The sequence below is a fragment of the Anguilla anguilla genome, chromosome 1 (assembly GCF_013347855.1).
Source record: "Anguilla anguilla isolate fAngAng1 chromosome 1, fAngAng1.pri, whole genome shotgun sequence".
NCBI lineage: Eukaryota > Metazoa > Chordata > Actinopteri > Anguilliformes > Anguillidae > Anguilla > Anguilla anguilla.
In genome coordinates, this window is record NC_049201.1 from 52537384 (window position 1) to 52646393 (window position 109010).

Consider the following 109010-nt stretch of genomic DNA (forward strand, 5'->3'; position numbering starts at 1 on the left):
GCTGTATTTGCTTTACTCCAGACCTAATGGACCCCAAAAAGTTCCGATTTTGATTCATCTGTCCATAGAACACTATCCCAAAAGGCTTGGAGAGCAAATGTGAGACGAGCATTGAAGTTTCTCATGGTTAGCAGTGGTTTCTGCCTTGCTACTATCCCATGAATCCTATATTTGCCTCATCTCTTTCTTATTGTGAAGCTGTGAATTCTGACCTTAGCTGAGGCTAGAGAGGCCTACAGTTTTTTGGATGTTTTTCTAAAATCTTTTGTGACATCCTAGATGAGTTGTCACAACGCCATTAGAGAGATTTTGGCAGTCCAGCCACTCCTGCGAATATTCACCACTGTTCCAAGTGTTCTCCATTTGGAGGTAATGACTCTCACCGTGGTTTGGTGGAGTTCCAGAACATTAGAAATGGCTTTGTAACCCATTGCAGACTGATATATTTCAACAACTTTTTCCCCCCATCTCTTCAGGAATTCCCTTTGCTTGCAGAAATCGTGTGGTGACCAGAGCATGCAAGTGGAGTAGAGTGCGAGCGGAGCCAGGAGTGGAGCAGACATAATGTGACTGGAGCTCGGAGCGGGTTTTCTAAAGGATGGAGAACCAGTCTTTTCTCTCACTCCAAGCTGGCTCAAATATCGCTGCTGTTTCCTCATTTTCACAGCTCCGACCCTCGCAAGGGGAATGATAAATAGGTGTAGACCCTAATAAAAATGTACATTCAAAAGAGCGGAATAAAGAGGGAGAATGTGGCAATTTGATCCTATTTCAATATCTAGTTCAGGTTCCAATTTAGGTGTCTAGTTCATTATTCCTCCTGTATTGAATGTATTAAATAACCTATAAGCAGCTTTAAATTTGTATTCCTCAAAATCAATTCAAAAACTCTCCAGTAAATCTTGTTTCATTGTATTAGTAGCCTATTAGTGTTATTGATCAACTGACACACACATATGTTGTTAGATAGTGTGTACACTGGAAAAAGGAAAGTAATAAATGTACCATCACAGATGTTTCCTTATAATGGACCATTTTCAGTAAATTATTTAATTTGCGACAAACTGGCTCTTTTCGGTAAAAACACACAATGTCTACAGTATATATACAGCATATAGTCCAGGCTACTTGTGTTTCTTTTTTGTTTGATTCACATAAATTTAACAAACAAATATTGTACTGACAAGAAGTTATTTGTGTTTACTAGCCTATAAGGAAATTGTGTTACAAAAAAGAACAACTGTATGGGTCTTTTTGCTACCTTATTAGACCAATTCAATTTTAAAATAATGTGTCCCCTAATGGCAAGCTTTGACCTGTGTTTATTAAAGAAATGCCACTATTGTATAAATTGTTTTTTATTACACTACTTCAGAATCAATATAGAAAATATTTTTGCGATCAGACATGCCTGGATTAAATGATGCTTTAAAACAAAAAAGAAAAGAAAAATGAACAGAGCGGATTTTACATGTCATTCTGTGAGCGGTAGGCTATTTTGGAATGGAGCTGAGAAAAGGACATGGAGCAGAGGAGCGAAGGAGAACAAACGCACACTCATGAACGAGGAGCGGCATTTCCTCCTCGAGGAGCAACATTTTCATTAAATAAATGAAATCCTACTTTAGAAATGTGTTTTGGGTTTATTCAGTTTCCCTTTGTCTAATATTACATTTAACAAACCATTATTTCATAGCAGTAAAATATATGCTTTGTTTTGTCTGATGATCATTCGGGACCTGCATAACCAACACTGTTCAACACTGCATGTCTTTGTCATCAAATATACTGAAACTTTTTTTTTGAAGGAATAAACAACACCAGCATCAGGAAAAAAAATCAGCACCCCATAGCCTGTAATGTTGATGGTGGTAGCCCCTGGACCAACAAGGTATAATGTAAAATCTGCCATGCCCACCTGCTTGGATCTCCTCTGGTGGAATATGGCTTAGCTGAAAGTGCAGGGTTTTTAAGTGCAGGATTTTTAAACCTGACACGGGGAGGGTTCTCCAGCTGGTGTCTAAGCAGTGTTGGAAGATGCATTGGGCATCAGTGATGCAGAACGCTAAAGGGGGAGAGGGAGCAGGGATATAGGGCAAGACTTGTTTGACTTGTTTTTTGAAGATCCATGTCTATGTGTGTGTTCAATGTCCCTCTTCACCAGAAAAAACAGAAAAGCTCAGACTGGACAGGTGGGGAGAGTGTTAGAGGTCTGAGGGGTCAAAGGTCAAGAGCACAGGGAGTGGAATGTAGAAGGGGGAATTTGACACAGAGGAGTGAGATGAAAATGACTGAGATTTCATCTTCATCCTCAGCCAAGACGAGCCAAAGTTTTTGAATGAGCAGGAAATGGTTCCAAAGATACCTTTGTTTGGTAATAATAAAGACCATGGTGCTTTCTTATTCATGCAAAAATCTATAATAAGCCAACCTATCCAGAGCTGTTTCTTTTGGGGGGGCTTGAAATGATGATGTTTGGGAAAGCCTGACCCACAGTACCTTCATCCTGCTGCATGTATTAGCTGTCGTGTACAGCAACCGATAACTGTTGGCTATAAATATTATCTCATGGACTGTTTAAAATACACATGGTTTTAATGGTCTTCTTTTCTTCTCCCCTGAGTGATCTGCTTCTAGGTTTCTGACCTGTGTGCTTGATTCAGGAGACTGCACTCAACTGGTCAGCAGGTGGTTCTGTTCTGATACATCTGGGCACAGCTCTGAACATATTAGCTTCTATAGGGGTGGGCTCTGCTGGAATTTGTAAGTAATTATCTAAAGTAAAAAGATGACTAATTGCTGTGTTCCTTACAAAGGTACTACTTCCTTACAGAAACAACAAGATTTTGTTTGGTTTTGTGATATCAAACTGTATGAATATCCATGAAGAGGCTTATCTTTATTAGTCATGTACAATAATGAACAAGAACAAGTGTTATCGCATGATGCACAATTGCAAGTTTCTTGTTTTCATAAAATGTCTTTATGGAGTAAGAAATTATTCAAGAGATTGTGTAAAAAAATATACTGCTAACACTGTGAGTATCATTATTCCACGATAGCCATGTGGTTTCTGTACGTGATAGCAAGTTTAATGCAACTAGTTGGTTCATACTTGAAAAATTGTCAGAATGAAATATTGTCAGAAAATCATCTTGAGAAAACAAAAAACCACCTTAAGCCTGTCAAGCTCTTTCAATTAGCTAACTTGCTTACATCCTGGTAGCGTTAACTAGCAGTAGTTGATAGGCTACAGTGATTTCAGATCCTCTTGTTCATCTTTATCTGGTATCATTGGTAAGTTGTTTGAGCAAATGAAGGCCAAACCTTCTGCCCTGTTTACCAGGCTCCTGTTTGCTATCCAAGTTATCTTCCTGCAAACCAATGCATCAGTGGGACTGTGCTTAGTGTGGCTGCTTTATAATTATTTAAACATTTTAGCAAATTTATGAACTCCCAGGACAGTCAGCAGTGGACAGCATTTGTAAGTCTGATTGTTGAGTCAGAAATGCATGTGTGTATGTAACCTTGGAGACAAATCAGCAAGCATGATGGGAACTATTTTTTCATGATGAATATGCACAAGAATTTGGAGTGCTTCAACAGCAGGGAGACGGAACTGGGAAATATTAAGAAAACAGACATGACAAATCAGTGGTCATTGATATTTCCTGTTCATGCGGTTGAGGCAACTGGCCACCAACTTGTGGCTTTAGATACTGAACAGACCTGGACTGGGCTGGATGGCAGCTGTGGGTCTTCCATGGAGCATAGCAAAGCAAACCTTCTGGAACATCTTTAATGGACCTGCACACTTCCCTCCCTGGGGAGACTATTTTAGCCTTTCTGTTTTCCTGTTCAAATATGGCCGCATGTGATATTAGAGAGATCAAACAGCCATGCCTTCCTGTCCTCAATCTCCTGTTGTTTATCTGTTTGTGCCTCCTCTCTAAGTATTGAAGCCACATTCTTAAGTATTTTCTCCTATTTGATTCTAAGTAAATGAGCATTCCACCATGCAAGAATTAAATTTTTTTCTATTCAATAGTTGAGATGCAATGGAATTAGTTTCTTTCAGTGTATTTTAAACGTGCAACTACTATAAAATCAGGAATGAGAGACTTCAATGCTGGAGAGTCATAGTTTTGTAGGTTTTTCTAAGATTAAAAGAATTAAGCAATTCTTTTTAATCCACTGATTGGATGAAGAGTCCAGACAACTTGCTTCCAGGGCTTAACTGGCTGCTGATTGGAAAAATAACAGCAATTTGTGGACCCTGTGGCTCTCCAGGATTTGAGACTGAAACCTCTGTTAGCCAGTTTATTAGCCAATTAATACATTTTTTTCTGGTGAAAAAAAAAATTCATTTTCTCTTCAATCATTCAGAATTTCAGATTTTAGTTTTTTTAATTGCATGTTTTTTTTTTTTGAACGCTTATGACATTATTTGGTCAAACTGATAAGTTATTGGGCCAGGGTTTATACCATATAGTTAACACATTTTCATCACAACACTTGGTGTGTTCGTGTTCAGCATGAACACAAAAAGAGCGCCGTGGCTCAGTCCAACTAATGAGTGTTTTGACATCCTTGCAAATGAATGTATTCACTAGCCGCCACACCGTGAGGGCTGTTCTATTCTGTTTCGGACACAGTGTCGGAATCTCTTTCAAAATAAAGCTAAATCTCCCATCCTCAGCTTTGGCAGGAGCTTATCTGCCTGTGCATTTATGGCCCCTAAGAAGTTAGGGTACGGTTCCTGAGTAACTAGTTCATGTAGGGGCAGGTCTGAGCGAGTGGGTCTGCGTGCAGGCTGCCCCGATTCTCAGGTGCAGATTAGGCTATCAGTGAGGGGCGCTGCAGACTGGAGTGAAATGGGATACCCCTTAGGAGACCGCTCAGCTCCATAATGACAGGGATTTTACCAGGTGACACTTCTCTGTTGGTGGGCTTTTGCCAGGAAGTCTGCAAAAACCTCCCAACAAAAACAAATTTATTTTTTTAAATCACAGAAATCCATTTTAAATCTATATGATTTGTGATTTGTTTTTTAAAATGTTGTTTAGAAAGAACTGAGGCAAAGGGAAATCCCATCCATGAGTGCCAGAGAAATGGCACAGTTCTTCACAACGTAAGCGCACTGGGCGGGGTTGTACGGAGTTCTAGTAAAGCACGTTTGATGTGGAGATGGGATATTTCCAAAAGCAGTTGAAGTTCCAGTAACGGAAGAGTAAAACAGAAACTGTTACTGTTTCAAATCCCCTTGATTTGCAATCTGACTTTCGAGCTGACTGCAGTAGTCTTCAAATAGAAAACATTACATGTGGAATGTGGAAGTTGTAACTGTTTGAACAGACGGTCAATTTTAGCATTGGCTCAGGTTCCCTGATTTATGTTCTGTGCATAATATGCACAAAACAAAAGTTCTAGAAATTTGTGCAGTTTCAGTTTGTCTTTTACTTTTGAATCATGTTGTGGGTGCCAGCAGTGGTCTGGAATTCTCTTAAGCCGCGTTTCCACCAAAAGTACCAGGAACTACTTTTCAAGGAACTAAAAGGTTCCTTCAGCCCATGGTTGTCTGCGTTTCCAACGCGGTCTAAAGTCCCGCGAAGATTAGGCAAATTAGCCCACTGACGTATGAAAAAGCGACGTTGTCGTCGGTCCATCTGTCCTATGATTTCTTCTGTAACCCCATACTACCACCGAAGTAGCCTACATTATTTTCTAATAACCGGGACAGTCCAGAGGGGTTTATTCCACTTATATACAACGGGCTACCAACAATGACTGTATATGGTTACTTTTGTATTTATTGATTTTTATCGATTTAATCACCTGGAATTGAAATATTCTTCTGCAGCCGTTTGGGCATATTTTACCGTTGTCAAGCAAAACTGTCGTTGGTAGTTGAACTTGGACCGTTGTTATGCAACAAATAGGATATAACAGGCCAATGGTCAGATTGTAACTGTTTTATATATCCTCTCAAACACATTCATTATGTTTTTATGCGAACGTTCACTTTCATGTCTTGACATCCGAGGCGACAGAATGCATTCACATTTCCAATATAACTGGCAACAACAGCAGAAAACATGCACACGTTGTAAACAATTTGCTGTTTGATTACTTTCTCATCGTCAATTCCATATAGGCTAATCGTAAAATGACAAGAATAGAACGAAAACTCGGACTTGCGTGAAAATTTAAATTAGCAGTGGTACAGCCACCGTTTGCTTTCCTTCGAAGTTACTGCTAGCCGAGCAGCGAAGTGTGCCCTCCAGATGCGAACCATGCACCATAAATTAGTCCATAGTCTTCCTGGTCTTTTTGTGAAATTGAAGAATGGCAGAGTAAAATTACGGCAGTCTGAAAAAGCAAAAGGGACGATTACTAGAATTAACCTGTTATTTTACCCTAACAAAAAGTGCGGAAGGGGATTTCCAATTTGCTTTTACTGTAGGCTATCACCAATGTGAATTACGCAGAACTACCGCATACCTCACATAACTGTATCAAACGTTTTGAGTCAATTACAATGGGCTAACAAAGAAAATCCGGAAGAAAATATTCAGCAACCGAATTAATCCGTTTGAATGTTTTGGTACGTAATATGCTGTCGCAGCACGAATGCTTAGCATTTTATAAAACGAATACTAAAGCAAGAAAAGAACAGAAGAGCACACGTTATAATTCCAAGATGTTGGCAGGCTATAACCAAAACTAGGCTACTGCGCCGCATAACATACAAGTTTGATTTTAAGTTATTATGAAAATAAATTGGTTTGCGGCTGAAAGTAAAAAAAATAACACTGCAAGTAGTCGACCAATCAGAAATTTTCAGTGCTTGCGCCCCACCCCAAAGGTTCCTGTACTTTTGGAAAGTACTACCCCCCGAGCAGGAACCTTTTTGGGGGTAAAATAAAGCCCCCGAAACTAAATTTAGACCCTAGTTCCTGCGGTGGAAACGCACTGAGTTCCTCAAAAGGTTCCTAGTTCCGGGGTAAAATTCCTGCGGTGGAAACGCGGCTTTAGTTGGGGATGTCTGATCTCATGATGCATCCCTAGCAATAAGATATACGTAAGAGTTATTACGTGGTCTGGTCCTGACGCCTCATTCTGTGGTTGAGGAGTTGGCGGAGAGGTCATCCTTGGGTGACCACTTGCTTGCAACACTTCTCCAGAGAGGAAGGAGAGAGTCTAAGTTGCGGTTTGTGCTGCCTTTCTCTGGGCTCAGTGTACATTCACATACTAATGTATTGACTAAGTACTGATGACCACATTAAAATATCACTGTTGCACTAGTGAGACATTCCAGATGTTTGTGATTTGCTCTGGGTGTGGCCATTGATCAGTGCAATTTCATCGCTGAGGGGGTTGCCCATTTTGGGAATTCAGCAAGAAAAGTTGAAAGGCAGGAATTACGGGGGGCATCTGGTAAAACCATCAGCCACAATGACTGCAACGGGATTTCTGATGGTTTATCACCACAGCACAAATTAATTGTCTGAAACCAACATCTATTCAGCTCAGCTGAGACAACAAGCTACCTCCTACCGGTGTACTGACCAGAGTATGGCTCACTTTCATGCAAGCACTGACTCATAGACATACAGGCAGGAGGGAGGAAAAAGTGAAGATGAAGAACACAGGATGAAGAGCAGACAGATATGAGGATGAGAATTAAGAGGTGGGCTAGGATGAGGAAGTGTGCAGGAAAGTGAAAGGACATGGTCAGGAGGAGGGAGAAGATGAAGAGTAGGCTGAGGATAAGGAGAAGAGACTGGAGGAGGGTGAGAGACAGACAGGTGTTTGGCGAAAGATGGTTTACGCACTCCAAGTATGTCAGTGATCACGCAACATAATGTTGTGTAACTCCCTCAGTGCTGGGAGGGCAGCACAGCAGGTCTTCATTAAGGCCTGTGACGTCAGAGCAGTGTAGGAAATACTGTGAGTCAGAGCTGGAGGGGGCCTCTCACTATGTCATGGTCAAGGAGAAGACCTACCGATGAGCAGTACAGGAAGTACTGTAAGCCATGGTATTAGGATTTCATGTTAGCTGGGGCCAGTTCTGCATTCAAAAGAGGTCTCTCATTGGTGATGCGACAGCAGCTGCTTTGTCGCCATGGAAACTCACTAGAGTATTCAGGACAGAAATGCTGTACAAAAAACTTCATGCACTCTCAAGAAAACACTTAAACATACATACACAATCTCACAGTGTGTAGTACACACAAAATGTGTAGTGTACAGTTTATTACACTGAACGCGGCAGTTTGCTTTCATTGAAAGTGGATGGCAGTTTGAGCCTCTGAGTTTGTGCCGGATATACATAATGTTTAATGTTCCAATGTCCACATTGCCCTGACTTCAAGACTGGGACCTAGGTGAGTTGAGAATCATTTAAGGAAGGCTAGCTCACAACACAAACATTCGAAAAACAGCCCAACTAATTTAGGCTAGCCGTCATTGCTACTTTGATGGCGTTTTCACTAGATTTCTGCAAGACTTGCCTAGAATAACAGTGAATGACATTCACAGGATAATCCATTCAATAACTAGTAAAAAGAACCCCCTGGCAGGCTCTGCTGACATGGCAGTCTAGCCAGAGAGACTAGCACTACATACATCTTAAAAACATTTGTTTATTTTGTTGAGTTAGCATAAGTAATAGATATATATCCTAAGAGCATCCTTTTTAAAAATCTAATTTTCTTACAGGCAGCTCATACAGCAAGCTGTCCTTTCAATTTAACTTTCTGTCTGCCATTACTGCCAGGAATATGTATGACTCAACTGATTTCCACCCCATTAATAAAAAAGGGGTTGAGCTCATGTCTCAGTCGTATGAATTCTGTAATGAGTTTTCTGGTTTCAAAGACATTAAGAACAGGGTGGTACTGAACACACCATAAAACAAAAGTTTAAATAATTAACTCTCCTCCCGTCAGCTTACAATAGCGAAGTCAGCTGAGAATTTCTGAAGATGGCTTATCCCCTGGTTCAATATGAAATTGGTTGATAAGCCCCTGTATTTGTATGGACAATACCAGATGTGGGGTTCTTTCCTGTTTCAGCATAACAATGCCTCCAAGTAAAAAGCAAGGTCCATATGGTTTCGTTAAGAACAGTGTGGAAGAACTTGACTGGCCTGCACAGAGCCCTGACCTCAACCCCATCCAAGACCTTAGGGATCAATTGGAAAGCTAACAGGCAAACTAGGCCTAATCACCAAATAAGTGCCCAACCTCATTAAAGCTTTTCTGGCTGAATGGAAACAAATCCCTGCAACAATGCTCCAACATCTAGCATAAAGCCTTCCAAGAAGAGTGGAGGTTTTTATAGAAGCAAAGGGTGGACCAACTTCGTATGAATGCCCATAAATTTGGATGATATGTTGGGTGCCAGGTGTCCATATATGTTTGGTCATATAATGCAGCATATAGCATGAAATCTTTAATTATCTACAATTATTGCCTCAGATAATTTGTGAGCAATTTAATGATCAGTGAACTGATCTGCACACAAATTAATGACCATTATCCTGTGAAAGCTACCACCCCACTATTATACAACCCCACAGCTAACTTTCTCCCATTCACCCAGTATTCTATAGTCTTGCAGCAAATGTTGATATGTTTATCAACACACAAATATCAGTGCCACACAAATTCCCTCATTCACCAGTACCCTAAAACCCCACTGTAAACTCTATTCGTCAGTACTTAAAATACCCAGAGAGAACTTTTACCTTATTAACCAGTGCCCTACAGCCCCACTGTACAAATTCATTTATTCACTGTGTGTCATGCATTCCCACAACAAACATGTTGCCCATTCACCCAGTTCTATCAAATGCCACAGTCCAGCTGAGAGGGACATTGAACTTCTAGCCCTATTCTCTTTGGAAATTACAGGACACTTAAAGCATGAAAACAAATTGTCAACAACACAATACAGTACAAATATGCAGAACTGAATACTTTTCAGCACTAAAGTTCAAATATTGGGCTTAGTATGTGTGTGTGTCGCAACCAGCAAGTTCTCTGTAGGCCAGTAACACCCTTCTTGGAGTTACGGCATGGATAGGCAGGCCTCAGTTTTCTCCCTATCTCTTCTCCTTCCCATGCAGATGTTTAACATGTGTCAAATCACGGAAAGGAAGTCCCAGCCTATGCCCTGCTCCCCACACCATCCCAAACACATATGCTCAAGGGCGAGAGTGGCTATTCTGCCAGGAATGGATGTTGCAGAGCGTGGATGTTCAGGTGAGGGAGATGGAAGGCAAATAACACCATGTGAGTAACTGGATAGTGAAATTAAATTAATTACTGAACAGTTTACAAACATGCCCACAATTAAACCTAACACAGAAGAAATATTGGAAAACATTGAAACAAGGGAGACTGAAATACTGGGACAAAGTGATCAAGGTTAAGCTGATTAAATAAATCCAAGAGAACTTAAAGAACTTCCTAAGGACTTTTGTAAACTATTAACAGATATTGTATCATTGGGCAGTCCATTAGAACTGAAGGGTAAAGCCAGACAGAATTCACTATAGCACCACCAATCTACAAGAATTGGTATTACAATAAGAAACTTTAGGCCAGTTAGTCTAACTTGCATTCTTTATAAAATTATGGATTCTCTCATCAATGATACCCAACTATAAATTTATAGTGCATACAAATGTAATGGATGCATGTATGTATTATATACGTATTATGCGAGCATTTTACATAAATGTATGCAGTAATGGTCAAATGGATAATGTGTTTTTAATGCATAGAAACTTTGAAGGAAATCAATTTGTTTAAATGAAGTGGGTTAAATGGTTTTATTGCCCTGTATCTGTTGATGTGACAATTGATACATAAATGCTCCAGTAAATACTTGTGCCCCTTTTAAAACAAGAACATGTGTCCTCTACCTTTGCAAGTGCCAGGGGCACTTTCAAGCGTGTCTCCGACTATGCTGGCAGAGCCAGTGGAGTGTCTTTAATTTCATTTTCAAAACCACAGTCAGCCGATGAAAGCACTCCAAGTACAACATGCTGGTCATCAGTAAACCTATGTAGCTACGTCTGCTTGAATATAAGCAAAAACTATTTTTCAATATTTGATCTATTGATATAAGCCTCACATATAAACTATGTGTCTGTGGAGCAGAAAACTGGAGTGTTTATTCATACTGACATATGATAAGTTGGCTACGTATAGCCATATAAGAGGCAAAACGTTGGCTTGTTTTCAGAACTATTTCAACATTTTTTCTCATGGTGAAATTAGATTTTTGTATCTTGGCTCATTCTCCCATTCAGACCCATCTTCCCAATATTGCTCCCTTGCAAAAATGTAGCAACATGCAACATTAACCTTTTGGATGGTGTGTGGCCGTTGTCATAAATCTGAATCCTGATGAAGGTCACATGCCAGCTGAAGCATCAATGGTTTGAACTGATACTGCACAAATAAATACATTTTTAAATTGTACGGGTGTTACATTCCGAGTTTCTTGCTCACCAGCTATGTACAAAATCTTTAGGATTGTGCCTAGCTGATTGGTTGAAGACTTTTACACAAAATTGGTGAAAGGGTTGGAAAATTTATTGATTCCCTTTTCTTGTAGGGGATACCACACTTACAACATGCAATCTTAGATTTAGATTATGAAATGAAAAAGGATTTGATGTAAATCAACATGAGGGTATTCAGACAAAAAAAAAGTTCTCAAATGATGTACCATAGCATACTTTTCACATTCTTCCAAGTTCTTAACATAAAACAATTCTAGCTCGAAAAGAAACAATTCAGCTCCTACATTCAATTTTAGGACCACTGTTATAAGGAATACCATTAAGTTGCCCGGTGTGTTCTGCTGGCATGAAGTTTCCAACAGGAAGTCCATGTGCTTCCAGGCTTTATTCTGGAGGACTGAAGGACTGAAGTGCCACTGGCTCCCAGCTGTCTGCTGTGCTGCCCTACTGACTACATTAATGTACAAGTGACAGAGAAAGTTGAATTGTATAGAGGGTGTGGGTCAATTCATAATAAACATTTCAAACCATCTATGAAGCAGATTACTGTACTGTCATTATTAATCACCTGTTTGTCTGTTGGTTTGCAGGTGACTGAAGAATATACCAGCCCCCAGTGAACAAACCGTAATCGTTTCCTGTGAGAGAAAGGAAACATGCTGGCTCAAATGTTTTATAACTGAAATATATCCTGTATCCTGAAATACATCTTATCGCTTTCAAATTCTTGTTAACCTCACATCAGGAGGGGTTTTGTTTGCATGAGAGTGGGTGTTCTGGACATGTGTCTGTACATGCGTGTGCATGTGTGTTTGTTTATTTATTTGTTTGTTTGTTTGGAGGAAGGTATGAATGAGAGGGACTGAAAAGTGTTTTTCCGATTTGTGTGTGTGTGTGCGCAGGAGACAGTGGTGCTGTACGGAGGGGATAGACTATATTTCCTCATGATGTTGATTTCTTCAGAGTAATAAAACATATTTATTAGTGATGACCATGTGACATAGGGAGGTACCCGCACTGCTCTTTCTCATTTGCTCAGCTCACATATTTTGGACAGGGATCACTCTCTTCATAAGGCCTAATTCACTCTGTGGGGGAGCAGTACTCGGTGTGTCAGTGTGCAAATTCCAACGGAGGCCTTGTTTTCCTCTCACACTCTCCAGGACCGTCCAATACCACCACAGAGTATAGGTCACACATAAGCTTTACTTGCGGTCAGCATGCAACCAAAACAACTGCATTTAAAAATGATCTCATTTGGACCACTTCTTTGAAAACACTGCTCAGATCTGGTTGGTAGATCCACTATTATATTATTTGTTCCCCATTATGTCTTAAAGGTCCCCTATTATACTGTTTTTGGCAATGATATTATTCCATGAGGACTATCAAACATGTTGATAAGGTTTTAAAAAAATATTGCAATTCATTTAAAAAATATATAAATCCAGTGAGTTTCTTACGCTTCAAGTTGAACAGATTGTTTTGGGCGGTGATTTTGTTCTTGTACAACAACAAAAATGTGAAGTAACCAAGTTCATATTGTACCAGCATATAAGTTGGCTATCATGCTACACTGCACAATGATAAAACTAGGTAAACTCTGATTTATAAAATATGGGACCTTTAAAGTATTTTTCCTCTTCGTTCTCACTGGTTTGGTCACAGGGGTCATGTATGTTTTCAAAAGGGTTTTTCCACAAGTAGACAGCTGGTCTTCACTAAAATTCATGACTAGACTGATTTGACCCATTCAGCCTCAACATGTATGTATGCACCACCTTTTTGTCTCCAATAATCATTTTCTTTCTGTCATTTGTTGGTTGATTTTTTAGTTTGGTTACACTGTTCTGCAGTGTTTTCCTAAATAAGGTCATGGGTCAGGAGTCTGGCTTTAAAAGTGCATCTTGAGTTTTTTGTGTGCTTGTGGCTTTCTTAGTGATCTGCATGAGATTTTTATATTTACCACAACCTGTCAGCTAATTGAATCTGAGATAAAGAATTTCATGAATTACTGTTGAAGTTCAAGGTTGACAAAGTTTCTTTTTGGTATAATGTGTGAAAATGAGGTCATCTAGTTTATTACCTTGGGGAATGTAAATATTGACCTCGAGGCAGAGAAAAGAATGCTGTATCTGTAATAATTAATTCTTGTTGCACCAGAGTTACATGCACGCTCTCTCACATATTCAGGCCACCACAGAATTACATTCTTGCAGTCTGTCTATTATAGCCCATTATTTCCAGCAAAGCCTCATCTAGGCAAGTGTTAACAATCCTTTAGACTTGGTTGAGTTTGTTTCAGTCTTCTTAGGATGCTATTTCTCTGCACCTACAGTACTGTACACATTCATTATGGATAGACGCTCATTCATAGTTTTCAGTTGCAGGCTGCTGCTGGGGGTCAGTGCCCCCTCCCTCTGTGGTTTTGGATCAGTGGTGATTCTGTCCTCTGGTCTGAGACCCTGAGACTTATGCTACAAGAGATTGTGCATGAGGACACCCAACCCTAATCCCCTCATGATCAAAGAAAGAAGGAGAAAGAGAAAGCGACAGAGAGCCAGCTAGAGATAGACAGAAAGAGAGGGGGGGATATAGAGGAGTGAACAGAGACGAATGGAGGATGAATAAACCCCTGGAATGATTTCTTGCAACCTCTACCTTCATACATGCTACGATAAAGCTTTGGTCAAAAATAAAAAATAAAAATCATTATCTGCAAAATGCAAGAAGAGCGATTTTCACTGGTATCAAATTAAAACTTTGAAAGAAAAGATTCAAGATGTTTAATCTCTGCAGTCTCCAGGCTCACTAAAGTGGGCATTTGAATTAAGGCATTTAAAATGTTTAAAAAGAACTAATGAACTGAATTAATGAAGGTATTTTGAATTGTATCAGTATAACAGGGCACAGAGCCAATGGAATTTTAACTAACACTAAGAAGCCATATTAAACCATAAAATTTTATCCATTGATTGAAATGGGTAGTGTGCACAGCACAACTATGCATCAGAAAAATAAAGGTTTGAGAGATCTCTTTATACCAATATATGTCTGTGGTAGTAAATTGGAGTAGAACCATTTATTTCAGACATGAACACTAATGGCCTTGTTTCATGGACAAAACCAATAACTTATGCCACACCAAGTGAGGCACTGTCACGAACAGGCACTTTTTTAATGTGTGCATTATTCAGTGTGACATTGATTCCTTTGTACAAACAGAAATCAATGCACTGAGAACGAGAGTAAATTTATGTAAACGACAATCAATGGAAATGTTCCCCGGGGTTATTCTGTGACACAGACAACTGTCCCAACATTATTGATGTTTTAAGGGCTACAAAAGAGTGCTACACAGGCACATGTACACAGGCTGCTTAGGATGACAAGTAGGATATCTGTTCTGAAAACGAATACATTCCAAAATAAAACTGGAACTGCTAGCAAAATTGATTGTCTTCTTTGTCCATGTAGGCCAATGTAGGCTGGCTGATTGATCTTGAAGGTTAATTATTTTGAACTTGTTTTCAAAAACTCAAGATTACGTTAACCGGGTAAAAAGCATCAACTCTTTTCTCTTTGGTCTCTTTACCGAAGATAAGGGACAGTATCAATGGCATCTAATGAGTTTCTGTGGACTGTCACTTTCACATATATATTAGTTCAGGGATTCAAATTTATGAATGATTGTACCATTTTGAAAGCAGCTGTGACCTTTAATAAAAACCATTGATTCATATTCCTTGGCACATGTATACTTTATCATGTATATTCACCAGAGCTTACTCACGCTGCAGCCCCCACGGCTAGACTGGATTACAGTGTGCTAAAATAATTCCTTATAATGCAGTTATTGCATCACTTACACCAACAATTCAGGGGATAAATCCCCAAAGAATGTGTGACTTGTCACATTCGGGAGGAAGTTATTCTCTGTTTGCAGAGAGTTTCTCTGGTGGGCCTGAAAGCTTTCATAAGTGATAATATCAGGAGGTGTTGCAACTCGTCTGAAAGGGATTGCAGTGACTCTGGCCTCACCAGACATTCAGTGTGTCATCAACACGCCCACCACCACCAAAATCACATCAATTATCCGTTTATACCTTTGTGTAAATGAACAGGGTTACTAAAACAGTGTCAGGACAGACTGCGACGTTCCCACAGTGTTAGGACAGACTGTGACCACCATTAGTTCCAAACCTGGCCATTTTAAGAAACATATTTGCTTGGTTTCATTTTAGCCCCAATGCTCGCATATCTCACAGCCTGCCAAAAGCATGTTTTATTTTGCCATGTAATATAGATTACACAAACTGACAGTCTTCTGCATTTTCCATTACACATCATTACACTGGAGATTTACACTTGAGAAGTCATGCACAAACTATAGCAGCACTCACATGCCAGCAGATGCTTGTCTGAAAGTCACATGAAAACGTATTGTAAGTTTTTGTACACAGTTGGTGTGCATATAGCTCAGTCTTTCATTTCATCGGTGGCTTTTGCCTTTTCTCCCCAGTCCTGAAAATAATATCACTGACCATGTTTTCCGGATCAGTAGTAACCACTGGCAGCTCACATCCTCACAGTAACATCACAACTGAAGTGTAGCTATCGTCATTTTATATGCAAATGTATGAAATGAAAATGTCATTGCTCTTCTTTACCACATCACAGAAAAGAAAGGGCTGCCATCTACCTTGCGCAAGCACTGAGACCATGATGCATTTCTTCCTGCCTCTCAAGTTATTTAAATTTTAAGAGGCAGCTAGCCCTCTTACCGCAGACCATCGTACCATGGTACAGGGCAGAACCTGCTGCGTCTTGTCACTAACGAGCAATCTGAATGTGTGCATAATCCTCTTTCACTCCTTCGAGCAGCAGAGTTGGCAGATGCAAATAAAAAGTTCTACTCAATCCTCCCACAATAGGACTGGGCGTTCAACAAGCCCCGAACCCCAGAACAGTGCTCTACATGGAAGCGACGTTCTGACACACAGAGGTTTCGTACCAGATTCTAAACTAAACATGTTAGCTTCTGTGAGCTCACAAGCCATATGTTCACTGCTTGTGTTTGGGAAATGGCGCCAAGTTAGCATTGATCTGCAGTCTTATGGGTAGAGGGGTGGAGCTGGGGAGAGGGGGTCATGCTAAAGCCCTGCTTTTCAGTCCCATCCCTGCAGCTTAACGTTCAGCAGAGCCCATAAATACTCCAGGTGTGTAAACACGCCACAGCGCCCCCCAGAGCAGAAGCTCGGCGCTGCTTCCTGCAGTGCCAGCCCTCCTGGGACAGATTGCCCTGGTCCCCGGTCACAGATGGGAGCCAGAACCTCTATGGTGCTGACGTGGGGTACAGCGGTAACAGAACGGGAGGTTATAAGAACCCTCACATGGGGCACAGCCCCAACCTGCCGTCAAAGTCTTCACTTGAACCAGTCAAAAGCTTTGCTCTCCACAGGAAAACACAATGGTTCAAACCAGTGAGTCATGGATACCATGTGATAGGTTCAACCATTTGGAGATTTATTATTTCTCCTGTTAGCGGGGATAAGCAAGGGATGAGAAGGACGGGCAAATGGCGAGAGGAAGGAGCAAGGGGTTCTGGGTAGGTGCACGTAGATATGGGGATGTGGGGAACAGGAGAGGGGGCAGGGGAGCCTCACTGCCTGATGAATGTTAAAGTTCTGCTTTCCCCCCAGCCTGAATTTATATCCCATGGAGATCAGGGGTCAGAGGTCATCCCCTGCACCCAACCAGACAGTAAACACAGAGGGGCACAGCAAAGACCACACTCCATACAACAATGCAAAGACCATGTGCAGTGCGTCGGATTCATAAAAAGGAATGTTGCATTTTTGGGTGTACAGCAGCCTCTAACTCCATCCCACCGTCCAACAGATCATCTGCAAATCTGGCAGGAGAGGAGGTTCCGTGACTGTAGATCACAAACTGAATTAGCCTACTTGTGTTCTTTCACACCAAATCACTCCATTACAAAACTGCTGGAATCGGCTTACAAGCTGAGGAGGTATAACACAAGCTTAAGCACGAGAAAGGAAGGTTTTTTTGTGGGCTAAAACATTTAACACAGCCGCAAAGCAAGTCAGCAATTTCCCTCATGGTGTGAAAAGACAGAGAGAAGCAATAAAAAGTAATGGTCGTGCAGTAAAGTTTTAGTGCTCCACTTTCAGTATGAGTGCACAGGGAGCACTGTGGACCCCAACGGGGCTACACTGGGCCTGTCGTGGACCTGTGAGGTCACTTCCTGCACCCCTTGGTGTGAAGGAACCTCCTGTGGTTGAATGGATCTCTGCAGACTCTCTGTCTCACTTTGCTGTGCTTTGGTTGGGCAACAGGGAGAAAGTGTTTCCTTGCTCTGCTGTGAATGGGCATTCTGGAGTCACTGTCGCTTTTCTCTGCTGTGATTGGGCAGTATGGAGTCATTGTCATGATGTTTTGGGAAGTATGCTGTCAGTGAGTTACTGGTTGAAGGTTGGCCTGCTTCAGTGACTTCTCCACAGAAGCCACAGACAACTCATGCTTCAAGGAAGTGAAATCCCACCATGGAAATTTAGCGTAAGACTACATGTTTGAAGTGAAATGAATGCTTACATTTCCGTTAGTCACCCTCCCCACAGGCTGAGGCCAAGTGCTAGTAGCGAAGGACTGATATTTCACTCGGTGTGCAACCTTTCCTCGGACCACCTGCTTTGTGGTTCTGTTATTCATCCCAGGTTGTATAAGCAGTGACTTCCTGTCTGTTTCACGGGAAAGTCTCAAACGTGTCTACAGCTCTGAGTGATCTGACCTACTAGGGCAGAAGAGGAGGCTGAGAAGATGATAACCCCCTGCCCAAACTCTCTCAGAAAGTATTATTCATTTCAATTCATGGGTTAGTGCACAGGACATGTCCTACAACAAGTTAAGTGGTGAGATTTGGTTTGCAAATGAGATTGCATTTGTTGATATATTTCAATCATCTGCAATTTATCCTTCAGCAAAAATGATTACCTTGGTGAATTTATAGAACAGATCCCATCCCTGCACCCCAGAGCAGATCCCGTCCATCCACTCTAGAACAAATCCCATCTATCCATACCAAGAATGTTCCAGTCCCTCGATCCCTAGAACAGATCTCATCCATCCATGCCAAGCAAGGTTCCTATCCCTAGATCCCTTGACAGATCCCATCTATCCATGCCAACTATTGTGCCTATCCCTTGATTCCTAGAACAGATCTCATCCATCAATGTCAAGAAAAGTCCCTATCCCTCTTACAGAACAGATTACATTTTTCCATCCTAAAACAGAAGAGATCCTATCACTCAATTCACAGAATGTATAGCATTCTTCTATCCCGAGAACAGATTCCATTCCTCCTCCTTTTGAACAGATTAAATTCCTTCATCCCCAGAGCAGATACTATCCCTCCATTCACAGAACAAATCCCATTCTCTGCCCACATATATCCTTCATCCACAGAATTAGTCATATCACTGCACATTCTTTTTGTTGTTGTTTTCAGAATCACTTTAATAGAAGAACGGAACAAATTAGTCGATTCTGTTAGAAGCCATTGCCAGCATGGTTTAATTTACCAACTTGCGGTTTCCTGAATGTGTTGTGCGAGGTTCAAAATCATTTTTTAAAAACAATTCAGACAAATTACCAAAGAATGATTTCACATACGTGAAAATATGCTACTTCTAAAAGGCTAGCTGAGAATATTTTTTACCAATAGTAAATGATCTATGCTGTGTGGTCAGCAGCTGTCCCTCTTTCTGGGTTTGTGTGACATTTCAGATGGAGGCAGACACCAGCACCACACTGTGCCAGTTTAAACTTGCTCATGCAAAAATAAAATAAAAAAATATAACATTCCTTGTGTGGGTTTTTGGGATGTGCTGCGTAAAATATAATGGAAAACAAACAATCCAAATGAAGTATCCTGTAAAATTAAAATCTACGATCGGCCATTAAATGCGGGGTCAGAAGTTTCTCACCTCAGTGAAACTGGATCCAGATTAACACGTCCATTTAGCGTGCATTGGAGCAGAACAGGGCAGAGAACCTCTCAGCTTCCCCTCCCTGCTGCGACTAGAACACGCTGCCCCCCATGCACATAGAAACACACACACCCTCACATGCACTCTCACACACACACAAACACATACCCTCTCTCACACACACACACACACACCCTCACATGCACTCTCACACACACACACAGACACACACACGGACACAAACCCGCACACGCACACATATGCACACACACACCCTCATACGTACATGCACACACACACATACATACCCTCACATGCACACACACACACATTCTCACACACACACATACACACTCACACACGTGCACACACGCAAACTCACACACTTTCACACACACACACACCCTCACACGCACACACACACACACACATACATACCCTCACATGCACACACACACACATTCTCACACACACATACACACTCACACACGTGCACACACACATAATCAAACTCACACTCTCACGCACACACATGCACACACACACACCCTCACATGCACACACGTCCTCACACATACACACACACACACACACACAAACTCATACAGACACACTCATACATAATCAAACAAACACTCTCACGCACACCCGCTCACACATGCACACATGCCCAAAACACCCAAAACTCCTGCCAGTAGAACCTTTTCCTAATGTGAGGTTTACTGAGAGACAGGATACACTTTTTACATTTTCTTGAGTTATAAAACACTTGAGCCAGCATGTTTTGAGCTTGGGGTGTTGGCAGTCACAAGAGGGGTGTGTATTGAATATGTGAGACAATGCATCTGCCTACTTCTATTGTGTTTTTGTGATTTACATGCGGAGGCAGTGGAGCCAAACACACCCCTCTTCTAGTGGTGAGTCTGAGCAGGACACCCCACTCCAGCAGTGTAACTGCTTAGAGACCTGTCCCTGCTGCCTTTACCCTTAGAGACCCCCGTACACATGCATACTCAAGCACACACACACATACACACACACACATTCATACACATGCACATACACACTCGAGCACACACACACATACACGCACACACATTCATACACATGCAAATACACGCACTCTGGCACACACACACTTACTCAAACATAAAACACATGCCTACTGACACGCGCACACACAATCGAACTCACTCTCACACGCACACCCTCACACACACACGCACACACACACACACAGAAGTATCCTGAAGACTCGAAACCGGACCCCCTAAGTTCTCGGTCTACTGGAGAGGTCAGGTGACGGGCGTGGCCTGTGTCGGTCCCGGCACTGACCAGTGTTACGGATCAGCAACTGTCACTGCTCTGACCGGCCTGGCGCGATGACTGATTTACTCCGCCGCTCTTTCGGCCATAAACAGTAACCGGCCATCCGCCTCACACCCATTCTTCAATCTAAACATTTACATTCCACTGGGCCTCGGAGCATGGCCCTTTTGTGTCCGTCCCATTCTTCTCCTCCAGCCATCAATGGGTGCCGAGGACTCCCTCCTCTATCTGTTGAGTTATTTAATGCACCTTTGATGACGATTTGGTTTTTTGGAACACAATGGCGCAATTGTTGCACAGTTTGTCGGGTGCGACAGGGAAGGGGTGACCTCATGCATTACGGAGAGACTTTGTGTTGCCAAACAATGCAGTAATATGTATGTGGCAGACAGCTGGGCACATGCACACACATGCAGACGCAGACACACACAAACAGACACACACATTCACACACACACATGCACACTCATACACACACATGCACACACACACACATGCACACGCACACACGAACATGCACATACACACCCATGCAAACGCACACACACACACATGCACACACATACACGCACATGCACACACACACACACACACACACACACACACACACACACACACACACACACACACACACACGCACGCACATGCACAAACACACCAGACACCAGGCATACAGCTATAGGCAAGAGCTTGGTAATGCGCGTGCACGTACACTTGCAAACACACACACACAAGACCAAAATCTAAACCCTCACCCTTCAGGACTCTCACAACAAACTATAAATGATGCTGCAGAATGTACAAACGGCACTTATGGCATATCTGCCAGCAGCAGAGAAAGCGCCATGTTAGCCAGAGCTCAAACTCATTTTTGAAGATTCCGGAATGAGCCACCGCATAAAGCAAGTGGCAGTCAGAAAAACATTGCATCTATAAAAATGTAATTCTGAGGTACAGCAAAAAAAAAAAAAAACCTTAGTCACATTATATTGTGAAATTCGAGAACTTTCAAAAAAATCCAAAATGACAACGTACGTTCTTTCCCAACATTAAGTGACATCATGATTGGTATACCACATTTAGCCTGCAGGATGTAGACTTTCGGTAACATTCACTCGGGCTAAAGAATTTAAGTAAAGGCTTCAGTGCCAAGACCAGAAGCAAAAGCAAGCATTAATGTCTGAAATATTCAAACGCTCATTTGCCCTGCTAAGAACCTATAATTACATCAGCCTGGTAGACACCCAGATTGAACACTGCCTGGAAGTGAATCTAGAAATTGTGCACACAGCTGGCGGGCTTCCAAAACCTAGGATGATTAACAAGAGATCAGAACAGTTTTAATCTCTTGAGCGGCAGCGATGACTCACAGGTAATGCAGCTCTGTATAAATAGAGCTGCTCCCCATTGACCACATAAACACTGCACGCACGACACATACACTCACAGTCGCGCACACGCGTGGTCGCGCACGCACACAGCCAAAGAACCAGAGACGGTCTGTCTGCTTCAGCTGAGTCACCCTCCCTTTCTCTTTCTTTCTCCGCGCTCTGTGTAATTCCTCTCTACTATGTGGGAGGGGTTTTTTTAACTGGCTTTGATTCATGGAATTACACTTTCACTACAGGGAAGTCACTGTGGCTTTGAATCAGCAGGATCTCGTTCAGACGTAAACTCCGTGGTCCTTTCCCAGATCGGTCTGACCACTAATTTCCAAACACCCCCCCCCCCCCCAACACACACACACACACACCTGGGTGACAGACACCAAACCTCACTGAGGCTCATTGATGTCTAATTCTTTGACCTGTGAGTGTGTCTGGATCTGTGTCTGAAAAGCTACAGATAAGAGGTGACTGCACTTAATGGAAACTCTGTATAATAAATCTGGACAGGACTGTTGGTCCAGTGGTTTTAGTGCAGACAAGAGTTCACTGCTTTATTACAGGATAGTTCAGGATTTGGTGAATCAGGATGCATGTTTTGTCATAGGATTTTTTTTCAAGAGCCATGGATAATGAGTTTTGACTGCTTTTAGATGAAATCTTGTTGAAATCTCATTTATGACTGGCATCGAATAAGGTGAAGACTGAAAGCAATTACGCATTTAAGCTCGATAATGGTCCATAGTAACAATTCTTATTGTGTGTGTGATGCTCACGTGCCGCTGTGAAGAAGTTCCCTCTGGGGCCCCTTGCATCTCCAGGCCCCTGGGGCCCAGCATGCTCTGTATGTCTAACCCTTCCTGCTGCTCACATGTTCCCCGGTGAGGGGAGTAAATCAAAACTCAATTTGATACTAATCCCCATAATTGAGTAGCCAGATCCCAAGACCACGGCAGCTTTGATCTCCAGGAGAGATGAAGAGGAGAGCTTAAATGCTTAAGTCCCAGAAAAAGAGAGAAAGAGAGAGAGAGAGAGAGAGAGATGTATATCTGTGTGAGCGTGTGTCTATGCACATGTGTGTGCTTGTGTGTGCGTGCGTGTATGTGTGTGGGCATACGTGTTTGTCTGTGTGTCTGTGTATGCATGTATGTGTGTGTGTGTGCGCACGTGTGTTTCTCTGTGTGTGTGTGCATGTTTTCCTGTGTGTGTGTGTGTGTGTGCAGGTGGCCACCATGTGAAGAAGGGTGTCTACGTGCATTTCACTACATAGAAGGGGAAACAGCTGAGTGGATCATAGCTGCAGGCCTTTAAGATGTCATCCATTCAAGTCCTCTCATTGTACCTGGGAGTACAATAGCGCCCCCTGTCTCCTATCTGTCAGGACAGATCCCTAATGCTAATTCCATTATACAAGCACAACACCACAAAGCACAACACTCTTCCATAAAAGGGTGAATACATACTCAATGCACACACCTGTATACACGCTCTCACAAACACACCACCATACACATACACATGAACACACAAATCACCCTCACGCATATTCACAAACACACACAAAGAGCAGATACTTTCACACATAGGTGCACAAATGTATCCACTGGAATGCCTTGGAAAAGTCACACTACATCCAAACCCTTTCCTGCCATTACACCAAAATATTCCTTTAGAACATTAATGACGCAGGCGAGGGTTACCATTTGGATAATCCCGTAATTTTTTACTGAAAAAAGATACTGCCAGCTTTAAAATCTAATAAATACACACTGGCTCTTCCAAGCTTGGAGGGATTAGACTGCTGTTTCTCTACGGATTCCATCAAATCCTATCTTACTTTCACAAACTCGGCGAGATGATCACAGGTTATCCCACAAATTCACACAGTCTTCCTGTGTATCCAAATCTCAAATACACTCTTGGGATTAAGTGTGTAGGACCATTCTCAGGTATTCAGGCCAATCAGAAACCAGCTCTATCATATATATATATATATATATATATATATATATATACACTATATTTAGCCATAAATTAATTATCATTATTATTTGTATTATTTATATTACTGTATTACCATTATTGTTATCATTATTATCATGTACTGTATCATTGTTATTTGTATTATTGTATTATAATTATTATTATCATTATTGTCATGCATGATTATTATTTGTATTATTGTACTATCATTATTATCATTATTATCATTTATCATTATCATCTGTGTGAAGATACACACTGTGAATTCCATTGTTCTCCTCTATCTGTTTTAACAGATGAATGTAGCTGCCTGCCCTGCGGAGCTGCACATAACTGGCCATAGCACTCCCCAGTAAGGCAGGGTTCCGTCAGCAGGCGTGACCTCATCTGGTTTCACGAGACAGGCCCCTCTGGTCCAGTGGTGAGTCCGCTAGAGTCAGATGCACGTCAGGCGAGCTTCCCATTGACTACGCAACTCAGCTGGCAGACTCCAGTGAAAAGAAGCAGCAGCTAGCACCGCGCACTCCAGAGGAGGGTGCATGTTTGTCAGTGCTGTCCTCAGTTGAAAGAGGACATTTCAGTGGGGCTCAAAAAAATTGTTGAACAAACAAATCCCACGAAACCTCGATTCTGAAGACCAAGCTGGTAGTGTAAGGCCCACCTGCACCTGAATGTGGCAGAGAGTTTCTCTCCACCCTAATTCAAAGTCGGTTTACACAAAGATCGGTTGAAAATGTCAACAACGCTCAGCTGTATGACAGACAGATAAGCTGCCTCATCCCAGCAACCCTGCGGGTGACACAGGTTCCAGCCTCGGCCCACCAACTGATACTTCCTGCTCCAGGTCCCAGGAAATGCAGGTGATGCTTAAATAAAGTTTACTGTAAACCTCAGTCATCCTGCACCTCAAACATACGCTAAGTCTGACCTTTTACATTTCTGTCAACTAAACTTGAAGTATGGTACACTTGTACACACTGTGACTGTCCCACAGCAATCTGCTTATTCATCCCAGAGAAGAAACACAGGATTGCCTATTACCTGTGGTTGCAGTTTCACCCCCACATTAACAGGGGGCACTGTTTTCCAAATCTCCCATGAGGCATGGAGTCCCTGCAGTGTGAGAACTGCTCTTTAACCTCTGCCAGATTTGAGGGTCAAGAAAAGGTACAGAGGGAGCTAGAAGGAGAGAGTGAGGGATGAAAAGAGAAAAGAAACAATGGAAGGAATGATGGAGTCATATGCAAGTATAGAGAAAGAGAGAGAGAGAGCGGGGAGGGGAGAGAAGAGTTTTTGATAACACTTCAGAGACTGAGCGAGAGTCCCATGCTACACCCCACAGCCTGTTGTTTGTTTATTTGTCTGTTTGCTTGTGTGTGTGTGTGTGTGTGTGTGTACGTGTGTCAGAGACAAATGTAAACAGAACTTACAACAGGGGTCCTAACAGCACAGCATTCATATACCTTGCACTTGGCAGACAATTTTATTTATTATCCATTCCCACAACTGGATACCCACTGAAACAATTGGCCCTTGTTCAACAGTGTCCTACTTAGGAATTCAACCTTTATGTTACAGAACCAGCCCCCTAACCACCGCATGACAGCCTACTCTAACGAACACCAGGGGAACATTAAGCTAGAAAATACATTCTAAAAGGATATGAGGAGGCACAGTGTTTGTTTGACAAAAAGCAATGTTTGATACAAATCTAAACAAGATTTAAGGCTGTCCCTGGCTTTGATGCCACACAGAGTCGGGGAAACACAGACACCCACAGTTACATCCGTCCGCCCGGGGAACAGAGTTCAAACATCTGATACAATGGATACAAAGTTTTGCGGTTATTGGATTTCATGTGCTGTTTGGTTACATGTGGTTTGAAGGGCCCCTCAGCATCGTGCTGGCACTCCCCCTCCCCCCCACCCACCAACACGACCCACGCAGCAGATGGGTAGAACAATGAACTTCACACCGGAGAAGGAAGAGCACCATACGTCCTTCTCTTTGCCGTTTTCCGTACTTCCCGAAAGACTACATTTAAAAGCTGAATGGAGCAGAGAAGCCGGTTTCACTGTTTAGGGCATCTGAGTGAACCGGGATGGGGGGTGGGCGCGTTCAGAAACAGAAAGAGCTACTTCTGTATCCCGTCCGCTTTCATCTCTCATTACAGAAGAATAATGTCCGATGTCAGATGAGGCTTTCATCAGAGGAGGGACCCTTGTCTGAGGATGTCACATGTGAGCCGATGCCTCGTCAGAACAGCCAATAAAGACAGAGGACCACAGTGTGGAAATGACGGAAAAGCAAAACTAATTCAAAATTATTATCGTTAGTGCGTGTAACAGTAATATTATTCTTCCATTTTAGCACAGGAAGACCCAGGGCTCTCCAAGAAAGCGTGACTGAATTTGCAGTAGGGCTCCAACTTTTTAGCTGTTAATCCTACTGGAACTGATCCAGGTGTGCTTGCCAAGGAATAAAGATTACAGACTTTGACCAACTTTCTTCGGATGTCGGGCAGAGAGGTTTTTTGGGGGAGGGTCCTTTTAAGGCTCATCTGTGCTGGCAGGCTACCAGCTGCAGCTGCAACTGAAAGCATGAGCAGGGGTCCCCTCTTTCCCCACTTCAGCGGTTAGCGCCCTAAATCTCATTTGATATCAAACTGTGAGCCTTTCCGAAATATATACTTACCATATAACATCGGGCCAAATATGGCTGCCGAAAGTAGGGTCACCAGATGTTGCTTGGAGTGTAGCTTCACTGGAGTTTAATGGGGAGTGTGCAGTTGGTGAAGCACGATTTAGAGTGTGCACTTGGCAGAGTGCAATTTGGAGTGTGCACTTGGCAGAATGCAATTTAGAGTGTCTGATTAGTGGAATGTTGGGTTAGTGGAGCGAGTCTCATAGCTTTAAAGCAAGAGAGAGAGAAACTTCAGCCCTACATCTCCAGGATATCTCTGCTACACAGCCCCATATATTTCAAAGCTCTCTGGTAAATAACGAATCTTCACATTGTCTTAAAGTGATCTATGTTTGGACTGTATGCCTGCAGTTTCATACAGCTACTGTATGTGAGGCGCCATTTGTAAAATGTTGCATGTTCTGTAATCTTGTTCACTTTATGCCAAAAATGCTACAATTTTAATGTCCCTTTTAAAAAAAAAACATTTATTGAAAAATTAATTTGAAAAATTGCCATTGTTTTTTCAAGAGTAATGTTCAGCATTAAAGTGTGACTTCAAAATTACGTATTATATATAAATGTATAATATAAATGTAAATATTAAAGGTAAATGTAGATTCTAAAGATATATGAAAATGATTCATATAAATGTTAATGCTACCATTTAGCATATTTTCTATATATTTAGTTTTCAAATGCAATGTTTAAATTTAAAATTTACATTTATATTTACATTTAAATACATACTATGCAGGATTTTTAGCCTTGCTGTGGTCCTGTGTTTACAATCAAAGAAGTCTCCTTCTCAGTCCTCAACTCCATCCACTCACCTCCATTGAGGGAAATAAACAACCTTGAGTGCCGCAAGTGTAGCTCAATGTATACCTAAAGGTAATTATTACTTACAGGTCCAACGGAAAATACGTCAACTCCACTTCACTTTTCATCCCCTTGGCGAACTTCATTCGTCGCCGTTGAGGAAAAGCAATTCCGACGTTGACTCTGATTTTTGAATGAGTCCCTTCAGTTTATTGTTGGCTTCCGTGTCCTTGTGCTTCTTCACCTCCTCCATTGCAGTAGATAGCTATAAACACTGAAACTGAAACTGTTGAAATCTGATCCCACCCCACAGGCTCTGAAACCACACCCACCCCTACCCACACAGAAAAGAGTACCACGCCCAAAAACGTCCCAAACTCATCTTAGAAATACAGACAGAGGTTGTCAATGCATCAGAAATATGACTAAGCGTAGTTATTTTATGTTATTTTCATTAGCCTTTAACAACTGTAGTACATTGTGCAAAAATTCAGCAGGATTACAGAACATGCAACATTTTACAAAAGTCACCCCATAGCTGCATTGATATTTTGAGACTAAATATTTGGACATTTGCAAAGGAAACTAAGTTCTCACGAGGTACGGCCACAGAACAGATAGCAGTTAAAGCAGCAATGGGCTCTGACCTTCCCCCTCGGGGAACAGATTAGTCTCAGTGTTTCATGTTTTCTGTTTCAGTGCTCCATGTTACAGATGTTCTATACACAAACCAGATGGTCCTGGGGTCCTCTTTACTTTCTTACTGTAGGAGGATCTGATGGGTAACCGGATTTTACAGTGCTGACTCTGTTGCTGTGCTAGCTATGTATGTTCGTTTTCAGCTCCACTCAATCCTGATACTCAAAATTAGCAAGCAAGTAGAGAACATTTTGAGATTCAGTTATACCAGAAACTTCTAACATTAAGAATATTGAGCTGATGATCTGATTAGGATAAGTCTTTGTGGTTCAATGGCCTTCCTGTCTCAGTGTTCTATATGTATACTATGTCTGTTTCCTATGCGTTTGCCATCTCATTCCTCCATGTTTCCTGTCTCGGTGCTGTACATTTCCTGTCTGACTTTCACATTGACAAAGCCCCAGGAATCAGGAACAGCAACACAATAGTGCTCATTGTCAATTAATTTTTTCTCTTTTTTTTTTTAAAGTGACCAGAGGCAGCACTTATTGTTATTTATTAGTGGAGGCCAATGCCTTAATTTGAAATGACGCAACAGCAGATGGCTGGGTATATGTGTTGATTCACTGTTTGTTTTGCAAGACACCCCTGCCCCCCCTTTCCACACACACACAAGCACACACATGTATGCACACACTTGTGGACACACACGCACACCCACAAACACACATAAAAGCACACACACACCCATACACACAGGGCTGTGAGTTCACAGACACCATAGGGCAGAAAGCGGTGATCTCACAGAAAGGTGCAGACAGGGCCCTTTGATGTTCTTCATGCTGGTTTACCACAGCAGGCGCATGTGGCAGGCTTTTTCTCATAGAGGGGCTGTAAAGCTTCCCTTTGGCCATTAGGCCTACTTTCTTCCCACCCCTGCTGCATGATTCTGAAGTGTCTGCATGCAGCTGTCTCCTGTCACGGGTACATCTGGGGTCATTTCATTTCTCTAATGTCTGCCTCAAGTCCAACTGGGTGTGTGTGTGTGTGTGTGTGTGTGTGAAGCTCAAGGACTGAGGGGGTGTGTTCCTTCTGTAAGGAACATTCACAAGTTCACTTTTGATTGACAGCCCGCTCTTCTGGAAGTAGCGTTTAGTTAGCTAGCTAGCTAGCAGTGCAGGGAAGACTACATGGGAAATGACGACCTCTACTATTAGTTAAGTATTATCTACCGCTTGCTACAAATTTGAGTTGTTTATAAAATTAGCCAGTACACTAACTTGTAGCAACAGCTACAACAAATAGTCATCTTGATAGATTTATAGCAACTACAATGACTAGAAATGATAGAGACTGCTTGTGCTGACTAGCTAATTATAGTTACATTGTATTTCCTTATAGGTAAGCTGTGAATATTTGCTAGCTGTACAAATCTAGCTAATGATACTGGCATAATATGTCTACATATATGTATGTATGTATGTATGTATGTATGTATGTAATAATATCGTAGTCAGTAACCCAGTCGATTTAATATTTATTACACCTGTAAATGTACAAGACCACACGACCATTACTACCGGGTCCTCTCAATGCCATGGAAGAAAAATGGGAGAGAGAGAGAGAGAGAGAGAGTAGTCTCAGAGTGAAGCATGGTCTAACCAGAGAGAGAGAGATACGTGGATAAATAGTGACTAAGCAGAGCTACTGCACGTGGCTGCAGCACAGAAGATAAGATCAGCTGCTCTGAATCTTTGCACACAGCTGTGCTCATATTTCTCCTGCGCCTGTCCAGAGCATAGTATATCAGTCCCCACCAAACACCTGCACAAGTCCCAGACTCCTCACCAACCCAGCACCTTTAGCAGAAACCATCCAGTCTGACCTCCCATTCTCAGCCAATCAGAACAAGCGGAAACATCTGGTCACCATTAAGGCAGATCCCTACTAGAGCACATTTTCCCAAAGTTCAGTGGTGAAAAGTGGCCTTCTGTAGGGAACCATGTCTTTGATTAGAGAGACTGACAAGCTTTAAGGACCAAACTCTGTATACTATTACAGTTTAACATCTGTATCATAGCAAAACCTTTTATGTTTTTTTATTTCTCATTACAAAAAATATATTTAAGCTCAACATCCTCAACATCTGATTAACAATTATGTTGTATATGTGTTTTTTGTGAGCAGTTTTTTATTGTTCATATATATATATATATATATATATTTATATATATTAAGTAAAGGATTTTGAGCAATGCCATTGAAAGACAGGCATTACTCTTTTTAAGTACAACCAATCACCAATCTGGACAACAGACCAAACACAAAGTTATCAGACAGTCCACACTATCAGTTTAAATGTCCTTCTACCGAGCCTAGAATAAATAATATTAAGGTGTGGACCAAGCTTGCGCATTTTCATTTTGAGATTTATTTTAAGGTAAGGAGGGTTAATTTCCCTTTACTCTATGTCAGCCAGAATATACATGTCACACCTCTACTATTAGTCTAAAGTAATAATATATCAGGAGGAAACAACCTATAGTTGTGACAAAAATCGGGGCATTTATCAACGGTGCAGATTAACACATATCATGTAATAAATAGGAGATTCAAGTTAAAAATAACTTTTTACGGGGGAACATAACTCAGTGCTTTTCGTTATCCAATATCCTGTCCCCACTCCTCAGACCCCAGTGTTGGCCATTTTGCATGTTGGTGTGGAATCGCCGGCATCTTCCTCGTCCGACCCCGGCTACGTTCTCATAAAACAGCGCAGAAGATTGCCTCAAGCGCAACGAAGACGTCGACCAGCATCTACTGCAGCGTCCTTTCATATTGTAGTGCCGATCCCTCAGCAAAGCCCGTCGCTCTCGGGTTTTCCACCCGAAGCGCGACCCGGTTTGTTTGGGTTTCTGTTTTCTTTTTCTTTTTTCCCTCCTCGCGGCAGAAATGCAGACGTTTTTATCGTTTCGTCTAATCGCTACGCGTACGGAGTTTTAAAAGCGGATGTCCCGGATGGGATGGGGTGCAAATGGTGTGAAAGTACAAAGAAGTAACCTCTCCCCCTCCCCCCCCCCACCTCCAAAAAAGTTCCTTTAAAAAGCCTGTCCGTCTCTTGTTCGAACTAATTAGGCCAGCGAGTCAAACTGAAGGGCCTCTCAAGTGGCAGGGTTTCTCTGTGCTCCTCTCATCTCCTCCCTCACTTGAACCAAAGCACCTCTTATCAGTCTGTTTTCAGAGTTCTTCCAAAGTGCACTGAACACAGAGGTGAGCCAGTCTGAGCTCTGAGAGCGAACTTCCACCGATAAAAGAACAGTGAAAGGGACAAAGATCATTTGTTAAGTGGCCTCTACTCCTCTGGAATAAGGAAAATACAGCTACTGCATTCAATGAATACGACTTCTGGAGTGTTGGGTCTGGTTAGACCATGCTTCACTCTGTGTGTACTCTCTCTCGCTCTCGCTTTCTCTGTCTCTCTGGACAGTCAGTTTTAAAAAGGATCAAGTTAAGGACAAATGTTAAGGAGAAAAAACAGAGTCTTCCATCTCCCTGTTCATATGTGTGTGTTTTTTTTTTCTCTCACTCCCTTGTGTTTGCCTGGTGCCCCTTTCCAGCTGGGTATGAGCATGCATATCAGCTGACAGGAAGGACTTTCCATGCCCTCTGCTGGTCACATTACAGATAGCATTGGCTGGAACTCCCTGCCACCTGATTGAACATGTGGATGCAATTGGTAGGTGAACAGGTCTAGGTAACTGAGTTAATGCAGCCCATTAAAAAAAATATTGCCATAACCTGTCCTTCTGGTGCTCTTTTTGTGTTTGTACTCATATTTGTAATTGCACAGACCCTTAAAATAAATGTTCATGAAACAGCTAGGTTTCCCCAGGAATAATTTGTAGAGAAGAGTAGAACAGTAGAGATCTCGTTACATTTACATAGATCTGTGTGAACAACAGCTCTGGAGAAGAGAGATCTGCGTGTAATCCTCAAAGCTTTTGAGAATGTATAATATGTGATCTACTACTATACATGAGCGATCTGTATGTGATTCACAGTAATGCAGAAGAGAATATGGTATAACCCACAGCAGATCCTGTGCTAGCGAGAGAAAATCTGTGTGTGATGTAATTCAGTGCTTGGAAAGAAAGCTCTATATGCAATCTATTTTTCTGTGGAGGGCAGTTTTTTTGTCTGTGATCCACTTTGCTATGGAGGGCAGATTTCTGTGTGTAATCCACTTTGCTGTAAAGCAGCCATATTCACTCTTGCCTTTGGTCAGCCACAGGGCTCCTGGATTTGATTTCACATTAAAATCATCAACCAATTCAGACCTAAGAGACTGACAACAAACACCTATACACTGTGCAAATACCATATATACTGTTCATAGATCTTTGTGTGATCTATTTTGCTTTTAGAGATAGATATTTCATGATCCACTGTGTTAAAGAGGCAACGGCGCTGTATGAGGAAAAAATTAGGATGATTCCAGGGGCCATCAAAAAATATTACAACATAGGATTTTCTGGGGCCCAATGTGAGATCTTTTCATGGGGCCCAAGATGCCTGCTGGTGCCCCTGTGTGGACGAAAGATGTGTTTGCGATCCACAGCAGTGTAAAAGAGTGAGGATAGTTTGCAGGAGAATACGGCATTGATTCCATGGTAACATGGATTGCTGGGTGGGTGGCAGTGAGGTTCTGGGGCGGACCCACAGCATGAAAACACTGATGTCATATACAGCTCTCCAACTTAATTAAATCACTTGTTGCATTTATCAAAGGCATAACAGGCCTCGTTTCCTGGGTTAGGTGATTAACACATGTGAAATGAGCCCCAAATGAACTTTAATAACTGCTCCTAATAATTTCACTGTGTGAATTACACAGTAATTATGGGGACAGCCTTTGAAGAGTCATTTCAAGTTGAAACGCAATGTTTAACAAAGCTTGTATTGAATCAATGAGATCAAAGTTTCGGGTTTTCATTAGCCTGTACAGTACAACAGGTGTAGAACTAAAACAAGCCAAACCTTTCGGCCAGTCTTGGAAGCCAAAGTAGGATTTGGATGGCTTGACTGGGTAAAAAAACATGATGACAGTAATAACAGCAGTAGCAAGAAAAACTACAAATATTAGGAAAGGAGGAATGTCATCAAGCCCAGTTGAAGGTCAAATTACTGTACAGGTGACTTTGGCAGGTAAAAACCAATAACAGCAATAACAATGAAAAGCTAACAGTCTGAGGAGAAAGAGGGAATGTGGTCAAACAGATTTTGAATGCTAGCTCCCAGGGGCCGAGCTCCCATTATGCAGCGTGTGACGTGGGCAGCATGAGATTAGCATTAATGGGCCGGAGAGAAGGGCCTGTTTCACGGCGCAGTGTGCGAGGGAGACAAAGGCTCGCCGCGCTGAAAGTGGGCCGATGGCAGGCACACAAGGAGAGAGGGAGAGGAGGCGCTGCCGGTCCGCACGTACGCCCCGCTCCCTCTGCATGGGCGGGGGCTGGCAGATGGGGGGGCAGAGGCGGAGGACCCTCTCGGGCGCTCCCATGGGTGAGAATTCACGTCGCTGGCAAACCGAGGCTTTCTCCGGTCACATCGTAGGAGAGGCCCAGAAATGGTTCTTGTGAATGTAATCATTCATGTCTTCTTCCGTCTTGATTTGAGCTGACCGCCCCCCCCCCCCCTTTACTTTCCTGGTCGGTGGAGTCGTGCATTCGGACATGACTGTTTCTGCTCCTTTTTTACAAAAGCTTTTTCATGGAAGCCACGCAAACCCATCCTTATTAGTTAATGTAGGCAGTGTAGTATAATGGGTAAGGAGTTGGTCTTGTGACCTAAAGGTCATAGGTTGGATTCCAGACTAGGACACTGCTGTTGTACCCTTGAGTAATGTATTTGACCTGCATTGCTTCAGTATATATCCAGCTGTATAAATGGATGCAATGTAAATGCTATGTAGAATTCTGTGTAAGTCGCTCTGGATAACAGTGTCTGCTAAATGCCTATAATGTAATGTAACGTTAACTGTTTTTAAAAATACTTCACAGCTTTGTTTAGGGGAAGACATCAGACAGCACCCCCTAATATGGATAATATACTGCCATCTGCAGTCCTGTCTGCTAAGAGAGGATGTCTCAATATGGCTGATGATGTGGTTAAGAGAAAGAGCATAATTTCCAGAGCATAAGAAAAAATGAACGTGGTGTGCAGTGTGCCTGCTACAGTGCAACGGAGAACTAACATAGTGTGAGGTATACCTGCTGCAGTGTTTCTCATACCTGCTTTGGTTATATAGATAGTAGTGAGAGGTAGACCTGTGATAGTGTGAGGTGGAATTGCTATGGTGTGAGGCACACCTGTTATGTAACGAGATGTACCTCTTCTCAAGATGTGGACAACTCAAATGTGAGTTCTGAAGAACTGCAGTATATGTACAGTGTGTGATATAGAAATTGTAAAGGAGTCAATAAGCATGTGAGGATTGGGCCTTCCCCAGAACCTAAGCAGTCTGGTTCAGCGTAAACTGTAACCTGGTATCAATATGCATTTCATCACACAACTGCAATTTTTGTGACTGTAATTCTAAATAGTTATTTTCTCCCTCTCAGCATGCTATCTGCGCGCACACCATTTTACTTCCGCTCTGAGTAGTACATACATATGAAAAGGTTTGATAATGATAAGTTTGATAACAGATCATTTTGCCAACTGTCTTTCATAGCATTACTCACTTCATTATATGTTTAATGCACTTCATTAAGGTGAAAATAAACCTGAAGCTCTCCAAGAGCAAGGGTCACTAGTTTAAATATGACCATTTAGCACTGTGTCAAATCTGGTCTGACACAACCGACGAGTCTGCTTCTACAACATGACAAGAAAATACATAAAAAGAGAGGCAGCAGTGCTGCAGCTGATGCAGCAAATCATTTATTTGCCGTGAATAGTGTGTATATGTATACATAAAATGTAGCCACACAGAATAATAATGCCTGATTATTACTAAAGAGAAATTGTGGTAGTTACATTTGTCTTTGTTAATAAAAAAAATGAAAGGGTGGATATGAGTAGGAGAGTTTCCATTGGACACCCCGCCCCCACCATTACATATTCCACCAATCAATGCACAGCCTGCTGCCGGCAAAACAATGCAGATCTGATGCAATGACTGCAGCTGGTGACTACAGAGTGTTGACAAAAGTTGGCTCAACGTCCTTCAGAGGACTCACATGCTAGCTGGCACTCTCCTGATTTGAGAATGTTGGATTGTCAATAGAAGCCAAATGGTATGAAGAAACGAAGAGACCTGACACAGAGAACACTAACAGAGGAAGTACTGACACAGGGAACACTAACAGAGGAAGTACTGACACAGGGAACACTAACAGAGGAAGTACTGACACAGGGAACACTAACAGAGGAAGTACTGACACAGGGAACACTAACAGAGGAAGTACTGACACAGGGAAACTGACAGAGATCTGAATCCTAAGGCAAGGGGTCCCGATAGAGCACTCAAGCAAGGAATTATGCGCAGAATCTCTGCTCCACGTGCGTGTCTTGTCCACAGGAGACAGCATGCCGGCCTTCTGCGGTCCTTAACCTCCCACCACCAAATGAAAACTAAAGCATTGTTTTTTTTGTGCTTCATTGCCTGGCACCAAACTCCAGGGCGCTGTTTTCATCCAATAAGAATTCCAGTCATTTGAATATCAAAGCTGAGAAGAAAGTGGGCAGACACTTTAACACTTTGAACGGTCTTTCAGGGATTATGAGCCATTCTGTGTCTGCGATGAGGAGAAAGCAATAGAGGAACAATGTGCACATTGTCACGAGCAGACAGTAATCTAGTTGGTTTTTCCCCACTGGTGTAAAAAAGAGAGATTGCATAAAAGCAGAGAATTTGTATTTCGTAACAGTTATCTCTCTATCGCAAAGAAAAATTTCGATAAAACACACCTGCCACGCAGAGAGACACACCTTCATTTTAAATATTATTTTTTGTTCCTCCCTGACTGTTTTTCAAATGTGAGAAATATCAGCAAGAGCCCTGTAAGAACCTGGGGGAGAGGCTCACAATGTGTCCAGAGAGGGAACACGGTCCCATGGCAACCGCCCAGGTGCAAGGCTGATGAAGCCAGGGAACAAAACCCTTTTAAAAGCAACGGACGGGCGCGTGGGTTCGCCGGCCACATCAACGGTGGCATTTTCGGCACGTACAAGGCCGGTGCCGCAGCTGGGCCTTCCCAGCAGGTGTCCCTTATCAGACCCTGGACATTCATAAAGCAGAGGCTCGCCGTAGAACTCCTCCCAACGCCTGTCCTGAATGACTCAGCTCTCGTTGTCATACTTCAATGTTACAAAGTGTGTCTGGGGGTGGGAAGGAGAAACATTTTCCAGAAGGTCTGAAATAAAAGTAAGAAATCTTCCCTTTTTTCCCAAAATTTTTAACAACCATTTTTAACAGGCTCTTACGTGAATGCTTAAGATTATGCAGAAGATTATTTAAAAACAAAATTATTTGTTTCATTGAACGGCCACAAATGAAAGATGAAGATCAGAGATCCATAAACCTTCACCACACTGTAGGTACAACCGGTTTAACTGCCACTTATGCAAATCCCCTGAGATATTCACCTCCAGGGAGCAAAAGAGGTCAAATGCAGCGTTGACAAGGTGTGAATTTATGTAGCTGTATGCATCAATCTCTAAATCTGCTGGAGGTGACCACTTCTGCTAGGGTGGGGGCGGAGCTCTGCACTGATGATGCCTACCACAAGTAGCTTTTCTCATATCTTACATGCTGCCTGTCCTCCAGCTCTTTCTCCCTTTTATCGAACTCCCTGGGTCTTACAGAGTGCTGGGGCAGGAGAGGAGTAGGCAAACACACTGGGAGATAAAGGTGGCTCTAAGCATTCAGGCAAGGAATCAAAGCAGCCTGTATCTCTGCTGTCTGACATTTTTGCCTCATCACCATTGTCCCCTCATTCTCAGATAAGTGCAAAAACCTCAGCCGGGAAGCTGGCAGATTCACCAGGACTGTTGAAACATTTCACACAGCTCCATTCCTTTCAGTTACATCACAGCTGATATACAGTATGTTGCCACAGTGTCAATGACCGGGCACAGAAAGCTTTCTCTGCTGTGGATAATGCTGAATCTGCATGGCGTCCATGTTCCTGCACAATCCGAATTCCGTATCTGTCATTTCCTCCTATGTGTGCCCACACTGTATGTCAGGAAGTATGGCCTTTGCTGCTCTGACTGCACATAAATTCATAGGATTGTAAAAACAAATGCAGGAAATCTTTATTGCTAATCTCTGCACAACAACCTCAAAACTACCATAAATAAATTTCATACAAATCTGAAAAGTTACAGGGGGCAACCCAGCTAACGCAAAATGTTCTCATAACGTCACTACCATGTTGTGACAATGTAATAACACTGCCAAAACATTCTGGTAACATTGTGAGAACATTTTGTCTGTCAGCTGGGAATTTACAGGAGAGCCTCAAAATCCTCCCTGTGAGGCCAATCCAGAGCATGTACGGTACGTCTGAGTAAAGATGCAGACAGATTTTCTGCCAAAAGCCAGAAAAGAGGAAAGAGGAAAAGCGTTTTTGGGCTGCAGCTGCAACAGCGGCCTTTGTCTGGGTGCTCTCCGCAGCTCTGAGCCCCTGTCTGTGCTGCTGTTGGCATCTTTTGTCATGTCTGAACTTCTCCTCCTGAACTCGGTGCCTGAAACTCTCCCAGGAGTGTAGAATTCATCCTGACAAAAGGGTGGGAAAGATCTAGGAAAAGGAGGAGATAGGACAGGAAGGGAGAGAGTGAGGGGTGGAGGGAGCAGAAGGAAAAGAGGGATAGATAGGTGGTAGGAGAAAGAAAGGGATACGGGAGGGATAGTGAGAAAAAGAGAGGGCGTGAGAGAGCTGCTAACTTATAACTATTGCCATCAGGAAGGACTGGCAGACTAAATTGTATATTCATATATATTCAACGTCTTCAGGCTACAATCAAATAAGCTTTCCTTACAGCATGTGTCATGCAACAAGGAGAATCACTGGAACCTTATACAGCTGAGTCCAATCAAAATAAACACGGCCAGAATCGCATAGAAATACAACTTTCACGGACAACCCCACCCTCATCCCCACTGCCACAAAAAACACCACTCTCATCTGATAGGGAAAACCCCTCCCCCACTGGCACATCACCCCCTCTCACACATTAAACTCCTCCCCATAGCCTTGGAAAGCCCCTCCCCACTCATTCACTCAGCTCTTATTGACACGGCTAGCTCCTCCCACTCACAAAGAATGCCCCTCCCCTCTCAGGCAGACAGCCCGGTCCCCTTCCTCTGTGATCGCAGGGAGATCACAGGCCTGTCATAAAAGAGCCGCCGAGCCCCTTTTGTCCGCTTGCGAGGCTATCGTGTTCAGTCATCTCGAACACGCCACTGCAACGCAAGCCAGAGTCCCCCTCAGACAAAATACCCGCCCCCGTGTTTTAAAACATTGTGTTCAGCTTTCTGGAGAAAAAAGATAAATGTGTCCATTAGGCCTGTTTTTTTTCACAGCCCTGCATGAACAGCGCTGCTACACAGAGGCCTGATGCCTATCTCCAGCTGATGTGTGCTGATATAATCGTTCCCATCAAACACCCCGAAAGGTTTCGCTAAAGTTTTCAAAAGAAATACACACAAAGGCCAGTTCATTCCCCTCTTGCACAACCACCATCCACTTAAATCATGACTTGAGTCTTTTGTTGGAGGAGAGTTCACGATCTGCTCAACATCACGCACATCTGAGCACAGCGGATTTTACGCTGTTCTGAGACCCAGTTCAACTCCCTCTGACTTTGAGAGGTGTCCTTCAAATCCGGCAGAATCCAACCGTCACGTGTCTGAAAGAAGTTAGATTTTAACATGCAGCTGCTGGTAACTTCTGCTATTGCGTTTCACAACATAACAGGACTGACATGCTGCAGACACTGGACAGATTACCTACAGGATATGCCATTCAGTTGAACAGGTTTAAGTGCTCTTTCAAAGCCACCAAGGGTGGAAAGAGACAAAAGATCGAAATGCAAAACTTCAAACTGCAAAAAACGGAAAACCTTGTTTACAGAAACAAAATCTAAGCTAGACAAACACAGACCAGTTTTTTGTAACGTGATTCATAGTTTATTCAGATAAAGTAAAGAACATTGGCAAGATCTTAAGCATGCCACATGTTTTTCATTATTTCCCCAAGCAAGGTGCATTAACTTAAGCTACAAAATACTCCCATTTGTAAACTGCTTAGATCTTGAGCAATGCATTTTTGTTGTATTTCCTCCCAAAATTCAATAAAGTACAAGACCCTATGTGACACCCACATATTTTTTCTAAGACTGTTGAAAACGCTGAATAATCTAAAGCTGGAGAGCTGAACAGTGTGAGCAGTAGCCTGTTCAGAAACCACAATAGCGGATTTGATGCATCGGGGGTCCTGTTGAATTGTGGAGCTCCGGGATGGGGCGAGTCAGGAACCCATCTGCCTTTGAAGAGCTCTCTCACCTCTGTATCCTCTGTATCCCGGCTTCACTTGAAGAGGCCAGTGTGTACATTCTTGCCCCTTCACCAGGTCACCTTGACTCCCACCCTTCTGTCAGTCAGCTTTACCCCTTCACACCAGTCCAGCCCCCAAATGGGCAGGTGCCCTCACACGCCATTCAAGGAGGAGATGTATGCATGTACACCGCCAAATTAAGCAAAACTACAGGATCTCATTCTTACCATTTATCAAGCCAGCAAATGTAATTCAGTAAACTGTTGTAGCCATTTATAGAAGAGGCTGTCAAAAAGTCATCAAATACCCTCTCAGCAGAAGACCAGTTCATCAACAAGCATCAGAAATCTCTTTTTTTTTCAGACAACTGTGAGACAAAGTACATGGCCTACATGCAAACCAGCCATCTCTACAGATAAGATCTGCAACTGTGATTGTTTGGAGTGATACTGAAATAACTGACGGTTTGTTTCTATTTGTGGGCAAAAGAAAGCAGAGAGCCAAATGGAAGCAGAGTGTAAATTTTAGCAACAGAAAAGGGGGGAGAGGGGGAGTTTGGGATTGGTATATGGAAGCTACAAGATAACATAGAGTGGTCAGAGGTCACCCAACACTTGCATATGCAACATCATGAGACAAAAACAAAAATTGGTAATCAACATTCTGAAGTCACACTAATGGAAATATAGTAGTTGCTGCCAACTTACGAATGTAAATATTGAACAGTGCTAATATGTCCAATTCATTCATGTAAATATTGAACGATTCTGAACTTAAAGAACTCCTCTCACTCCACACGCCTGTGTGCTTATGTTGCTAATTTTACTCCACATTTATTTCCATTGTAAATTCCATAGTTTTTAATGTCATATATCACCCCCTACACGACTTTGGTTAGGTTTCAGTAATAATCTCTCATGCCAAATTGTGGCAAATATCTTACTCAACATACACAAGGCAATATTTTTTTGTTATTAGTTTGGATATATTCGGTGTTTGGAGGTTGCAAGTGGTCAAAAAGTGCAATTTTGCACTCAGGACCTTGTTCTCATTATGAAAGTATAATATTTGGGCATCAATAATACCACAAAATTCTGAAAATTGCTGTTTGTATAGCTTCCCCAGCAGTTACTGGGGTCAAATCTGCCCCATTTAACTACACAGCCAAATTATTTAAACAGGGGATTGAAAGTCTATGAGATATTTTTTAAATAAAGTTTTATGAGGTTTTTTAAGTCTTACAATAAAGGCATCTATAGAAAACTGTACTAGTGCATGTTGCTTCTGCCATTGGTTGTTGTTATTAATTGTTCATTTGACACCTGTTACACACAACTAGCTCAAGCATTCTGTCATGCCTTGTGGCATCATATAAAAATGTTTTTGTTTTTTTACCGCATACAGCAAACTGGGCAGGACATGAGGCGAGCACATGCTTGTCTATGCTCTCCCAAATTAACAACAGCGGTTGTGATGAGCCTTGCAGCATGAGCAAGATTGAGCATTCCAAATTGGGGAGAAAAACATTAGCATTAAATAAACTGTTTTTGTTGGCAAGAACCTCTTACTTTCAGGGTCAAATTGACAGATAGTGATCAAAGCAGATATTACTGGGATGCATATGGCACTGGTTTGAATGAATTGCATATGCCCTTAAACTGTTTGCTTGACTAGGGGATGAGTGTGGCCCAGCACTAGTATGTGGTTTCAATGGGTAGAATAGTCTCAATTAGCAAATCAGACCTGCAATTTTGTATGCTTTAGATGAGGAATGCACTGCAGAAAACCTTTTGAGAGGGAGATAGAGAGAGAGAGGGAGGGAGAGAGAGAGAGAGAGAGAGAGAGACACAGAGAGAGAAGAGGCAGAGAGAAAGAGAGAGAGAGAGAGACAGAGAGAGAGAGAGTACTCTCAGAGTGAAGCATGGTCTAACCAGACCCAACACTCCAGAAGTCGTATTCATTGGCCTCAGAGAGTCGTTTATAATGACTCGCCCAGAAACGTGGATATAATTCAACACAGCACAGTTGTGCGGCCGAAGGCCTCCCTCAGCGTTTGCTGCGGTTGGTACAGCAAATGTGGTCTCTGCGGCCGAATGTCTGCATGAAACTCAGTAAATCAGGAAAAATGAGCTCACCGCGCAGAAGAGCCCAGGAACAGGACGTCCACTTCTGATGGAGCGGTGCACTGTGACCTTACTCGCAAATTAGAAACCAGGAGCAGTCGCCATGATCTTAACCTCATATCCTAACCAAATTGTTGTCATTGTGACCTCGTACTAAAATCCCAATCACCAATGATGTTGTACCACAACAACACTGCCTCTGCCCCGCTCTCAGCTAGATTTACAGTACCTACTGTAAAATTTACTCTCACATTAGGCATCGTGAATGTCAGATTAGTGCTAGTGGAAACACATAGATTCTGTGTATTGATTCAGATATATATATATTTGATAGAATGATGCGTTTGTTTTTCTCCTGTTCCAGCTGGGTCCCTCCTGGCCTAATGTCCTCAGCTGTGTGTGCTTATCTCCCTTCCCGGCTCCAATCTAATTTCCCACGCGCTGATTTGATTAGGGTCCTCCCGGTTCTGCCAGCTGGAGGCTCAGGCCCGGTCGCCCCTGTGGCACTGACCGCGTAAACGCATTGTCCTGGAGTGATGAGGTTCCCCCCGGCTCCTGAATCAGTGATACTGCAGGCAGCAGACAGGCCACGCCATCATGGACCTACAGCAGTGACACACAACCTCCCAGCATTAAGGAATGGCCAGTTCCCATAATCTCACTTCCCCGTGCCAACCTGTGTGGAAATTGCCTGTTCTCTAATACTGGGGAAAAGGAAGATTGATCCCTCGCTCATTACTTGTCTGTGTGAAATTGTTCTCCCTCCCACATTGACAACATGACCCTCAGTATCTTTAAGCTCAGTTACATCCCAAGTAACACAGATATGCTGCTAACAGCCCAGCGATCATGTGTACAATGCATGAGCAGCTAGCTGGAGCAGAGCAGCCGCTCAGAAAGAGCTGTTTCTCTACTGGAGTATGCTGGCTGGTGCAATGTGTGCCACAGTCCATAGGGTGGCCCACTCTCAGAAGTCTCCCCGCATTTCATTACATTACTTTTATATGGCGGATGCTTTTATCCAAAGCGACATTCAATAAGTGCATAATGAAAGTCATTGGAACAAATCCCCTGCCATAGCACCCCCTGAGTTGTGGCCGCTTCACTATCTGGTCCCCTCTACGCTTTCCTACTGTCTGAAAAAAGTTTTAAAAAAATACTAAAGGAGGGTGAACTCGGTTCTCCTTTGATCTTGGATGAATGCTGGACATATCAAAGAGCAAATCTGACATTTTTAATAGGATGTCTCACCCTCTTGTATTCTATCATTACTGAGTCAGCACAATGCTAACCCACTTCTGTCATCATCGAATGACAGGAAGAATTGCACAAGGTGCTTACATTCTGCCCCATTTAACTACAAGGCCATTTGGCTGCGAGGACCCTGTCCAAACTGCCTGGAGAGGAATGCTGACAGAACCAGATGTGTGATTTAAATGGCCAAGCGTGAGAAAGCCACAGTCTGAACACATATCACTTCTAATGTTCTTCTTATGTTACTTGCACAGCGAATATTACCCATACACCCAATGGACTGTCTCTGCGACATTATTCAGCCAGGCCACTTAAATATTTAGCTGTTCCTCTCTATAATTCAATGTTCTTACAGCCTTTCTGAAAGCAGGATTCATTACTGTGCAACACACAATGTTCACACTCTACAACTCTAAATGACTTTGTTTAAGTGAGTCTCTGCAGATAAACGCCACTAATAGAGTCGCTGAAAGACCTTTCCGTTGTCATGGTGCTCAGGCTTTACAGGCTGTCTTTACATTCTAAAAACACTATTACAATAAGAGAACAAGTAGACCTGTTTGCTGCTTTTCCCTGTTACACAGCAGTACATCCTTCCAGGACCTTAAATTCCCATCTGGTAATGATAAACCATTATTGAGTGCTGTGGCCAAAGGAAGGAAGAGTACTAGGCGTGGTTTTTTTCTGGTCATTGCATCAGGATAAGATGGATGAGAGTACTGGTTACTCCCCACAGTTTCTCTACACAAAACCACAGAGTTACTCTGATAAAGCATAGCTGTAGATCTCAGTGCCCTACATAAAATAGAAAATGGGAGTCTGCTGGTAGAGCATATACCTGCCGCCCAGTCTCTGGGTACGTGGTATAGCAGCTCTTGGATTAATTCATTATGCCTGAGGTCAGCGCTCACAGTGTGATATCTCTTGGATTGGTGTGCTAAGCCTGTCAACAGGCATGGTAGCTCTTAGACTGATGTATTATGCCTGAGGTTCACAGTGTGCTATGTCTGTGATCAGTTCTCATGCCATAGTCACTCTTGGATCAGCATGTTATCCCTGTGGTAAATTCTCATAGGCTCTGTGCCATTGTGCATACTTATGCACACTGTTCTGTGTACTGTCATACTTGATACTGCATTCTTCTAAGTTGCTATAACTTACAGGACTGCACAGTATGGGAAAGTCTATTTCCTTACGTTTGGAACACACTTCACAACATCATCACCAGTGCCAGAATATATTTAATCTAACAGGAAAAACTTTACTTGTAATTGATCATTTGCTGGCATCAAGAAATACGAGTGCTTTTAAATCCTTCCGCCTCACAAGTAAAAAAGGTACAAATAGCTAGTTGTGATCGATAGCAAGTTGTAGCTAATATCTGGCTATACTATTACAGTTATTGCCACTGTCAATTATGGTAAAATTCAGCATTTAATATTTTTAATGATATATATCAGAACTGGATCATAAATATATCACAATTAAAATAATTAAATTGTTATCAATAAATTACTTTTATAACATGACGGTTTCTATATTTAGTGTAATTATCTCTAGGAACAAAGAGCACATAATGCATCAATGCATATTCTAAATTCTGGGTCCACTCAAGAGCAGAAGTAGACATCCAAGGATTATAGTGTGTATTTGCGGTTAGCGTGGTTCTATCTACAAACACTAGTGACAAACAACATGGCAAATGTACTCATAAGTATTCACAATGGAACGCAGCCGTAGTGTGTTACCTCTTTTGTGTTGCGTTAGTGGTCAGTTCTCATAGTGTTATAGCACTTCGATTGATGTGCTATATCTGTTGTCAGGCCTCACAGTGTGTGAACTCTTGGACTGCTGTGTTATGCCTGTGGTCAGCACTCATTATATGATTGCTCTTTGTTCGGCATGTCATACCTGTGGTCTGTTCACACTGTTTGGTAGCTCTTGGGTCAGATCCACATCTGTAGTCAGTTGTGTGGTTCTTGGATCGGACAGTCACCCCTAGATTCTAAATCAATGGAGATACACTGAGATGTCTCAGGTGGGGGACGTGTCTGGAATCCATTAAGGAGAGACCCCGAGAAACTGGCAGCATCTCATGTTCCTCAGTGCAGGAGAGGCGTCCAGGTTTACTGCATTGCTGTGAGTTACGCAGCAGATATACTCTCACACAGATCATATTTCACTTCTGAAGACATTTGCAATTCTACGTTTTCATACAATTAGAAATGTGATTTAAATGCCGTAATGTGCTGATTACCCAAAGATACATATCATGCCCTCCAAAATTATTGGCACCCTTCATAAAGATGAGCAAGAAAGGTTGTAGGAACTAAACAAAACAGGTGCCGAAAGAAAATGTTTTTTGTAACAAATAACAAGTAATAGTTTTATCATTGCCAAACATTTAAGTATGTGTTTTATTGCAATCAAATAGATAGCTTCCCGTTGTTGTTTTACTACACTCCCTGGAAACATTTCTCTTGAAAACATAATGAAATCCGATTCACATCTATGGAGTATTTCCAGTGTGAGTTCAATGGAAAGTGAGACTCGTTTAGAAAACTGATTCAAACTTTTTTCATCAGTGATGACAAGAAAAAGAATCTATCATAAGGACCTTGAAAAGTCGTAATTGCATAGCTATGCTATTTTCACAGTCGTACCAGGGATGGGGCCTCATAAAATATGTTATTATCCCTGACCCTGGGTCATAGCCTGTTCAGCTGACTGCTCAGTCTGAACCTCTGTGGTTGTACTGCATTTCTACTGACACTACTACAACTGTAAATTGCATTGCAATGCCAAAAAAGAAAAAGACATTTTTGGAACTCTAGTTTTATTGTAGCTGTCATTCTTGTCTTTCCATGTGAACTGAGTTTTGTGTATGATATGACATTTATTTAATAATTCATATAAATATGCACAAATAATGAATGGGGATTTTTAAAAGTAAAGGTGAAAGGTGAGGCATTCATCATTACCACAAAACGCTGCCTGTGCTGCTGGATACAGAGACTATGGATCTTTGTCACCCTGACTAGCATAAGCTGTGAGCTGACACTATTCACAGTGTAGGCTCTTGAAATAGGCTTAAACTGACTGGAGTAAACCCAGTGACAAACAGTTGCTAATGATATTGCAGTTGCGCAAATGACTCAAGTAGAAAGAGGAAGGCCAAGTAGAAAGTGAGATACATCTAAGTTCCAGGGTTCCATTCTTGTGTTATGTGCAATCTGAATAGAAGTGTGAATGCATGAAGCTTTTATCACTATTACTTGTAATACCTATTGTATTTGCTGGCATTATTATTATGGTCCACCATTTTTTGCTATTCCAGCAAAACTGTTTGATAAGCTTTGACAAAATTTTGCACAATTATAGATTCTTGCACACAATAGCTGTGCAGCAAATTTCACCCTGATTTGCCACATGGTGGCATAATTATGGCCAGTTAAATGCAAAGTTTTCTTTTTTTAATTACAACTTCTGCCCTGTTTGTCATAGAGACATGAAACTAATGTCAGTAAATGTGTCTTCTCTTGAATAAAAAATAATGACATAGAAGCCATGATGTCCACCATATTAGATTTTTCGCCATTTTTTTTTTTTTAAGAGCACCTACCTAAAGTACTGGCCCAATTGAAACACATGGTGGCACTAGCACAATATATATACATTTTAATTCAGAAATTCACAAAATAAATTATTGTTGTCGTTCAGAGATTTAATGCTATATTGATCAATTTCCTAATCGGGAACACATATCTCTACCCTATGGGTCATGGCCATCTTGAATTAGCTATCATTTTGGAATTGCAATTAGCTATGTTCCTCTTTCCTCAGGTTTGGCCCAAACACATCAGTGAGACCTATGAAACTTGGTACATTGGTAAAGAGTACCTCCACATGGCCACTGAGCGATTTTTGCATTGATTAGTCATTTGGTCAATTCCTTCACTGTCATTTGAATTTCCAGTATTTAAATCATAACTCCTGCCCCTTGTGGGCCTGAGGCTTGAAGCCAAGCTCACAAGAGATCTCTCCACTTGGAAAAAAATGATTAGAAGTCATAATATCCACCATGTCCACTGTCATTTAGAATTTTTTTTACAAGCCTTGGACCGTTGTACATATCAATATGGAATTTTCAATAATTTGTTCATTCTAAGGTCCAGAATGTTACTAAAAAGATAGCTGATTCAATGAGACTGCAGCAGTACCATGTATTATGAAAACTCCTAACACATTGACCTATTATTGTTACATTTTTCTGGAAAAAAACTATGTAATATCTGTTGGTCAACTATGACCCTAATTTGCGACATGGGTCACTATACTACTTCTATGGCTTCAAGGTGGGCATTTGTGCACGGCCCCATTAATTGCTGCTATAATTGTTATTGCAATGTTGCATAAATGCAGCAAATTTTGTTTCTCAGGTCCAAAAAATTATTTTCTTTAAGTTTGTGTTTGTAAAAGGCCTGGCTGTTATATAATGAAACTGTGCAGGGGTATTAAAATGTAATTACATGTTACTAAAACAAAAAAAGAAAAAAAAAAGTCCTAATAATTTAGTTATAAAAAAACAAACAGCAGTGTCTGCATAGACAAAATAAGCAACATCTGACAGATAATATTGAAACAAATATTCACAGCAACCTGTTTCCATAGCAAGAACGTCTAAACAACTTAAAGGAAATTAGCTGCCTGCTGCCGTGAGAAGACATTTAATTCGTAATTTCATTGTCCTGACAGTGATTTCAGGTTATTAGGTACTGAACATTCTAACTGACTGGGAGTGCTTAGAGGTTTTTGTCATAGAAATCTATTTTATATTGTTCAGTTTGATGTGTTGTCAAATGTTTTGCGTAAATGGCTGACATTGTAAAATGTTACTCTCACCGTGGTGTGAGGTAATCAGGGGGATTTGTGAAAGGGGAAATTTTGATGTGTGTGTGTGTGCATGCGTGTGTGTGGGTGTGCGCGTGTTTATATGTATGTGCGTGTGTGCACGTGATTAGTACAGAGTGGCTACGGGTTGGTTTACCTTGCAGTCTCTCCCTCAATTATATGTGTGCTTTGAACCTAATCTCTCTTCATATGTGATAGGGGCAGAGTCTGCCCCAGACAATACCCACAATGCCCCTCTCTGCTCACTCACAACAATACTGGATCTCATCAGACATTTTAGAGTGGCGCCCGCATATACCCTCACTCTGAGGGTCCTACTGAAAAAAATACTCAACTTACAGTATGCACCTTCGCTCTGCATTTTCAGACCATTCCAAAGATTCAAAGGCAATATCATTCCACAAATGCAAAGCAAAATGTATGTATGTTTTCTCTGGTTTAATCTCAGAAACCTCTGGTGAGAGTTGATTTCTGTATTCACCCAAGCACCCTCAGAGCACTGGTCTATGGAAAGTTCCAGAACTCTTTGCGCATTCTCTAATTAGGGAGGGGGGTCGAGGGGGTTCCAGCTATTACAGCAGCATGTCCCAACACTGGTGTCTACACATCAAGCCCATAGCTGATAAAACTGATACATACCCTGTGGTTTAAGATTATTTCACCCTGCTGTTGGAACGGTCTGCTGTATCACACCCTACAGAGTAGTCCGGCATTAGATACTATCACACCCTGTTTGTAAAGACTATTACACTCTGTAGCTAGTAATTATCACATATTGCTGGTAGGGATTATCATCTCCTGTTAAAAGGGACTAACACACTGCTTTCATATGGGAACAAGACACAGTCATCTAGGTCTGCCTTCTTGACCATGTGCATTTGTCCACAGGTGACTTGAGGGGTGAAACTCTGTCCCCCTGTTGGCACCGGCTGGTCCCCCCACCATGGTTCCCAGGCTGAGAAATTGAGAAGCCTGTGGAGGCAGCAGTCAGTCAGTGTAGCCAGGGACATACAATGGAATTAATCCCACACAACAAAGAGTGGAAACACAGGTTTCAAGGGAATGGGTGTGTGTGTGTGTGTGTGTGTGTGTGTGTTTTGAGGGGCCAGGGGGGAAGGGGGGGGGGGTGTAAGGGGTTGTGCCAAACGGAGGGATATGTTGTTTGGTTCAGAACACTTTGGAGGCAGCACTGCAAAATCTGTCAAACAAGGCTTTTTGTTTTGTAATGAGACTTAAAATCATATTTTTTAAATCTCAAGCAGAAAGCATTAGCTTGTTTTAAGTTCTTTTTTGCTTGTCAAGTGAATCTGTCTCACCACATTGGCAAACGTTTTGTCTAATTTAACGAAAAAAAGTAATACAAACAAGTTTAAATATAAAACTAAAATACTTGTTAAGATTAACTTATTTTAGTTTTTTTGCAGTGAGGGGGTGCGGGGGTGCAGAAAGGGAGGCTTCTTTCTTTGGGTCATTTTGGAAACGTGCATCAACAGTGCATTGTCAGTATGATTGTATCCTACCCTAAATAAATAATAATAATAACCTGACCATATACTACACTATACATAACCCTACCATAACCTAAATCACCTCTTACACACAAAACCTCCATCACATAAGCAACATATTCAGCACTGGAATTCTGACATGTATCACTTTCAGGGGGTCATGCGTACCAGTCTCCAAATTGCTGGCTATCAGCGCAGGTCTGAACCTATGTATTTTACTACACCTTATTCAAGTTCAAATGCATGAGCCCATAAAGCACAGTCCTCTAAGACTCACAGTGTAACAGTGCCCTCTAGTGGGGGGAAGTGTTAGGCATGGCAACAGCCACATTTGGGGGGCTTTCAACAAATTCAAAGTTCATATTTCAACACTGTCCATACTTAATATAAGAAATGGATCAGTTAAATTTTCCATCAACAAATTATGTGTTACTAATTTACTGCCCTAAGCAAGATGTGGCAAATTATTATTAACTGTAGTTCATATTTTGTTAATTTAAGAAATGGAACCAATGTTTTGTAACCCAACAGTATAGGGTAATTTTAATATCTGAAAGTGTCAATACCATTCGATACATCAGTTTTTCCCCTTTACTTCATATGCATTACATAAACAACGTAAACAACGTAAACAACAACAACAACAACAACAACAATAATCATCATCATCATTATCATTATAAAAGCTATTATTATTATTATTATTATTATTATTATTATTATTATTATTATTATTAATATTATCATTCAGGCTTAGTCTTCTACTCTATGTAGTAATACATTTCCTTTTACTGCCTCTCTTCACAAAGAAAAAACCAATAAAGTGACTATATTTGAAGGAGCCAGTTGTCAGACTACTGTATAGGAGGAAATGACGTCCTTCCATTAAGACTTGGAGAGCTGTTACCCATCTCTCCTCATACTTCACCCCCTCTAGTGGACAAAAGAGGTCTGATTACTAATAGAATTGTTACAGCTGATTTGTTTTTGTGTCTGTGTTTGTGTGTGTATGTGTGTGTGTGCGCACACATGATATGTTGGCCCTGCAATGGTCCTCTCAGTCACCAGACTTAAACCAGATAAAAAATGGGTGATTTGAATTGAAGAGGGTGGTTCACAAGCATGGACTGAGGGATGTGAAAAATCTTGAAAGATTCGGTATGGAGGAATGGTCAAAGATCCCCCAAATCTTATATAACAAAACAGAAGCCAACTTAGTAGTGTTATCCTTGAAAAGGGAGGACGTGATATGTTTCCTTGGATAAACTTGACATTGCAGACTTAAAATCAGGTTTCTAAACATTTGAAAGAAGTGGAATTGAGATAGCCTCCAGAAGAGTAAAATATGATGTGTAATAGTGTTCACAGTAATGCTGCAAAGCTCATTTATAAAATATTAATAAAACTTTCATGAAAATGCTTTTAGATTTAAACTTAAACTTAATCTTAGGCTGTGAGGGTGTGAATACTGTTGAAGGCCGCTGCATGTTCTTCTTCATTGTGATAAGATAAGAGTTTCTGCTAAGTGAGTGTCATGTAATGTAGCCAGTTGAAGTGCCAGCTTAAGGCAGGCACAAAAAATAACAGACAGACCCCGATATTGCACAGCCCCCTGAATGATATCACTGCTTGTGTCGATGACAATGAGTGATGACTAAGTCCAATCTGCAGACATACTTAGGGTTCTCTGCGTTGTTTCAGGTGGAAAATCTGCGGAAATCTGTGTGGTGAATTTTTTGCTTTGATTAGATTAGATTGGGAGAGTTGAACAGTCATTAATTACTTTAGTCAATGTATTTTCAGCAAATATGACCGTGCTAAATGTGTTAATTTAAGCTGAGAGTAACACAGTGTCATGAGAGTTCAAAAGAAAAATCCAATTAGTTGGAAACTTTTGAACTGGACATTTTTAATTAGATTACCAAGATTTCAAAACTCTCAGCAAACATGTTAGATATTGAGAAATATTAATACATAAAAGTTAAAACAATAGATATCCACTGAATTAGAAAACTGACTGAAAGAAAAATGCCTGTGGAGCAAACGTTCAGTTCAACGTCTCAACCCGAGAGGTCTTCGCCAGGCATACAATCACGTGAAGGAAGTGGGGAGCATAGGTGTAGATATGCACAGAGGTACACACATATGCATACATTAACACCACCAGCACAATGAACTCTATAGTATTTAGGCTTTAATAATGGTCTTGGTACAAAGAAAATTATAATAATAACAATAATAAATAAAAGAAAAATACATATAAACAAAAACGTACACATGGTGTATTGTGTAGGTGTGATGCAAGTGTGTGGAAACACATGATCACCAACGTGATTAAATCTAGCCCAGACATTAGAGGAAGGCACCAAGGAAATAAACAAGGAAATACACCAGAAACATTTATAGAAAGGGCTGGATGTTGAAATCTTCATTGAGACTCTTAGGAGACATGGTATCAACGGTGTAGCCCAGAGAGCACATTGATCAACCATGAACACATTATGGGCCTGATTTACTAAGACCTTTAGCATATGCAAAACCTTTTCAAACTTTTTTGTGCTAAATGATTTTGCACATGCTAATGGTCTTAATATATCGGGCTTAAAGAATAAATAATTAAATATGCAAATTCTTGTTCAAAAAGCTGATACAAAAGGCCAACAGTTCAAAATAACAATTCAACCACTACATGCCTGCGTTTTTCAGTCTATATGCAAGTCTGTGCGTTTGGGATATGGAACTTACTTTAAGACTTAGCCCAGAAGATGTGCTTCACATGAATACAATTGTGAATATAATGAACAAATTAAAACAAGTGAAAATAGTAAAAGAGGGAAAATGTAGTGAGGGAGACATACTCCGGACACTTCGATTTTGTTGGGAGAGGGACATTCTGCAGAAATTGTGGAAAAATCTGTGATAGTCTGCCGTAGCCTGAGGGACAGTGAGACTATAACTGTTGGGGGAAAAAAAGTTGAGAGGTAAAAATATGAGCAACACATATATGTGCTTCCTCCCGGATTGTCTGAAAGAGAGAGGGAGTGGGCGGTCTAAGAATGGTGGGGAGGAGGGGGCAGGACCCGCCTTCACCCTGAGGAGGGTGTGAGAGCACAAGGAAATGGTGCTGCTCTGCCTCTATTTTTGTTGAGGACCTTCAAGTTAATGTTGTCAGTCTGTCACGAACTGCATAAATAAGGAAGCAAGAGAGAAGAGACAAACAGAAAAGAAAAAGAAACAGAAAAGAAAAAAGCAGATAGTGAGAATAAGACAGTGTGAGGGAAAAAACCAAGGAAGAAAGGTAGAGTGACAGAAAGAAAGGATAAACAAGGAGTGAAAAAGAGGGAGAGATGTCACATTTAGCTTGTGTCCTGTTCTTGTGGTTCAGCCTTGCACTGGGCAGAACTGTCCCTGTCTCCCTTGGAATCTCAGTCCCTGGGGACATCACCATTGCTGGAATCTTTCCTGTCCACGGGGCCATCCTTAACACCAGCCTCACACACCCAACGCCCCCTAAGTGTACAGGGTGAGTATCCATGGAGAGGACCCTTAGGGAATCTCTGGGAATAATGTTTTTTTTTTATGGGTCAGAAATAATTTTGTTTGTCCCTCGCTTTCTCCATACCTCTACAAGCACTGATACTGAGGTGTGTATGTGTGTGTGTGTGTGTGTGTGTGTGTATGTGTGTGAGAAAGAGAGAGAGATGGTGAGATACAGATGGAAAGAGTGCATTGTGTATGATGTGTGTCCAAGTTAGAGAGAGTGTGTAGGTATGTGTGTGTGTGTGTGTGTGTGTGTGTAGAGGAGTGCATGTGTCTGCAAGATTTTGTGTTGATTGTGTGTGAACCACATACCTTGATAGTCACTTAGTCTTTACTGATGTACTGTCAGGCTGGACATGGTAGGGCTCAACAAGGCCCTGGCGATGATCCAGGCGGTGGATTCCATTAACAAGTCCCCCATGTTGGGCGGGATCAGACTGGGCTACTGCCTTTTCGACTCCTGCAGTGATGTCACCACTGCACTGTATGCCACTCAATCCATAACGGCCAAAGCTGCAGGCAGTGAGGAACAGATCTATTCCTCATCCTGCCCTCAACCCATCATGGCCGTCGTCGGAGCCGCCTTCTCCGAAGTGTCCATCGCAATTGCTAGGCAGCTGAACATGGAGCTCATCCCGCAGGTGCCAGCTTCTTGTACCCATGCTTGCTCTATCCTTGCCTCAATTTCTATCACTGTATTTGCCAGACATGAATTTGCCTGAATTGCCTAGTTGCCATATTGATTTTAAATTGCATCCTGTTGATTCTTCCCTGAAGATAAGCTACGAGTCGACGGCAGCGATCCTGAGTGACAAGAATCGCTTCCCAGGATTCATGAGGACTGTGCCCAGTGACAACCACCAGACGAATGCTATGGTGAAGCTCCTAAACGCAAATGGATGGAACTGGGTGGGAATGATCACCACGGACGGGGAATATGGGCTTGCTGCTCTCAACAGTTTTTTGTCCCAGGCGGCAGAAGCCGGGATCTGCATCGCCTTCAAAGAGATCCTGTGCGACATCCCGTCCGACAGCAACTACCACAACAGGATCTCACAGGCTGTGAAGACCATCCGTGCGAACCTCAAGGCCAAGGTCATTGTTTCATTTGCCAATCACAATCACATGCAGGCCATATTCAGTTCTTTGGGTGAAGGGGATCTGAACAGGGTCTGGATTGCCAGTGATGCATGGTCCACCTCCAAGAGTGCACTTGAAGGGCAGAATTTGAGCAGCGTTGGGACGGTGGTGGGCTTCACGTTCAAGAGAGGGGACATCTCTTCTTTCCTTCACTACCTGAGAGGACTGGACATCAGAGGAGACCCCCTGGCGAATAGCTCCATACTGAATGAGTTACTTCCTACCCTGCAGAACCAGAGCGAGGTCCAGGGAAGGCCTCCCACAGATAAGCTGATGAAAAACGTAAAGTCTGACTCCATATTTAGCATAAACTTGGCTGTCAGTGCAATCGCCCATGCTGTGGTAAAGCTCTGTTCTGTGAAAGACTGCAGGGCATCGAAGAACATACAACCCTGGGAGGTAATGCCCAAATCTAGCCTAAAACAGACATAACTCCAGTACAGGATATGAATTTATTATTTACTCCTTATGTTCCAACATCAGTCACTGAGGGTCTCTACCCAGAATGTGGTACAAGTAACTAATTTCATTCAAGAAGTGAGGTGCATTGTGGTTCATATATCCAAACATCAGGGTCAGGGGATACGCCACATGCTGGTTAGAAGGAGCAGTGCTCACACCTGCTGGAACAGCGACATAGCAAGGCCAATATTCCTGTTTCTTTCTGGCTGCCAGACAAGCCAAAATCTATACATTAATACCTTTATGAACTTGTGATATTATCAAGCCCTTAATACCTGGTTCTGGAGATACAAACTCCCACATAAACAATACATTGTATGTATTATTTTCTTTACCTCAAGATCCCCACTGAAATGTAAGCAATTTTTCTTTTTTCATTACAGTTACTTACAGAACTGAGGAAATCCACATTTCAAATGGAAGGGAAAAATTACACATTTGATTCCAATGGAGACTTGAACCTGGGCTACGATATCACCTTGTGGAGGTCAGACAAGGGAATCATCAATGTCAGTGATGTTGTGGCCCAGTATGACCCTTGGACCCACAACTTCTCATTTACAAGCCAGGCCACCATGGAGAAAATCTTGGACTTACAGGTAAATCCTTACTTCATTTTCTTGGCTGACAGATATGGACACCCTCCTGTATCAGCTGAACTTGTTTTCACAACTTTGACCAGTTTGAGGGGGCGTGAAATGGCTGCATTATAAGTTATGGAAACAACTTTCACAGATCCCTCAGACTCTCAAGTCAAATCTAGTCTCCATTGGTTACCTACAGTATCTATATCCAAGGAAGTGTCTATCAGTCTCTATATTGTAGTCAGTCTCAATCATATTAGTGTTTCTGTGTTTACACATGAGACAATTTTCAGATTTAAAGCATTCTGAATGTCTTATTTCTCCTCAGAAGGTGGTATCAAGGTGTTCACCTAAATGTTCACCTGGACAGTTTAAGAAGACAGCTGAAGGCCAGCACATCTGTTGTTATGAGTGTATTAATTGCACAGAGAATCATTTTTCCAATGACACAGGTAAGTTCTAGCTCTTCCTGATGTGCCAGTGCATTCAGTCCCACTCCTCCCTACTATTAATACCATACCAAACTCCATGCAAATATTTATGTACTTTCTGTTCCCAGACTCAGATCAATGCTTCAGCTGTGACACAAATATTGCATGGGCCCCAGCTGGGAGTACTCAATGCATACGCAAAACTCTAGATTTCTTCTCGTGGGAAGATGGTTTTGGAGTGGTCCTAGTGGCACTGGCCACCCTGGGGATCCTGCAGACCTTCATCATGGTGGTGCTCTTTGTCAGACATCGCCACACTCCAGTTGTGAAGGCCGCCGGAGGCCCCATCTGCCACCTAACCCTCCTGTCACTGGCTGGCAGCTTCGTCAGCACTCTACTCTTTGTGGGCCAGCCGACCAATCTACAGTGCCAGGTGAGGCAGGTGCTGTATGGGCTCAGCTTCACCTGCTGCGTCTCCTGCATTCTGGTGAAGTCCCTCAAGATCCTGCTGGCCTTCCACTTCACCTCTGGTGTGCGGGCAGCCCTTCGCAGGCTCTACCGGCCCTACTGGATTATCGGAGTGTGCGTGGGGCTACAGGCTGTCCTCTGCACACTCTGGCTGGTCCTGTGCTCCCCCGGGGCTAGGAGCACCCCCTACCCCACCACCATCTTGGCAGAGTGCTTTGAGGGCTCCTACGTGGCGTTTGGTGCCATGCTGGGGTACACTGCCTTGCTGGCACTCGTGTGTTTCGGTTGTGCCTTCAAGGGGCGGAAGCTGCCTGAGAACTACAACGAGGCTAAATTCATCACCTTCGGCATGCTCATCTACTTCATTTCATGGGTCACCTTCATCCCCATTTACGTCACCACCGTTGGGAAGTACCTGCCCGCTGTGGAAATGGTGGTCATTCTGATCTCCAGCTATGGTATTCTGAGCTGCCACTTCTTCCCAAAATGCTACATAATACTCTTTAAAAAGGAGACAAACACTAAGGATGCCTTCTTTAAGACCTTATACGAATACTCCTCTAAGTCATGGAGCAGAAACAAGACTGACAGCTCTGTGAGTAAGAACTCTCCAATACACTGCTCAGTTATAAGTGCACCATCTGTTGACTTTTCCAAAAAGGAAGTGCTGACTACTGCACTGGGCTGCTTCACTCCTGAAAAGAGTTTGAATGTAGTGATCCCGGTTAAATCACTCAAGGCCTTTTGTAGGAGGAGAAATGCCAGCGTATGAAAAACAGAAGAGCAATTTGTTTCATAGGTGCCCAAAAGAAAAACATGTCCTTGACTGAAAAGAAAGCACACATTGTGATTATTTAAATATTTATCTTACTTGGTACAAAATATGAACTTAGATAACACTTATTTTATCAATAATAAAAATGGTTTTAAATGCTGTTTCCATATTGGAATCATTAATTAGTACTAGGATGACTTTTCACTGAAGTTGTGGAAGTCACACCAACAATATCTTATTTAACTGAATCCGTGTTTGATTCAAACAAATAAAAACAAAAACATTAACGGCATGTACGGGGCTTGACTGTGCCTTGGAAAGGGAAATTAAATTGCTGCATTTTTGCTGTCATTGTGAAAGCTTTTGTAAATATGTTATATTGTACAGGTATGTTGACTTAATTTATATGTAGTGCATGGCACTCAAGTGTACAGCTGTAAAGCTTTGTACTGTAATTTAAAACCTCTGTTTTCTTTTACTTAGAGCCTGAGGGGACATGCTGCTCTCCTCTTATTCCAAACAATAAAACAGAAATATGAGAGGCAGATACCCTTATTTACAGCATGTCACCATGCTTATAGCTTTACCGCTTAGCTAGCTGTTTTTATGATCCTTGGACTGAGCTCAGCTAGACTTCTATATCTCAGCCTTGATTCCTTGATCCTGCTGGCCAGTATCAATTGTACCAACCACCGTCTTCACAAGGAGATTCATATTCTACCCCTTAATACAGTAACCCCTTAATGTCTTAGGTATTTGTGTATGTGTGTGTGTGTGTGTGTGTGTGTATGTGTGTGCTCATGCAAGTTTGTCAATATATGATAAATGATTGACATTGCATTAAATTATTGTTACTGCAATTACTGTACTGTTAATGCTAATTTAATTATGATCATTGTTTTTGTCATTTCAGATAATTGTGTAAATACAGTTGCTCATTGCTTGGATGAGTGCACCAAAGTGTCACATTTTTCCCATTGCTGGGACATTTTTTTGCAGCGATTAGACATGCATCCTGTGATTTAATTAAAATCTTCTTATGAAATCTCTGGTTTTTGTCATGTCTCAGCTATAAGTTTGTAACTCACAGTTCAAAAACTAATTATATTGAGTAATCTAGGGAGGTCCAAAATATCGGTCGATTACAATGACCATGATTCACAAACAGTAATAAATGAAAATAGCAAAACCAGGTGTGTAGACGTCATTCTTTAGCAATGCCACTGTGGTGCGTTTTTCCGCATTCATGTTTTTAGCCTTGCAAAAGATGTCAAAAGCGAATACAAAGAGTCATCTCAGTCTCTCCTACTGCCCTAAATTAAGTGGGCAGCCTTCCATAAACAAACAAGCATGTTCCTGGAGCTGAGATACAGGTTCAAATGCTGTTACATGTACATATACTACGGGCATAGCAGAACATTTAATGAAATTCTGACAAAGGCCAAGATCAGAAAGGGAAACAATGCACTTAAGTGTCCTATGACAGGATAACAATGGTTAAACTGGCAACAATACACATATAATTCCGTAAACACAGTTTCTGTTGTTAGTAATTACTTTTTTGTCATTATAACGACTAATAACGAATACATTTTCCTTGTTTTCTCGAGATCTTGGGTTATTTTATGTCATTATCATGAAATAACAAATCACTATCTCGAGATCTTGATAATAGTAATGCTGTTATTTCAGGAAAACAACATTTGTTATTTTGAGAGAATGGCATAAATATCTTGTGATCTCGAGAGAACAAAGAAAATTAACTTGATGAAAATGAAGTAAATACAATGTATGAATCAAGGCCAGGGCTTCCATATGAAATGTTTAAATGTTTTAAACAATTACAAAATGTTGAAAACCATGACATAATAAGCATTTAGCTAGTATTTTATATTAGCATTAAAATTACTGAAACAGTTAAAAGTCAAAGACACTGAAAATAGTGTTATATTCCCCAGAACTGACAATTGGTTGTCTTTCAAGTTCTTAACCCAATTCTAATCATTAAATTGTAATAAGCATGATTAGATTATTGTGAGGGATCAGTGTGGGTGTATATCCTGCACTAATTAACATTCATATCCGTAAGACACATCATATGTAAACCATTCCTCATGGCTAGCTAGGTTAGAGCCGGTTAGAGCAGATTGTCTCATGCAGTTACCTTACACTACCAGAGAAAACAAACGAAAGCAACATAAACCTGGCTTTATCATCGTACAGATAAACCTGAAGATCATTCAATGCGTGATAACATTATAACACTGAGCTACCGGACACTAACCTTAGACTCCATAGCAGTCTCAAACTCCGGACATTACACCCCAATAAAGAAAGTATTTGATTCAACATGTTGAAGCTTAAAAGCTATTTAATTATTTCTAGCTAACGGTAGGTCTACCTAACAATCCACCTCATTCTGCAAGACGTTCCATGCGAAAATGAACACTGTATATACTAACTGTAAGAGCTATTTTATATTGAAGTCCCTGTGGGCTCCAGATATAAAACCCATTTCTTGTAGGTCTCTTCAATTTTGGGAAAAGAAAAAAGCATACTGCTTTCTCTGAATCCAGAGAAGGGGCAATGCTTATCCATTTTCAACTTAGCTTGCCTTACCTGCACAAAAAAGAGGCAAGAGTGTCATTTACATATTACATATATATAGAAAGAATTTCACTGGACTTAAGGTTTTTCTTACGTAATTAATACCCAGTTAACCTGGCCCACTGTAAACCTGACATTTAGCCAATGGGGAAAGAAAGCCAATTTTGGGACAGGCTTTTATACGTTTTTTTTTTCCCGCAAGAATCATTTTACAACATTTCTTGGCCATTTGTGAATGCATGGTTGCACTGACTGGATGAGGTGTGAAGTGTGGGGGTGTGGGAGCGGGGACTGTTTTATCTGAAAACTAGAAAGTGTATGTATTAAAGTGGCCTTGTGTTGTTGGAAGCAGGGCTAAGCACTATGATATTATCAAAAGATTCATTGTTTTATGGTCTTTATAATGAGACCAAACAGGAATATGCTAGGAGGTAATCCAGCTGAGCTATAAAAGGAAAACATTAATGTTTACTACTGCTTCGGACATCAAGAGGTGATTTGTAGATAAATAATTGCTAAATCTCCCCAGTTGATCTCCACCTTCAGGCAAAATATTTTCCATGGGACAGGACTAAATCGTACCACATTGCTTTCCACTTGGATTTTTACTCAGTATTTTCAATTAAATGTCACAGATTGCATTCAAACTTAAAAGGAATATGGATCTTTGTGCGGCATGTAGCCACACAGGGTCTATGATCCCCAATACGGTGTCCTGTGTCTCTTCCATGAGGTGACAATGTCATTAAACTTTCAAAGGAGAGACAGCTCTCCAGGACACCCCAGACTTGTATACAGATAAGATGCAACATGGCTTAACTTCCCCAAGGATTTTCCCTTTCATGTTTGTGGACCGGAGAACAAGGAGAGGGGGCAGAGATGCTATGATCATACAAATGATATTGTCTGTTTCTCAAAGATGAAAATCTAAAGACTAGATATTCGAAATACAGTTCCTCATTGCTTGGATGAGTGTGCTGGAGTGATGCATTGCTCCCATTGTAGGGACATTTTTTTGCAGCGGTCTGACATTCATCCTGTGATTTAATTAAAATCTTCGTAAGAGATCTCATGTATTTTTCCATGTCTCTGCTATCAGTAGTAAGTCAGTAACCACAGTTCAAAAATATAAATATATTGGGTAATCTAGGGAAGTCCAAAATACCCGTGGATTGCATGAATCACAGTAATAAACAGTAATGTAAAAAATAGCAAAACCAGGTGTCTACACATCATTCTTCAGAAATGTCACTGTGGTGCATTTTTCCGCATTCATCTTATGAGCCCAGAATCAGATGTCAAATCCCAAGACAAAGAGTCATCTCAGCCCCTTCTACTTCCCTGAATGAAGTTATTCATGAGGGCAGCCTTACACAAACAAACAAGCATGTTCCTGGAGCTAAGATACTATTTCAAATGCTGTTAACAACTACATTAGTTAATGCCAAATTCACGCGAACTCATTGTAAAGCGTTACCCATTTAAGGAAATGGCGAAGGCTAAGATAAAAAAAAGCAATAATGCACTTGAGAGTCCTATGACAGGGTAACAATGCACTTTGCATCTACTATGTTCATTTTTGATGTCACAATGGGAAATAAACTACAAACTATGAGAAGGTCGCTATGAAGAGGTCTACCTGAATGTTTGATTTGGGGCATTACTCTAATAGTTAAAATGGCAACAATACACCGTTAACATGTAAACCAACATTCTGTCGTTAGTAATTACCTTTTTGTCATACTTTTTACAGATAATGTGCAGAATATGCATATTAAATTAAAATGACAAAATGTTGAAAACCATGATATAATTTAGCTAAACTATATTAGATATATGATTTTTAGGATTGCACATTTAATACTTAGACCTATCATTCCAAACATATTATATACATGAACATTTCAAAGCTAATCTTTGGAAGTTTTATTGAGTTAAATGTGGGAAAAACAATTTAAGGTTAAATAATTGTATTATTATTATCAAAAGACACTATTTCAAAATCATAAATTAGCTAATTGGCAATGATCATTAATTTACTGATGCAGTATATGACAGCGGTTGTTTTATTGTACTTTATTCTGACCAAAAATGACAGGAGCCAAAATGTATTTATTATTTATTGTTTTAATTTGGTGCCCAACATGGGGCTGAGCGCGTCCAATTCCCACCCAAATTTGGAATGGCCAATCATCTGCCACCACAGCCGCATTCATGTACAAACTCCATGACCGAATCAGGAGAGTGCAGACATCCGCAGTTCTCCTCCAAAACACATGATGTGACCAGCCACTTCATTTCACACCACAGACTACAGCTAAACTTGCATGGTGTGGAGCCAGAGGTAGACCTTTCATATGCAGCTTTGGCATGCAGTCCATGGCACCCAGCCAGAGTCACTAGACAGCAAAGAATGCAGACACCAAACTAATTGAACCGTCCCATACCCTGGGTGAAGCAATCGCCAATTGTGCAGAGCCCTATAGAGCTCCCAGCCACAGTCGGCACATCTGGATCCAATCCGACGGCGTGAGGCTCATCCATGGGCCATAGCATGGTGCTTTAACCCCCAGCCCCTGCCAAAACGTACTTTTGAATGTATGTCAGCAGCATCAACATTTCAGTTTTTTGGTATCTGTCATTTATGATCAAATATATTTTTTACATTATCAAACAATCACTGTGATATGCTGCGTCAGTAAAACACGGTAATATACCCCATTTAGGTATTGGCTAGCCTATCACCAGTGCTCACATTCTTCAAAACAAATGCAGTTTCATTTTTGTGTAGTCTATATTTCTGAGCATGCACATTTCTGAGAATGACGAAGAATAGTCCAGTTGGATTCCCATTTGGTAGTGAAATAACATTACAGGAACATTTCCCAAAGTCTTAGAATCTCCCAAATAAGTTCTGTCAAAGTCATAGAAAAAACATGCATAACACCGAGTTTATTTTAAAAACAAGTGTCTCTTCGGGGGTGTTAATTTTTCTCTTGGGCTTCTGTGGGTAGATGTGACATCTATCCTGTATGATATCAAAACATTAGTCAGATGAGGGTGCTGCTCTTGAAACCTGCAGTAGTCAGTGTGATATGCTAGATTTAGATCTTAATGCTTAAGGCTCTTCGTACTTCTTGGGAAATACAGGGAATTTGAACCGGCCTGACTGGTCCTACCTTGTGATTTCCCCTGTGGGGGTTTCAGTTGAAGGTCAGGTGTCTAGGTCTTTCTGACAATCATAGTTTCAAAAGGAAATGCATGTATAACCTTTAAACATTTTCACTTTTTCATTTGGAAACCAAGCACTGAAGGTGCATCGTCCTATGGAGCAACCAGCCACAATCGGTCCAGATTCAACCCTATGTGAGACCAATATAATCAATCACCATGATATTCTTGCTTGTTAACTGGCTGGCTAGCTGGTATCTCTAGCTTGGCTTAATTCAATTCATTCATGTTAGAGCATCAAATAATGCATGCAGATTAAAAAGAGAGGGTATGCATTATATTTGTAAAGTGACAACTGAAGTTTGACATCTCATATCTGATAAAGGGGCATAGATGATGTTAGAATCTGACCTGGCTCATTATATTGATGAAACTTACCATCCTTGGAGGCTGACTAATAAGGTTAAGCCTTTCATGCTTTTAGCTACAACCAAACAGGCTGATTAGCAGTCCAGATCAATTACAATTTATTCAAGTAGCACACCCTATTTAATTCTTCTTAACCCCAGTGCCATTTCCCCCAACTCAACTAAGCAGGAGTTGGTGTTGACCGAAAAGCCCCGCAGCACACTCTTAAGGCCTTCATCTGGATTACATCAAATGATTGTAAAACAAGCTGTAGCAGATACAAAAATTATACACCCATAATCAAACTCCTGATCCACTCCCTAGTGATGCCCACCCATACTACACAAAACATGAACTTTTTCACATTTGGAGATCATTTTACCTATATGAGCCCTCCATATCGGTCATTCATCAAGCAAAAACCCCAAAAAGAAGGTTAGGTTACATGCAGGTCAAGCCTTTTAAGATTTAGATCAGGACAGTGACTTTGTTCTAAACTTCTCTCTCTTCACGGGACAACACCAAGTCCTGGTCATATTCCACAACAGCAAACCATATGTTCATATTTTTTTAAATACTGTATGGAAGTTCAGTGTATCTGGTACCACACACATGCATCATAGATTTGATGTGAGGCTTAGGGGTGACTCATCAGGCTAAAGCACCTGGTCTCAATACAGCAATTCAATGCACATTTGAAAAGATGGGTTACAGTTATGGGTTGGGTCTGCACTTGAAAGTTTGACTGAGAAAAAGAAGAAAGAAAAAACACCGGGGAATAAATAGAGGACAGGTATGTAACGGAACATTTATTTGTTCTACATAATGTTTGAGTTTCGACATTCCTTAGTTAAGCAAACTCATCGAGGCGAATCAATTGCAATGGCTGCATTGTATAAACAGAGAGGAACTAGCCTATTCAGTCGGCCGTCTCAAGGCCCTCACAGCGAAGAGGTGGGAATCAGAACGGGCTGCTGGCGCAGTCCTTGGTGTCACCCCTTCCAGTCAGCAGTGACTTCAAAGCCACACCCTAACAAAGTCCTCAGATGTCCTAAAGTTCAGATACTGACAGTACACACCACACACCCCCCCCCCCCCCCCCCCCCCCCCCCCCCCCCCCCCCCCCCGCCCCCAATGTGAAAACCAATCAAAAGCCTAACCATACAAACATGAGAAATATTAGAAAACTGTACACGATTGAATGTGCTCAACAATTAGAGGTTTACAAATGATTTCCGTATTGTATAAATGCATACATTTACCCATGGATCAACCAACATACTTGAATGCACACAGCGTCTACATAATCATAAACTTAAACACAGCCAAAAAAATAAAAAAATAAAAAGGGGGGGGGGGGAGGGGGGAATGGTTCCAAGAGTGGTGTTAACAAAATGGATATACTAATATGCTGCATCATTAACAGAAACTGCAGGCTAATTCACAGCAGGGCAGTACGGCAGAGTTTGCGTACACACAACAACTAAAAAAGTATGTAAAACACTGCTTCATCTGAGCCATGCTATAGGTGTGACAGAGACAGGTGATACAGAATGAGATTTGGATTTCAGGTACTGTACCTTATACTGAGCACTTTCACATCCACATTATCCTGTCAACGTGTTTTACTTGAGCATTACGTTACCTTACCCCACCATGTCCCAAAGCCACAGCACAGCCCTTGTGACCACACCCCTAACTCACCTGCAACCATTGCCCTCCCCTCAAAAATCTCAAATGTTTGTTTACAGTTGTTCAATGTGTTTCATAAGCGTATATATAATATACAGAGCAGTTTTTAAATTCAACTAAAAATTTACAGCTAAAATGTCAAATTGTAAATAACCTCTCAAAAAATCATGCTGAATGTTACAAAACTGCCAGGGACAGCCAGGTAAATTCCTGCTATCTTCAAATTCAAGGAGGAGAAAACAAACTTATCAGTTTGCATGTAAAACAGGGAATAAGGGAGTAAACCCAGCAGAAGCCCCTCCCCCCCAATCACACACACACCTCACATCACTTGTACCCTGTCCCACCACCCCAAACCCCACACTCAAATGCACATATATGACAGTACAGCAACAGCCATCTCCCTTCCCCCCTCCACCACCAACCACACCTGGATCAAATACATATTTGTTTTGGACTCAAATACTTTTCTGTGCTCTGTTGATCTTGTCTGGTGTAACTGAGCCTACCAATATGACCAGAAGGCTGGATTTGCACTTTTCGAGTGCACTTCATTGGTTCCAATACACCAGGCAAGATCAGTAAAGCGTAGAAAAGTATTTAAATCCAAAACAAATACCTATTTGACCCAGGTCTGCCACAAACACACAACATCCATTTCAGAGACCAATGGCACCCTCCCACCAACAATTACAGCAGAGCAGCCCCTCTACAGAATAAATAAATTCACATGGAGTCACATGTGTGGAACTGCTACATACACTGTGCGCATTTTCACTGCAAATCTTACGTGCAGCTGTTCCTTTCAAGTTTAAAAGGTAACATTGACAACTTGTCGCTTGCTGCGCATCAGCAAAGATTAAAAATATAATCTATGGGATTATAAATATAGTTGCTGTTTATATAAGAGGTCGAGTATTTTTCACATACCGTCAGATGACCACACACATTACATTCTAATGTAAAATACATACAGATTTACACTCCACGCGCGCACACACACACACACACACACACACAGACAGACACACAAGCGCACGCTCACGTGCATACACATCCTGTAGCAAGGGGCCCAACTGCAAGCATTAAAGACGTGCATGCATTTTGTCTCGTTTCATTTTCCACGGTAGTTCAGCCGTGGACTGACGGAAGAGGTAGTCATTCTGGAGGGAGCTTCAACCATACCAGTATCTACATTTAAAAAATAAAAGGGAGGGGAAAAAAAGAGGAAAGACAGCTTTTTTTGAGCTGCAGTGTCCAGGCTCACGCAACTGCATTCTGGGAAACAAAGCGGGAGGCAGAGGCTGGGCAGAATGTCGCTGGAGGCCACCCCCTGGAGGAATGTCTCTCGTCCTCTCTGCAGGCGAGTCTGTGTGGCCCTCACTGCTGAGTGGAGGCTTGGGTGCTTCGGGATGGGAGCAGGGTGAGGAAGTGAGGAGAAGAAGGGTGGGGGGGTTCCGCGCTGGCTAGCGGGAGTGAAGGGAGCGAGGACTAGAGCTGAAAGCCTTCCATGGGCCCCTCGGGCTGCTGAAAGATGAACTGGCCCTGGTTCTGGTCCACCTGCGGCGCGATGCTGGCGTCCTCCTCCTCCATGCCGAAGTAGTGCTCGATCAGGTCGAAGGCCTTCTGGTAGATCTCCTGGTTCTCGTGGCTCTGCAGGAACTCAATCTTATCCAGACCTGGGGAGACGCAGCACACAGGCCGACAAGTCAGGCACGCGTGTTTTCGCTTTTTAAAAATTATTTAAATGGATTTTTAAAATAAGAGCAGATGGCCATCTAGAGCTTAAACAGACAAAAGGCACCACTTCACATGGACCTGAAGAATGAAGAGTCAGGAGACACTTGTCTTTTAGTTGCTTATTTAGACCCCATATTCATCTCACTCTAGAAGGGCAAAATTTAGGAGGGTAGTGGAAGAGAGTGAACACTACTACATAAAACCTGAAGCAGATGAGCACCTCCTTCGTGAATAGGGGGAATACTGTAGGCCTCCGTACTGAGGGGTCCAGTATAGGAGGTGCATACCATAGGCCTCTTCGATAAGAGCACAGTAGGGGTTGATGCCCGAGCCGTTTTTCTTGGCTTCCTGCTCGCCCAGGCGTAGAATATTCTCCAGTCCGTTCAGAGACACCTGCACAATTTTGGAGTCCATCACTGTCAGCAGGTCGCACATGGGCTTGATGGTGTTCAGCGACACCAAGTACCTTCAGGTGGAGAAAAGAAACACCTCAGAAACTACAGATTTCCATTTTCAGTGCCCCCAGTGGTGGGTTGGGGGAAGTGCACAATACCTGATCTGCTGAGGAGTGCCCCCAGTGGTGGGAGAAGGAAGTGCATGCTACCTGATCTGCTCAGGAGTGCCCCCAGAGGTGGGAGATGGAAGTGAACGCTACCTGATCTGCTCAGGAGTGCCCCCAGAGGTGGCATTGGTAATAGCCCAGGCTGCTTCCTTCCTGGTGCGGAATTCAGCCTTCTGGAGAATCTCAATCAACACGGGGAAGATGTTGGTATCGATTACCGCCTGAGGAGGAGAATGTCCACGTCTTCATCACCCACATGGCACAACATTATTCAATACTCACATTTGCACAAAGCAACAATACTACATACAATACTGTACAAATGTCAAAAATCACCCTTTCTTTTATTTACTTTACAGTGCAAACAGCCATTAAATGCAAGTTAATTATTTGTCAGTGTCAGAAAATAATGCAGCAAACAAATATTTAAGAGAAAATTAAAACCTCCACAACTATGCAAAATATCAAATCTTTCAGTATTTAGCATGTCCACCCTTTGCCTTTATTATGACTTCCATTCTTTTCAGGAGATTCGCTTTGAGCTTTTCCGAAGGAATCTGCAGGGATATTTTTCCATGCTTCTTGTAAACACCTCCAAAGTTCAGTCTTAGAAGCTGGTTCCATTTTCTGCTTCTCTTAATCCAAGTAATCCCAAACACATTCAGTGATGTTGGGGCCTGGAATCTGGGGTAGCCAGTCCATTGTTCTGAAAACACTTGAAGCTTGAGCTTCTTAGCAGTGTGCCTGGGGTAATTATCTTGCTGTAGAATGGATTTGCACCCAATCAAATGGTTTCCAGAGGATATACTGTTTTGTTCATTTCCTTTCCTCAGTAGTGGCTTTTTGACAGTTACGCATCCTTTCAGACCCATACCATTGAGCGGTCTTCTCGCAGTGGAAGGACTGGCAGAAATACCAGATTTTTTCAGATCTGAAGCAAGAGTGGAGCTTGATTTTTTCCCATCTCTCAAAGATAAAATCTTTAAGCACTGTCTTTGTGATGGTAATAGTTTACGTGGTTTACCAATTCTTGCACGTCTACAGCCCCATTGTCAAGGTATCTTCCAATAACCTTTTGAACTCCAATTTTGTAAACTTATTTTCCTTTGACTTTCACCACCCTTATGCAGTTGAATTATCTTATATCCAATAACTCATTTAGTTATTTTAGAAGTAAATGACAACGAAATCTGCAAGGGAGCTAAGGTGTGTATGGGTAGTTGCTTGCTTGAATGTAACTTTTGACGGCAAAGGGTTCTAACATAACATCATTGACAATTTTGGTTACAACTTTTGTCGAGAGGACACAGCTGGAACTTGTTTGTTGATTTGAAGGATGAAAGACTGAAAGAGGTAGTACGGTGCACAAAAGAAAAAGTGGACAGACACTGCTTAGATTTGATATTACGTATACTTGTGAAGGCTTTTCCGTTTGATATACATGCGTTTCCTGAATGGCTGACTTGACTGGAAATTGAATAAACGAAATGGTGGCCTCTGACTTTTGCACGGTACTGTATGTGTAGACAGACATGGACAGAACGTACCTGGATCTGTGAGCGGTTGCCGGCGGTGATGTTAGAGATGGTCCAGCACGCCTCCTTTCTGATGGACTCTTTAGGGCTGCTGAGCAAGTGCAGCAGACAGGGCAGCGCTGAGCATTTCAGAATCACCTGGGCAACGGTAACACAGAACAAAGGTAAACACACACACGCATGCATACACGCACGTACAGATAATGCACATTTACAAACACAGCCAGCCCACAAAAACTGGGAACATACAAAAATAAACATGTGCAACATGCATGAAACACCCCAAAATGCTCATCAACACAGGCTAGCCTAACTGTGCGACTACAAACATATAATACCCACCATAACATGCTTGTTTCTAAAAAATAAGCTAAATAAGCAGCAGAAAGTCAGCAGGTGTGTGTGTGTGTGTGTGTGTGTGTGTGTGTGTGTGTGTGTGTGCGCGCGCGCGCATGTGTCTTACCTGAGTTTGGATGCTATCTCCTGTGACAATGTTGCCCACAGCTCGCAATGCAGGAGACACCACCTTGTAATCACTGTGCCTACAGGACATAACAGAGAACAGAACATTCACTGGCTACAGCAAGCCATCCTTTTCCATCACTGCCTGGCCAGTGTCTTAGCAAGTCTCATCTCCTTCTCAGTGTGTCTCACTGAGACACTAGCTACAGCAAGCCATCCTTTTCCATCACGGTCTGGCCAGTGTCTCAGCGAGTCTCATCTCCTTCTCAGTGTCTCACTGAGACACTGGCTACAGCAAGCCATCCTTTTCCATCACTGCCTGTCCAGTGTCTCAGCGAGTCCCATCTCCTTCTCAGTGTGTCTCACTGAGACACTGGCTACAGCAAGCCATCCTTTTCCATCACTGCCTGTCCAGTGTCTCAGCGAGTCTCATCTCCTTCTCAGTGTGTCTCACTGCCGTCTCTCAGCGCGCACCGCAGCTGCGGCTCAGCGTTTCGGCATCGCCTGGCGGTTTGGCCCTTACATGAGCAGCTCGACCAGCCTGCGGCACACTCCCGAGTCGATCACCGTCTGGATCTTATCGTTGGGCCCGTCGGACAGGTAGGAGAGCGCCCAGCACGCGTCCGCCAGCACGTCCGGGTCGCTGCCGAAGAGCAGCTGGGACAGCACGCTCAAACAGGGGGACACCTGACAGGGACAGGGGCACAGAAGGGACTCGGTTTGAATCCCTGACGCGGTGAAGAACGGCAGCGACCGCGCGATCGGGTGTGGCTCACCTTGGAGAAGTCGGGAGGGGGGTTCTTGCCCCGGCAGAGGTTGGACAGGGCCCACACCGCATTCCTCGTGGTCGTGAGACGAGTGGATTTGGTGAGCAGTCTGCAGGAGTATAGAGAGGGTACGTCATTCATACACACCCACTCAGGAATGCACCACATACCCAGACACAGTACATCAGGCCTGCCCAACCCTGTTCCTGAAGATCTACCGCCCTCTAGGTTTTCATTTCAAACCTAATTTGGCTCACCTAATTCTGCCAATTAGTAGCTCAGCGAGATCTCTAGCTATTCAATGAGGTGTACTTTTTTAGATTTGGAGTGAAAACCTACAGAACGGTAGATCTCCAGGATGAGGGTTGGGCAGCCCTGCAGTACATAATACTGGTAGTGACATAAATTGAGCTTGCAATTCAGATGAATCTATGCTCATTTTCTTTAAAAGTTGACCATTTTTTAAGTTAATGTTCTTTTAATGACAAAATCAATCAGAATTATACATATGCACACAACTTATGTATACAGACACTCATGCACTCTTACACATACACACAAACAACTCATGCAGAAGGACAAATGAGGTGGACAGGCTCACACACACAAACGCACACACACACACACGCACAAGCGCACACACGCACACACAAACACACACATACAAGCGCACACACACACACGCACACACACACACACACACACGCGCGCACACACACACGCGCACACACAAACTCACACGCACACCCACTTACAGTTGAAGCGAGGGCAGGATGCCACAGTTCAGCACATAGTCTCTGCACTCTGCATTGTCCCCAGCAATGTTCCCAAGTGCCCACACTGCCTGGAACAGAATGTTCACATCACTCCATTTAATCTCCCATACCCACTTAGTTCTTCCTGAAATTCCAAATGAACTCTCAGACCCCAGGCTCTCTATAGCACGATACATTTTTTTTTCCTGATTTTGAATTTTTCGGTTTTATTCTTCCTGATTATCATAAGATAAAATGTATTAATTTTTCATTGCTGTGTTCACTATGTTGTATTGACATTTTATTCTGAAATGAGACCCCTCAGAACTTTTATTTTGAAATAAAACCCTTTCCCACTGAGATTTATGAAGTTAAACCTTGAAAGCTGCAGCTGTGTAAAGCAGAAAGAAAACAGAGGGGGAGGTGGATGCACAGGGATGAAATGGATATCAACCTTATCGTCTTACTATGGGTAAGATAGCCAAGAAGCGAATTTTCCAAAAAGTTGTTCCTTTAAGAACACTGAGCTAATATATGGATTATATTGCAAATGAACTCAACTACTAGCCAGTTTGACAGGGACAGACAGCCTAACAGAGCTCATTTTCCCACCATGCCCCAACAACACAGTTGGCTTCAGGTCACCTGTTCCTGGACGTCCTCGTAGTCAGAATTGAGGAGCTCGATGAAGATGGGCACAGCTCCCGTTTCTATGACCACTTTAGTGTGCAGGAACGTCCCCGATGCAATATTCGTCAGCGCCCAGGCAGCCTCGAACTGCGAATCAGAATTCTCAGCTGTTTAACACTTCCTGTCACACGGTGCAGAGCGCACACGCGCCGACACACAAGCGCAACAAGGCCATATCTACAGTAGCATAAGCACAGCTTCCGAGCAACGCCAAAGTTCAAAAACAATCAAGACAAATGTAGTGACAGGAAAAACTAACAAACAAACAAGCGAACAAACAAAAAACAAAATGGAATGTACAGAACTGCATGTCTCCTTCCTGACACACAGGGCGCTTTTCTGAGGTGTGCGCAGTGAACACCTGCAGAGGCTAGAAACAGCAGTTCACACATCTGTGCGCATGCACACACAAGGGCTCATCTACACACACCTGCAACGTGCAGTTTTCACTTCTTTTGAGGAACTCTACAAACTTGTTCACAACCCCAGGTGTAAGGATGACCTCGTCGATGGGAGGGTTGGGCTCTGCAAGAGACAAGATTAACCATTCAGAAGTCAATTAACTTCTTACACCATTACATGTCCTTATTCCCTGAGGAAGACAAGAAATGGCAGTAAAGATATTTACTTGGATGACCACAAGTTTATTGAATGCTGTTTAAAAAACAACCGCAGAATATTTTTTTTTCTATTCAGTGAGTAAAAACAATTGCTGGAGAGTAGTGAAGTGTTCAGTAAAATGTCAGCAGAACTGAAGCTTACTGAGCCTGTCTGTTCACTTGTCTCTGAGGCCAACAGAAGGTAACAAAAACTGAACAAATGTATTCTTTTCATCAAAACAAGCAATCAAGGATGTGCAGGTACCTTTGGACAGTAGTTTCCTAAACTTCTGTGTGGCTATGAGCTGCTGGTCTGGGTCCTCTGAAAAGATCATCTGTCTCATCTCTGGAGTTATGATGCCTTCCTGGAAAAAGACAGAGCAGAGGTGAACATCAGCCCGAGACAGACACCAAGCACACGGCAGGGGCTGATTAAAAAAAAAAACTTTAATTGTCTTCCCCAAATTCTACAGACAGATTTGCTACCAATTGTTTTACACATTCAAAACCTGTTTGAATTGTGATGTTGATTACCTCTTCAAAATGCAGCCTATGACAGATGTTTATATGTAGGCTGTAATATTTACTGTACCCTTCGAGTGCAAGACATCAACTTGTGATGTGCACAGGCCATTTAATGCTTTTGCAAAGACTTGTGCTTGTGCTGCTTTTCTCACAGCGTTTTCGGAGTGATCGGGCAGCAAACAGCATGACTTAATCATACTGTCCAAAATACTGGAACAGTGCAGACACAGAACAATGACAGACACTTACGCCTGGGACAGGTATGGTGGAGCTGACATCGGGATCTTGGATGGTGCATTCCAACATAGACTCATCGCCCGCAGGCAGAGACACATTTCTTCGCTTAAACAGCTGCAGGGAGAGCAGAGGACAAGGTTGGTGGCACTGTGGCACAGATTCCATAGACTAACCAGATGGTCAGGTTCTGCTTTCCTTTCATTCACTTTACATACTAACAACCGGTGTTATTATGGGTAACAAGTTCCAGGTGTAATAGTACTGTTTGTGAATATTCACGAAAGGTTGGGCCTAGGGAAAGAACAACTACTGCAAGGCAACTGGTCAGGGAATTAGCTTCAAGAATTGGCTTCCACATCAAGTTGGAATACCAGACAGTCCTTGGACAGTCTGTAGGACCAATGGCTGTGTGCTGGGAGAGAAGGTGATGTGTTCTTACCTGCTCCTCCCTCTTCTGTTTGCGCAGCTGAATCCCCTCCTCCTCCCTGCGACGCCGCATCTCCTGCGGGTTCAGGGCTTTGTTCTTATAACTCTTCATTCGACAGGTATCCTTTCCCGGGCTCGCCATTGCGTCTGTGGTCAGGCAGAAGGAAAAACGAAAAAGCAAAACAGTTTGGTCAGACAGCCTCAGGCATTCTCTGAGAAAGGAGAGCCACTTAGTCTCCGGTTGGGATCTTAAAAATTATTCACAGGAGGGCCTAAAGCAGAGGGTGTCAATCCTGATCGCGAAGAGACATTTGTCTCAGAATCTTTCCGTTCAGCATGAATGTATTTATTTCTCTCCTGCCAACAGCACCACAAAACCATCATTGCTGTCTGCTATAAGACAGTGATAAAATAAAATAATGAATTACTGTGTAAAATGTAACGAAATACTGATGCCATCATCACAATGTTAATTGCTGAAGACGTCAAGGACAGCTGCACAAATGCCACGAGACCCCACACTGCACTCAGGCTCTAGGGCTAGGTGGCCCCAAGTGTGCAGTATCCTCATCATAAAATCTGCACAGGCTGAAAATGTCGTGAATATGAGACTTGTTGCTCCATCTTTGGCCTGGATGCTCCTGAAAAACACAGTGCCTTTTCTGAATGCTCCCAAACTCAAGAGGACTCCCACTCCACTTCTGTCTCACGGCTCTTAAACAAGCCAGTCCTGTGCCCTGATCCTAGATCCTAGATCAGGATCCGCCGCCTATAAATACAATCTGGGATTAGTATGAAGTGTGAGCCATGAAGTGCAGGTACAGTAAAGGGCCCCAGGGTTAGCTGTCAGGCCCTGACTGAATAACAGATATTCTTATGGCACAGAACCCACGGCTCAAGCACTGAATGCCTCTGCCCACACCAAGTGTCAGCAATGCATGCGGCTGTCCGGAGGCTTGATAAGGTAAGCACACGCAAACACCCGCTCGCAGAACACATAGTGCTGTGATGCTCTCCTAGCCCCTGCCCGTTCTGTACAGCAGAAGGCAAAGAGGACAACGGAGCAATACAGCTGTACAGTGTAACTGTTATTTGAGGCTACGCTGTCCTGAGACCTGAAGATTGATTCTATCATATAAATAATATTTTGTATGTTCAGAAGAAGCTATCTATTTCGGATCAACTGATGGATGTCAACCAATATTATGCTGACTCCCCTAACTGACAGTAGTTCTAAGTTGTTGACGGATTTGTATCATTGTGATGAAGGCAATAGTACAATGCACGGATGCATGTTACTAATGAGTTATTATTCATTTCAGATTTAAGTAACATTTACTAGACAATTCTTCAGAATTCCCAAGTAAGCAGTGTGATCTTAAACTTTATACAAGTTGTCTAGTTGGTAAAATATCAGAAACCAAGTCCCGAATGGGAAAGTACAAATGGAGTCCACAGATGAACAGTATATTAGCCAGCTAGCAGTAGTCCTGTTGAGAACAGCTGCGGTCGCATTAAATAGTTAACGAAGTTCAGCGAGCTTTTAGCCAGCAGTCATGTAGTAGCCGCCGTTAGCCAACTTTACATTAACTTTAAATTGCTAGCCATCTACGTTAGCTAACATTATCTGTACACCTAGCATGGCTAAGCTACTACGCACATCACAACATACCCATATCTACCACGAGTCAGAAACCGGTTCTCTAGCACTGTGGTGCAAGGGTCAACTGATGCCGGAATGTTGCAGGTTTGAAACCTTAAGTCCTTACCTCGAGAAACTGAATGGTTGACCTGAACTATAGGATCTAGCAATGGTGCACGAATTTCATTCAATAGCATTTTGTGTCAGTTCAATATCCAGCTCTAAATAGTTAGATTCTTGGCTAATTTTGGTGCCTAGATAACATTAAAGTGCGAGTGCTGACTAACCGTAGCGACGGGTCGCCTTCAGTATGGGCGTCGCTAAGCGAACAACGATCATGGCCTAAAACAAGGTGGGTCCAGCCACAGTGCAGTGGTTACTAATTTACGTATCATGTATGTATTTATCTTCCTAATATTACTGTATTGTAACATGAAGCCAATAAGCTATCAATATTCGTAAACTACCAAGCTACATACCACCAAACACACCTAAACATGTAACTTCGCTAGCTAGCTCGCTAGCATAACTACCTAGATTCCACACACCCCCCTGCTTACCAGCTTATAGGTAGCTAAGATAGCCAAGCAACATTTGTGTGAAAATGGTTCAGAACTACCTGCTAGTTAGTAATAAGAGCGGAAATATATGACAATAGACCAAAATAACATTACCCATTAAATCTAGAAGTTCTTGGTTGCTGTGTAGATATGAAAATAGTTTATTTCCTTGGCACAACCTTTCCTAGTTACTACAGCTGAGCTCAATATGGCGACCCTCTCTGTCAATCGCTGATAAATTTCCCAAGAGCCGCTCTCGGGTTCTGCCAAAGACCGTGTATATAACAAGATAATCGAATCGCTAGTTTCTTTCACGTCCATGAGTTAATTCAGACCGACGACTTGAAGTCACAGAGGATGTTGACAGTTATTGCTAAATAAACGTTTTCGTACTGAAGTAATGAATTTTCGCACAAACCAGGAAAATACTGTAGCAATGATGTTGTTGAGAAGAACGGTTGGAATGCCAGTTTCTCATTCTTTTGTAAATTGGATCGTACTAAAAAAGTAATTCATGCATACACAGCACTGTCGATAAGCCAGCTAGGCCTGTCATTAAAAAATGTTGATATAAAAATGAGACCAAGGTACAACAAACAATATTGGCTATCTTAGCTCACAAATGAAACAAGCTTAATTCCAAAGAAATGTCACCTAATGTTTCCTAAATTATTTCATATGACTTGACCCTGTGTCTTTTCATCTTACCGTCCGAAGAGAATGTGATCATTCAAACTGTATGGGTCACGCAACACTTTCCTTAAGCAGTTAATAAGGTTTATATATATCACCAGGTTAGTGCAATAGTATATGCATTGAGGATGGACAGTGTTGTAGAGTTGTTCAGTGCCTTACATGAGATCTATCGAAGAATCAGTGCAGTGCAGATAAAACTTAAGAATATAAATGTAAAGGTATACAATGTAAAGGTGCACAATAAAATGTCCAGTGTTAATTCAACTCTTAACAGATAACATTTTGTCCCACATTCCAGAGTGCACTGTTCGAGCTGAATTACCATTGGACATATTTCTTTAGGTTTGTGGGCCAGGTACAGTTCAATCAAATAAGTAAAATTGTGTAATTTATTTTACAGTGTAAAATAATGAAAAATCTTATTTTGGAACACATTTGAACATAACAAAAACAACAACAACAACAATAATAATAATAATAATGATAATGCTTTTTAGTCCTGATGTGCATTTACATACACCCAAAGCACTGGATGCAGATAATTGTTCAAACATAGCATAGAGAGTTTTACCATTTTAAGTCTAACACAGCTGAATTTCAGATTATTTCAACAATAAACAATTGGCATTTGACACTTTCATGTGACACATAAAGTTTGAATGACCACATTCTCTTAGGATGGTAAGATGAAAAAACACAGGGCCAAGTTACCTGAAATAAGTTAGGAAACATTAGGCAGTGTTGCTTGAGGATGGAGCTTGTTTAATTTGTGTGATTTAATTTAAGTTTTATTTAATGACATATCAATAGTGCTTGTGTGACTAACTTGACATTTCCATACACTGAAAATGTTTTTTGTTGATAACACTAAAAATGTGTGATGTACATGCAGTTATAACCGTTAATACAGCTTTGGCACTGGTATTTGGCGCAATAGTGAACAAAATTAAATAAGATACTGAGAAATCAAATGATAAAATTTCAGCACTTTCCTATCCTTCCTCACCAGTACAATGCACTCAATGCTTGTCAACTGAAACACCGCTGAACTGCAGACATACATATTTAACTAGACGGGCAAGCACGCATTCAGCTAACCTAAGCCATAGAGCGTAATAGGAGTTCAGTGACCTTAGCTTGTGCGGTCTCGGAAGGAAGCGTGCACTGCACATGTTGAGGGCAAAAGATTGGAGCTGCCATTGAAGTGAATGGGGAATACCAAACTTTTGAAGCAAAATAAAATATGGGGGTATTATTGTCTCATAAAATAAATTATGTAACTGATCCACAGATAAATGCAGCGGATCCACAAATAAATGTAGCGGATCCAGAAATAAATTCAACTCATCTACAAATAAATGCAGTTGATCCACAAATAAATTAAACTGATCCCCGAATAAATGTAGTGTATCCACAAACAAATGTATGTGCTGAACATCAGAGTGAAAACCAAGATCTTTGTTTTGCTTGTCAAGAATCTTACGTCACTTCCGTTACAGCATACCGGATGAACACACTTAGGGAAACGATTTCTGAGCTAAAGCGAAATAGAAACTGTTTTCGCCTGACTGTGGATTTCCTAAAATAAGGCAAGTTACAAGAATTAACCATAAATATAAATTACACATTTTTATCCACGCTCAGGTTGTGGATGCAAGCTGTTGTTAGTTGTTTAACGTTACTTAACCCTTGATACCGGCAACTGTTTTTCAAACAACAGATTGTGTTCTCGTAGCTAACCCGCCAACTAAAAAGCAACTTAATCTGCCTCTCACTTGAGGGTATTGTTTCTGGCCATTTATAGCCTGCTTGTTGGCAGCCGTCTCTTACGGTAGCTGAAATAGTTAATATACGTTTGTTTTCCTCAAAGTTACTAACAGTGCAGCTTTGCGTCATTATCATTTGTTTTTTTTGGTTTGAACTCATTTCTTAGACTACCTTTATCTTTCATACAGCAGTTGTAATATGGAAGTGTGAGCAATGAGCGCTGATGACAGGAGATTATGCATTCTAAATTGAGAAGAAAAAAGGTTTTAAACTTTTTAATAACTGAAATCTGTAATGTCCAGGGGTGCAATGTGTTTTTCTCTCCTTTTATGCATATTTCTGGTTGGCAGTTTATGGGAAGGGAGAAGGTTCCCTGTAGTAACAAATGTTCAGCTCCTACATTTCTTCCATCCCCTCTGCCCCCATGCTCAAAGACGTTTGTAGAAGGAGTTTCAGGTGATATATTTGAGTTATATATACATATAGGCTATTAATAAAGAACCGTGCCCAAAGACAGAACATCCATTCGTTTTTGCTAGAGTTTTTACTGCCGTCTGTCTGGATGGTGTGTAAAATCAGTGATGTGATGTGTTATGTTCCATTCTGGTCTTCCTTGTCTGCTGCCAGGCTGCCATGTTGACATGTGAAATTTGCGGGGAGGACGTGCCCTCAGAAGCGGAGATGAGGTCACACTTGCTCCTCAGTCACCTGGAGGCCCAGGTCAGGTGCCCTCTCTGTTCGCTAGCAGGCGTGTCTTACGACGAACTCCAGCTCCACATCAACACAGCCCACGCAGAGGGAGGGGCCTTGTTGCAGTGGAAATGCACCAGCATAGGGACTGGCCAGACTGGTGCTGGACCTGATCTAAAGTGTTCGCTGGTAATCTCCAACAAAGGTGCAAGGGGTGCGTCCAGCTGTAATGGTGCTACCAATATGGACCGCTCTAATAGGGTGGCCTGTGCGGCTGTTTCAGATGACACTGCCAATGAAGAATGCTCTGTCAGGGTGGCCGGAAATGGTGCTTCAGGTTACTTGTCCAATGAGGGCAGCTCTGACAGGGTGGCCAGTGAGGGAATCTCTGACAAAGCAGCTGACTGGCAGCCTGGAGTTTGTCCTGGCTACAGACCAAGCCCTAGGGCAGTGTGTTTGTCACATCAGAACAAAACTCGGGTGAATGGACATGCCTGCACTCCCCAAGGGGACAGTGTGTGCACTCGCAACAGTGGAGCGGACCAGGAACCCGTCAAAACGAAACATAAGCGCCTGTCTTCCCCTAGGAAAGGTAATGTATTATGAAGCCTATTTCTGATGGCAGAAAGCTATATCAAGATTTGTCCATTTCACAAGATATGTTATACTGTATGTGATATGTGGTTATAATTGTAGAGAGAAGTTGTATGCCTGTGGTCATATACTTTGTTGTGGTGGATATAACGTGAGGTAATTTGAGCTTGTGTGAGGTGGTGCAAGGTGGTATTAGATAATGTGCTGTCATGACCGGTGATGTGAGCTGAATTGTGGAAGTGATGTCAGATGTGTAGTGTTTTGATGTTGTGCCCTGATGTTTGTCTTTCAGAGAAGCTCCTTCCCTGCCCAATGTGTTCTTTGGTGTTCAGTGACTGCTTCATCCTGCAGGAACATGTAGAGCTGCACCTGCAGGAGAAGGATGTGATTGAAGGTACTACATACCCAAAGCATCTCACCTAGCACAACATACACAGTACAGCTCAACTAGTACAGCATGCATTGTGCAACGTATCTATCGTCGCATTCATATTGTGGCTGACTTAGCAATCCATGTATACTAGTACAGCTCACTTAGCACAGCATGCATAGTATAGCTCATCTAACACGGTAAGGCTCCAGAGTGCGACCATAAATCTGTCAAGTGCGACTAAACATTTTCAGTGGTCGCACCGGTGCGCCTGACATTTAGCTGTCTCTGTGTGTTACCACGGAGTATTAGGGCCACATTGAGGGGGAAAAAAATTCTGAGATTTCGAGAATAATGTCGTAATTTTACGAGTAAAAAGTCATAATATTACGAGAATAAAGTCGTAATTTTAGGCTATGTGTTATTTTAGATGGGAAATATCAGAAGAGCAGCCTGCCGTCTGCCTTAAAATGAGGAAGGTGGAGCATCTTGTGAAGTTATACTTTAGTATAGGTTTCACAAATAAAATACTGAATCTTTTGGCACATCAGCACCACATTATCGTAAGTATCAGGACATTGAAAAGATTGCGCAAGAAACTGTCTATTCCGAAGAAAGATTCCGAGGAAATTGCAGGCTCAGGCTGCCATTAGACTGCCCTCTCGCCCGTTTTGTTGGTTGCTGGCAATATATTTTCCTAAAAATTATGTTTATTCTCGTAATATTACGACTTTATTTTCGTAATATTACGACCTTATTCTCGAAATCTCAGAATTTTTTCCCCCCTCAATGTGGCTCTAATACTCCATTGTAGTACAGCGTGTGTATGTGTGTAGCGTTATTTATTTTTCCCACCCGCATTCTGCGAAGACCCGCCCCTACTCTGCCTCTGATTGGCTCTGACCCTGATATTCTTCTTCGCTGAATGTGGGTGGGGGGTAAAAAATAAGGCATGTATGTGTGAAACTGCGCCATGTACTCCTCCGGGAGCAGTGCACACTTTTGTTTGAGTTATTTGAGTTTGTCAAGCACTTTAAACATCAGCACTTTTTAAGTTTATTTTTTAAACAATTGAGGTTATTGCGATTTCTTGTTTGTGCTGTGATTTAAATAAAGAAAAAACATTCATCTGCACCTTTATTCCTGATTACAATCATTTACATAATGTGTTAAGAATTTACCAATGTGTATGGGAACTGACAAAAATGGTAACGCTTAAAATGTATTATTGTGCCGCCAGAAGGCGCGGTGAAAAATTTTGGGTGCACCAAAATTATGTGCTGGTGCGCCTAAATGAAAAAGTTAGGTGCACCAGTGCAACCAATGTAAAAAGTTAGTCTGGCGCCATGAACACGGCAAACATAGTACAGCGTACCCAGTACAGCATTCATAGTATGGCTCACTTAGCACTCCACGTATACTAGTATAGCTCACTTAGCATAGCATGCATGGTACAGCTCGTCTAGCACAGCATGCATACGTACTAACTCACCCAGGAGATAATGCACACAATTGCCCAGTAACTTTGAAGCTTTCACTGTTTTCTGCTTTCATTGCTATTAATGTACCATATCCTCTAGTCCGGTGAAAATATTTATTTGTCTTCTAAGAAAGTGCTAATCATCTCTGTTACACACACACACCGCACCGCATGTAACCCTTCTGTGTTTGTAAAAGGCATAATTTGTGTGTGAACCCCAGGTGATCGTGCTCAGGGTCACAAGTGTCCCCTGTGTTCCCTGAGCTGTTCCGACAGCAGCTCTCTGCAGCTGCACGTGGAGCTCCATCTGGAGGCTGGGACAGGTACTGCATGATGAAAGCGCTGTGTGCATGCTGTTGGTTTGGCATAAGTTTAAGTAATAAATAAACCATACATGATCACATATCAGGCTACATTTCAATGGGGTGGATCACATAAGATTTATTCATTTATATGGTCCATGGGCTGAGAAAGTTTGGGGGCTGCAGGTCTATGGTACATGATCTTGACTGTTCTCTTGGTTCTGGGGCGCTCTAGAGAGCACTCGCTCTGACCTGCAGCTGGCCAGGCGACTTCAGCAAGAAGAGGACGAGAGGAGGAAGGCAGAGGAAGCCAAACGCGAGGCAGAGGAATTCAAGAAGCTGCAGGTGATCTGTGTGCACTGTCAGGGACTGTTAAATTACAACATATTTGGTTTATGGTTGGTCAAAATGACCACAACCACAACCAGGTTCTGGTCATAGTAGAGTGAGGTGGCTGAAAAAATGTTTTGTTATAAATATTGGCGCACAGTGCAGTTCATTCTGGCTGTGATGTGGCCAGTATGTAGAAATGCAGCTCTGGGTATGGCCTGTGCAGCCGTGGTCCATTCACTATATTTTGTGTGTGTGTGTGTGTGTGTGTGTGTGTGTACGAGCAGAAGCAGTTTGGCCTCGACGGCAGAGGGGGCTACCGCAGACAGATTGAGAGGAACATGGAGAAGGCGGTGTCCCGTGGTCACATGGTCCCTGCGGAGTTCCACAGGAAGAGGGCGGAGGTGATGGAGTCACTGGCCTCGGGGGTAGATGACGGAAGGACCAGAACATCGGGTGCGTATCGCACCGCGCCTGTCAGTTCCTGTTCCTGTTAGTCTGTGCTCCAGCCAGCCAGAGATCCAGCCTGTTTATTTATGCTTCTTTCATATTCCATTACAGTCAGCCGGTGATTTCAGTGAATTGGTGGGCTTTCCTGATTGTGTCCATATTGCTTACTCTAAGCTTCTTTCTTCCTCCTGCCCCCGGCTCGCAGGTTTGATGGCTGCCTTATATGAATATTATCAGAGGGAGGGGTCTGACACTGCCCACGTGTGGCTGAGCTCTGAGACTGACCACTACTCTTCCTCTGATGGGGACCGCGGCTGGGGGTGTGGCTACAGAAACTTCCAGATGCTGCTTTCCTCCCTTCATAAGATGGAGGTTTACAAAGGCTGTTTCACCGGTATGCACACTCAAGCTGATGGACTCCTTCCTACATGCCACACACACATTGACACATACCGCACACACACTGACACCATCACACCACACACACTCTCTGACGCGCACATACCGTACGAACACTGAAACATTCACACATACCACACACTCACTAACACGCCTACCACACGCACACTGACAAACTCACACATACCGCACACACTCAGGCTGACACACTCAGTGGGTTTACATGATGTTTGAAAAAGTCAATTTATTGTTTTAGTCCGGCTAAAACTGGACTTTTAAAAATCATGTAAACATCGTAGTCCGATCTGAAATCGTACTAAGTCCATTTTTTCATAGTCGGACTAACATACCTAGTTAATGCGGTTGGGGTTCTGGCGTTCTTATCATGTTCCGTAATTTACTTAGCAACTATACGCTCACGGTGGCCAAGCGGAATCGATAACGTTTCAGAAAATATATAACTTTAAAAGATTTAATTCAATCTTCTGCTGGGACTTTTGCCGATTATTGAGGGTGTGACAGAAAATTTTGGTGCAGCTGATTATAATCGAATGTTTTTCACATTTACCGTTCGATTGAGCATAAAGTACATTTTTATGGGTTAGTGCTGTCCGATTGTTCTAGCTACTTCACCTTAACCTTGTACGGCGATCAATAAAGGCTAACAGCACAGTACCACTTAATTATTGTCACTTCTATCACCATTTTAATGAACTAAAAAAAAATGTAAAAGGCAACAAATGACCTTTTCTGTGAGAACTGCATTGTCGAGCTCACGCGCATACACTGCTGGCGACATTCTAAAGGTCCGTTTTGCCCTCCCTAGTATCATGGCGAAAAAAAAAACATTTCTGGACGGACGAGGAGACCAACTTCATGCTATCGCAAATAAAGGAGTTAAAAATCTTAAAATACATGGATGGAAGAAAAACGCGGAATGGCGAACTATTCAAAAAAGTTGCGACAAAATTGGAGGAAGCAGGATTTATAAGAAACCTTCGTCAGACACACTTCGGTCAATAATTTGATTTGATTCTTTCCGAGTCATGTATATTGGGACAACGACAATAATCCAGTTAAATCTCATCTTTGGCCAAATCGAGCTATTAATGTAGCTCGATTTAAACTGCATTTAAACGTACTGACTCACACATGCTACTCACTCACACTGGCACACTCATTTGTACTGACACACTCAAACATAACGCACACACACCGACATACATATACTACTCGCTCAGACTGACACACTCCACATATCACACACTCATACTGACACACTCAAGCATACCGTACACATACATACTTCCACACAGTACACACAAATATGCTCTCACGCCCACACACACACACGAAAACACATATCCATCATATCAAATGCATGCAGAAATCTCCGTCTGAAACCTCTTTTTTAATCTTGGTTCTCTTTGTGGCAGATGGAACAGTTCCAAGCATTCCACGAGTGCAAGCCCTTCTGGAGGAGGCCTGGAAGCAAGGGGTGGACCCCCAGGGGGCGTCCCACTTCAGCCGCAAGCTGCAGGGCTCCTCAGCCTGGATAGGGGCCACGGAAATCTACTCTCTCTTCACCTCCTTTGGAGTCAGGTGACCATTATAATATTTCAAATTGTGACATTTTTGGTGGGTTAGAAATGCATATGCACTGGGCCTCAGTGGAGTCTACAGCTGGACACAAACTGTGTTTGGGAGTTGTCCTTAATGGGAATTCTTAGGTTATCTGAATGTATTTTTAGCCTGGTACACCAGACCATGTGGTGCATAGCTAGCTGTCTAGCTGACTAACACTACACGGTCTGGTGAGGTGGTCTCTTTTTCAGAGAAGATTTCTGCTAATGCAGTGGAGGTTGCACACAGGATTGCACGTGCGTACATGAAGACCACATCTGTGCTTATGCAAAATGTGTTTAAGCAGTAGAAGTGTAGATTTGTAGAAGTGTAGTGCTGCCATGATGTATAAATTGGAACCAGAGACTGGTCAGTGGGAGAAATGGGGGACCCTTATATGGTCACGAAGTCCGGTCCATCCTAAATGTATGGGATCCCCCCCCAATTGGTCCACAACATATTAAAATGTTGTCCAAATAACATAACTTAAAAATCACTAAATGAGGAGGAAGTATGCTGAAACTGGTGGCTGAAAGACCTGTAATGAAAAACCTATACTGGATCCAAGCGTGCTGGTGATTGAGAGCAATTTTTCTGAACCGAACCAAAAAGTGAGCTTCGAAAGCAAAGGCCATGTTTGAATCAGCGCAATTGCCTACTAATGAGCATACAAGTCGCATACAGCTTGTAAACTCAATAGTAGGCACCTGTGCTGATTCAGAGACGGCCCCGGTCTTGGCCCTTTGGTACGAGATTGACACTGCCATCTACTGGCCAATATTAAAATGTGTGAGAATCATTATTAAAGGGAGGGATTGTTTTCTGGAATTTTTTTTCTATTATGTCAGTTTTAGCGTGATTTGGATTGGTCCAGACATTTTTTGCGTACAATGACAAATATATTGGATATTTGTCGATGACAACATACATAAAAAAATTTTTTTAATTTGCCGTGGTAATTCACTAGAGTGTACGGAATATGAGTCATGCTGCTGAGGGAAATGGGTGAAATTAAGAGACGACGGTAAATTTGGATCCTTGCACAGTTGCGCGTACGTTCTGTGTACCAGGCGCAGAAGCACACAGGGCTGCCTCCAAGCACTGGATGTTCCTCTCTTACGAAGCCTTGCTTTTATCTGCAGCCCTACTGCTACTGCAGGCATCTCACTATCTCATCCATTTTCATGATGTGAACCGGTCAGTTTCAGAGTGTTGCAAGCCTTGGGTTTTGCAACGCCTGTTGCAGACAGTCGCATTGCAAATCTTTGGCCTTATTTAACCTTTAAATCGCGTGGAATGTAAAACAGTCTTCAGGGGAAAAGAGAACACTTGAAGGCATACTATGCAGGATTTTTACTTTGAAAATACTATGAAGTAACCATGCTTAAGGCATATCTATCTGTCTTTACGCACTTTCGCCAGATTTGTACACTGGCAAATGTATTTGGGCGGGCCGTCCAAATAAAGTCAGTGCATGGGAAACACTGCGGACACACAAGACGGTCAGTGGAAGATTTAGTGATGTTGAAATATGTGATGCTCTTGGGAACAATTGTATTTTTGGCTCTAGTTGCTTAAACGCTGGTGTTCTAAATCTGCTGCCCGATTGCAGAAGTGTGTTTGCTATTATAGGGCGGGTGTGATCCTCCCACTGTCCCTGTCCTCTTGAATTTTGGGCTCCTCTTGTTTTAACCAACTGCATGCTGCTTGGAAAGCTGTAGAGAAAGATAACAACTGATGATGGTGTTTTAACAAATGAAAAACGAGTAAGCGCTGCGAAACCAATAGTGTAATTTAAGGTGAGCACCTGGATATCCTCATTTGGCATTCAGACCCCCATGGGGCAGATACAGTCTAAACAAATGAATGGGTCTAATAACACCTGGAAATTGTGTGTGTGGAGAAGGACTTGCCCCTGCGGAAGATTACATCAGTCTCATTCAACAGTTTTATTGTCTTTATTGCTTTCCATTAGACTCGCCTTAACATTTGGAAGCTGCACAGTGCAAAACAACCTACAGCAGTGAACATATTAGAATACTGTGAGAACAAGAACATTTAGGCATGACCGGGACTGAACCCTGATAGAAACTTGTTGCTAGGCTACCAAGCAGCGTAACAGTTTTCACTCTGTTACATCTTTAAAAGAACGTATTTGCGTGGAATAGCCTGACAGGTCACATAGTAGAGGCAGAAACTCAAACTCTTTTCAAGGCTAGGCTTGATAAAGGTGTTTGATTCTATCTAATCTGTAGGTAACCGGAGCACTAGGTACAATTTAGTCAGGAGAATGCAAGCATTGTTTGGCTGAATGGCCTGTTTTCATAACATGTTATGTTATGTGACAGTATGCTATGCTATGTTCTGTTCAGCCTTCTCTATGATATTGCACTTTTGTATTTCTGAGACTATCGCTGATGTTCTCCACTTTTGGACTAAGCACTGAATGCATGAAGGTGATATTTATGGAGTTATTTAGTGAATAACTGACCCCTGACACTGATGACTGTGGGGCCCACAGGGCTCGTATTGTGGACTTCCACCAGCCCACTGGCTCGGGGAACACCCACCCCCGGCTCTTTGAGTGGGTGAAGAGGTACTTCTCCACCTCGGCCTGCAGGGGCGCTAGACTACCCCCCAGGGTGATGCAGACCATGCAGCCCCCCATATACCTGCAGCACCAAGGTACGCGTACACCTATAAATCACGTACACTTACAATCAGTTAACAAACTAATCAATCAGTTTTGTGTTCCTTTGTGTGGACATGATTGTGCATTTACAGATTGTGGAGTGTATTCATTGTGTGTTTATTGTGAGAGTTTCAGTGTGTTTATAGTATTGCGCTGTTTAGTTAGGCGTGGCTGTCGTGTGTGTTGACTGTGCACAGGTCACAGTCGCTCCATCGTGGGCGTGGAGCAGAGAAAGAACGGAAGCCTGTGCCTCCTCATCTTTGACCCGGGCTGCCCCCCGGGGGACATGAGGAGACTGCTCGCTCGTGACGTCACGGGCACGGGTTTGCGGCACCTCAGAAAGCACCCTGGTGGCCTGAAGCACACTCAGTACCAGATAGTGGCTGTAGACGGTGTGCTGTCCCCAGAGGAGAAACAGGTGAGACTACCTCACAGGTCAGCTCTGAAGATTCTGTACGGAGGACAAAAGTGTTCTTCAGTGTTTTTGCCGCCAGTTTTTTTATTTAGTTATGGTCTTAGTCTTTTGACTAAAATGCATTTTAGTTTTAGTCATACCTTCTCTATTAATTTTAGTCAAGAAAAAATGACTAAAATCATATATAGTCGGTGATGAAGAGAACCAAGTATTTTTGTCACATTTAATGCCCTGTCTCCAGTAAATGCCATGACTTTTTAACATACTCAGTGTTTGTGACAACACATCAGTAGTGACAGCACGTGTCCCTTTTACATAAGTGAACACTGCTTCCCATGCGCATATAGCAATGTTCAGCTGCAGTGTGAACGTCATTGTCACAAAGCAGCTTTACTTTTTTTGAAGACAATAAAGACATTAAAGATGAATATAAAACATGAATTACTTTTGCTGTATACTTTTTTGATTCAAGTTTGTTGATTTCAATAAATATAGGTAACTGGACAATGTAACTGAATGCATTTGTTTGGGTATAACATTTCGTTTGAATAGAAGGCATTACAGCTATCCAACAGCTAGTAAACTGAATGTGTGTGATCTTTGCCGTGAATATTCTCCAGTTGTCAGTGTAGAGAACGAAGAGTACATGTATTCGCAATTTTACATTATGTTGATAAAACATGCAGTTTTGCATTGCAAATAAAAATTGTTGTTTTCCTTGTTTGGTGCTGCAATCGTCACAAGCAAGAGCGAGAGGGTGAAGCACATAGCCAATGGGATGAGTACATGGTGTCCACACACTGCTCATGGAAGTTGTAGTATCACCATGGATAAACTATTTCAGATGCTTTTTGCAAACTACAATACTTACTTTTTCATAGAAAACGCTGCCGAAAGATCAACGGCCAGAGAGGCTAGTAAGAGTGAACGAGTTACACACCACTGCCGTGTTCTACGTGCTACTTCAGTCATAATTTTAGTTGACGTAAACAACACCGGTGTTCTTTACACCGCAAACTAATATCATAATTGACACGTTCATGAGGTGTTTGCTTTGTGCTAAAATTAAAGAGATGTCTAAGATGTCTGTTCAAAGTTGAGAGCCAGTTTTATTCTAGCCGCACTGCCGGATGGAACAATGACTGTGAACAATGGCTCTTTTTATAGTGTATTACTCAACATTTTTCACAGCATGTAATTGGAGAAGCTAGCATTCTTCACACTAGCGTACAAAACAAACTCATCATATTTGCACGCGCCACTGCTCTTGGCAGCAATGCGCTGATGTTCTTGAGTTTACTTGTTTTCCAGACGCGGATTGTGAACTCCAGAAACCTGCGTGCCGAGAGGGTTCCCTGATGCTCCGTGTACAAGTTTGTTTTTATTTGTTTTTAATTTTTCACTGCGATAATTTATTATAACGTTCTGATAATTACAATGTGTGTACATAGTTGAGGCTTTATTGAGATAATAAAGGATGGTGATTTCTTGATTGTCTTGTCTTGTCTTTTTTTCCACAGTAAGTCTATGAGATTATTATACTTGCCTCCCATATTATTCAGCAATAATGGCACCCCTTGACATGTTACTCAATAATCGTGCTCTTTCCAAATTACACATCCTGCTCACATAAGTTCCCAAACTGAAGTATGCCTGTGTTTCCGCAACACATACTTCAACACTTCATGGCCACGATTTCCTGAGAGGAAGTCCTCTTAACTCCTGTACTTCTACGTATCACAGCATGGAAACAGCAGTCTCTTCATCCTAGACACGAGTCTCCACTGTTCCAGGCCTGAGTAAATGACAGCCTAATTTAATCAGGCACACAGTCTGCTATTCCACAAAATAATCCACTCACTGTACAGAATCTTCCAAATTTTATCAAAGAATACAAATATTGCGGAGAGACACACCCATCACTAAAACCCATTCTTAAAAGCTGCACGAACCATGGCTTTCATGGTTATCAATTTCCATGCTTTACTAATTTGGCTTCCATAATACCAAGGCTAATTACTACTATGGTTTAGTTCTAGAGTACCATCACTATTCGTAAGCACGGTGCTACCTGAATCTGGTGTTACCTTTTGTGGGGTAGTTTTAGGCCCCCTTGGTGTAGTCCATCAATATATGGAGTGGGTTCAGTGAAGTGAAACCTGGGATCAAGGACACTTCTAATTCTTCCACACCTGGTATACTCCTAAAAAAATTATTCATTAAAATACCAAAGCTGTTGAAAAGATATGTCTATTCCTCAGTTTTTCTATACAAATCAGTGCCTTATTTGATGCTTATGACCTTCTTTTTCTAGAAATGCTTTTGCACCATTTTACTAATGTATTACACTGCATCAGTTTAAAACATTTTCTTCAACTTGTAAAGCTTTGTCTACCAACATTATTATATTGTGAAAAGTATATGGAAAAACTACAGTCAAACTAGTGTTATTTATATTTATATATATATATATATATTTCCATTTATATCGTTATATAAATTAACATTTAATTTGGAAGTACGTTTTCAAGTCAAATTAATTTAAATTATTCCTTATTTTTAAAGTAAAAAAACAAACTGCAAGATGCAAAAAGCAAATTAAATACAAATAAATTCAATGCATATATCAAATTAAAATACGGCCCAGTTTTTCATTCCATATCGATTTCCCTGGGAAAAAAAGAAAAGATACAGCCATTACAGAATTGTTAAGAACTTGAGAAGTCATATTGCATTTCCATTGCACAATTAGTGGAGATGCTGAAAAATACATTGTGACTCACCCTAGCACGGCCTTTCTATACAGCTTGCTCTCACAGTTTAACTTGTTCCATGCTTCCTCTTTTAATGCCTTGGGTGGATAGCCATCAAATTTTGACAGGACATAATCTGTAGAGTAAGTGAATTTGTTTCAAATTGGAATAAATGCTATTTATTTTAGTCTCGCGATACAAGGACGTCTTAAGCCAACAGTAACGAACTCCCAATACAAGACGTGAAAAGAGGAGGTGGTGGACGATTTGAGCCATGGAAACCTGAGGTTGAGTGGAAGTGGAAGAAGGAATTGTAGAGCTGCTTGCTTTGTGTGTGTGTGTGTGTGTGTGTGTGTGTGCATTTGTGTGAGTCAGAGAGTGGTCACTGTAAGACAGGAGCGGAGGAGACAGAGACAGACTTCCTTCTAGAGCGTGAGAAATATTCTGAAATCAGAAAAACGAATTTCAGAAGTTTTTCTTTTAATCAAAGAAACATTCCAACAGGGGAAAAGGTGGTGAGATGCATAAAGAAATAGCATGGAAAATAGCTTCAATGGTTTCATCTGGTTATGGCACACCTGCCTAGATGAAGCGCTTTTTCTGTGAGTATTGTCTTTGAGTCACCCCTACCTCAAATTCTACTCACTTTGCACAGTACCAAACATTTTGTTAAGTAAGAGAGGAGAAACATTCCTCCAATCTCACCCTGACACCTCTCTAGGGGTTTTATTTGATTCTCATTTCCTGCCATTAGTTCATGGACCACGGATCACCATGTAAGGATCTGGAGTATGTACACAGCAGGCACATGACTTTCTCACAGCTTTGTATGTGAATGTCCAGAAAAAAATTTAAAATCTCCCCAGAGAGATTTTCTGTGGTTCTTAAATTACTTGCTTGCTGCAACAACAGGAAGTGTTAAAAGAACACTGTAATAGAGGTTCTCCAAAGACCAGTCTATTAGGAATGCACATATGTGGTAAATAGTAGTTTCTGGATTTGTGGGGAAAATAAAGCCTGAGTTAGGCTGTACGTGCACTGGAGAATACTGGTGCTCGGGAGGGCAAAGTGGTTTGGAATAGGGAACCAGGGAGCAGTGGTCAAGCTCCCTACCAGTACACTTGGGACCACCCTTGGAACACATTGTACAACCCTGGGATGAGTGCATTGCCATTAGTCACCTTCACCCTGTGTCACCAGCAGAGCCATGGGCCACAGGCATCCTTATAGGGCCCTTAGGGGCGACATAGCTCAGGCGGTAAGACCGATTGTCTGGCAGTCGGAGGGTTGCCGGTTCAAACCCCGCCCTGGGCGTGTTGAAGTGTCCTTGAGCAAGACACCTAACCCTTAACCCCTAACTGCTCTGGCGAATGAGAGGCATCAATTGTAAAGCGCTTTGGATAAAAGCGCTATATAAATGCAGTCCATTTACCATTTACCTTATGCTTTACGCATGAAAGACCCTGTGCAGCCTCCCTTTTCTCACATTGAAATTGTCCCTTTAGTTGCTAAATTACTATATATGCTATATATATAGTAATTTAGTAATACTACATATATTTTTCTACTTATTAGAATTTGAAAAGATAAAAACCGTCTTTGATGTAAAACCTGAATTTCTTAATATGGCAGACTCAAGACTGGCTGGGCGTGTCAGTTCTGTCGTAATTATTTATGCATTCACTTTTGATTGACAGTCCGGGCCGCTCACTCAGCGCTCACTCCACGTAACGTCAGTTGTTAAAGCTAGTTATCATACGAACGAGTACAGCAATATCAGCATTAGAAATATTGAGCCTTATATGTATGAGCCCATCGCTTACAGACTACAATATAGGACCCTAACGTTATAGGATAAGCTACCTTAGCACATAACATTATCGATTGGTTTTTTTTTGTTTTGTTTTTTTGCGGCAGTAACGTTAGAACAGTCTGGAGAATAAAGTAACGTTACACTCGCCAGCTAACGTTAGCTATATTTACACAAGTACAGCTCATTGCTACATTAGCAAAAATATCGATAGCCAGACAGCAAGTAAATAGCCAGACAAAAAGTAAATTGGGGAGATGAGGTTAACGGTAACGCTATAGTTTGTAGCCTAGGCTTGATTCGATTAATAGCAGAACGTCATCTAGCCCGAACGGATGCTTAGCAGAACCGGTCCGTACAACCGGTAAGCGTCCGTTCTGGCTAAACATAATCGACAGCGAAGTAAAATGAGGTTAGGATGGCTAACATTATGATTTAAAATACAATCTATATCAACGTTAAGTACCTTTAACGTTAACTGATCGTATTAAGCAAAGGCTTATCAGTGTTTCTCAACCCTGGTCCTGGGGACCCACTGCCCTGCATGTTTTAGATGTTTCCCTGCTCCAACACACCTGATTCAAATGAATGGATCGTCATCAAGCTCTGCAGAAGCCTGATAACGACCTATTCATTTGAATCAGATGTGCTGGAGCTGGGAGACATCTAAAACATGCAGGGCAGTGGGAGGACCAGGGTTGAGAAACACTGAATTAGATTATCGATAGCATCAAAGCTATTTAGGATTCCCTGGTTAGGCTAGTTAGCTACGTTGCGTCATGCACGTCGAGCTGAGTAGCATGCTTAAAACACCTAAAGTAAAAAAGACAAACAGACCATCTTGATCTTGATTGATAGCTGGCACATCATCTGGCTTTAGAAACGTTGTCTTGGCAAAATCCATCCTCTTCTGTTCATAATTGTAGAATGAATCAGAGATAAAATGTGTACTGCACAATCTTGTCACCTTTGATATTTCTAACTGTGCACCGTTTTGTTTTTCTATATAATCACGTAGACCTTTCGGAGACTTGGATCTTTTGGCATAGCGTGAAAAGATGCGTTCCCATCTCTGCTATCTTTAATCACACAATAAGGCATTGTTGAACTGGATAGTTAACGTTAGCAGCAGATCCGCGCAATATGTATTTGAGAATTTGGTCATGGCTTTGAACTGGGGAGCGCACAACACTAAATATTCATACTGGGTGAGTGTTTTGGCCACCGCACATTGGTCAATGCAAATTAGAAACATTCGTGACGTCACGAATTTGGTCTCAAATACTCCACCAGGCGGCAATGTCGAGCATTGTATAGTTTTTAGGGGGAAAATCTAATTCATTACATATGTGTATGAAATACTTTTAAAATCAATGTGTAAGTAACCTTATAGTCTCTGGTCATAATATAAGCATTTTAAAATCATGATTTTGACTGCACAGGGTCTTGAAATTTTGAGCACTTGAAAAGTTCCAAACTGTCCACCCATAACCCCTCCACCATTTTTCCCTGCCAAACTTGCTTTTAAAAATTCGCCAAAAAAAAAAACCCTGAACAGAACAAAATTCAATTTATGGTCACATTTCTCCCAAAGACATTGTACGTCCGCCTTCCCACTAAACATTTTGACGTTGGGTACACCTCTAATCTAAGTCTGTCACGGAGGTCAATATTACGTTGATTAGTGGGGCAGAAACAAAAGTTTTTATTTTTACATAGGTAATTCGATAACTACAAAACGCTGATCTGTTATAGGTTTTAAAAAGTTGTCGCTTCATGATTCTGCGTCGATCATCTTTGTAGCTGCAACGCAGGTCGACAAATTGTTTGAGAGTTGGGATGATGTAGGCTAAATGAAAAGCAATTAATCACAGTATGGAACTGGAACATCACATGTTGTTTATAATGTTAGTATTGCATTTAAAATTTTTACATTGCTTGCTGCTACCCGGTGTTGCAATACGTTATGAGCCTATGCGTAGTAACAGAATCCTTGTTAAATATTGTTAGAGCGCGTATGTGTATCTTGGAACACGCCTCGAGAGGTCCACTTTATCTGAGTGTTTGTAATTTGATTACATGGCACTTCCTGCAACCGTTTAACTTTGAGGCTGGCTTTTAAAAACGAAGCGGAGCCCACATGCAGCCTATAACTCCTGGGGAACGACATAAGACGAGCAACGATGACAGGTTGGTGAGCCCCATACACGGGTTTGAAATGTTTTAAATATGGCCTTTGCAGCAAATCTGTTTGTTAATTTAGAGCAGAATACTCACAAGACAGCTGCCGAAGGGGCTTCTGTGCCTTTGAATGGTTAATAAACATCCAACGACCGGAAAACGACAGGTGTTTTTCCCCCAGAGTATTGAATGTAAAATATTTCTTTTCTCAAAGACAGAAAAATTATCTTTGCACAATGGGTAGCTGGATTAACGGGTTATTCTGCAGAACTTGCTGTCGGAAGTGCTTTTCTGTTGCAGGATTGTGACTTGATTTTTTTTTAACTTCAAAAGTTAGTGGAAAAGTAGTATGCAAACAAGATCTGTGCAAATTAAAACATTTTCAAACATGATTTTCTATGGATGATGTCACTTGTTGGCTCTGTACCATTTAAAGTAACACAAGGATTAGTGCTAATGGATCATGAGTTTTAATACATGAATACGTGAAATGTAACAGGCTATTAACTATACACAGATACCTGTCCCAGGTTAAAAAAAATTATCAACATTGGGTCCCTATGACCTATTTTGAAAATCGCTTCTATGGAATGTAACTGTTGCTTTAATTGTATTATCAGCTGGATAGACTGAATTCCACAATTCCATGTGGTTTAGGAATTTTTGTCTTCGGTACAAGAGGGATTCCGACGTTGTTCTTCCTGCTCTGTCAGAAAGACTCTTGTTCTGCTGTTCAGATTGACAGACATTCTGAATCTAAAATATGAGCTTTGGTGTTGGCTTGCCTTATTATGATAGTGACATTGATTCTTAAACTGAATGGGAAAACGTAACTGTGTGTTTTTAAAAGTAATTAAAATACGTACAAAGGAAGAAGTTGGATATAAAAAACTCATATTTATGCATGTTCTGAGAATGCATAACATTGCTAATATTTAGAGCTAACAGATAACACCATGAACTTGGAGAATGGAAAACAGATTCAGAATTGTGAAGTGGTGTCTAAAGCATATATAAAAATCACGTAATTTACTAAAATGTGACAAATATGTTTCTCTTCCTATTTGTATTTCTGTGCTCATTTTTATGTGTATATATGTGTCTGCACGTGTGTGTGTGTGTGTGTATGTGTGTACTTTCTCAGACACTGTGGATGGGAATGAACCTGAGACGCCTGAGTATAAGCTGATTCCACACCGAGATTTCTACCTGATCTCCGGGATCCATTGTCCAGAGGAAGTGGATGAGATACAGAACTGGGAGATCCGAGACTCCGATGTCTTCATTGTCACATATCCCAAATCAGGTAAGCACTCCTTAAGGGCACCTCTTATGAATGTTATATGAAAACATTTCTTTGCAGTGTTGTATCATGCAACCCACAGCTTGCTATGATGCATCGTAGGGTTGAACTGTGTGCCAGTAAAACCTAGAATCACAGTTAAACTTACGAGCTAAGTTGCAAAGGTGCACGTTTGCATCAATCCTTCATTTACCAAAAAAGAAAGCCTTGTTCACAAAGAATACTGCTAGTTATTTCTACACACACATCTTTTTTCTTCCTCCACAGTGGTTCTGCCAATATTCGTAATGCCCCGAGCCCATATCTTGCCAGTTTCCTGTCTGACCTCTGATCTCCAAGACAGCCCTTTTTTTCTCAGTGGACTGTCACGCATCCTGTTTTTCCTCATGGCTCTCTGAACTCACTGATTTATTCTGAAACACCACGTGTGCTGGCACTTTAGCTCTGCCAACAGTCAGGCGCCATGGCGTTGGTGTGATACTGGCAAATTGATTTAAAACTTGCTTTTTTATCGCCGACCTCAAAACCATTTAACGAAGGAAACATCACAAGACACCAGAAACTGGTACTATTGCCTCAAGCCTTTTGAGCAGTTTTTTTTTTTTTTTTTTTTTTTTTGGCTGTGTTTGAGCTTAGATTTAGTGCTATGCAGTGTATAAATATTGCGCTGTTTTGAAACATCTGTGAAATGTAGGCATTTGATTAGTAGCCCTCTCTTAATGAGGTGATTTACAAACAAATTCTAATGCAAGTGCAGTCTGTTTGTGAACTAGTTTGTACTGCTCTCAGTAGAGAGGCAAATTTACATCTACAGTATCTCCACCATCAAGAGTAATATGTACAGCTGCTAAATAATTATACTATGCATACACACGGAAAGCTGAAAGTAACTTCCAGGACCATTCATTTCCAATGAGACACAAATTTATTCATCAAATTGATGGAAAATAACAAGTAGAATACAGATAATGTTTTGGGGTTGTTCTTGTCCTTAAGAAAATTCTTAATAAAGGCATTTACTAATCAATGTAAAAGTGAAACGACTAAATTAATATTGAGCTACAGCCCCGACAAGGACACAGCATTGCATTGAGACTGGCTGGAGCTGCTGTTGTAGTGCAGTTTTGTACTTTTTTGATGATCTCCTAATTCCTCAATAATGTTGTGGAAGGCATCACTGGGGAGGCCCATCTTTCTGACGGGTAGAATTTAAAAGTTTGTTCCAGCCAAGCGCTAGCAAGACACAAAAAATGGAACGCAGCTGAGTGAATGGTCTGAATGGTGTATTTATTTTCTGTGCTTGGAGCCTTTATGATGTTCACAATCACAAGCTTCAAAGTTAAAAAACACAGTGCTGTATTGTAATGCCAGTCAGCTCGCTGCAGCTGTTGCATGGGAATATGCTTCCCTCCCTGCATACCATGCCTCCTCCCTGTAAATTCTAGTGGCTTGATTTGAATCAGAGGTGATTTGTGATTTGAATGCCTCCCCCACAATCTTTTGCACTAGCTATCATTACCACCTGTATCTTTATGTCAATGAAAGGAATGCATCTGATATGTACTAAGTGGAATAAAAATGATCCTGCTCCAAAGTTTACTGAACAAGAGCAAAACCTGTGACTTATTTCTTTGGCAAAAAAAATGATATAATGGGACACTTGTGATATATAGTACTAGTATAGTATGTTTTATGAATACGGTGCCCTTAGTATTCACACCCTTGGAAGAGGATAAGCAAAGAAGGCTGTATGAAAGTGCACCCTCCATTCACGATTATTACACGACTGAATCATCTACTATAGTGTTTTATGAGATTGGCGAACATATGGGGAGATCCTTTACCATTCCTCTACACAGAATCTTTCAGGATCCTTCAAAGATCTGTGTTAGTGGACTGCCCTTTTACATTGACAGATTAGGCAATTGGCAGACGCTATTAGAACAACATATAGTTTTGTATATTATCAATTTATAGAGTTGGATATACAGTTTATTAAAGCAATATATCTTGCTTAAAGTTAAATACCTTGCTCAAGGTTACAACAGCAGTATTATATCTGTGAATTGTACCTGATCTCTGAGTTGTAAACCCAATTCAGTGACTATTGTACTATAGTACTGCCTAATTTCCAGTTTTTCCTCAATCTTCTATTCAAACCACAAATTTTCTAACAGGTTGGAGACTGAAAAAATTGTAATTTTGTGGTCAGTTTACCATTTCTTGGTTCATTTTGAGGTATGGTTTAATTGGATCATTGTCTTGCTGAAAAGGGGGCAGAGGGAACCAGATTTTTGACTCAACATGTGTTCACACTTGCTGGGTAATAATTCACTAATGCCAAGGCTCAAACCTGCTACCATAGGGCCTAGTATGCATTCATGCCAAACCTTTTAATTGTGTGAGCCAGTCGGAAGCCCTTAAGTTAAATTTCCTATACCAATGAAAACCTATGTTTCACATATTTAAATCATCGGAAACATCAATGGGCTTATAGTAGTAATTATTTTCTCACTATAAATTTTCCTCAGGTGGAGCAGTCTTGGTCTTTATAACCACATTGGGCCTCTGTGACTTTTGACCTTTGCCCTGTGCACTGATTGGCAGGGACCATTTGGATGCAGCAGATCATGAGTCTGATCGAAGCTAAGGGAGATGTCACAGCGACAATGAATCAGCTGAACAGTGATCGCATCCCATGGATTGAGCTGATTGGGAGCAAAGACGACTCTGCTCCCTCCCCTCGAATCCGTGTCACTCACCTGCACCACAAGTTCACCCCCCTCGGGCTGAAGCAGAAAAAGGGAAAGGTGAGTGGTGTGGGGGGCCAGGCTATTTGTTTTTGTTACAGCAGAGATTCCCGAACATTTTAATTTAATTACATTAAAATTCATTCATTTCGCAAATGCTTTTATTCAGACTGGCATACAATATACGAAAAAACATAAGTGCATTTTCATAATTATTATGAGCAATAGTGTCAGACCTGGCTACTGTAACTATTCCCAGAGCAGCAAGTAAAATTAACTACGCCAACCAAGTAATCCCAAGTCAAAATTGTATATACATACAGACTATGTCCACAATAATCCATTTGGAGAAAAAGGTCCCCTTGTCAAAGGTTCCCCTTAAAATGACTTTGTCCAACACCCAACATAGGCTGCAATGCATTGCCTTTTTAACCTTCAAGCACACAGATACACATCTACGGTGTGACATCATATACTTTACTGTATCAGACACATATATAGTAAAGTGTACATATTTATTGAATTACAATGGGACACTAGGGTTCATTTTGCCTGACTGAAGTGTGTAATTAATGACAGATTTTCTTGACAAAGGGGGTTGAGGTTGGGGTGGGGAGCTCCATAAAACAACAATAATGATACTAAATTAAATATTATTAATTACAGGTGATCTATTTGGCAAGAAACCCTAAAGATGTTTTGGTATCCTACTTCCATTTCCACAAATATGCCGCTATGCTGGAAACACCTGAGGACTTCAACTCCTTTTTTGAAACGTTTATGGAAGGAAAAGGTTAATCCCATTATGTGGAATATCACAATGTTCAGCATAGCTGAACTGCAATGCTCAGCGATTTGAAGCATATACAATGTAGCATCGCAAATACTTTGTGTAGCATTTAAAGTGTTTTTTTATATATGAAGTGTTTTGCATTTTTTTCAGTTGCATTGTTTAATGTGTGTCGTGTTGGGCAGCACTAATGTGTTACTTGTACAAATGGTGGATGGTACTTTTTAATGTGCTGCGTGTATGATAATAGTGAGAGTTGAGAAGTACCGATTGAATGTTGGGTAGGAGCTTTGAGTTGTGTTAAGTTTTTTTTGTGTAATCTCTGTAATATCTGGCAGTGTTTGGGAGCTGTTGGTTTGACCACATTAAGGCCTGGTACTCGCAGAGAGACAGTATGAATTTCCTGTACATCACATATGAGGACTTGATTCAGGTATAGCTTGCATGTAGATCACCCCATATTATTTGCAAATTACAGTAGTTTAGTATTGTTAATGCAAGTCACCTGTGTCTGTGTGTGTGTGTGCATGGCTACAGGACCTGAGGTCAGTGGTGGACCAGATCTGTGTGTTCCTGGAAAGGGACCTGACAGCCCAGCAGAAGGCAGATGTGGTGGAACACAGCACCTTCCGGAACATGAGGAGGAACCCCAGCGCTAACTACCAGAATGTGTCCACCTCTCTCCTCGACCACAGCAAGGGTACCTTCATGAGGAAAGGTGACCAGCGTCCTCTGCACCGTCCACAACAATAAGATACAAACTGATCAGGTCACTCGTGGTCTACAAAACCACTAAAATCACAGTGTAAACAACAAACTATTACAAATTGCACAAGTCTTTCACACAGTCCATGCAACAATCACACGCAGGCCACACAAGTCCCTCAGTTCACTTCATTTACAGGTTCTTAAACCTGATATTTGCTATTTGTGTTTTCACAAATGGTTTAATTTCAATGACCTTGTGTCCACATTTTCAGCCATTACAATCCCATCGATTTCACGTTTAGTCAATTAAAAATTGAACCACTGTCTAAAGGAAAGTTTCATATATCCCATTAGATAAAGTGAGTGTTAGTTGATATGGCTCATTGAAAGTGTGGAGATGTGATTATAGGACATTTATTCTTCATTCACTGCCATTTGTGATACAATGTGCCATTAAGAGAGTGAAATATCCCTCAATAGGCAAATGTTCATTGAAGAGCAATTAACAGCTTGTTACAATTCCAAAGCTGTTACAACAACAGCTCTACACAACAATCTCGTACAGCATGTCCCAGTCAAGTAAAAAAAGTAACACACTCTGTCCACTTCGTAATTTATGAAAAAAGCACCCTTTGGCCTTAATATTTGTTTTTCTTCTGATCTCTGAAAAAGGGACTATAGGGGATTGGAAAAACTACTTCACCGTGGCTCAGAATGAGAGATTTGACAGAGTCTTCAAGGAGAAGATGAGAGACTTTCCACTCACATTTGTGTGGGACATCAGTGATATCATGAAATGATAAACTGAAGAGTATAAAATGCTTCCTATTTACCATACTCTGTAAAAAATATCCTTCCTTTTTTAACAGATGATATATTTTAGAGATGTATATGCATGTTGTTTAACAGTAAAACAGGAGGGCCAGCCTGTGTTTTTATTACAGCCAGTGGGTATGTCTCAGAATTGTGAAATCAGAATCAATTTTTATGCTTTTCTGTGATTTTAATGAAAATGTGTATTGAAAGACCCATTGCATGAATAAAGTCTGGATGCATTTATTTTATGAGTGTGACCTGTTTTTCCTACAACAAATGACACCTGCAATATTTGGGAGTTTTTACACTACACAATGTAGGGCACAAATATATGTTGCTCATGACAAGATGAATGGATTGATGTGGCAAGTTAAATTTTTTTGAAACTTTGTTATATGCAAATAAATGCTTTATTATCCTATCCATGAGTGTGGTGTTAAAAATGCAAGTTTAAAATCTGGGTGTTAAGTTTTTTGTTTTTAGGAAATTAATGAACTGTCAACTTTAAAGCTCATTATGTCAGAACTGTTCAATTGCATTTAATGCAACATGCATTCAATGTATTTAGTGTTTAAAAACATATTTGGGCAAGGTTCTACCATTGTTTAGACCTTCAAAAAATCAACCATTTCTGCTGCAATTGCCAAAAATGGTGATAGGCGTAAGTCCAGCAATTACAATAAGGTGTCTTAAACCGCAGGTGCTTGGCCCAGTAAAGACCACAACACTTTGTTCTGTTTCAGGAAACAACCATTTTTATTTAGCGCAAATACTATTCCCATGCGCTAAGCAGTGACCCCATGCTTGGGATCAGACGGAGCAATGCTGCCCCCTGCTGGCCACAGGTCCACTGCAGCTGCGCCAGCCAAAGTGTGCTGTTCAAATCAGTTGCATGTTCAAACATCACTGGGAATTTGAAGGGAAGTCATACATGGTTTATTCGCTAGCTGGATGTATCTGTAGGCTTATTAGAAAGATATAAGAATGTCCTGTCCAATGATTTTAGCAGGTGGGTACGAATACTTTTTATAAAATGATGTCATTACTGATTACAGCCAATGGGCAGCCGAGTTCACATCTGGAACTAGTGCTAGTGGTCATGTGACCTCCCAATGGGGACTATTCCCACACTATTTCTTTCACTCTGCTCTCTAGTCCTCATCACTCCCTAGACACACAGGGTCAAAATCTGGGTCATCTTCGTCCAGGTCCAAATCGTCCATGTCCTGGAACAGAGACTCATCCACCTCCACACTGTTTGCAGCTGGAAAAGGAGGAGAGGGAGACAGAGAGAGAGAAAGAGAGACACCAGTCACATACATACACACCTATAGTCTGTCACACACGCACTCAATATCATACACACATGCAGGCCTGCAACAAACATTAACACACAGCAGGACAAGTCATTTGTGTATCTTTCCAACTCTGTAACAATTGTGCATTTTTCCAGAAAGCATGCTGAAGAGATATTTTCGACTTTACCATCTTCCAGGAACTGAATGTCCGAAGTGTCAAGATTATGATCTCGTTCAAAAAGTTGTTTCCCTAGGAAAAAATAAAAATTTGATTTGAACCTAAATTATGTAATTCTGCATCAGTAACTTCACCTGAATAACCAATATGTGCCAAATCATTCAGTGAGCCAAGGGCAACTGTGGATGTACTCACATAGTTTGCCATCTAACGACCAGTTTCAGGTTTACGCAAGCCATTTTGTCTCACAATTAAGCACATACCAGCCTCATAGCAGATCTATTTTAGCCTCTGCAGGACTGAACATTTAGCTTTTTCATTTTCACTTGCCCAAAGGATTATTTATTTCACTCGCCAAAAATGCAGAAAATTAAATGATGTAATACAAGTCAGTAAGTGTAATGATAGCTGAAACAAGTCTATATATTTAATCAACTTAAATACTGATTGAATCTTTTAAATTATCAAATCATTCTTTATTGTACAACAATATACAGATTCAAGTAGCAACACTGACAATGCAAAGTAGCATTTACAATAACTGAACTTTACATTACATTACAGGCATTTAGCAGACGCTCTTATCCAGAGCGACTTACACAACTTTTTACATAGCACTTTACATTGTATCCATTTATACAGCTGGATATATACTGAAGCAATGCAGGTTAAGTACCTTGCTCAAGGGTACAACGGCAGTGTCCTTACCCGGGAATCGAACCTGCGACCTTTCGGTTACAAGCGCAGTTCCTTACCCACTGTGCCACACTCCGTCCTAACTTGAACTAACGGGCAAGTGAGTGTGTGTTTGTGTGTGTGCGCGTGCGCGTGCGCACGTTACATTTTCCTGGTTTCTTTCTATAAATTTTTGTACCATTTACTGACACAGGAAACTTAAGGTAAATGAGCCTGTACCCTGGTATAACACTGAATCACCGAAAAAATAGAGGTCAACATCTTCAATTGTGGTAGTAATCAGAGTAAATATTACTGTAATGTTACAATTCATAAGATGTTTATGATGTGCACCTGAGGTTGGTGTACACTACAACTTGCTGATCGGCCACTTTGGATTGTCCTGACACCTCACACCATACAGAAGGGACTTCTCATCACATCACTCACTGCAACTCCTCAGACCACATGGAAATTAAGTTTCTCTCCCAGCACTCTGCCAATTTCTGCTTTATGTCATTTCTACTAATGTACTGTCATTCTTGGGACATTTAGGAGGCACCTCCTACACTTGTCGCAGTTTAGAAACAAAGTCCTAGCAACAACACCAGCTACAAAAACTTTGTAAATTTTTTCTTCCTGCGAAGCACTTCCAATTCCTCCTTTTTTATGTGATTCAGAACTAGGAGGCGGGAACTTACCGGTGAGCTTTGGCTTTCCAGACTGCTCTTCCTCTTTCTGTCTCTTCTTCCTCAGCTCTGCCATTTCCTGCTCAAATTTGGCTTTCCACGACAGGAAATGCTCAATCGTTACTACAGTACCCTGGAAGGCCACCTGAGGTACACACACACAAAGGATTTAAGTGTCCAGAACCAGAATGTCATATATTCTGTGCAGTGGAAACTTCAACTACCATACATTACACATGTACAATGCGAAACAAAGTCATGTTAACACGTTTCTAGTAATCTTTAATAGAAAAATTCTCATCGTTAGAGAGACCTTCTCAGCTTCCTCTGCCTCCTCCTCTTTTTTCCTTTTTTCCTCCTCTCTTCTATTCTTTATCAGGTCAATTGTTTCATTTAGTTTCTCCTGTACAGCAGTCACCAGGGTGAAGATCATGACCATTCCCAGGTTTTCTTCAGCCTGCAAAACAGCCATCTCTTTATGAACACACACTTCACTGTTCCACCGTGCACATCTGTTATTTCGACTAAAACAGACTCTGTGAGGCGAACAGACAGACACAAGCATACAAGAGTGAAAAGCAAACATGTGGATATGCTAGACCAGTCCCAGACAGAAATGCCACAAAGACCATCTGAATGGACAAGACAAACAGGTTGTTGGACAGACCTACTGCTGCACAAGCACAGACCAAATAGCACACAGAGACAAACAGATGGACAGGCTGGGCAGAGACCGATGAACAGACAGACAGTTGGAGAAATACAGACCTGCTGTTGCAGCAAACTCAGAATATCCTCAACATCTGCATCCTCAAGATTTTCCTGAGAGAGTATCTCATAAAGTGGTGGCTCATCCGGATATTTGTCCACATATGTAAATTTCAGCGTCGTTTCCACTGCTGAAAGAAACCAGGAGATGAAATACACACCACCCACCACTGAGTCACAGGTCCAACGCATTCGAATATAAAAGGGATTCACGTTTAGCAGATAGGACACTGAATTTGCATGAACTAGGAGGACTTACTCTCGTCGTTTTTCCCTGCATCTGAAGTTACGGTAATCGTGAAGCTCACAGGGTTTTCAGAAAGTACTGTACGTGGATAAATAGGAAGAGGGGCTGGTTATCACCACAGGAACCAAATCCACAACGTGTTGCCACACAGCCATCGATGTAAAATCAACACCATTCGTCCAATTTTCATTTTGACAGGAAATCTTCCTAGTCATACCTCGTTAAAGAAAACATCATACATTATCCCTTTTGGTTTGTTATTTGCTAACGTTACTTAGATCTCCATTACCAACTTGACTTAAGTAATGACGATGGTTTTTTCTACTACAAGCTACCAGCTAACTTTCACAATGAAGACTAAATATGCCACTTAACGTGAACATCTAAATTTGTCTTAACTAGTCAGACTAGTCTAGCCTAAGTAAGTAGTACTTATCGAGCCGGATAACCAACTAACGACATTTAAGCTAACGTTAGCTGGCTAATTAAATATGACTACATTGATATACTCAGTTACCACGAACGACAACTAGGTAGAAAGCTTAGCCGATTAGTAATGTTATAAATCGTTCTTTTGTTTAGTTCAGTTTCTGAACATTCCAGCCAATTTAGCCAACGTGTTAGCTAGCTGTCTTCATCGCTTTACTTAGCCAACTGCAACCACACACAGCGAACACGTTTCATTCCGTAGATGAGGTGCCCAGAAAGCAATGAGCTAGCTTGCGTAGCAATCCACAAGCTCACTAAAGGTACCTGTGAATGAGTCCGGATAAATAGACTCGATAGCTTCCAATTCATTCCGTTGCTCCTCGCCGTAATCTGTCATTTTCGCCCGCAACTGTCCATCGATTACTTAGCGTTGTTTTGACAAAAAAACATACAGCAGAACAAGACTGGGGTGAGTGGTTAGAGAGGCCTGGGAAAATCGAGTATTCTGCGTGCAACTCATCGCGACTTGTCACGCCAAGAAACAACTTAAAGCAAAATAAAGACATAGGCAAGACTGTCGCAGTCTTCATATGTGCAAAATGATAACACGCAGACTGTTCTTAGGCTATATTTGTGTTTCGGAATAAAATACCATGTTGCACAAAGTGTTCTTTAATTGATTATTGTGCCTGGAAGAACTCGAATTTATCATGTGACGTGCGCCGTCGATCGGATCAATCCACAGACTATGAATCGAACTCAAAAACAAAACAAACAAAAAAAAGAATCGAACTCAACTTTTCATTATGCAGTTAAAACAATGTCAGTGAGATTAATCTACAGAACTTTATCTGTGAGTTTAATTAATCAAAAACGTGTTTTTGTGGCGAATTGTTATGCTTTCTTAACATAAAATTGAAAATGCGATTTGTTAAAACATGTATTTAATTAATTTATGTTGCTATCCTTAATTTTTCACTTTTGGTGATATTTTTGGCGACTAGTGGTCGGTTTTCACAGTCCAAATACCAGAGTTCTATTCAAAACGAATTGCTACTCGAAGCACATCGAGTGTTTATTTTTCTTTGAAGACAAATCAGTGATGTTTCGGAGAAAGAAGACTACCTACCGTAAATGAGTATAAATATATGAACTTACCACAGTTTTGCCCTCATTCCTCATGTGTATCTGCTCCATTGAGTTAAAGTATTTGTTAATAGAAGTGCAACTCAGTATATCGAATTAGTATTTAAATATTTATTTCATTTTAGTTTAATATATTGATTTATTTTAACCCTTCATGCAAAAATAAACGAGCCCGGTAATCATAAAAAGTACAACAAAAGAGTTTCATGGTGTGGGTTATTGTGTAATAAGTGATTGGGGGATGGGGAGGCTCCTTTTATTTTAATGCCATTTATTGCACTGAGTTCCGATAAGGGAACGAGTGGAGTTGTTAGCCAGAAAGGAGTTTGTTGCAGGTGCTGAGCTCGAATTTGCAGCATGTTTAAGGCCCATTTTTAATAAATTGTAGATATTTGCTTTATTACCATGGACAACAGCGTCCATACCACTAGGGGGCAGGAAGGATAGAGAAAATGTGACTGCTGTTAAATCCATTTTCTTCTTTAAAATAATGACAGTAAGAGGCGGTTGATGAAAAATGACTGGCAGCAGTCTTCATCTCGGTGCATGTGTTGGATGACACTGTTTTTCACTGTGGCACAGCTTGAAGAGTTCCATTTTTCCAATGCTCATTAAACCACAGCGGCATGCCATGATTATACTGATATGAATTTACATACTGTCTAGATGTGACCTTCTAGTGATCGTTTTTGTAGTCTCAGCTAATTTTTTTTCAACAAAACAATGTCAAATCCAAGTTTTTCCATTGTTTTGCTTTTTCCTGTTTCAAAGAAAGTCCATCTCAAACAGAACTATGATGTAATGGCGGTGTCTAGTGGTTGCTTGAAGCTACTTTGCATTGCTAACTATATAGATTGCAATGCAAATTAGCATCAGGCATCATCAAAGTAGCATCTTTGCTGCAATGCTGCTTTGCATTTTCCCTTAAAGGGATATCTTACTTTCTGAGGTTTTTGATAGTATATCAGATTTTGAGTATATTGTCATTTGTCCCTGACAGTTTTTTTCTGTGCAATAAAATATGCTTTATATATTTACAAGTTCCTGCATGTGCTGGCTTTACAATGGCTATTGGGGAATTCAGGGCTTTGTGACTATGCACATTATTGGACATTTTCAATTACTCTTACAATTATGCCACACCTCTGATACAAACATACCAACTAGGTTGGGCAGCGTGTACCTTGGTTTTAATTGTATCCAACTTGACTAAGTTAGGAATGTAATTCATACACCAGATCCCTTGGCCCTGTAATCTCTGCCCATGGCTTGTCCTATCACTCCTATGCCGACGACACGCAACTCTTTCTCTCCTTCTCCCCATCGGACACACAGGTCCCTGCCCGCATCTCCGCTTGCCTGAGGGACATCCAGAGCTGGATGGACAATCACCACCTGAAGCTCAACCCGGGAAAGACGGAGCTAATCTTTATTCCTGCTCTATCCTCTCCCCTCCTCAACTTTTCCATTTCCCTAAGGGACACCTTAGTGACATCATCACCCTGTGCCAAGAATCTTGGAGTGGTGATGGACAACAGGCTGTCCCTCTCCAAGAACATCGCAGCAGTAAGCCGGGCATGCAGATTTTTCCTGTATAACATCCGGAGAATCCGCCCCTTTCTCACCACCTACTCAACCCAGCTCCTGGTCCAAGCAATGGTTCTATCCCGCCTGGACTACTGCAACTCTCTTCTGGCTGGACTACCGGCATCTGCCACCAGACCCCTGCAACTCATTCAGAATGCTGCAGCTCGTCTGGTCTTCAACCTCCCCAGACACTCCCATGTCACTCCCCTGCTCACTACCCTCCACTGGCTGCCTGTTAGAGCTCGCATCAAATTTAAAACATTGGTCCTAGCATACCAGGCAGTCAAGGGATCAGCCCCAGCATACCTCCACAAGATATTCAAACCCTACATGCCAGCCAGATCCCTCCGTTCTGCTACCTCAGGATGCCTGGCACCTCCCCCTCTTCGCACCTGCACTTCCAGAACACGTCTCCTGTCTGTTCTGGCCCCACGATGGTGGAATGACCTCCCCGTGGAGGTCAGAACAGCTGAGACACTGACCCATTTCAAGCGACGACTGAAGACTCACCTCTTCAGGCTGCACCTCTCCCCATCCCTCCCTACCCCCCTGTAAATGACTGTAAGCTTAGGGTTGTAACTAGGCAGCTGTTTTGTAGGTGACTTAGGTGCATTAACTGTCTTAACTACTGCTTGTATTTTTTCCATAGACTGCGTTGTTGCCGTTCTCGTTGTGTTAGTGTTAATCAGTTTAACCTTCAGGGTCCAGGTTGAACTATGCGGTTGTTCCCTGCACTTGGACCGGTACTTCTCTCTAGGGTTTTCGTCATACTTGTTCTTGGTTATGGTTATACACTTTGTTGTACGTCGCTCTGGATAAGAGCGTCTGCCAAATGCCTGTAATGTAATGTAATGTAATGTAATTGAAACGGCAAATTACTACTGACATGTCAAAGCTGTTCAAAGTAAAATTTCATAGTGCTAGGCTAAATATTTTCTGAATAAATGAGCAAAATACAAAAACTTACATTTATGGCGACTCTCCCCTACTCTTAACACACTGACGATATCTTGTCTTATGAATGGCCATGCTGATCTTGTGCTGGAAAGAAGTTAACACCTGCTTTTTGCGGACATTAGAAAAACAGACACTATTACCTTCGCCACAGTGGCCACCAGCCATGATAAATCAGCTGTAGCAGGTCATATGCATGAATTCCCATTCTCTCCTCCCACATTTTTGCAGTCTCTTGTTTCACCCGTGCAAAAACCTTTGATGCAACACCTTAGCAAATATGAAAAAAATGCTATTTGTCTCATTAGCGTCTATAAAAGCCCTGTAAATCCTTGGTAAATTTGGCATTAAGAACACAGCATGCACAGATGATGTAATCAGCTGTTGGTCCCTCCAAAGATATGGTGCGAGAATGTTCTTTGCTGCTAGGAGGTATCATGAAATAAGACTGAAGGCTTAGCCATACCCATAGATGGTATGTTTTGCATTAAGTTTTGAGTTACAGTGTTGTGAAAAAGTATTTGCCCCTTCCTGATTTGCTCGATTATTGCATATTTGTCACACTTAATGGTTTCAGATCTTTAGACAAAATGTAAT

At 41.7% G+C, this 109010-nt stretch overlaps 5 protein-coding genes across 9 annotated transcripts; 3 read left to right on the plus strand and 2 right to left on the minus strand.

Annotated features, from left to right (window-relative positions):
* Positions 1–52851: 52851 nt before the first annotated feature.
* gprc6a (G protein-coupled receptor, class C, group 6, member A) lies at positions 52852–58303 on the plus strand. Of its 2 annotated transcripts, XM_035409104.1 has the most exons (6): positions 52852–53268; positions 53635–53926; positions 54063–54824; positions 55271–55486; positions 55800–55923; positions 56031–58303. In XM_035409104.1, the coding sequence occupies exons 1-6, from the start codon at positions 53093–53095 to the stop codon at positions 57140–57142; spliced, it is 2682 nt and encodes an 893-aa protein (XP_035264995.1). In that variant the 5' UTR covers positions 52852–53092; the 3' UTR covers positions 57143–58303. The 2 variants fall into 2 exon arrangements, with proteins under 2 accessions (XP_035264995.1, XP_035265004.1); XM_035409113.1 differs by lacking the exon at positions 53635–53926 and having other exon boundaries at positions 53150–53268.
* Positions 58304–64119: 5816 nt separating this feature from the next.
* Positions 64120–75775, minus strand: kpna5 (karyopherin alpha 5 (importin alpha 6)). Its single transcript, XM_035429410.1, has 14 exons — positions 75638–75775; positions 73335–73468; positions 72908–73009; positions 72399–72498; positions 71965–72059; positions 71490–71621; positions 70845–70933; positions 70099–70198; positions 69846–70009; positions 69324–69402; positions 68873–68998; positions 67419–67546; positions 67051–67229; positions 64120–66702 (listed from the first exon to the last, which is right to left on the minus strand). Exons 1-14 carry the CDS (start codon positions 75639–75641, stop codon positions 66515–66517), a joined length of 1620 nt encoding a protein of 539 aa, XP_035285301.1. The 5' UTR covers positions 75642–75775; the 3' UTR covers positions 64120–66514.
* On the plus strand, positions 75180–88823 carry zufsp (zinc finger containing ubiquitin peptidase 1). 3 transcript variants are annotated; one of them, XM_035429395.1, is made up of 11 exons: positions 75180–75315; positions 78614–79268; positions 79563–79664; positions 81342–81443; positions 81658–81767; positions 82040–82208; positions 82408–82596; positions 84038–84203; positions 86746–86909; positions 87114–87334; positions 88643–88823. In XM_035429395.1, the coding sequence occupies exons 2-11, from the start codon at positions 78620–78622 to the stop codon at positions 88688–88690; spliced, it is 1920 nt and encodes a 639-aa protein (XP_035285286.1). In that variant the 5' UTR covers positions 75180–75315; positions 78614–78619; the 3' UTR covers positions 88691–88823. The 3 variants fall into 3 exon arrangements, with proteins under 3 accessions (XP_035285286.1, XP_035285267.1, XP_035285278.1); XM_035429376.1 differs by lacking the exon at positions 75180–75315 and adding an exon at positions 77697–77808; XM_035429387.1 differs by lacking the exon at positions 75180–75315 and adding an exon at positions 78347–78442.
* Positions 88824–93872: 5049 nt separating this feature from the next.
* Positions 93873–100687, plus strand: LOC118236757 (amine sulfotransferase-like). The gene is made up of 7 exons (XM_035435369.1): positions 93873–94084; positions 95220–95381; positions 97986–98188; positions 98795–98921; positions 99257–99351; positions 99456–99636; positions 100299–100687. Exons 1-7 carry the CDS (start codon positions 94078–94080, stop codon positions 100424–100426), a joined length of 903 nt encoding a protein of 300 aa, XP_035291260.1. The 5' UTR covers positions 93873–94077; the 3' UTR covers positions 100427–100687.
* Positions 100688–101174: 487 nt separating this feature from the next.
* rwdd1 (RWD domain containing 1) lies at positions 101175–105256 on the minus strand. Of its 2 annotated transcripts, none has more exons than XM_035435390.1 (7): positions 105051–105256; positions 104310–104375; positions 104051–104178; positions 103596–103739; positions 103295–103427; positions 101928–101990; positions 101175–101706 (listed from the first exon to the last, which is right to left on the minus strand). In XM_035435390.1, exons 1-7 carry the CDS (start codon positions 105121–105123, stop codon positions 101594–101596), a joined length of 720 nt encoding a protein of 239 aa, XP_035291281.1. In that variant the 5' UTR covers positions 105124–105256; the 3' UTR covers positions 101175–101593. The 2 variants fall into 2 exon arrangements, with proteins under 2 accessions (XP_035291281.1, XP_035291272.1); XM_035435381.1 differs by having other exon boundaries at positions 104051–104181.
* Between the last annotated feature and the right edge of the window lie 3754 nt (positions 105257–109010).

Excerpts from the sequence above, each read along its gene's own strand:
- gprc6a (XM_035409104.1), top strand. The coding sequence starts at position 53,093 with ATGTCACATTTAGCTTGTGTCCTGTTCTTGTGGTTCAGCCTTGCACTG. Across the intron at positions 53,927-54,062 it reads ACATGGAGCTCATCCCGCAG|ATAAGCTACGAGTCGACGGC; the intron begins GTGCCAGCTTCT and ends TCTTCCCTGAAG. Across the intron at positions 54,825-55,270 it reads AGAACATACAACCCTGGGAG|TTACTTACAGAACTGAGGAA; the intron begins GTAATGCCCAAA and ends TTTTCATTACAG.
- kpna5 (XM_035429410.1), bottom strand. Across the intron at positions 70,934-71,489 it reads ACGAGGACGTCCAGGAACAG|GCAGTGTGGGCACTTGGGAA; the intron begins GTGACCTGAAGC and ends ATTCTGTTCCAG. Across the intron at positions 67,230-67,418 it reads GGCACTCCTGAGCAGATCAG|GTACTTGGTGTCGCTGAACA; the intron begins GTAGCGTTCACT and ends CTCCACCTGAAG.
- zufsp (XM_035429395.1), top strand. The coding sequence starts at position 78,620 with ATGTTGACATGTGAAATTTGCGGGGAGGACGTGCCCTCAGAAGCGGAG. Across the intron at positions 81,444-81,657 it reads CCATCTGGAGGCTGGGACAG|AGAGCACTCGCTCTGACCTG; the intron begins GTACTGCATGAT and ends GGGGCGCTCTAG. Across the intron at positions 84,204-86,745 it reads TTCACCTCCTTTGGAGTCAG|GGCTCGTATTGTGGACTTCC; the intron begins GTGACCATTATA and ends TGGGGCCCACAG.
- LOC118236757 (XM_035435369.1), top strand. Across the intron at positions 98,189-98,794 it reads TGAAGCAGAAAAAGGGAAAG|GTGATCTATTTGGCAAGAAA; the intron begins GTGAGTGGTGTG and ends TATTAATTACAG. Across the intron at positions 98,922-99,256 it reads AACGTTTATGGAAGGAAAAG|TGTTTGGGAGCTGTTGGTTT; the intron begins GTTAATCCCATT and ends AATATCTGGCAG.
- rwdd1 (XM_035435381.1), bottom strand. The coding sequence starts at position 105,123 with ATGACAGATTACGGCGAGGAGCAACGGAATGAATTGGAAGCTATCGAG. Across the intron at positions 104,182-104,309 it reads TGCAGGGAAAAACGACGAGA|CAGTGGAAACGACGCTGAAA; the intron begins GTAAGTCCTCCT and ends GGTTTCTTTCAG. Across the intron at positions 103,428-103,595 it reads AGGCAGAGGAAGCTGAGAAG|GTGGCCTTCCAGGGTACTGT; the intron begins GTCTCTCTAACG and ends TGTGTACCTCAG.